The sequence below is a fragment of the Callospermophilus lateralis genome, chromosome 1 (genome assembly GCF_048772815.1).
Source record: "Callospermophilus lateralis isolate mCalLat2 chromosome 1, mCalLat2.hap1, whole genome shotgun sequence".
Lineage (NCBI taxonomy): Eukaryota > Metazoa > Chordata > Mammalia > Rodentia > Sciuridae > Callospermophilus > Callospermophilus lateralis.
In genome coordinates this window covers 61017859-61156564 of record NC_135305.1, presented here as the reverse complement: position 1 = coordinate 61156564, position 138706 = coordinate 61017859, and the positions used below count along the sequence as shown (strand labels likewise).

The window sequence follows — 138706 nt, the reverse complement described above, 5'->3', positions numbered from 1 at the left end:
TTTTTAGTAATCTCCACACAGATTTCCAAAGTAGTTGTAATAATTTGCAGTCCCACCAACAAGGTATGAGTATACCACTTTCCCCACATCCTTGCCAGCAGTTATTATTATTCATATTCTTGATAATCGCCATTCTGACCAGAGTGAGATGAAAACTTAGTGTAGCTTTGATTTGCATTTCCCTGATTGTTAGGGATGTTCAGATATTTTTTTCATATATTTGTGTTTCTTTTAAGAAATTTCAGTTTTGTTGTTTTGCCCATGTATTGATATTTTGGGGGCGAGGGGATTGAGTTTTTTGGGTTCTTTATAAATTCTGGGTATTAACCCCCTGTCAGAAGAATAAGTGGCAAAAATCTTCTACTATTCTGTAGGCTCTGTCTTCATACTCTTAATCATTCCCTTTGCTGTGAAGAAGCTTTTTAATTTGTTGGTATCCTACTCATTGATTCTTTGTTTTATTTTTTGAGCTTTAGGGGCCTTATTAAGGAACTTGGTGCCTGCACTTATACTGTGGAGTGTTGATCCTATGTTGTCTAGCAGTTGCAAGGTTTATGGTCTAATTCCTAAGTCTTTGATGAATTTTGATCTGACTTTTGTGTAGGTATCTAATTTCATTCTTCTGCATAAGGATATCCAGTTTTCCTAGCACCCTATGTGAAAAAGTCTGTATTTTCTCCAATTTATATTTTGGTACCTTTTATGAAATATAAGAGGCCTGTAAGTATGTGAGTTTTTCTTTGTGACTTCTATTGTATCCCATTGGTATTATGTCTACTTTGCCAACAATATGCTATTTTTGTTACTATAGCTCTGTATTATAATTTGAGATGGGTATTTTGATGCCTCCTGAATCACTTTTCTAATTTGAAATTGCTTTGTCTATTCTGGGTCTCTTATTCTTCCAAATGAATTTAAGAACTGTTTTTTTTTTTCTAGTTCTGTGAATGTCATTGGTATTTTGATGGGGGTTGAATTGAATCTGTATGTTGCTTAGTATCGCCATTTTGATATTGATTTTGCCTATCCAAGAACTTAGGCATTATTTAGATCTTCTGAGGTCTTCTTCAATTTCTTTCTTTGTTTTCACTGTAGGATCATTCGTTTCCTTGTTTGGATTAATTCCAAGGGTGTTTTGTGAAGGGGATTTTTTTCCTCACTGCTTTCTCAGCTGAAATGCTGCTGGAATATAAAAAAGCTATTAAGCTATGAGCATTGATCTTGTATCTTGCTACTTTCTTAAACTTGTTTATCAGCTCTAGGAGTCTTCTGATAGAATTTTTTGGATTTTCTAGATATGGCATCATGCCATTAGCAAATAGTGATAGTTTGATTCCTTTTCCTTTTGTATCCCTTTAATTTCCTTGTCTTGCCTGATGGCTCTGGTTAGTTTCAAGAACTATATTGAATAGAAATGGTGTGAGTGAACATCCTTGTCTTATTCTTAATTTTAGGGAAAAAAAAGCTTTCAGTTTTATTCATTCAATATGATGTTGGTTTTGGGATCTTCATATACAGCATTTGAGGTAAATTCTTTCTATCCTTAGTTTCTCCAGCTTTTTAAAGCATGGATAATTGCTGTACATTACCAAAGGCCTTTTTTGCATCTATTAAGATGATCATATGGTTCTTGTTCTTAATTCTATTTATGTGGTGAATTACACTTATCGATTTGCATATGTTGGCCCAATCTTGCATCCCCAGAATGAAGTCTACTTGGTCATGGTGTATTAGCTGTTTATTATGTTTTGAATGCTGTTTGCTAATATTAAGAATTTTTTTTTTCACATCTCTGTTCACCAGGAAATTTGTCTGTAGTTTTCTTTCCTAGATGTGTCTTTGTCTGGTTTTTATATCAGAGTTATACTGGCTTGATAGAAGCTCAGGTTAATGGAATAATTTGATAAAGATTGATCTGGTAGGTCTCCAACCATGAGAAGCCCAGGATCCATCTGATCCTGGGCTTCTCTTTTTTTGGTAGACCGTTAATTGGTATTCAATTTCATTACTTGATATTGGTCTGTTTAGGGTTTTTTTGTTTTGTTTTGTTTTGTTTACAAATTACTTGTTCAATTTTGGCAGGTCATAAGTACCTAGAACTTGGTCATTGTCTTCTAGATTTTGCAATTTCTTGTAGTATAAATTTTCAAAATAGTTTCCAATGATTCTGTGTATTTCAGAAATGTCTGTAGTGTTATCTCCTTTTTCATCTCTAATTTGTTGATTTGAGTCTTCTCTGTACTTAGTTTGGCAAGGAGTTTGTCAATTTTATTTATCTTTTAAGAGAACCAACTTTGTGTCATTGATCTTGTTAATTTTTGATTCTCAATTAATTTCAGCTGTGATTTGTAACAGTTCCTGTTTCTACTGATTTATGTTTTAGTTCGTTCTAAAGCCTTGAGGTGAGCGTAAGTTTATTTGGGATATCTATCTCTCTCTTTCTTTCTCTTTCTCTCTCTCTCTCTCAATGTAATAAATTTTCCCCTTAGTACTGCTTTCATTCTGTTCCAGAGACAGTATTTTAATATGTTCTATCATTGTTCTTATTCATTTCTAAAAATTTTCTTGATTTCTACTCTCATTTCTTCTTAAATCCATTTTTTTTCATTTAAGAGAGTGTTGTTTAATTCCCATGTGTTTATGTGGTTTATATCATTTTTCTTGCTATTAATTTCTAGTTTTATCCCATTATGTTTGAATAGGATGCATGAAATTATATCTATTTTTTTTATTTGCCAAGATTTGCATTGTGACACAGAATATATTGTATTTTGAAAAAGTTTCCATAAACTGTTGAAGTTCAGTTCAGCTTTTTGGAGTGAAATATTCAATATTCTATGCATATTTATTAGGTCCATTTGATTTGTAATATTATCCAGGTTGGATATCTCTTTATTACTTTCATGCTTTGATGTTTTGTCTATTGGTGATAGGGGTGTGTTAAAGTCACCCAGTATTATTGTATTGGTGTCTATCTGGGATTTAATGTCAAGGAGTATTTTATTTTTTTGTCATAATTGGGTATGCTGACATTTGAGGCATATATATTTACTTTTAATTTATCCTCTTGTTGAATTGTTCCCTTTACCAGGATATAATGACTTCTCAGTGCCTCTCTCTCTCTCTCTCTCTCTTGAAATCAACTTTATCAGATATGATGATAATTTCTCTATCTTGGTTATGGATTTCATTTCCATGGGTTTTTTTTTTTTTTTTGCATCTTTTTACCTTCAGCTTATGAGTGTGTTGCAGAGACTCATGTTTGGATCTTGTTTTTTTGATCCATTCTGCTAATTTATATGTTTTAATTGGGGAGTTGAGGTCATTTGTATTATATTTTCATGGATATGTATTTGTAGTTTACAGCCATTTTGATTTTATATATAATTCTGTCTTCAGATGCTAATCATTTAGATAATTCGTCTTCTATTGATCTTCTATTTGGAAGTTTTGAAATTTATTTTTTGGTTGCTCTGTGTACAGTTTCTTTTGAGAATTCTTTGTAGTACTGTCTCAGTTGTCATAAATTCTTTTAGTCTATCCTTGTCATGGAAACTTTTTATTTCCATGTTGAATATGAAGGAGAGCTTTGCTGGGTATAGCAATAAAGGTTGGCAATTGTTTTCTTTTAGAGCTTGGAATATTTCAATCCAGGTTCTCCTTACTTTCAGTGTCTGAGTTGAAGAGTCAGAACTGAGCCTTATTGCTTTTCCTCTACATATGACCTGTTGTTTCTCTAGCATTTTTAAATATTTTTCCTTATGTTCTGTGTTAGTCATTGTGATTATGATGTGTGTTGGAGAAATTCTCTTCTGGTCAGTCTTTGTGGAGTCCTGCACACCTCCTTTATGATAGGGGAAAAGTTTTGTGACTATCTTAGTGAAAATGTCCTTAATGCCTGTAATTTGTATCTCCATGTTCTATTCTATCCCAATGATTTTTACTTTTGATTTCTTGATGTTGTAACAGAGTTCTTATATATTATGATCATGCTCTATTATTTTCTTTCCTTTACTGAATTCTGTGTACTCAAACTCATGTATTCTCCTTCAAGGCCTGAGGTTCTGTCTTCAAGTACTAAAGCTTTCTTTTCTTTTCTTTTTTTTAATTTTTATTGTTGATTGTTCAAAACATTACATAGTTCTTGACATATCATATTTCAGACTTTGATTCAAGTGGGTTATGAACTCCCATTTTTACCCTGTATACAGATTGCAGAATCACATCAGTTACACATCCACTGGTTACATATTGCCATACTAGTGTCTGTTGTATTCTGCTGCCTTTCCTATCCTCTACTATCCCCCCTCCCCTCCCCTCCCATCTTCTCTCCCTACCCCATCTACTGTAATTCATTTCTCCCCCTTGTTTTTTTCCCTTTCCCCTCACTTCCTCTTGTATGTAATTTTGTATAACCATGAGGGTCTCCTTCCATTTCCATGCAATTTCCCTTTTCTCTCCCTTTCCCTCCCACCTCTCGTCCCTGTTTAATGTTAGTCTTCTCATGCTCTTCCTCCATGCTCTGTTCTTAGTTGCTCTCCTTATATCAAAGAAGACATTTGGGATTTGTTTTTTAGGGATTGGCTAGCTTCACTTAGCATAATCTGCTCTAATGCCATCCATTTCCCTGCAAATTCCATGATTTTGTCATTTTTTAATGCAGAGTAATACTCCATTGTGTATAAATGCCACATTTTTTTATCCATTCATCTATTGAAGGGCATCTAGGTTAGTTCCACAGTCTTGCTATTGTGATTGTGCTGCTATGAACATGGATGTAGCAGTGTCCCTGTAGTATGTTTTTTTTAGGTCTTTAGGGAATAGACCGAGAAGGGGAATAGCTGGGTCAAATGGTGGTACCATTCCCAGCTTTCCAAGAAATCTCCATACTGCTTTCCAAATTGGCTGCACCAATTTGCAGTCCACCAGCAATGTACAAGTGTACCCTTTTCCCCACATCCTTGCCAGCACTTGTTGTTGTGTGACTTCATAATGGCTGCCAATCTTACTGGAGTGAGATGATTTTTCTATGCAAGCTAATCTATTGGTAATGCTTTAAATTGAATTTTTTACTTGATTCATTGTGCCTTTCATTTCTAAGAGTTCTTATTGGTTTCTTTTCAATATTACTTTTTTTCATGTTGGTTAATTTTATTATTTTTTTTTGCATTACAATTTATATTACAAATATATAGCACAATTTTTCATATCTCTAGTTTTTCTTTTCAATATTTCTGTTTATTAAAATGGCATTTCTTCTCCTGTATTTGCTCTTTTAGTTCATTGGACATTTTAATGATCTATCTTTAATAATCTTTCTCTGGAATTTCATCATATTCCATAACCTTGGGATCCTTTGTTGTGGGACTATGAATTTTGGTGGGAGATTATTTGCCAATTTCTTCATATTTTCAGAGGTCCTGGTTTTGTGCATCAATTAATATGTAGTCCCCTTCCTCTTTTATTTGTGTCCTTATGTGTGTAGTTAGTTTTTATTCTAGGCCTTCTCTCTATCTTTGGTATGAATAGATATCAAGAGTTAGGAGCCGAAGTTCCCCTCTGCTTGTTCCTCCTTGGGGCCTAGTTTTTGTTTCGGACTTTTTGTCTTCCAAATATTCTATGAGTTGAAATAATGTTTAGGCTCATTTGGGGTTAGATGCTGTCTGGGGTGAGATTCACTGTTGCTTGGCTAAGTTGTAAGGATTTCTTGGCAGCAGTTACTCTCTGGTCTTGAAGTATCCCAATCACTTCCAGCCACTCTTGGGGGATGGCAGGAGTTAGAAGTAGCTTAATGTAAGTCATAGATGTATAGCTTTGAGCTAAATGTCCAGTGTCTACCTAATAATACTAATTGCCACCTATAAAAAAATGATGGCATCAACACTTAGTATCAGTACCAGCAATACAAACCTGTGGACTAGATCAGATATTCAACATCAGGTGTCTACTGTGTCATCCATTGTATTAGTAATCATGACACAAATAGGGTATGAATTATATAATCTATACAACTCTATTATTCAGTGGAATTATACATTTTTTAAAGCCTGGAGAACATGGGGTGGGCATGTGAGAGAAAGCTTGAAATATTTTTAAATAATTGATCAAAGGAGAGGCTTGTGGTAATTAGCAGATGTCAACAGTGAAGAAAGAGTAAAAGGTGTACAGAAAGTAATAAAAAGAGGAAGTGGGAATGGGAAAATTTGGTTATTAGTGGAGGAAGAGGGTGATGAAGGGGAGATAAGTGGAACAAGAACTGAGGTATAGACAAACCAGAAACTCAGATCAAGATCGAATCCATGAATAATTAAATCCCATCTAAGACAAATCAAGGCCAAATAATAGGTGCAGAAGGAAGCAATTAATATGAAAGTAAAATAATATGAGCCTGCATGCATTTTTCACATCCGTGTAGTGAATACGTATATAGCCATATACTCAACTGCACACACACAAAATCATACAAAATGAAAGTAAAAAGTAATACAATGATGAAATGTTTGAAAACTTTTTAAGTAGTTAAAATTTTAAAAATAAAAAGAACAGATTAAAAATTTGAGTATGAAGAACAAAAACGGAAATGAGGAAAGAAAATAAAAAATGAAAAATCTTACTGAGAAGTAAAAGGCTTATTTCTGCTGAGGTGTTCAAAACTGTTTGCAGGGATATATGCTCATTATTGGAATTTGTTTTTAGATTTGTGACCCTTGGGTTGAACATGGGGGGTTATTAAGCTTGACACATATGTTCCTCTCTCAGCTGCCAGCTTTTGTGGCTAGGAGGCAAATCTGGTTGTAGTACATCTCAACTTCCAGTCTCCCCTTTTACAATTGCATTGTTTCTTAGGTGGGCGTGTTGCAGATTTCTAAATTGGAGGTTCCAGTAATTGGGGTTTAGTTTTCATTGAGCTTTGTAACTCTGTGGATAGGTGTTTGAGAGTTCCTATAAAACTCCCTGTTGAAAGGGGGATTCTGGTCTCTGCAGGATTTCTGGAACACTGGATCCAGGGTAAAATCAACCTTAGAGTAAAGGGACAAAACCTTCACAGGATTCAGCTTCACCACTAAGAATATGAAATAGCGGGTATCTGTCCTGGAGTGCAGATGCTCTTGTGTGTCTGCTCTAGCAGACTGGAGCACCAATAATAGTGGGAGCTTTCTCCCTTGGGATCCAGAGCCTAAGTGGTTCAGGCAAGTGTTTCTCTGTGCCTAAGTCAGTCCCTCTTGTTCAGGAGACTTCTGGGAATTTGTGGTTAGCTACAGGGGTTCCACATCTCCTGTCTCTAGGCTATGAGAGCTCTGATGGTGTGCGGGGGGCACAGATTTTGCAGGTGGTAGGAGTATGGCAGGGATGGCAAGGGCTAGCACTTTTCCTGGCTGCTGAACTACAGAGGGCAGTAGCTCTCACTGGTGGCAGGAGCACTCATTTTTTACCAGCCACAAGAACACAGTGGGTGGTCACTTTCTCCAGGAGGTAGTGCAAGCACATGCTTTCCTTGGTGGGATTCAGCAGAAAGGCTACCTCTACTGGCAGTGAGGAGTGTCCCCAGGAGCCTGGCAGCTGTCTGTGCCAGGCTTCCTCTTCCATGTGAGTTAATTTTGGATTTGCTTTTACTGATTGGCTTCCCCTTCTGACTCTGTCTTTCAAATTCAGCCTTTGTAATCCATAGGTTACCCCAAGTCAGTTCTTTTTTGATTTCTCTATCCAAAGCAAGGCCATCTCCTTTGTCTGCACTGCCCCCCCCTTTAGCTGTCACTGCTGGAAGTCACATTGATGCCCAAACTGGGCTCTTCTAATGAATAATTTATAAGGTTCACATTTCCGACTTCTGTGACTACTGTTTTTGTTTTGTTTTGACAGTTAAGTTTCAGTGCATCCCTCCTGGTACCTACCTCACTGAGAAGCCTCTTCCTGTTTTTAAATCTGGTGTTGAGGAACTCTTGGGACAGCCATCCTTTCACTAGTCTACCATCTTCCCCTCTTCCCAAATACTTTCTTTTTATTGAATACATGGATGTGGGACCCACAGATATAGAGGCAATACTGTATTTTCAAATAACTTGTCATCGAGTTAATATATATTTTTGTTTGATCAAATCTGCTCTTGATGCTTGCAGTTGGCATTGTTCATTACATTGATTGTATTTCTCAGCTCCAAGATTTCTGAGTTTTTGCTCTTGTATTTCATTCAATGTGTTAAATGTCTGTCTGATCATTTATTGTCTATATTTTCTTAAAGCTGTGAGCTTCCATAAAGCAGTTATTTTACATTTTTAGACAGTCCATATATCTCTGTCTCTTTCATTCAATGACATTTCATTGCTCTGTGGAGGTTTCCCGGATTGTTTTTGGTCTGTGTGGCCATGTGTCAATGTCTGCAAATTTGGAGAAGCAAGGTTCTCTTGGTACTTTTTGCAGACTAGTCTTGTCTGGGAGAGCTCTTCGACTGTCAGCCCATCCAGAGAACATGAGCAGAGCATCTGGTGAGGGCCCTGCATATGGAATCACTGGGTCTGCTGCTGTGCTAGGGAGTGGCCTACGTCCAGGACTGCCCGTAGCACCTGGCCTCCTGTGCTACTGGGGCAAATGCACTGCCCAAATACATCTGGAGATTATGGCTGTTGGAGACTCCCTGTCATTGAATTTTGTCTAGAACCCAAGTTCACAGTAGTTTACTAAAAGTGATGCACACTTATGGATTGAATCTACCCTTGAGGATTTCTTCCTGGTTCCAGGGCACTTCTAAAGATTATTTGTATCAACCTAGAGTTTTAATAGGTGTCTGCCCAGTCCTGGGTTTTACTGTGGTACACATGCGGTTGGGGTGTAAGACAAAGTCCCATATTTGCTTTTCTCTTTCTAAAAAGTGAATAGTATTTCTCTGCCCCAGTCTGTCTCTTTTTTTCCCCCCTTTCCCCTCAATTCCTCTTATATGTAATTTTGTATAACAATGAGGGTCTCCTTCCTTTACCATGCAAATTCCCTTCTCTATCTCTTTCCCTCCCCCCCTCTCGTCCATGTTTAGTGGTGATCTTCTTCTCATGCTCTTCCTCTCCATTCTGTTCTTAGTTGCTCCCCTTATATCAAAGAAGACATTTGGCATTTATTTTTTAGGGATTGGCTAGCTTCACTTAGCATAATCTGCTCTAGTGTCATACATTTCCCTGCAAATTCCATGATTTTGTCATTTTTTAGTGCAGAGTAATACTCCATTGTGCATAAATGCCACATTTTTTTTTTTTTTACCCATTCATCTAATGAGGGCATCTAGGTTGGTTCCACAGTCTTGCTATTGTGAATTGTGCTGCTATGAACATTGTTGTAGCAGTGTCCCTATAGTACGCTCTTTTAAGGACTATAGGGAATAGTCCAAGAAGAGGAATAGCTGGGTCAAATGGTGGTTCCATTCCCAGCTTTCCAAGGAATCTCCATACTGCTTTCCAAATTGGCTGCACCAATTTGGAAAAGTATTGCACCAATTGGTGCAGTCCCACCAGCAATGTACAAGTATACCCTTTTCCCCACATCCTCATCAGCACTTGTTGTTTGACTTCATAATGGCTGCCAATCTTACTGGAGTGAGATGGTATCTTAGGGTGGTTTTGATTTGCATTTCTCTGACTGCTAGAGATGGTGAGCATTTTTTCATATACTTGTTGATTGATTGTATGTCCTCCTCTGAGAAGTGTCTGTTCAGGTCCTTGGCCCATTTGTTGATTGGGTTATTTGTTATCTTATTGTTTAATTTTTTGAGTTCTTTGTATACTCTGGATATTAGGGCTGTATCTGAAGTGTGAGGAGTAAAAATTTGTTCCCAGGATGTAGGCTCCCTATTTACCTCTCTTATTGTTTCTCTTGCTGAGAAAAAACTTTTTAGTTTAAGTAAGTCCCATTTGTTGATTCTTGTTATTAACTCTTGTGCTATGGATGTCCTATTAAGGAATTTGGAGCCCGACCCCACAATCTGTAGATCAGAGCCAATTTTTTCTTCTATCAGACGCAGAGTCTCTGATTTGATATAAAGCTCCTTGATCCATTTTGAGTTAACTTTTGTGCATGGTGAGAGAAGGGGATTCAGTTTCATTTTGTTGCATATGGATTTCCAGTTTTCCCAGCACCATTTGTTGAAGATGCTATCCTTCCTCCATTGCATGCTTTTAGCCCCTTTATCAAATATAAGATAATTGTAACTTTGTGGATTAGTCTCTGTGTCCTCTATTCTGTACCATTGGTCCACCCGCCTGTTTTGGTACCAGTACCATGCTGTTTTTGTTACTATTGATCTGTAGTATAATTTGAAATCTGGTATCGCTATACCGCCTGATTCACACTTCCTGCTTAGAGTTGCTTTTGCTATTCTGGGTCTTTTATTTTTCCATATGAATTTCATGAGTGCTTTATCTATTTCTACAAGAAATGTCATTGGGATTTTGATTGGCATTGCATTGAACCTATAGAGAACTTTTGGTAATATCTCCATTTTGATTATGTTAGTTCTGCCTATCCATGAACAGGGTATATTTTTTCCATCTTCTAAGATCTTCTTCTCTTTCTCTCTTTAGGGTTCTGTAGTTTTCATTGTATAAGTCTTTCACCTCTTTCGTTAGGTTGATTCCCAGGTATTTTATTTTTTTTTTTTGAGGATATTGTGAATGGGGTGTTTTTCCTCATTTCCATTTCAGAAGTTTTGTCGCTGATATACAGGAATGCCTTTGATTTATGCGTGTTGATTTTATATCCTGCCACTTTGCCGAATTCATTGATTAATTCTAGTAGTTTCTTTGTAGACACTTTGGGGTCTTCTAGGTATAGAATCATGTCTTCTGTAAATAGTGATAATTTAAGTTCTTCTTTTCCTATTTTAATGCCTTTAATTTCTTTCGTCTGTCTAATTGCTCTGGCCAGTATTTCAAGGACTATATTGAATAGAAGTGGTGATAGAGGGCATCCCTGTCTTGTTCCAGATTTTAGAGGGAATGCCTTCAATTTTTCTCCATTCAGAATGATGCTAGCCTGAGGCTTAGCATAGATAGCTTTTACAATGTTGAGGTAAGTTCCTGTTATCCCTAGTTTTTCTAATGTTCTGAACATAAAGGGATGCTGTACTTTGTCGAATGCTTTTTCTGCATCTCTCGAGATGATCATATGGTTCTTATCTTTAAGTCTATTGATGTGGTGAATAACATTTATTGATTTCCATATATTGAACCATCCTTGCATCCCAGGGATGAATCCTACTTGATCATGGTGCACAATTTTTTTGATGTGTTTTTGTATCCGATTCACCAGAATTTTATTGAGAATTTTTGCATCTAGGTTCATTAGAGATATTGGTTTGTAATTTTCTTTCTTTGAGATGTCTTTGTCTGGTTTCGGAATCAGGGTGATGTTGGCCTCATAGAATGAATTTGGAAGAGCTCCCTCTTTTTCTATTTCCTGGAATAACTTGAAAAGTATTGGTATTAATTCTTCTTATAAAGGTTTTGTAAAACTCTGCTGTATACCCATCTGGTCCTGGGCTTTTCTTGGTTGGTAGTCTTTTGATTGCTTCTTCTATTTCATCCATTGATATTGGTCTGTTCAAATTGTGTGTATCCTCCTGACTCAGTCTGGGCAAATCATAAGACTTAAGAAATTTATCAATGTCTTCACTATCTTCTATTTTATTGGAATATAGGGTTTCAAAATAATTTCTAATTGTCTTCTGTATTTCTGTAGCATCTGTTGTGATATTTCCCTTTTCATCCTATATGTTAGTAATTTGAGATCTCTCTCTTCTTCTCTTCGTTAGCATGGCTAAGAGTCTGTCGATCTTATTTATTGTTTCAAAGAACCAACTTTTAGTTTTGTCAATTTTTTCAATAGTTTCTTTTGTTTCAATTTTGTTGATTTCCACTCTGATTTTAATTATTTCTTGCCTTCTGCTATATTTGTTGTTGTTTTGTTCTTCCTTTTCTAGGGCTTTGAGATGAAGTGTGAGCTCATTTATTTGTTTTTTTCTTTTTTTGAGGAATGACCTCCAGGCAATTAATTTTCCTCTTAAAACTGCTTTCATTGTGTCACATAGATTCCGATATGTTGTGTCTGTATTTTCATTTGTCTGTAAGAATTTTTTGATTTTCTCCTTTATGTCTTCTGTAACCCATTGATCATTCAGTAACATATTGTTCATTTTCCATGAGATGTATGATTTTTCCTTCCTTCTTTTATCGTTGATTTCCAGTTTCATTCCATTATGATCAGATAAAATGCATGGTATTATCTCCACCCCTTTATATTTACTGAGGGTTGCCCTATGGCATAATATATGGTCTATTTTTGAGAAGGATCCATGTGCTACTGAGAAGAAAGTATATCCACTTGATGATGGTTGATATATTCTATATATGTCAGTTAAGTATAGGATATTGATTGTGATATTAAGTTCTATAGTTTCTTTATTCAACTTTTGTTTGGAGGATCTGTCCAATGGTGAGAGAGGAGTGTTGAAGTCACCCATAATTATTGTGTTGTGGTCTATTTGATTCTTGAACTTGAGGAGAGTTTGTTTTATGAACATCGCAGCACTATTATTTGGTGCATAATTGTTATGTCTTGTTGGTGAATGGTTCCTTTTAACATTATATAATGTCGTTCCTTATCTCTTTTGATTAACTTAGTCTTGAAGTCGATTTTATTCGATATGAGGATGGCCACCCCTGCTTGCTTATGAGGACCGTGTGCGTGATGTTTTTTCCCAACATTTCACCTTCAGGCTGTGTATGGCTTTTCCAGTCAAATGTGTCTCCTGGAGGCAGCATATTGTTGGATTTTTTTTTTAATCCATGTTACCAGCCTATGTTGCTTTATTGGTGAGTTTAAGCCATTTACATTTAGAGTTACTATTGATATATGATTTGTACTTCCAGCCATGTTTGATTATTTATCTTTTTTTTTTTAATTTGGTTTGTTTCTCCATGATTAACTTTCCCCCCACTCTCTGGCTTACTCAGGAACTTCCCACTGTTGGTTTTGGTTATTGTTTTTCATTTCTTCCTCGTGTAGTGTTTTGCTCAAGATGCTTTGCAATGCTGGTTTTCTGGCTGCAAATTCTTTTAACTTTTGTTTATCATGAAAGATTTTTATTTCGTTGTCGTACCTGAAGCTTAATGTTGCTGAGTACAAAATTCATGGTTGGCATCCATTGTCTTTCAGAGTTTGAAATACGTTGTTCCAGGATCTTCTCACTTTCAGCGTCTGTGATGAAAAATCCATTGTTAGCCTTATTGGTTTATCCCTGAATGTAATCTGCCTCCTTTCTCGTGTAGCTTTTAATATTTTCTCTTTGTTCTGTATATTGGATATCTTCATAACAATGTGTCTTGGCGTTGGTATACTGTGATTTTGTATGCTCGATGTCCTGTATGCATCTACAATTTGTACATCCATTTCCTTTTCTATGTCTGGATAGTTTTCTATAATTATTTCATTCAACAGGTTGTTCATTCCCTTGGTTTGAACCTCTATACCTTCCTCTATCCCGATGACTCTTAAGTTTGGTTTTTTTATGTTATCCCATATCTCTTGGATGTTTTTCTCGTGATTTTTTACCAGCCTTCCTGAGTTGGCTAGACTCTTTTCAAGATGATATATTTTGTCTTCATTATCTGACGTTCTGGTTTCTACTTGCTCCACTCTGTTGGTGATAATCTAATTTGAGTTTTTAATTTGGGTTATAGTTTCCTTAATTTCTAAAATTATTGTTTGATTTTTTATAATCTCTATCTCCTGATAAAGATGCTTATTTGCTTCTTTTATTTGCTTGTGTATTTCATTTTCAATGAGTTCTTTCATTGTTTGAATTTGCTGTCTCATATCCTCTATAAGATTCCATTCCATCTGTCTAAGGTATTCTTTGAGTTCCTTATTTGGCCATTTTTCTGATGCTTCTAGGTCCTCCTGTATATTTAGGCTGTCCTGCATGTTTGTTACTCCTTTTCTTCCTTGCTTTTTCATGCTGCTTATGTTACTTCTTGCTCTGTTTGACTACTGAGTTACTGTTTACTCCTATAAATTTATTTGGTTTTGTGTGTCTCTGGGGTCTCTCTTTTGTGATGGGAGACTATGACTAAAGATGACAACAAAACTAGAGTTTTGTTGCACTTTAGTGTAGATTCATTTGTTTCCTAAACTGTGTATGGATTCTGATGGCATATAGCGGTCTGCAGTTTGGTCTTGGGACTTATATTTAGGCCAAATGATGTGATGGTATTGAGGATGGTATCTCTTGGCAACCTTGGAAGGTTGCTCTACTCATGAGGGAAATTAACAGGAGAATGGTCTGGAGTATTTGGGGGAAGTTAAGGTCTTGGTAGCACTATATAACGTCCCTGAACGTTGACCTATACATATTTAGTAAATTACACATAAACGGCATCGTATTGCTTGGGAGAAAAGGTATTAGAAGCGAAGAGAAGAAGTCACTAAAGAGAATGAGAGTAAACAGATAGAATTCAAGGAAAGGGGAATAAGAAAATTGGAAAGAAATAAAAAGACAAAAGAAAAAATAGAAAATATTTTTTTAAATTTTTTTTAATCAAAAAAAGTGAAAATAAAAACTTAAAAAAAATAAAAAAATATTTTTAAAAATTAAAGAAAAAAATTAAAAGTAAAAAAAATTTAAAAATGCAGTCTTAGAGTTCAATTAACTTCTCTTCCAGTAGGTGGAGCTGTGTCCACAGGGTCAAGCTTCTCCTCTCAGTGCGCGGGAACCAATCACTGTGCAGGAACCAATCACTGTGCAGCAGCTCCTCCTCCCCGACTGGGCGGGTCTCCAGTCCTGAGTGCCTAGGGCCGTTTCTTGTGTCTAGTCACCTCGCCACTAGCCCTGTTCACAGGTGACGCTCACCACAATACTGGTTACGCGCCAGGTCTGCTGCTCACGTGAGCCCTATTTTCTTGAACAACTGGGCACACTCTCCCTGATTGCCAATCCGTCAGCCCCTAAGGTTGTGGAGCTTGGGGATGAGAGCCCTTGGCGTATTTTGCTTGCCCTCTGGTAGCCACGCCCCCGGGAGCTGGTGCAAGAGACCTCAGATGTCTGCGATGGTGGGAGCGGTAGCCGGGGAGTCCCACGCCATGGGTCCCGTGACACTCCTGAATCCCTCGGTCTGACTATCGTGCTCACAGGAGAGCTGGGAGGGGCCCTTGAGGTTTCCCTGTTGTGTGGAGGGGGGGCTAGGGGGTTACACACCTCCTGCCACTGGTTTCAAAGAAGTTATCTCCTCCGCTGCATTCAGTTCTCTGCCATGTTGGTATCCCATGCGAATGGCAGCATTTCGTTCCCCTTGCCGGTGACCAAAGCAATGAGTGGGTCCTGACCAGCCCTCCCAAGCCCCGTCTCAATCCTGTTGCCTCTGCCTATGAAGGCTCGGTTGGTATTTATCTCCACAGTATTCGGCAGGACCCGGGCCGACAAGCATTTTCCGCGGGTTCGTTTAGCACTTAGCCAGAGCAGTTTGTCTGCGAGATACAGGCGAACGGGAGCCTGAATTCAGCCCCTATGGGCTCGGTGTGTGTTCTGAGAGGAGCAGGCTATTTGCCCCAGATCCACGTTAGCTCAGCAATGCCTAGTGATCTTGAGCAAACAGCATTTAGACGATTTAAGACTCCCTATGCCCGCACAGCTGGAGAGGTCAGAGACTTTATACCTCCATGCCTGCTGCCATGTTGGATCTCCCGCCTGGTTTTCTTATACTTCTTGGGACACACTCTGTGGAGCCTGGGTTTGTGCCTTGGAGAGAGCTGGACTTGATTGTGGAATAGGTGTGGATCAGGAAGTAAGGCAGAAACAGGAAGCTATAGCCCCAAAGAACCCGGGGAGACCCTCACCCAAGACTCAGGTGGGCCTTTCTCACCTGGGTCTGGCAGAAGTCTCTCTGCCGTAGTCTGGCTGCAGTAAACTAACTGGGGGGGGTGACAAGGAATTTGTGATGGTTGATACAGCAGGAGTGGGAGCCATTTATTGTAGGACAGTAGGGCTATATATACATAACTAATTACACACAGCTTATCTTAATTAACATTAGCTAGCTATAGCAGTCAACCAATAAGGAATCCTCATCATAATGATTACACACAGCTTAACTTAATTGACATAATCTGGACACAGTAGTCACTCATTAAGGAATCTCTATCTTAATGGCTTGCTGGCATTACTTCTCAAACCACTCCCTCTGGCAAAGTGCCAGGCGCCATCTTGACTTGTTTATGGACCCTAACATTTCTCTTCATCTGATATTGTCTGGGGAAGAGGTGAAATGCATAACATAAAACTGTTCTTCCAACTCTGTCTAGAGCATCTATTATGCTATAACCAGATACTGTGTGAGCTCTCATCTGGTTTCTGGTTTTCTCAGCACTTGCATGGAGGTCCCCCCCCCCCCCCGTATGGACAGTTATATCTTTGTTTCTGAAGGGGGACAATTACTTTCATCAATGTGCTCCACCCTCTTCCTCATATATATTAAAAAACTCTCATTTACAGAATCATTTTTTCTACTGAATATTTTAATATAATCTACTATTATATAGACTAACTTCCTTTTTTTACACATTTTAGAAGATTTATGAGAAAATAGAAATTATAAGCTTTACATAGTTCACCCCTCCGTATTCAAGAATTAAATTTATATTTCTGAGATCAATATACCCTGGTGCAAAGAGAATTGATTTTTAATTATCAAGGAAAGATACCTATTTTAATTTCAATTTAAAGGAAAGGCTCTAATTTAGTATGTTTCATGTATTTTCAGATTCAAAAGATTCCTCCAAAGGTGTAATGTCTTAGTTTGAGGTTTTCAAGATAAATTTTCAATATTTACATAAAGCATAAAGAGATCACGATAGTCTTAATTTTGGTATCCTAACAGGTCAGTTACTGATCATTTATTCTATAGCCCTCTGTGTTAAACACAAGATACGATTTATATGTATTTCCTTTCTATTTTGGAGATTTGTAGGACTAGTGCTTTCTGTAAGAGATGAATCCCTCCCTCCTGAAGAAAGCAGCAAAACCTACTAATGTGTCTTCACATAAAAATAAACTTTGCACTCAAGTCCTGCTATTGTAAAGGATAAAACTGTGTGTGTGTATATAAATATATATATATTTGCTCTTGCACTTGGCATAAAAAAGGACGCAGAAGCAAATGGTTAAATTAAGAAAGAATATTTCATAAAAATATGTGGATTCACCTAGCATAATTCAAGTGGAAAATGGGGTAAACATTTTGTAGCACAACATGTTACACAAAGCACAGGAATTTAAGGAAGAATATCTTTTAATGCTCAAAACCAGTATTTCTGAGGAGGCAACTATGAAAGCAAGAACTATTACAACAAATAACATTTAATGCTTATATTCTCTCTGTAACATTCCATACAATAATTCTTTTATATCATATACATCCCTTAATACTAGAACAACATTCTGAGGTTGCCAGGCATATGTTGCAGCTAAATGGAAAGACAAAATCTATTCTCTTCCAGAAGAGCTATACAACATGAAAACATTACAAAGTACTTTAAATACAAAAAGCTACAGTGTGTGAAAAATTATGACCATCTGCAGGATCAGTGACAAACAATATAAGCCCATTGTTATAAAGTAAAAAAGTGGCTTTGATGTCTGCTGTACAAAGGATTCCATAGAGAAAGGAACTTAAGCTGTAATAAATGGCTCAAAGTCAATCACTCATTTTCCATTTTTAAATGTCTTTCAAAACATTTGATGCTCATGAAATGCAATGTACTGACATTCCTGAGGTCTGTCCATTGCCAGTGAACAGGGACACTCCTCTGAGTGTGAATGGGTTTTTCACCTTTCATGAGAAAGATGGAAGTTGGGAACCCAGGATTTGTTTGTAATGTCCACTTCCTCTCCTTTACTACCAGAACCAAGTAAAAACAATCATTTCATGCTAGAGCCAGGTCTGCAGAAACTGAAAACAACTCAGTTGTATAAATGATGAATTTTAAAAGATGCCTTTTTCTGTTCAAAGTATAGATTTTAATGACATCCTAATCTTTTTGAAATGTGATGCAGCTTAGTGCAAAAAAAAAAAAAAAATAGAAAGTGCCACCATTTCTTCAACTAAAGGAAAATGTGTTTTTCATAAAAATAAAGCATTAAATATCCATTTTGTAGACTGGTATCACCAAAGGTCTTGATGTAGCTGGTGCTTAAGTGCAGACTCATTTACCACCTGAAAAGTAGAGTAAGTGATACTGTTTATTAGAAAGCAGTGGAATAATAAAAATACTGCATTCCTATATATACAAGATCTGATGCTTTCTGTTAGGCGTTCTAATATCTCAAGCAGAATAGAGGGGTTCTCTGATGTAGCTCACCATTCAGCCAATGCATGCTCACATTCACGGATTCAAGCAGTTGCTTCCAACTTTCAAGATGAGCACATAACAAGCCAAGGGACTGGTAGCTAACTAAAATGCTCTGGACAAACATCTCTACCCTCTTAAGACCATTGTTTTCTTGCAGAGGTGGATGTATTACTACTCTCAAAAGGACCACTGGCATAGTCTCCTTGTGATCCAATAAGAAAAACACACTTTAGTTTTACTATCATAAACTTTCTTCTCTCCTATACATCTGTCTCCTTCCTTTTAATAAATTTCCCCACTGATCTTAAGGAATACTATATCTCCTATAATTCCTTCAATTCTAATAAATCAAGTAATAAAGAAAAAAAATTTCTAGGGGGAAAATGTTATAAAGACAATAATTTTTTTTCTTATAACCATTAAATGTATGAGCAAAACAAATATGTGTTGACCAGCACTGACCATTTTCAGTTCTGTAACTTGGCTATATGTAGACCCAAGGAAGCTGTTATTCAGAAATGTTTCTGTGCTGAAATCCATCACATAAGTTTAACACAGAATAATTTTTTAAATATTTTCTTTATAAAAGCATGTTTTCCCACTTGAAAAAAATTTGTTTTGTTTAGATTTTCAGTGAATGAATATTTCTATTACATAAATGGTCTCATGAATAGCCTTCCAACTTGTTATTTCATTAGTGGCATATATTAATATTCCAGGCTAACATTTTGAATACATTCTGTTCAAATAGATTTTAGGCAGGGTTTTTCAAGTCTTGTGTGTGTGTGTAAACAAACAATTGCAGAAATGATCCAGAGCAAAAATATTGAGTTGCCTCCCAAGACACAGCTCTCAATATCTTAATAAAGTATATAATGATAGTGGAATGAATCTAATGTTCCAGTGTACATATATGAAAACATTGGTGAGTCCCATAATCATGAACATCTACAAGAATGGTGTCCTAACTAGAATAAGATATATTCCTTGCACGTATGATTATATAAAAATGGATTCTATTGTTGTGTATGTCTACAAATTCCACTTTAAAAATCATTTAGACTGAATTATACTTTAGTAATAGTCACATCTATTAAATTTTGATTTTCTGTATTGTCTTTAGAAGATAGAACTGAGGTTGATTAATTCAGATAATTAGAAACTCATTAAATTGTATTAAGGAATAGATGTGATAACACAAAATGTAAATATTTAAAGCTCGAATAGTTATAAGTAGAAAATTCAGAATTTCATTCTTGTATTGCTAAGTAATATTCCATTGTGAATATATGCCACCTTTTTTTTTTTTAATCCATTCATCTATTGAAGGGCATCTAGGTTGGTTCCATAGTTTAGCTATTGTGAATTGTGGTGCTATAAACATTGATGTGGCTGTGTTCCTGTAGTATGCTGTTTTTAAGTCCTTTGGGTATAGACTGAGGAAAGGGATAGCTGGGTCAAATGGTGACTATATTCACAGTTTTCCAAGGAATCTCCATACTGCTTTCCATATTGGCTGCACCAATTTGCAGTCCTACCAGCAACAACCCTTTTACCCACATCCTCGCCAACACTTATTGTTGTCTTAATAATAGCTGCCATTCTGACTGGAGTGAGATAATATCTTAGAATAGTTTTGATTTGCATTTCTCTAATTGCTAGAGATAATGAACATTTGTGGCATTGGAGAAGATAATGCTAAGTGAATTTAGCCAATCCCAAAAGCCAAATGTTTTCTCTGATATAAGGAGGCTGATTCATAGTGAGGTAGGGAGGGGAGCATGGGAGGAATACACAAAACCTAGATAGGGCAGAGGGGTTAGCAAGGATGGTGGAATGTGAGGGACATCATTATTCAAAGTACATATATAAAGACATGAATTGGTGTGAACATGCTTTATACACAATCAGAGGAATGAAAAATTGTGCTATAAATGCGTAATAAGAATTATAATGCATTCCACTGTCATTTATTTAAAAAAAAGAATTCATTCAAAGCCTAAGACACACAACTTCAAAATGGAGTTGCTAAAGGGAAGAAGAGTTCATAGCCAGCCCCTAGTGCCTGAAGAGACTCTGAGGAATTTTAAGCTTCCTTGGAACCTTGTTTGCAAACTGGGGATCTAATGCAAAACCCCTTGTGGCAGAGTTTGCTAGTCATCACTCAAAAAAAATATAGAAATTCTCAATTTTCTTTTTCTTTCTAAGATAGCTTATGTTCATTTGTTTGATTAGAAAGATTCTTAAAAATATTTTGATGTTGTGACTTTCATAGCAAGCTTATCTTATTTATACTGCATGCACTTTTGACATGGAAACTATTGGGTAAATGGAAATACCTCCCTAAAAGACCATTTAAAGAAAGGCTTTTATTTAGAGACAGTAGGGCAAGACTAATTTCTGTTACTGTATAGGGAACATGGTCACTGATAGCTATATCAGTGACCTGAACCCCTTTTGCAATTTGTCCATAACTCTCTTCTCCAGAGTTACTGGGTTTATCTTCTAGCCTGTGAATAATTTGGTTGACTAATTTTATTTCTCAATACTGTTACAATCAAATTTTTATATCATGATTTTTAATTGTTCATCAGTATTTCTTATGAAATATCTAGGTACACACCCAGGATTTGGACATATAAAACAAAACATATTAAGAACAGGATGTCTATAATTCATTTTGCTTCTATGCTTTGAAAAAAACAGCATATCTTTTTTCCTTTTAAGTTTTGGCCTACTTAACTGTAGAGATTTAACTTTGCATTAGTTTCTTAGTATTTAGTAAAATTATGTATTTGTAGTTTTTTTCATAATTAAATATAAGAAATGAAGATTTGGGGCAAAAACTATCCATACTAACTTTATAATGGGCACAATTGTGTTTTTCCATTCCTCTCAGAATTAAGGCTATAACTTAGTGATCTGCTTGGCAGTTTTTGCCTTATTTACTCAGTCTTGATTTGTGTCTTAATACAACCTCCAATTTTCGAAGCGCTAAATATCTCTGTCACCCAATATGCCACCTCTCTTAGACAACATGTAAAGAAGAACTATATAAACTAATGCTACTTAAGGAATATATATTGCATGTACTTACTCCTCTTTGATCTGCATGCACAATATGAAATCATAAATGCAACAAACATCACCACTCCAACACCGAGTAAGATATTTTCTACCAGGCCAAGGAGTTTTATTTTTCCAGTCACTTTACTTTTGAACATTTCTGCCTTCTCATCGCCAATAGTACCAGTCTGCAATCAAATGAATATTTAGCATTATTTGGGAATTTTAGTGAAACAAAATGTTTAAACCCTCCAATTATGTACCATCCTTTTTTTTTTTTTTCAAATCCTTGTCTCTACAGATTAATGATCTGCATCTATAGGACAAGTCAGTGGGATTTCCTTCGGCATGCCAAACATGACATGTCAACATAGAGTAATAATACCCTTCCCTTTAAGTGTGTTGGATAGTATTCTTCATTGTATTAGGACTCATATGATCTTCAGAAGTATGTGAAATATTTAATGGTTTTCCAAGTGTTTCCCACTGGCAGAGGGAAACTACAACGGTCAACATTTCTTGTTGACCTTTGTTTTGAAGGCTTCTGCAAGGCATTTTTTAATTCTGAAAATAATCAATTCGGTTGTTTACACTATATTTGGATAGTCAGGAAGTAGGACAGAGTGCCTGCACCTACTCTAAAAAAAATAATAAAAGCCAACTATGCTTTTATTATCACTAGCATGTTCAGTGAGTCTTCTGTAGGACTCTTCCTAAGGAAGAGATGAAGCATGAAGAAAAATATGTAATAAGCACTTTAAATTTAGATTCAAAATACACTTAATTTTCATTTTTTCAGAATACTTAACAAGTTTTTATGCAATTTGGTTCACTCAAACATACATCATCAATTAAGAGCAAATTCATCCATATGGGCAATGGGATTACAACTTCAAACACTATGTAAACATAATTTTGAAACATCAAAAGTTTTTTTACATAATAAATTGACTGCTAATGACTAATAAATGAATATACTAACCTCATTAAGCCAAAGTATAGGCACAATATAATTTTTCTTCAGGCTCTTTAATGCTCTGTAATAAACATTGGAAATAATTATTAAAATATATGTCAATCTATTTGATAATAACTACTAGCATCAATTTTCAGAAATAACCAGTATGCCAGGGCAGCTTAAGCTTCTTGATTTTGGTCTCTATAATAAATCACTTAAATTTTAACACAGTTGTTCCTTAGACTTTTCACTCATAATTAAAAATTTCCCAAGCACTCATTTTTCTTTTCAACAAGTTCTATTCAGGGAAGTAAAATGTCGTTTAAAAGTTATTGTCACAGGAATAATTGTGAAATGAAAGGCCCCACCACAAAAATCCAATCAGAAGTTTACAAAATATGTAAATACCATCTCAATAAACTTTAGGTATTAGAATATGTTCTCTTATAATTCAGACTAAGTATTTAATAGTAATATATAATGACATGAAGCTAAAGAGAAGTCAATATTTGATATTCTTTCCACTTTTATAAATTTACTCATTCTTTCAAGACAATGCTCCAAATCATAATTAATCTTATCAAAGACTCACTCAATCTTTTTTGCTGGCTTGACCAATATGTTGACTTGTAGCCGTTTTGCAAATTGTAAAGTGAATCCAGTTATCTAAAAGGAGAACAAATAATTACCAAATTGTTTTAAAGACATTCTTATAATATCCACAATCCACTTTTCCTATGATAAAAGAAAAGTTTTTAAAAGAATTAAAAAAAATTTTGAAGCTTGTAAAAAATCAATTGGTCCTAATTATTATTCCATATATAAATACACACAGAATGTGTTTATGCAGTTATGGGTCTACATAATTTTCATATTCATGTGTTCATATACACATTTTTGTTGTCTAACCTTATATCAAGGTTTTAGTCTTATGATATTTACCTAAAACGGTTTTTGAAAAAAAAAAAAAAACAATAGCAGTGTTAACAAAGTGTAGAAGACCTTATATAATTTTTAATTCCTGAACTATGTGTAGTCAAATATATTTGGTTAGAATCCATGCATCTGTTTGGGGAAGATTCTGAAGAGCAAACCCAAAGCCTCTCACATGCTAGGAAATTGCTGTATGACACAGCTATATCCCCAGCCCTTCTTTAACATTTGGAAGAAAAAAAAGACTAAAATAATTTGAATATTAAAACTGTGTGCTACATGAATTGTTAGATTTTTCTTGACAGGAAGTACACTCATAACATATTAATCCCTTATAGAAGGCCTGCAGAAAGACATGGTATCAGAATAAAATAGTTAAAATATATGTATATTTAATTTTTATCAGGCAATTAATCTTATTTTCATTAATAGTATTCCTGACCTAGGAAACATTCGAAAGGCTTAGGAAGTTCCATATGCTGAAACTCAAATTGAATTTTCTTGACAGTTATGTGCAATAGGAAGAAGTTAATGTAACTTTTACTGAAATTAGGTTTCAGTAATTAAGAATGATTCAAAAAGTATGCTCAATATGTGACAGAGATAATTTTCATTTTTTAAGAATAATATATATACTTACAGGTTCAACATCCAAGAATGTACTATGTTCTTCTTCATTTGGACTTAAGCCTTCTATAGGTTCTGAAACATCAGGACTTGCATGTAGAAAATGAGGAAGTGAGATGTACACAGGTTTACCTGAAAACAAGTTTTTAGAATCAATTGTAAATTTCTTCTTATATCACTCAGAAAATATTTCTTTAAAAATCTTTATTAGATTAAAAACTACATAGTTGGTTTTGAACATGGATTACAGCTGAAGGGTAAAAGAAAAGTATATCAGGTTACTATTCTACAAAAATAAAACCATCCTACTACTCAGTTCTTCTTTGGATGTCAATTTTCAATATGCAAAGTTCAGCAGTTAATCACAAAGTTTCAACTTATATTTTTTTCATGTTTTGAGCAGTAATAGGTCAATGGACCTAGGATTTAGGAATAATTTTTCTTTCTTCCTTTGTAGTCATGATAGTATGAAGAATATGATCCAGAAGTTTTGTCAATTCTTGCTTTAGAGACATACTGAAAACACATTTACCTTTATTTATCATTTTCTAGGAGAAAGAACAATGGTGCATGGATAACTTAAAAGCAGCACAGGTTATGAACCCCCTCCACCCCAATAACTAAGTTTTGCAACACTGAAATAAAATTGAGGCCTCAAAAATCACATGAAACCAAGACCAACATTCCCTGTCACCAACACTTACATTCTGACATCATCACTGTCTTTAATGTTAAATTGGGGATAGAAAGGGAGTTTAGGCAACATTTCTACTTAAGGAATATTGCCAGTTACATCATGAAGCCTGACACTGAGCACGTTTACATACCTTCTTTGCACTTGCCAATGTCTAGAACGCCATAGGATGTACAATTTTTTGAGATAACTTTTTCTGTGCAGAAACAATGGTTGTCTGGATTTTCAACTGGAGATGCAAAGGCCTTTGCTGGAAGAACAAATCTATACACAGGGATTCCTTTCAGGTCAAATTCAGATCCAAATTCAGCATAGATGGACCTAAACAGTGATAAAAATAGCTTTATTCAAGAACCAGAGGCACATTTTGAAGATCTATTGTTTCTTTATTTTAGTTTATATTCATGCTTTAATTTAGAAATATCAGATACTCTAATTTTGTTCTAGAATTTAAAATTATTAGAAGAAAGTTTTCTTGAAGTTTAAAGACATATAAGAATTCACTACCTGAGTGTGAAATATTCTTTTGTTCTCAAAAGCTTTAGACATTTAGAGCAAGTTTTGCTTATGAACTACCATAGAATATTTATATCAAATATATTTATCATAGTAAATTTCTCCGAGAGTAAATATTTATAACTTCAGAATTCATTATTTGTACCCAGTGTAAATTAAGTGAAATTTCTATCTTTCAAAACTAAATCTTGAGAAAAGTCACTCATTTAGTGAGTCATGTGCATGCACACATAGACCTCTAGCATTTGACAAGCATCCACCAGCACCCTAGGAAATGTAGAAGATCTCCATAAATATTCCTTCTAATCCTCAATAACCCTGTGTGAAGAAACACTGCTCTCATTGTTCTGAGAGATAGGACTGTTTTAGAGATGTTAAAGATCTGCCCCACAGCCTCAGTCCTTAGGGATAGGACTGAGATTCAAAGGTAGTGACATGCATGGGCTCCAGTGCTTGTGGGGCATGAATTGAGCCCCCACCAATTTGAAAAGATGCTGTAGTGGTAGAGGATAGCCATTAATAAATAAATTTGTGATAGCTGCATCATCTTTAGAAATACTGGACATATCCTTTTAGACATGTTATTAAAAATAAATGCATATTAGGTCTTAGAAATGGCAAAGAAAATTATTATAAGTGGAAGTGTATAGAAGGATATTTGCAGAGTTAAACATCATGAATGCCATATGCTACATTTATTAAATCCAGAAAAAATTCTTAACTACATTTTTCCAAATGACAATTATTAGGTAAGGGTTTCCTGACCTTCATTTTTATCATTTGGGAAACTATGCCTGACTTTCAGACATACATTGATGTCTTTCTCTTACCTGCAAATATCAGAGGAAAAGAACCGCAATATTCGAGTCTTCTCAACAAAAGGTGGAAACGAAGCTGCATCTATTTAAAAATAAATCCAGTGGCAAGTGATTAGATTAACATGCATTCTAGAAAAATCTAGAAACTTCTATTCGAGCATAGTCAGTGGAAATGATATAAATCACCTATGTAAAAATTATCTAATACCACAGTAGCTTTAAAAAAAGTAACATGTACTTTTGCTTTGAACCAGTATGTCAAAAAATATTTTCATTTAAGTTCCAGTGTGCATTTTTACTAACATTTCAATAATACTAGCTATAGTTTGAGTGCTTGAAAACCGCATGTGGCTAAAGGCTGACCTTTTCAACAAATTTGCATATCATGTGCATTCATAGGTATAAAATTAAAAAATGGTAAAATCAGATGTAAAAGTTGTGATTTTTATGTGGTTTTTGAAATGCCCTTCTTCATCACCTGAGTGGCTTTTTTTTTTTTTTTTTGGATAAAGTTTATTTAGAACTCTAGCTATATTGTCAGTGTTTTTGTTTTTACTTGTGATTCATTCATTTGTACTAATGGCTGATTAATATTTTTAATACCATGAAGTTCTCTAACTAGTGATTTCTTGCAAATGCTTTCAAAACATATCCATCAAATTTAAAGAGGCGTTGTTTGAGTTTATTGAATTCCATAACTATGATTATAATCCATAGTACTTACTGACTAAATGAAGAAATAACTAGGTAACTCCTCCAGTTCCTTCCAAAATATTACCAAAGTGAGCACCAATGAATGCATGCATTCTAAAATGTTTAAACTCATCCTTCAATTATGCATTCCAGGTTCTTTTTCTGGCAAAATTTTAAACCCTATGACTTTTGTTATTCTTCACCGATGCTCTTGTTATATGTGACTTTATTTTTTTATTAGCTACACATGACATTACAATGATCTTGGCAATTCATACATTTGAATCAATTGGGTATAATTTTTCATTTTTTCTGATTGTATAGATTGTAGAATCACACTAGTCATAGAGTCACCTATATACATACAGCAATCATAATGTCTATTCTATTATAACAAAATTACAATGATACTATGGTCACTGCTTGATCCTGGCATTCAGAGGACAGGATATTAGAGTTTAAAATCCCCATATTGGTCCTTATAGGGCATAGCCTACAGCTGTCCTTCAGATCATTCACAATTGAAAGAAAATACATTGAAAAACTTTAAAAATCATTATCTAAAATATCACTGAAAATATGCCATAACTATACTCAACAATCACCTTGTATGATGATGATCATAAGGTGGCTTACCTTTATTCCCCAAAAGAAATGTTCTAAATGTGGATCTTATTTTCATTTTGTCTTTTCAAACTTACTGAAGGTAGGAGATGCACTACTTAAGCATGATGAAAACACATGGGCAACCTTATTTCATTCAGTATGTCCCCTGCCTCTGCCAAACTACCTCTGCTCTTGGTTTATTTTCTGCTTCCATATCTTTACCTTCATGCCTAATGTTCACAATTGTCATTGTCACTAACAAGTCATCTGACCTCTGCCTCCTTTTGTTACACTTATCTTCTGCTTGCTTTGGACACAATTGTTTAATGATTTTTTTCCCCTTAAACCCATACAGGATTCTTTCTTCTTTAGGAGCAGTTTAGTGCATTTCTCTCAGTCCTAAGTGACTAAGTACTCTGTTGGTAACTCTTAGAGTTAGTAGTGTTAAGGCACTTGTCTGTTTATTTGTAGAAATACTCTTAGAATTGTTTCCAAGGCCTAAAATCCTACAAAGAAAATACAATAGTGCTTTTGCTGATTTTTTCCCTTATAAGATTTTAATAAACATGCAAAATTCAGTCATACCTTTGGAAAAGTAAACAGCTCTGGTGCTTCCTTTTTACATAATTTCCTTTGTCTTTATCATTTTCCTATAGTGCATTCCCTTGCCTGCTTTGTAAACATTTTGCATGTATTTCTAAGCAGATAAACTCACCTGATTTTAATCACCTCATAGTATTTTATTCCCATTGTTTAAAAATTTTCTTTTCTATTATACATAACAGTAGAATCTGTTTTGATAAAATTGTACATGCATATTTATCTTATTCTAATTAGAACCTCATTCTTGTGGATGTACATGATGGTGGGATTTGCTTAGGTTTTTTCACATATGTACATGGGAAAATTATGTCATATTAATTCCAATGACATTCCTATCCTCCCTTCCTTCCCCTTTATCTAATGTACTGAACTTCTGTTCTTTCCCTACCCTCTTATTGTGTTTTAGCTTCCACATATTAATGAACACATGCGACCTTTGATTTTTTGGGGGTTGGCTTATTTCACTTAACATAATCTTCCATGCATTTACTGGTAAATGTCATGAAGTCATTCTTTATGGCCGAGCACCATTCCATGTGCATTTAAACCACAATTTCTTAATTCAATCATCTGTTGAAGGGCACTTAGACTGAGTCAAATGTGTACTTTTCTTTTCTTCAGGAAAATAATTATCCAAATCTTACAAAACCTCAAAGTTCTTATTTTTTTCTCCGCTATCTTATTCTGACATCCAAAATAGATGGTTCAGTTCTGAATCTCAGAGAAGAGTGTTTTCTCATTGTAATTATGCTAATTTCTTTTCAATTTTGTTATCTTTATAATATTTGGAAAAGGTCTCAATAGTAACCATGTCTATAAGCCTGTTTTTTTCATTTTAAGCAACTTATTCCCATTGCCAGGATAAGAGTTCATTAAGTACAGGTTTTACAAAGCAAACATTTCCTTATAATGCAGTAAGAACTAATCCTCTCAGTTAATCTTCAGAAATACCATACTGTTAAACACATATTTACTAAACCCACATAAAAATAGAGACTGAATTATTTTGTGGGAACAAGAAGACAAGTAAACACACCCTCAACCTTCCGAATAGTGTAGGTTTGGGGCTGTATTGTGCGAGCAGGTGAGTTGGGTTTATGGTGATCATTATCATAAGTGTGCTTACCTGTACCATTAATCATGTCGCAGTAACTTGGCCAGTAGGAGAGATTCCTTAAGGATAAGAGAGAAAATGAACAAATATTTAAAGAACACCTTACTTGTGTTACTTTTTCTACTAGGATTCAATACCTCTGCTAACATAATGAAAATTAAGATGTGACAAATGAAAAGTTTAAGAAATGTTCTAATTCATTTGATTCACATTTTGTTTGAATCTTTCAAGCTTATTGCAATAAAATACCATCAGGGGCCAGGTTATAAATAAAAATTGAGATGCCTAGTTAATCAGAAACTATTTGGAATAGATATAGTTCTAAATGAAAAACATTTATCAGAAATGTATACCTCTACTTAGGGAATTTTCCTTCCAGTAAAATAAATAAATATTCGGTTGCATGTTGGGTATTCATACTGAAGAAGAGGAAAACATTAAAGGGGTACTAATGAAAGCTCTTTATGAGGCAGAAGAGGGGAAAGAAAAGAAGCAGATGTTTGGATAGAATTCAAAACATGTAAATATTCAATTTTTATGTTTTCCTCATTATAACACTTGCATAGATTGGCATTAAAGTAGGATAGTGTTTACTAGTTTATGTATTAATGTCTATATAAGAGCTAGAGAAAGCTCTGGATGTGATACAAAAATAGGAATAATAATTTCCCTCCATCTGTAGGCATACGTTTGGTGATGGAAAAAACTAGTTTTTTTCTCACTCATTATCTACTGAGATGTCAACACAAACTGTTTTTTTTTATTTTTAAACATAATATGCTGTTAATGTTTGGTCTTGTCATGAGGAGTTAGGTCAACCCTATAAATTAATGGGTAATTCTTAATCTAATTAGTAGTACTAATTAACTGTCAATAGTGAAATGCTCATTGTTCAATATGTAAACATCAGTTGGTGATTTCCCCTAGAATAAATACTTAGAAATGTTTGTTTTCCTCCACTGGACTTTGGTATGAAAAGATGTAACTATGAACTCTTTAGAAGAAAGAGGTACTACACTAGTAAATATTTAACTATTGCATGCAGTATTAGATAACAATCTAGTTTGAGGCAATAATTAATAAAAACATGTAATATCTTTCAGTTTTGCTTATTTTTTCAGGAAATAATTGGTCTAAAGTACAGTTATAAACTTTAAGAAAAGTCTTGCTCACCTGATATTTTTAGGGTTCTATTTTACACATATGAAAAAGTATGACTCCTTTGGATGAGGTTGCAGGAGAACAGAGAAGGGAAATAATGCACCTAAGAAGCTGTGCATTATTATAAGAAGTTGTTCTCTTACTACTTCAAAGATATTTCTGCATTTAATATGCAAATTCTAGCACTGTACTTAAATTCATTCTTGCATTCAGATAGGTAAAATGAGCTAAGCCATTCTTATAGAAATCATTTCAAGATTGTTAGCAGGAGGAAAAAGCTTTTGCATAGATTCATCAAGTTTCTGTCTATATAGACACATTTAGGATATGTCACTAAAATGCACAATTTTTATTTGACACACTTAGTTATAAAAACATTAAAATATATTCTATTTCATTAGACTACCAATTAATGTATTGATTTTTCTTTTCAGTTATGATCATCTCATTGTATGGGTACACTAAAATGCTGGATATACAGTAGAGATGATAATAGTCCCTGTGCATTTCTTTATATAAGAGAACCTGTGCATAAAGGCAAACCAAACTAAGCAGTGCAGATGTTCAACAGCACAAGCTTTGCTGCCAGTTCTCATATTTGATGGGCTAATGCCTGGCAGAACAGTAATTTCTAGGGCTGATATACAGCTGCCACTGAGGTCACAAGTTGAGTCCTCTGCTTTAAATACCACTCCTGCCTTAGGTAGTACCCTAGTAACTACACACACACACACAATTTACCCAGAAACTTACCTTTTTCCTTTATAAGTGTCTATTATGGCAACATTGCTTATATTATCTTTTCCACTAAAGACTTTATAAACTCCATCAGCAGTATCATTGTACTGAAAAAAATATGTCCAAGAAAAAATTACTTGCAGAACAAGTCATATTTCCAAGTTATATGTAAGTGACTTACTTGCACATTTCTTAAATACTGGTAATTCACAATATTATTGCTTATAACATGCAATAAAGTTTTTAAATTATAAGAGTTAAATATTTTAAAGGGTAGAATACAAAAACTACCTAGAAATAAGTTCAAAATGCTGAGACAAAGAAAATAAATACCAGAAGCTTATGTGACACAAACTCAAGCCCTCTGTGTCATAATTTAGCCAGTGAGACCATTTTTATCACCATTCCTATTATGTTGAAGTGAGGGCTCATTAAATAAAAATTCCAAGAACAAAGATAGATTTTCCAAAATTTTTAAAAAATTTTTGATTTTTAGAAAAAGTGCATATTAATTATACAAAATATTGTATTTCATTGTGGCATATTTGTACAAATATAGTATAATTTGATTAATTTCAAGCCCCTATAATCTCCCCCTCCTTCCTCTTAATGGTCTACCTTTTATCTTCATGAAATCTCTTTAATAAATGGTGACTAAAATGATAAAGTTCAGACTACAAATTTTAAAAAATAGCCAAGGAAAGAGTTCTGAGTCTTTGAGTTCAAATAATAATTGAATCTCTGATTCCTTAAGGCTTTCTACATTGATATTTATTTGACATATAACTTTGCAATTCTAAACACTGTATAAAAGTAAAACACTAAAGAACTGAAAAATATAATGTTCACATATAGTGCTAAATAAACACAAAATTTCAATTCAAGACATTTTATTCTTTCAGCAATTTAAACCATCATCCTATAACTAAACAAACCATTGAGTCCAAATGTTTTTCTTAATTTCCAGACTGCCACTCATGATATGAACCACTAAATATTTGTGAACCACTAAAATAAGGCATGCTGACCTAGCCTGAATTTGCACATTTCAATAAGACAACTTTCTAATTAAGTTTTAAGAGTAACAGGATAAATCATTAAATGCAAGAATACAGCATGGAACTTGACTTTGTGAAAAGAGTTGCAATAGAAAATTTAAATAAAATTGTATATTTATAAAAATAGAAACTCTTAAAGTTAATTAAATTAAGTAAATTTTCCAACTAGAAAACTGAAGCCATCTGAAAGGGATACTTTTTTGAAAAAATTAGGATTTATATTCCCAGGTCAGGAAGAGGGCTAATACACTAAACTATACTTTGCCAATGACTATATATAATGTTACACACACACACATACATACACACATATACATATATATATATTTATATAATTAAAATATAACAACATGCCATTCACATTGAATACTTACAGGAAAGAACACACCAACTGTGGTAGTAATAGGGTATGGAACCAAACTCAAGAATGGATCCTTATAGCCCCACAACAGTTCTCTCAAAGTTCTGGTTTGGAACATAGAAGATTTTGACTTTTTGATAAGTGAATTGAGCACCACTTGAACAAATGCATTTTGATAGATATGGGGTGCAGCCTAAAAAAATAACGAACACCACTTAAGGCACATAATTCTAACAAATAAATGAATTTGTTTTTAGAATAAAACTTCTTAAACTATCTCTAAAATTATTGCTAAATCCTGCCTGGCCTAAAATTGTAATTTCTCTAGCTCATTGCCAGCCATAAGATAATATCCAAGTTAAGCCCTTTTTTGATGTTTGAGTCATGATAGGCTTTAAGCAGTCTTCTATTTCCACTTGTTATGATTTTTTTCATCTTTAAAAATGACCATAAGTCCATTCTAAATAACAAAGGAGCATGTTTTCATAAATATGGCTAAATGACTAAAATCTAATGATAATTCCAAAGATGAGATTGTTTTAAATACTCCAGGACCCAGCATAACCAGAGTTGTTGTCTGTCTACTCACTGCTACAGCCAGATTGAGAACTGTGAATGTGTCATTCTCGGTTCCAACTGACAGTGAAGGTTCAAAGATTGCAGCATTGGGCTGAACGAAAGAGACTGTGTTGTCCTCATGATCATGAGTTATATTCTCCTTGGCTAGAAAACGAACTCTGAAACAAGTAGACATAAGATTTAAAGAAACTATCTCATGTGATCATTAGCATTTGAAATCTATTTCAAGAGGGCTCAAAGTAAGATACTAAGATATCTTTAATATATCTGTACAGAGATTTTAATATGTGTTCAGAGCTCTATTCTCCTTTGAGAATAGTTTGGTATTTTTATAGTCTTTAAATATAAAAACAGTACCCAAGTCAAAATTACAAGCAATATCTTTTCTCCCAAATAATTATATTAAAACTAGAGTATAAATTATGACTTAAGAACAAGCTACTGTAATTTTTGGAGCATTTGTGGATATATAGTAGTTGAAAAAATACCAAAATAATTGTGATCCCAATTGAAGGGTCTTGTCAAAATTGAAGTGTACTTATAAGATTATACCAGTAGATGGCAGTCATTAAGAGGAAAATCCTTAAAACTGAGCCCTGCCTTCAGAATATACTTTCAATAAGAACATTACTCTATTATTTTATTTAAAAAAAAAAATCCTAAGTTTTGGAAAGTGTTAGTTAATAAGGTCAAGGGAAAGAATCTGTTATGGGTTTTTCCCAAGACTTCTTCCTTCGTATTCCTGCCAAAGGTAACTTTAAAAATGACCTATGTTGAATCTCAAAATAGTCTGAAGGAATTACAGTATTCATTGAAATGGTGTTTGTTGAACTAGAATTAAGTCTTGATCCAGGCAATTTCATGCTTTGACCGATGTCATATTATGTCAACGTTTTATCAAGCTCAGTTTAGAAGCCATTAGACAAGTAAGTCTTTGGTTCTGTTTAGGAGAAACATCTTCCGATAGTTCAGATTTCAACTAGAATCAGGGTATAATTGATACAGAAGCACATTTAGCTCAACATAGAAGACTTGCAAAGTAGTAACTCTTTTTTTAAAAAAAGAAGTCAGTATTTTTTGGATTAAGTCATTCAGGCAAGCAAAAAAAAAAAAGACTCCATTTTGGTGGTATGAGAAAGATAACCTGTAGTTGATCAGGAATCCTTTTTAAATTGTTATACAAGGAGTTTATTGTTCATAAAATTTAACTTTAAACTCAACTCTTCCTATCCATATCTCCCTTGTTGCTTCCCCTTGCAAAGCAAGTCTATTTAACACATCCTCTTGTCCATTAAAGAGGTTAAAGGCTCTTTATCCCACCTTTTCAAAATATAGCCATTAAATTCCTAGATTAGTATTTTATGCAGGTAGCAATAATATACTTTGAAAATAAGTCAACCTCAATACAATGGAATACATCAGGTGGGAACCTTCTCAGCAGCATTCATGATCAAGGTCAGAGTGCCCCTCCTTTGCAGGGACTCACCTGTATGTGTAAGGACCTCTTTGTTTAACCTTAATGTTGCTGCTGTTCACTGCTACTTCCTGTGGATTTTGCACGTCAAAGATCCAAAACTGTCTGTAAACTTCTGTGCCTGTTTTAACCCAGTTTTTATAAGCCGTTGTACCTTCTTCAAGGACAACTTCCTAATAAAAGAAAACAAGTTTGAGTTATTTCATTGTAGTAAATAAATATCACTTCTGGAAGTTCCTTTATAACATTTAGGCAGCAAGAATAAAAGGACCACTCCCAAGCATCTTACTCCCGAGGACCTTTGCAACTTTATCACACGCTTGCAGCCAGATATTTTTGTATTTTTTTTCAACATACTACAGTAACCTTATTTAGTTAACCTTTTAGGAAGAGAATCAGAGTAATACAGAAGCCATGGCTGTTGATTTTAAGGTAAGTTTTATAGTGACACTGAACAATATTGTAACAGTAGGTACCACATTTTATTAAGCATGTTTTATTAAAGTTGTCCCCAAAAATTCTTAATTAGGTTGAATATTCTGCCCCTAAGGAGCTATACTGAGGAGGCAAAAAGCAAAATTAAGAAAATCTAGTAGTATTGAAAGCTTTTTTCCCTTTAAATGTTAGATGACTAATGGGATGGTGACTTAACATTTATTAAATAAATAAGTACTTATGGATGAAAAGCACAAATATGAATTTTTCCTCTTCAGAGACTTGCTCAATATGACCTCCCCAACTCTTAAAATATTTGTAGTAATGCATTAATTCATGTCTCCAAAAATTACGGCTGAATAATACTTCTTTATTAGATTACTAGTTTTTGAAGAACAAGACAAGGAAGATGCCCTGTTTGTGTATGAAATTTGTTAATAATTGATGTCCCTAATTTTGAAGAGAGACAAGTAGAAAATATGCCAAGGACAGAATTTTGAAACCCTATAATAAAATCATGGCATTTTCAGGTAAATGAATGGAGTTAGAGAAGATAATGCTAAGTGAAGTTAGCCATTCCCCCAAAAAACAAATACCAAATGTTTTCTTTCATATAAGGAGGCTGATTCACAGTGGGATTGGGAGCAGCAGAAGGATGGGAAGAATAGAGATAGGGCAAAGGGGTTGGAGGAGAAGGGAGGGGAACATGTGGTTATTAATGATGGTGGAATGTGATGATCATTATTATCCAAAGAACAGGTATGAAGACAGGAATTGGTGTAAATATACTATGTATACAACCAGAGATATGAAAAATTGTGCTGTATATGAGTAATAAGAATTGTAATGCATTCAGCTGTAATATATAAATAATAAATAAATAAATAAATAAATAAATAAATAAATAAACCTAGTTCCTCACTTTCAGAGCTTTGGGACTAAGTGAAAAGTCACCAAATGCTTGAGTGTCCTTTTCTTTGTCTGTAAGATGAAGAGACATTACCAAGATGTTCTCCCAGTTTCCTTCCTCATCTTTCCTTCCCAGAGCTGGAAGTCTATGAAACTGCAGCAACCAGTGTGAACAAAGTCATTTATAGCTGGTAGCATTTCCAAGGAAGCGCCTGGGGAAGAATGCACCTGGTTCAAGAACTCCAATTTACCTTAGTGTGCAAGAGGAAGAGGAAGAAAAAGACTTCATAGAAAATGAACCTAGGGACTCAGGAACGATCAGACCTATTTTGTTTTTTCCTTCACCTGGAAGCATCTTTCATAGAATAACAGGAAAGAACACTGGATATTATCACATTTTCCAGTAAAGTGCATTGAGGCTGTGAAAAACCATGGAGCTGGCTTGAGGGGTAACCTAGGCAAACTGTGGCATAATCCTGTGAATATACTGATCTTTGACCTTTATACTAGTCTTATTGTATATCATGCTAGTACTGGCTTTTTATTTTTTCTTTCTGTCATTATCCGTACTTAATTGGTAGAAGTTAAGTTAGCTTCTACATCTACATGATATTATGGTGTTTAATGCAGGGAAAAGGGGAATTCTTTAGAGAAGAACTGGGTATCCAGTTAAAATGCAATTACGAAATCTGTGCTTTTGCAATCCACATACTCTTGGAACAAGAGTTGCTAAAGTGACTCTAAAATCTCTATTGCTTTTACAACAAAATGTCCTTGAAGAACTTTTTGTTTGTTCTCCAAAAGGCTTATTTCCATACCATGCTCAAATATTAAGGGAAAAAATGCATAAATTATGACTGCTCTTTTAAATGTAAAGATGTTTGTCAATGTTGAAACTAAAAACTACGTGGAAACTGAAAACTGCTCATTTTCCTGTTTTAATAGATTATATGAAAGGAGAAAACACACAAGATTATTCACACACTATATGAAACTTAAGGCCAAAGGCAACATCTATCATCATGTGACTCTCAAGGTGTGTATTTTAGTCCTTAATGATAAGAACTCAGTTTTTATAGAATTGAGAAGGGCTTATGACAGAATGTGCCTGGCAGGAAAGAATGCCTCCCTATCTTTAATCTATGTGCCTCTAAGTCCCAAAACACATTGGAAGTGTATTATGCCTTTTTCTTAAAGGATATAAGTCGTTTTGACTTGTTTCTGGAGATTTTTTTTTTTTATAATGGAAAAGTTGAAACACAAAAAGTAGAAATGAAAACATTGAATTATCAGTTATTAAGTGTACAACCATCTAATTTTCAAAGATAGAAAATGGATCCAAGCAAAATAGATGCGTAGTTCAATGTCGCAATGCCAACTTTGTAGTGGATAATGAAGAAATCAAGTCTTTTCATCCCAATCTTTGAACAAATCATGGCATAATGGAAATCTCAAAGACAAGTACTGGAGTAGGCAAGATAGGAATGCAGTTCCTCAGATGCTAATACTATTATATGTATTATAAAACTGTACAGCTGCTTATTGAATGCCAAGAATGCTACATATTCGACTAATTTTAAAAGGAGATATTTTATGACCTTTGTGAATTAAAAAATATGGTTTTAAATTAAACTGGATTGGACTATCTAGCCTATTTGTAAATATCTCACTAAATTTGAAATACAACACTGTTAACCATGTACACAGGAAAAGAAATATAATTTAAGATCCCCTCACTTAGTTAAGTCAGTATTTGCTGCTGTGGTTAAATATGCAGGGACTAGATTCTAACTTGGACATTCTCACATTGCATGATCTCCAGTTGTGTTGGAAGCCATTGACCTTGAAACTTCTATTCTTCTGTGCTAATTTGAAAGCAGATGTTTGGGATAGTAATATTCCTATATACCCACTTGATTGTTGCTGTTGCATGAAAACTCCTTGACATAACTGACATACATAATTATTAAAATGTCCTTGCTGTATTCCTATGTGGAGTACATACAGCATAAAGGCAGAAAACATGTTGTCTCATTTCTCAAGGATGTTACAAAGTACATATAGCAGATTTGAATCTATGAGTTAAACTCTTGCTGTATCCACCTTGCTCTAATATTGTAGTGACTTTTTTAAAAGCATAGAGTGAAATGGTTAAACTGTAGAACTAGATGCTAGAAGTCTGACCCAGTTTGGACACTTAACCATTTAAATTGGGGCACTTATTTAATTTCTTTGTAACACAGCTTCCTTATTTATAAAGTGAGGATGATAATATTAGTTTGAACCATATTTCACATTTTATTCTTGAAAGTGAAAACAAGATGACTACTTTTTCATATGATTTAAACATTTATCCTTACAAGTTGATTAATAAATGTAGGCATTTAGGATAGTGTCAGGCCCTAGCAGACATTCAATAAGTGCTAGCTATTAGTATTATGCAAATCCAGTTTACTCTGTAGAGGGACAACTCTATCATTTAGTTCCCACACTGCATTAACCACTTGGTTAGTAGTATTTATTGCCTAATCCATTGCCAGTAAGTCATGCAATGTCCTGGGACACTTCTTTCTGCTAATAATTATTTTATATCCATTCCCTCTTAATTAAAATAAACACTTCCTGGATGAGCAGATACATACTGAAAATAGCCTCCATCCTCCTACCCACTACTGCAATTTACTCATTAACTGCCTGAACAGCAAAGTTTTCTCATTTAAAAAATATTTCACATTTATTCATTATGAGTGCAACCTAAAAGACTATGGATTATAATATTAGCAATAGTTGTGCTGAGAGTTGAGTTTTAGAAATCATCAATTAAAATCCAGAATAAAATTTGATAAAATATAGTGGAGTATATTTTTATAGATATATACTGTTTAATCTTTTTTTCTATGCTATTGTATGAATTTAAAAAATTTTGGATATTTCTTGTTTCCTCTAGTTATGAAATATACAAAATCATCATCTTCAATAACTCATATTTCAGACATCTGAGCTTTATGATACTGTGAAAATGCACACTATCATGTCTAGAAATACTATAACAGAAAAACTATGATTATTGATTCAAAAGTTTAGTCCTTCTAATAAATAAATAACCAATTTGTTTTATCCTAAGGAATTTTTAAACAAGTTATTGGAGGGTTACTTTCAAGAATGGGGAAGTAAATGATTGCAAAATTGAATTAAGTAATAATTGAACATTAGTCTTTTAATAGAAGTCTTTAATCTTTCTTGATGTTTTATAGTTTATATCAGAAAATTAAATTAATTTATTTAAAATTACCTGTTATAAAATAATGATAAAATGTTTAATACTTGATATTGTTATTCACTAAATTTTGCAAATAGGTTGCAGAACTTTGAACTTTTTAAAGTGCTTTGATAGTCTGTACATTCATGGAAGCTCCTGCTCTTGACTTTTAGTCTGTCTAAAAAGATTGCATAAACCTACTAGCTCCACACAAATCTATTAGGGATTATACTAAATAACATTGGTTGAAAAAATTATAGCTATAAAAATCATGAAGTCTCCAGAAAATATCCTTTGGAAATAAAGAGCAAAAATAAAATAGAAATTATATTTCTGGACTATTTAGGCTACTTCAAATAACAGTGTCAGAGTGTCATCTTTTAAATAAGGGAACTATCATAGAACTCCAACTGTATGCTTTACCAAACAATGGGAGATGATTTTCTGATCTTTTTCAGTCCAACATTTTAATCTTTTTCAAAATTATACTTGTGCATTAGTAGCTTTTTCAATTTGCTATTAACTAAATGAATAGTATTCAATGAGTTTTGATGATAAACAAATAAGAAGTCACCAGTACTAAAATTTCATAAATAATTGTGAAATAACAACAAAACTCTGAATGTTCCTAAGGCAGGGATTCAGAGATTTGGCCTATACTATATGACAAAGTCATACATAGGTCCAATATAACTTTAAAATTAGTTTTGTAAACTAAAAAAAAAAAAGAAACAATCTTAAGTTAACAAATTAAAAATCCTAGCTTCTTTTTTGGAGGGCTGTGGATTGAACCCAGGAGTTCATACTTGCTAAGCCCAGGCCCTCCCACTAGCAGCTTCCTGAGCTGCACAGCTTATTTAAACAACTAACATTGGTAAAGTCAGTGTGGTCACATAGGAACCTGAGAGCAAATCTATCTTATCCTTAAATGTGCCACAGACCTTGATCACTGTGGGGAAACTGATGATGGGTCTTAGTCTATGGATGTGGAGTGAGCATACAAGGTAAACTAGCCTTCGATCATTCTTTGAAACTTAAGTCTTCCATCCAATTTCAGATCAGTACCTCCTCCTCAAGTTTACATTCATATTTCTCCATTTTGACTTGTAAAAGATTGCACAGATAACATTCATTTCAAAAATAAGAAGGAAAAGTACTCTATTTCTTAATTTCATCCCTTTGTGATTTCAAAATCATTGTTGACCATGTTCCAAACATTATTTCCTTAACTTCCATCATCCAGAAAACATTTTATTCTGTCTTTCCTTGAATTCTGGTTTCCCATTAACTTCTAAGAAATAATATTCTTGTTTCTATTTCTTTATATAAAAATCACTTCTTTTTTTCTGCTTTTGTCTTCCTGCCTCTATGTAAAAACATCTTTACAGTAATTCTGCTTTTTTATGCTCAAACTCTCTAGAAAATAAATCTAGTTTTTAGTCTTCTGTGATTTCAATAGCAAAGATCAAGAGATCTGACCTTTGAAATATAGACTGATCCTATCGAACCACTTGTTGAATCTTTCTTCTGAGGTACATTTTTCTATTATTATTAACTCAACTGGACTCTGGTTTCTTATTTTTGTTCTACTCTCTCGATTTAGTCTTCCTATCCAAACTTCTATTGCATCCCATCATACACAAGTTTCAATTATGTACTTTCACTACAGTAGACCAGAGTGCCTTTGGTTTTGTATTGGACCTTTTATTCAAATATCTTTATAAAAAAAGAATCTTAAATTCTCCTTAAAAAATGGCCATGTCATAATTTTTTCTTATTTCCTCTCTTTGGTCTTCTTACTTTACAACCCTTTTTATTGTATAAGCATAGCATAAATGGCTATGTATTATCTAGGCTTAGATTGCTGATGTTTGGAAACCAACTCTACCAACTCAGCTAGCCAACTGATGTAAGGATTTTTACTTATAAAATGGGTAATATTGCCTCAAATCTGTAAAGATTCATTTAACACTAAGTACAAAAAAAAAAAAAATAAAGCTCAACATTTGACAATATCAATCCCTAAATAACACAGGTTTTGTTACATCTTACTTTTAAAAAAATACATCAACTATAATTTTATAGTATATCATTAACTAAATATTCTTATGTTCAAAGATAAATTGAATCCCAAACTGCTTTTCCAATCACCTCTCTAATCCTGTCACATCTGCTACCTCCTTCCTTCATCACTGTATCTAGTTGCATTTCCACACATTTTTTTTCCATACTGTTAATTAGCCTTTTGACACCTTTGCTTCAATCCTCTTTGGATACTCAAAATTTGGTACTTCTTCAAAATCCAACTCAGTTCCACTTTCTTCCTGACATTTGTCGAATACTCAGATTTCTCTTTCTAAATAATATTTATTTTCCATAGTATACGTAATTTAATACTAGAATATCACAGGTTCCTCTTATCTGTTTTCCTGTAAGTTCTTTTTTAAAAAATGTTTCATTTGATTTATTTTTCCTTTCATTTCCAAGATTTTTTTAACATTTGCAATACACATAAAAAATGTTGACAAACAATAAAATAAATCTGTGGCTGTGAGCTATATGATAATTGAGAGAATATACAATTGCAACAAAAGCATTCCAATAATCGAAGCCTGACTGCAGGACTATTCAACCTGTTTTCCAAAATAATACGTCATCAAAACTATCATTTACCCAATTTTCCCCTGACCTTTATGTCAGGTGTTCAGGTGGTTTTTTTTTCCAACAGTATCAGTAGTTTAAATATAAATGAACTTGATATTACAATTAAAAGGTATAAATATTCAGGTGGAAAAAGCAAACTCTAGTTATATCTTAAACTTGAGATAAAATTTATTTTACCCTTTCAATCATACAAAAGCACATTTTGATACCACATAATTCTCATGATTAATCTTTATGAGCTTAGAGATAAATTCTAAATAATTAACCTAAAATAGATGCTAGCACTCACATGTCATTCAAGAGTATATGCACACATTTTGTCTCACAAAGAAAAAAACATTAGTTGATCCATACTCAGCTATTGATCAATATATAAGGAAAACAGTCTTAGTCTAAAATACCTTACATTGGAGACAGACTTTATTCCAAAAATTTTCCAAAAGATAAATCATAATCCAACATAGACACTAATTCCATTTTAGCAGAAGATCCAGGTGAAAAGCTCAGATTATGGAGCAGACTGTGTATTGGTGTGATGATAATTCCGTGTCACTGTTACACAACTCCCACTTCACCAACACCTGTCAGTCTTATTGGCCTATATCAAAAGTACTATCAACATTGCGAGTTCAAAGTCAGCCTGAGCAACTTAGTGAGGCCCTAAGCAACTTAGTATGCAGATATATGAATTATCTTAAAAAATGCCCTATTTTTATAGTAAGACAACATTGATAATTGTACAGAGAGATTTCTTTTAATTTAAAGCAGTTAGCATTTTTTTGCTAAAGAAAAGTCAAAGTAACTTCTTGTCATGAGTAAACTATATTTGAAATCAGTTTCCAGGTTGTCAATTAAGTCAATGCATCAGGGAAACAAAATGATATTTGTTTATATTCCTAGTATTTCAGGATGCTAAACATGAATGCATGTATGAGAGAGATGAAGGTCTGGGCAATATCACACATTTCAGAATAAATGAATAAGTCTAACCTATTTCAACTCTCATTTCTCTACACTGTGCACTACACTCACTAACCCTCTGTCTAGGTCACCAGGATACTAGCCAGGATGGAAGCTGAAGCCAGTGCTCTGAATTGGCCAGCATTATGCCCCACAGGCTCACCTCCAATAAACATTCATGCCTTCAAGCAGCACAGAAGTCCTGAGTTCACAAAGGTCCCTTCTTCTTTTTACATTGTTCTTGACTGCTTAATGTCTTTTTAACTCCCATCTCCAAACTCCTTAAGCCATTTACCTTTGCCATACCTGGTTAAGGATTTATGCAGATCTGGTTTCTCTTATTCTGATTTCCATCAATTAAAATTTCTGGTAAGTCTGAGGCTACTTGGAATGAATTAGGGTAGCAGATGATACTTGTGCAAATCCTGTTGACCAAATCCCTCTAATTTTAGTTAAAACTACAGTTTGTTGATATATATATATAGGAAAATCTCAGATATAACATGTTCCAGAAATGTTTTCCTGAAATACTTTTTAAGTCAAATATAAACATTTGTAAATAGAAAATACTTGAGATAATAATACTATAAAAAGTTGTACTTCACCAGTTTACCAAAAAATTTCTGCTTCAATCGTAAACATAATACTTACAAATACAAACACACACATATAATTCACTTTTCTCAGTATTAACCAAAATTCATTATTAATCTTGATAAATATCCCCCTACAACATTAATTTTTTTCCTCATTCAAAAGCATGTAAACATGACTTTGAACATAATTAAAAACAATTATTTTTACTACCCTATGTACCTATAGTTTTATCAGAAATAATATTTAAATTTAAGATAGAAATGTATTCATGTTGAATATTTGTCACATTTTACTCATGGTCACATTATCATGTAGAGTTGCAGAAATTGGCAATTACTTTCATGTTGAAGGCACAATATTACCAGTTACCATGAAACATAAAACAAGGGCCCAAAGCTAAAAAAAAAGAGACAGAATGAATCGGAATGGCAAAAAATAAATAAATAAAATTAGACTACTTGTACCTTTTTAATCGTCTTCTCAATAAGCATATCCCCAACTGGCATTAGAATACCTCCAAACACAGCCAGGACTGCACCAATGACAGCCCCAGTGATAAGGCCACAGTTCCGGTCACAGCCCATTTTTCTTGTGCAGGAGAAGAATTGAGGTTAAGCACCTGTTTTCTTTTAAACTCTCAGGTATGATTGAGGTGTTTTCTACAAGGTGTGGTTCTATCATTAGAAAGAGATCATAAAACAGAAGCTTAAATATCAGCAAAAGAAGATCAAAGTACAAAGAAAACACACAATTTAAACGTGACTTTGCCGTCTATAAACAAAATAAATTGTTATCTTTTAGTTTTACCAAACTGAATTTCTAAGTCTTCTCTCTTTTCTGCCTTCTATCTATCCACCGATGATCGTAATAATGTTAGAACATTTCTTCAAAATTCTTTAGTTTTCTTCCTATGGCTGATTACTAAAGTCCAGGAGAACTGTGTTTATGCACTCCTACCGTCACTACTTTCCCTCAGCCTGAGATGCTTCCTGATAACCTCACCCCTTATATCTTCTGCACCCAAACAGCCCTCTCCACCCTACTAGGAATTCTCCTGCACTCAATTTGCTTGAACTGAGGTCTTCTCTATCTGAATGTTAACCCACACATGGTAACAGATGTGAATATACCTTATTCACAAACAGCAAGATATGGGTTTTACAGGAAATCACCCGTGATTAGCAGAAAGAATCAATACTTCTAATCATTATAAAATACCTGTTAAAACAAGAAAGTATGGGTAAGTATGGGAAAGTATATTATCAAATAATTAATACTAGTAAGCTCTCTAATGTCACCATAATTATAACTGTTAAAAGAAAGTCATATTTACATGTACATTGAGTTTACTCTTGAAATGTTTATCTTATAGACAGTGTGGAAAACATTGAATTATTTAAAAATGCATTTTGTTTTTAATTTCATTGTTAATGACTTTTGAATAGACCAAAGATAGGAAGAATTTAAAATACACAAAATGTAGACGATGTCTTATTTTAATGACAGGCATTTTACTAGTCTTAAAGGTTTTTTAATATATTCAAATACAATGTTGTTTGTTATATGTAGTGTTTCACACAAATTCTATTAAAATCAACTATTTTTATGGATTTCATCTTGCCAGTCTTGTTCATGGTATCATTACACAGTATCTGGTTATTATATAAAAATGAGAAGGAAACAATTTATGGATGAGTGGATGCTGTTGTAAAAATTAATAAGAATATGTCATTTCTGATTAAGAATTTTATTTGAGCTATATTGATTATAATGGCATTTTTTATGATGGACTTGAACTGTCGACTGATGTACAGTCAGAATGTGCCTTGTGGCTTATAAACAAATATACTTAACTTCCAAATGCAGGTGGCCAAGGCAAGCATAGATGCCAATAGACAAACAAAGAGGCACACAGGACTTTTGCCAGCATCATATTAACAATAACAAGTATGTTTTGTCATGGTCTCAGGTTTTCCTTTCACATATTTGTTGCAACAGAAGAATCACTTATGATTTCATTGGTGTTCATTTCCACTTGAGGACCTTTTAGTTTTAAAAAATAATATTCCTTATGCAGCTAAGAACATAATGGAAAGAGATAAGACTTTTCCCTCAAATGGAGAAACAGAAATGGTATTTTTTTGTTGTTGGCATTTTAATTACTTTTTTACCTCTTGGTAATTCCCTTTACCTACTCCTCATACCTTGGATACTCACATTGTAAACCATAGGAATCATGCACCTCATTCACCCTGAGGCCCTTGTGACTAAGACACTTGAATAATTCATTAGCGCCACAAGTTTATTCCAAAGTAAATGGGAAACACATTCCTAAACAAGTGATTTGTTTTTGTGGTGGCATTTTATGTCTCACTGAACAAGTGAAGCTGGATTTTTAGTAATTGTTTGGGGGAGGGAATGGGAAGAATAGCTTTCCTTATTCTTTCAATTCATACAATAAGCTACCTCCTATGGCTTTAATCAAGGTTGTCATAATGCAGTGAAATAAGTTACTTAAGGCTGATAAGGACTGAATGTTATCAAAATAGAATATCCTTTGCAAAGTATAATGATGAAGCACTTGAAGTTACAATATTTTAAGCAACTGAATTTTTTTTTTTTTTTTGCTAAATTGAAAATATCATTCTGGTGTTTTATAAGCTGTAAATCAATAATTACATTTGCAGATTATATGTAAGCAGCAATCAAAATACAGGAATCCAATCTGGTACAATTGCATTAGGAGACTGGAATCAACCAAAGACTGACTCTCAATTCTTGCTAGGTGACCATGGGCAAGCCACTTAATTTCTTGACACTTCGGTTTCATCATTTGTAGATCTAAGAGATCTAAGGCACCATCAGCAGTCTTCAACCTCAGTAGCTGAAATGGTTCTTTGCTCCGTCTTTACAGAAGACCAAAAAGCCTAGTGACTATGTTCACATAGCAGTGGTAATAACCCAGAGGCCCTCATTCCTCACTTGGTCTCCATTCCTGCATCTGTCCTTTCTCACCCTTAAAAAGCTTCAGGAGAAGCTCTGTAAGAACCTGTGAGTTTTTGAGGCCATTAAAATCAATGAGGCCCCAAATCTTAAATCCAATTCCAATTTTGTGAACTTAATATGAATTTATGTAAAAACAATATAACTCAAAGATTTAGTAATCTCTTTTGGAAAGTTATGTCTGATACAAAATTCACTAATGTAATTCCTTTAGTAGTAATGTAATTTCCAAATCTGTAGGTGAAATACAGAATGATTTAAAAGTTACAATTCTTTAAAAGAAATCACACTTTACTTTAATCAGATGTACATAGATTTACCCATTTTTTGAGTTCTACATCATGACCTGTGAATACTTTTTCAGAACCATTCTTTATTCATCACACACTACATGAAAGATTCTGTGCAAGGGGTATAGAATTCCAAGAGCTGTACCTGGAGAATAATTCTTATGACTGTGTGGACTTTGAGCCTAGATGTGTCAAGCAGTGGGCAGGCCTACTTATTCCCGGGATTCTGTCTGCTTTGAACCTAAAACTGATGTGAGAGTGTATACCTCCCACTTTGACTGACTAAAGTTCATTAGAAAACAGAAGTATTAAGTAATGTATTCAGTTGAATCACATAGCTGGACAACTTTCAGTTATCTGCACCACACATAAAAGAAAAGTACTAATCTAACATTATTTCAATCACTTACTGATATTTGAGAGATTAGGGGTTAAGTTTTTCTACTTGTTCAAATTCTTGATTGATCAATTAACTTTTACTACCTTGACATAAGGTTGTTTTATTTCCCTCTAAAAGTAGGAAACACACATGATATTATTTAGGTCCATTTATTATCCTTCAATGCACTGACATGGTGAGTAATGATGCTTTGCTAGCAAAATCAGACTTTGTCCTGATGCTGTGGTACTACAGAGTTGGCGACTTTTTCCTCCCCAGTAATAGATGATTGAATCCAGGTCTTCCACAAGAAGTGGAAGGGCTAGTGTTCTACCACTGAGTTATATCCCCAGATACCCCAGACCCTTTTTAATTTTGAGACATTGTTTAATGAAGTTTCCCAAGGGACTTCAAATTTGTGTTTCTCCTGCCAAAATTCCCCAAGTAGCTGGGATAACAGGTATGCACTGTCATGCCCAGCTCAAAATAGTTTTATTCACTTGAGGCAGGAGGAGGACTGAACAGCGTATGTGAGACATGTACCAAGTATATGAAAGTTAACAGCATATTCTAGCCAGGAGCTTTTTAAAAAAATACATAATTAACTTCAAAGAAAAATTCTTTGTTTCTTCCTTTACACCAGAGTTAGCTATTCAGGCACACAAAATTTGTATCTACCACACTAAGTTTTCTTAATAACACAGCTCCTTACATATTAAAATAGGTCATTAATTTCATTGGCTAATTTTAAATCATTTTTACTATTTACCCTTTATAAGAAATGGACACAATATTAATGTCTTATTTCTTACTTCAGGGCACAAATTGAGAAGGCAGAGAATGAGCACAGGCACAGAAAACTTATGCTAAGGGGGAAGAGAGAATGGAAGGGTATCTTTGTCACTAATTACATACCTTTCTTGATTCTATAGGTACATCAGTTGCCGCCTATTCAGTTTATAGGTTATAAATAGATTCCTTTTGTAGAACTGTGAGTGGATTTTATTCCCTTGGGCTGTATTTGAAAGAAAGAGGAAAAATATATTTTTTTCTGTCAGATTGATAGTGTTGTTATAATGAAGTTTTTTTTTTTAATACCTTTCCTCTATATTGGGAACATGATAGAAATGAAGAGGCAGAGATTTCACAAAGCCTGTGGTAGGCTGTTATAAGAAGGCTCTCTAGCAAATAGGCCAGAACATTAGATCAAATCCTCAGAGAATCTATAGTCATTCCTATGTGTGGTTAAAACTGTGCTCCCTGGGATACTCCACCCAGAAGTGGTGTGACCCAGAGGTAACATTCACTGGGTCACATTCTGAAAGAGCTTCACATTTCTAGGGTACTTGTACCAGAAATAAGTGATAAGACCTGAATGTCATTTTTGTTTTAATTGAATGAAGGAAAGAATAGGAAATTTTAGATATCCTCCAAACTTCTTCAATTTTTCTGAAGGTATAAAGCAAGGCCATGTACCTCTACTTTCCCCTATTAATCTTTAGTATAGTCTTCCCACCATAAAAAAAAAAGCCCATATAACCCAATATATGGAGTTACTGGGGATAATCAAATTGGATATAAGTATAGATGGTAGGTTTTAAAATTAAATTCCTTTCCATACTCTTATCCTACACCATATTTTTGTGTGTTTACAAATCCATGGTTCCTTAGACATGGGTACTATACACTCAACTCCAATATATTTGAAATGGGTGCAAATCCATCATTTACATCTGACTATATTTCATCTTGTGGAAATGAGGTGATTAGGTCAGTTTTTATAGACTTCTGTTTAGATACAGAGCTCTAGTTAAAGCATTTACATAATCTTCAGCTACAAAGACAATTCAAAGAGCTACAACTGTTGTCCCCTCATTTAGGCTCAAGTCATCCCCACAAAATGAAAGGACTCTACAGAAAATTTAAATTGTATCCTTTGACATACATGCTCATTTGTATCCCAACAGAATATATTAAGGTTAAAAATAGCAGGAAAAAAAATGTATAGGTATAATTAAAACAGTAATGTATCTAACTAAATTATGCTTATTAAATATTACAATGTGAAACTTGTTTTGATAATAATCTTGAAAAAAATACAGTACATTCATTAGCTTCACATATGCTTAGGATCCTTCAAGAACTAAATCTGTCTTAGAGATTTATGAACTAGGAATTACTTTAAGTTTTAAATGACTCTTTTAGTCATGTTGACTTTAAATACAATTATCTATGCCCATTTTTAATGATTGAACCCTAGATACAAATGTGATTTTTTTTTAATGCTATTATTTCTACACCTAAAATTCACTGTAAATGGAAAGAAACTAAAAGATTTATAGTGGTTAAAACTCTATACTTGGAGTTTGGAAATAGAGATTTAATTCTGGGTCTTCATGTGGAAGCTTGTGATTCAATTTCTCTAATAAGTCTATTATATATTAAGTAAGTCTGCAAGTATTAAATGAGAAAATGTTTAAAAATTCTCATAGAAAATAGAATGCATATTTTACATAAATAGAAATGACTACTGGCAAAACAATAAAATCTGATATATCGATAAAGACATATACGAAATTAAACTATCATACAAATGAAAAAAGAAGCTTCTACCTTAGAACATGCTACTTGAAAGTTTTAGCCATATCTCGGGACAGTGAACTAAAACATCTTGTGATTAAATTAGACAATAGTTACAGAATTAGTTCCTTCTGGAAATAGAAAACAACACACAAATAATTTGGGAGTGAACATTGCCAGTATTTCATGAAAATAAGGATAGCAAATGTAATCCTCAAGGTCAATTCCAACATTTTCAGTACATTCTGTACCTCTCCCATTGTTAATTTAAGATTTCTTCCAGGTTAACATGTTATCTGATGGTTCTGAATTTAGTTTATTGTTCTGGTTCAATAATGACTTGAGGAGTTTACAAGATTTCCACATTTTTTCTTATTATTAACTCCAAGGACCCACTGTAATATCTACATAACAAACATTTTTAAAGATTTCATTCTGGATTCCTTGCAAGTCAATATTTAAAGTAATTTTTTCTTTTAATATAAAAAGATGTTATAGATTAGAACAATATAGAAAAGGATAAAAAAGTCTGAAAAATCTTTAAAAATCATCTTTCAATGTGTGACTTGATAATTCCAGAACTGAAATTTACTAAAAGGAATTTGTGCCATTTATATTTATAAAGTTACTCATTATAATTAATTGAGCCTTTTAATTAATTTATTCAGAATGACTTGTCCTCTATATACAGTATAATTATTTAAGACAATTAATTAATGTTTACAATTATCTTACTGAATTGTAAAAGTATAAATTTTGGCTTATTTTTGTTACCAAATTATAATATGCACTATTAAATTTCAGATTATTGTCTAAAATGGATATTTTTTACCATTCCTAGCAGCAATTACAGCATCAGGGTTCATTAAAAAAAGGCTTAATAAGCACATATCCAATATATACCTTGCATTTAACCATATACACAAAGTCAGGTTCATCAAAATTTATACAATTCAGATTGAAAATGAGAAAAGCTAATGACTGTAAAGTAATCAACAATTGCACGGTATAAAGGCTGTTGACAGAGTTGAAAGTCATTTATAAAAACTAACGTCATTTTAATGTTCATCCTAATCAAATATTATGTATAAATAGCCTAAGTATAAAATGAAAATTCTGCTTTCATTTGGATTATAAATCATTTTAAATGCTAACAAATGTTTAAGTATAGACATGATATTAAATATTCAGGAATGAAAATGTCATTGGTCATTGATCACTGTTAATATTTAAGCATAAAATGGAACAAGATTCACAATTGAGAAAAACAACATAAACCTGATTTTAAAATAAAACCTAGATTCATTAAGAAAACAGTAACTACTTTTTGTTGTTCCTGCTCTGTGACTTGTCTGGAGTATTTATATAGTATCATCTTCTCCCATCATTTAGAAAATGGAAAATTTCTTGATCTTTTCTATTTAAAGAAAAATCATGACTTACCTTTAAAAGAGTTATTAAGGAATTTTCAGTCAAATACTCCAACATTTGAACAGACAATTCTTCATAGGACCAAATGACATACTGCAGAAAAATCCTATCCTGAAACCCTTACCAGCATATGTGTGTTAGAGTTTAAATATGCTTTTAAAAAAAAAAACAAAAAACTACAACGTCAGATTCCAGTGTGTGGTTTGCTGCCAGAGGAACTGGAAAAAAAAAAAGAAAGAAAAGAAAGAAACCCCACAGATATCATGCTACTGGGATTGGTCTATTTTTATGGTCTGCTAAAGACCCATTACCTATATCTGAGATATTCAGTATTCCCCCCCCACCCCCAATTTGGCCGTCTTCCCATCCAAGTAAGTCAGAGGCCAGAGAAACAAAAGGAACTGATTTTTTGAGCCACCCCTAATGTGTTTTACTACACAATCATTTTTCCAGATGCCAAACTGGGGGTAGAAAAGGGAAAGTGGGGAACATGATCACATTCTCACTTGCCGGACAAGATTGAACTTGCAAGTTCATCTGATGAAGCTGAAAGAAAACCTACTTTTCCATAGAACACACCATAAATCTGAAGTACTTTGAGACTAATAATTTTGAAAACAGTTGGAAACTGTCAATTAACAGGGATGACAAACAGCCTTTAAAAAGGGAAATAGCCTATTGTTCTAGCTTGACCTTCTTAACTGTTTATCACTCTGTTAGTTTTAGAGAAGTTTTAGGAGCACAGCAAGATCCTTCTGCAAGGAAAAAAAAAATCCCTTAATAGTCTGAAGCCAGACTATAAAATAACATTTAAATTAAGATACTATTGAAGATGATCTTTTACTGTAAAAAAATAGACATTTTACTTTCAAAGAAAGGAATTATGTTCATATCTGATCTAAATAGTTATTACATTTGGGGGTAAGCGGAACCCTCAACGTGAGGACCCTTAATCTTACAAAATAATTCTTAGTATCAAGTTGGTAAAATCTTCAGAAAGTTAAACTGGCATATATTGGAGAGGTCAACTGGATAAATGCCTACAAGTCACTCTTAAAATAAAGTAACCTAAGAATGATGAGCAGAAATATATTTAGTTGATTAGATTATATTTTAAAAAAACCCTTTTCCTTATGTCACTCTTGCTGTCTCTGTTGTCCACATTAGATATGTTTCTTCTCATTTGCAAGCAGCACAGTACAACTGGAAAGGAACCCCAAACTCCTCTGCCAAGCATTGCTTTTGCTTTTCCAGTGTTTTTACTGAATATTTATTTTAAAATAACTATGAAGCCCTAAAAATAGATAAGGATTTCATTTTTCAAATATCATATCACTTATCTAGAGAAAGTAGAAATAGCCTAGTGCATTCTCATTATGATTTATACTTTTCATTAAAAAAAAAAAGTGTACAGAGATTCCAGAAACATAAGGCAATTCCCTTGTGACTACCACCATTTATCTTGGTTGTATGATGTTAAAAAATGTAGAATAAAGGACAATCTTAACTATTTTGACTATTTTGTAGGTATATTTAAGTACTTAGCTATAAGTATTTTCTTCTCAAACATAAATTATATGCTTTATATATACGTAGCAGTTTGACAAGTTTAAAACAGCTTGCAAACACAAGAGTTAAGATCTGTTTTAAAGAGTATATTTAAAATGCTTGACGGGATAGTTAAATTATAATAAATGTGCACACAGAAAGATATTTCAGAAAAAAATACATGCAAAATGGATGTAAAAGGATACTGACCTTACTTGAATCATTATTTAATCCTTAGCCTAATGCCATCCAAATCTGACTATGCTTGGAGAGGAAAATGTCACACGTTCCCATGAGCAGTCCAAGGAATCAAATTTACATCCCCAGAGACAACTGTGAAGTGTCCAGTCCCATAGACAACATCCCCCGAGTAGCTTGGCATTCCAGAATGGAAAAGCACATAGCTGAACCAAATCTACAACAATGGATTTTGAGGAAAATATAGACCTTGAACAGTAAAATAGGCATAGCCTTCTGCTGCATTTTTAAAAGAGTGCACACCCACCATATTTTGAGAGAATCTATTTTATGGGAGGGTACACTTATCCTTATGTACATCCACACAACCATAGACAAACTTATTAGAATGACAAATTAAAAACTTCAGTGCTATTGTTCACTTAGCCACAATAGTTTGGAAAATCAACTTTAAAACATGATTTAAAATAAAAAAAAACAGACCACATAGGGTTAAAAGACAGACATAATTATTATTATTATTATTATTATTATTATTATTATTTTGGTGGTGCTGGGTTTGAACCCAGGTCCTTGTGCATACAAGGCAAGCACTTTACCAACTGAGCTATATCCCCAGCCCAATAGAAAAAAAACAGTAGGCCATATCTTCATCACGTGAGGTTAGGCCCCAACTTCCTTAATAAGACACCTATAGCACAAGAATTAAAACCAAGAATCAACAAACGGGATGGATTCAAACTAAAAAGTTTTTTCTCAGCAAAAGAAATAATCTGTGGGGTGAACAGGGAGCCTACATCCTGGGAGCAAACTTTTACTCCTCACACATTAGATAGAGCACTAATCACTAGAGTATATAAAAAACTCAACAAGCTAAGCACCAAACACACACAAATAATTCAATCAATATATGGGCCAAGGACCTGAACAGACACTTCTCAGAAGAGGATATATAATCAATCAACAAATATATAAAAAATGCTCATCATCTCTAGCAACCAGAGAAATGCAAATCAAAACTACTCTAAGATACCATCTCCAGTAAGAATGGCAGCTATTATGAAGCCAATAAGTGTTGGCGAGGATGTCGGGGGGAAAGGGTACACTCATACACTGCTGGTGGGACTGCAAATTGGTGCAGCCAATTTGGAAAGCAGTATGGAGATTCCTTGGAAATCTAGGAATGGAACCAACCATTTGACCCAGCTATTCCTCTTCTCGGAGTATACCCAAAGAACCTGAAAACAGCATCCTACAGGGACAGAGCCACATCAATGTTTATAGCAGCACAATTCATAATAGCTAAACTGTGGAGCCAACCTAAATGTCCTTCAGTGGATGAATGGAGAAAAAAATGTGGCATTTATACACAATGGAATATTACTCAGCACTAAAAAAGAAAAAAATCATGGCATTTGCAGGTAAATGAATGGCGTTAGAGAATATTATGCTAAGTGAAGTTAGCCAACCCCCCCAAAACAAATGCCAAATGTTTTCTCTGATATAAGGGGGTTGACTCAAAGTGGGTTAGGGAGGTAGAGCATGGGAGGAAGATTATTTCTAGATAGGGAAGAGCCATGGGAGGGAAAAGAAGGGGGAAGGGAAATAGCAAGGATGAGGGAATGTGATGGAAATCATTATACAAAATATATGTATGAAGATTTGAATTTGGTGTCAACATACCTTATATACAGATATGAAAAATTGTGGTATATATGTGTATTAAGAATTGTAATGCAAAAAAAGAGTATAATGGCATAATTTGGTGTGAAAATACTTTATATACAGAGTTTCAAAAACTGTGCTGTAAATGGGTAATAATGCGTGTAAAGCATTCCACTATTGTCATGTATGTAAAAAATAAATTTTAAAAAAAGACATAAGTTTGAATTATGCTGCCAGGCACTAGCTATCTTAGGTAGAAGTTAAATAGGAGTTATTTTCTTTTTAGCTCTATCAAGTTGAATGTGATGTTTTGATATGCATTGTGAAATGATTACCATCACCTATCTAACTGGTTGAGAACTGAGGTGAAGAGTACCAAACACTTGACAGGGCTCTCCACCTACTGGTCCCCCAAACTAGAATGCTTCCCTTATAATCACTTCCTTTTCTAAAATCCTCTTCCTCCTTTCTTCTTTCTCTGTTTTGCTTTCCACAGGTCACTTTTCAGTGTTGGGCACACTCCACAATTGACTTTCTAACTTTCCCCCCCCCTATCTCTGTACCTACTAGAATATAGAGCCCATGAGGAGGGGAAAAAGTCTAACTTCCAAGAGCATGGAACAGGGTCAGAGTTGCTAATCAGTTGAAAGAATGGACCTATACAATGATTATTATAATAGAAAAAGGAATGAGGACTTATGAAAATGAGAGCTATATGCTGCTTTTTTATAGCATGTATATGTAATGGTTGGAACTGGAAATTAAGAGTATCTGCTATGGAGATGAAAGAATCCATGTTTGAATTCATTACTTCCTAAGTGTATGACTTGTGGCTAACTTCTTTACTTCTGGTAGCCTTCACATAATTGTTGTAAAGATTGAGAGTGATAATATAAAGGACTTCACACAGAGCCTAACATAGTTTTGCTTAATAAATAATAGCTGCAGTTATCATTGCTAATAAGCAAAATTTCATTTCAGGAAATCTATTAAAGAAGGCAAGTAAGATGGTAAATTATAGAAAGGTATAAAATGAGAAATTTCCAATTTGAGAAGCAATGTTAGCTATATTAACTACTATTGGTAGTTTAATAATGTCAAAATTATATATTCAAGTATGTGGCATAAAATATATACTGAATCATATTTTCTGAAACTTTCCTCTTATATTATGTTCCTTGTAGGTATTCCTATATCATGAATAGTCCATTATTGTTCTATTGCAAGATATTTCATAATAAGTGCTGTTTTCATTTTAAATAGTAAATGCTGTATGAATGAACATCATTGTTTCTAGTTTGCTGTTCTTATAAAGGCAAGGCACAAAATTCTCATAGCTTTATGTACATGTACCCTGGACACCAGTGTATGCTGTTTTTCCAAAATTCCAAGGATTTTGTCAAATTTTTATTTGTACACAGCCATGTGTGAGAATGCCTGTCTTAATAAATATTCACACTGGTTTATACTGAAATTTAAGTTTTTAACAAGTACGTTGGTGGTTTTTTAAAGAATATTTAATTCAATGAAATATAACATTTTCTAAAGTATACTAGCCATTTATTTTAAAACACTTATAATATCCTCATTCATTTTTTTTCAGTGTTGATTTGTCTTATCCTCAGTTTTTTCCAATAACCAATGTTATGATATTTGTCATTTTAAAACTTTGTCATGTTTTACTTTATGTGTACTGATGATTTCCTTTTAAAACTCGTGTCATTCTTCGAACTGCTTTCTTTACTTTGAGAATATAAAAATTAACAGGATTGCTTCTAGAGATTTCATGGTTCATATAAATTCTTTGTAGCAGTATGTTGGACAAGCTGACTCATGGAATTTAACTCTTGAGAAATAAAAGAGGAACAGGATAAATTGAGTAGCACAAATATTGCAACATATTTGAGAAGCAGATGACAGATGCATTTAAAAAAATGTTGAAGAGAGATCACATGGCCCCAATTCTTAGCTCAGCTTTATTCACAATGGAACTGGTGAAGTGGACATGACACAGTCATTATATTCCTGATGTCTTTCTTATCAAAGAGGAAAACCGTAGAGTCTATACCCTCAAGCTGACAATCAAATTAGATAGATTTAAATGTACAGTCATACACAAATATAAATTTGTCATTCACAGTAATAGGTTAGCATATTTTAAATTTAAGTGATATTTTTCTCTTGACAGTAAATGAAATATCCTACAGCAAATGAAACATTTCATTATTACTTACATTGTAAAGCTAGGTTGTACAGGTAAGCAAAACACTCTTAAGTTATAAAGATGATGATAAAATAACAAAGGTAACAAACAGTGGGAGCATACTAACTGTCAGATATTGAGCTAAGTGTTTCACGTGTTTTACCTATTGACCACTCATACCACTTATTAGGCTCTTTATACCAGCTGAGGTACAGAAGGACGTGTCAAAACAAGGGTTAAAATCCAGACTAACTGAAGAGACTATATTCCTTTCTAAAATGAAATATCAATTGTGTTCTTGATCAATACTAATTTTACATATTCTTTAAAATTTTTGTAGAAATTCAATAGTGATTCTAAATAACCTAATATTACACTGAGAGAAAATTTTCTACATATAACAAATGAATGATGAACATATTCTGTAGGTGGCAATTAACAATCATTTTCAAATTTATTAAATAAAATGGATTCTAATGATATGGAAATTGTCTCAAAACATTATTTAGCAATGTAAAATAGGAAAAAATGTATCCCATTAATCCTTAGGGAATAACAATGTAGATTTATACATACAAACCGTTATGCACATATGTAAACACATGCTTATATATGTATAGTCATACATTTTTCAATTGCTAGCTTGTGTATTTATTAGAAGTATTAAACTAATGGGTTTTTTCACTTGTTTAAAATGGTAAGGAAGGACATGACATGTAAGAATAAAAATAATTATGTAGGTATAGATTTTTAAGAATTTTAAGTTGCAAAAGTCAACAGTATAATGTAATGTCAGATTTCTAGTGCCTCTTTTAAGAGAAAACTTCAAAAACATTCTTAAAAGATAAAATGCAGAATGTCAAGGTAATATCTAGATTTAAACCACATGGCTCAATGAATCAAGACAATGTGACAAACATACTCATTAAAAATATAAAGTAATCTTACCTAAATGCTTCCCAGAAGTCATAGTAGAAGTTGTGTGTAAAAGAGATTAAACAGAGAACACCTCTGTTTATACAGACAGACCTTATGTGGGCATGGCCAGATCAATATGTAAATCTCTCAGGCCATCTAGAAATGTTGGCAGACATCATTCTTACTTGAACAGTTGCAAACATGACTTAACTCTTTAAATGTTGACTTCCTTTCTTTTCTCTCCTTAAATTATGCTAAGAAACAAGAAATTATTATGTTCAGCATAATTTATCAGGTAAGTTGTGCTCATAGAGTAGATGGAAATTTTTAGGGGAAAAGAATAATTAGGTCTCAAAGCATGAAGTGGTGGAATAGCTGGTAAAAAGATCAACAATAGGTAGTTAAAATCAGAATTTAATTGACAAATACCAAATATAAAATTAAGAGAGTCAATTAATTTGAAATTTCACAGGGCAGAAAGACAAAATTTGTCATAATTCAGGGTACAACAATTTTAATGCTGAGAAATATTATACCCCTGAACTAGAGAGAGAATCTCTCAAGTGGGAGATAAAATAAACATAAGAAATATTCTAAGAACAATTGTATTAGCATCTGTACCTTCTACCATCTTATGTTTAAAACACACAACTCTTGAGCATTAGTTTCCTTGGAACAGTTAAATGCATATACAGACTCACAAGCAAACATACTCACACAGTTTCCAGGCATATAGAAGCACACCTAATTAGACCTATTTGTAAAGTTTCTAAGAATGATGTTATGTAACAACAACTTATTAAAAAAAATCAGAAAATATAGCTCTGAGACTTTCTTCAGTTTTGTGTATTTTTGTTATTGTTGTTTGAGTAGAGAAGTGTGATCCCTCTGCCCTGACAGTTCAAAGAACCACTTGGCACAAATCCTTTGTTCGAGTGACATAGAAGCTTCTGCTAACAGTTTTTAAAGAACGTCAAACAATCAAACCATACAGTGAAATCAAAACCTCACTTTACAGGTTGAGTCTCATGTTCTTAAAGGAAGGACCTATTCTTGGAGAAGCCCGAATTTTCTTTCATGGTATCAGTAGGTTGACTTGGAATATTAATTCTCGAAGGTATTCTTGGAATACCTTAAAATATGCTCTTAATATTGTCAAGAGTTTATAGGAGTAAAAGTGGCAAAATCTTACTCTAAATGTACTTTTCTTCTTTGACCAGGCACCATACAATATTCTTTGCAAAAATATGTAAATATGTTTTACATATCGTTCCTATATAGACATATAACTAAAATAATGTGTTATATATAATATTTGTAATATATAACATATTATATATAATGCGATATATAATATATCTTTAAACTTCCAGAAACAAATGTGTTTCTTGAAATTTTATGAATCATTTACATTGCATTATTTATACCATATTTCCATAAACATTCTAAATAACATTAGAATCCGGAAAAAAATTAAAAAATCCAGGTTACTAATCTGTAATATATAACACACATGTCTTATAAATTCAGAATCTTTCTAAATTATTAAAACTGTTGACTGTTTTAATGTGTTTGTGATTTCTGGTTAACTGCTTGTATGAAGAAGTGAAAACTTGTCAGGCAGGGGTAGACTGAAATCTTCACTTTGGAAACTCCTAATTCAAATTTTCAATAATAGAGAAGCTTGACTTACCATCTTAACACTTACCTAATAGCCCTGACACTTTATTAGGGCTCTCAAAGTTTATCTCGCATTATGGAACAATGACCATGAACTAAAGTACTTTACCTTGTGGGTCACATAGAAAAAAATTCCTTCCTCCTCCTAGCTCTTCTTGGTAGGTTTTGGTATCATGAACCCTATCTATGCAAGTGTCTATAATCCTCATTGTTCTTCAGTAAACAACGAAGGACTTGACATGTTTATTGTCACTATTCCCTTTTAGTTTTATGAGTGTAACTTTCCTGTTTGGAGATGAGATTTAAGCAAACAATAGTGGGTTACAGAATCTTACTTGCTGTGGAATGTCATCCTTAAAATGGCTACTCGCCCTGCTACTTTTGCACTGCTGAATTAGGACATAGATCCTCAGAGATTTCTAGAACACAGCTCAGTTTGAATTTGGAGCCCACAATTTCAAATTTGGTTTAGCAAGCTCTCCTGCTCCAAAATGCCTCCTGTTCATGGATCCAGATACAAATGTGAGGCAAGATGCTTGTTTTGTCTATGTTTCATTGTACTTGGATGTTCCTTTGTTAACATGGTGCACTGGTGCTCAGTGTGAATATGCTAAGGATATCATTTTACCAAGCTGCATTTATAAGTCTTGTAGCAGCATCCTCCATGAGCCTAAAGACTAAAAATATTTTCTGGCCATGATCCAAGATTATTGCTAGGCCTGTTTTTCCTCTCATTTTCAATAACTCCTCGGGGAAAAATCGGGTAATCACAGTAGGTTGGAGGAAAGCAGATGAAAGTGAGCAAAAATCTGAGGTGAAATAAATCCATTAAAATATGAAAACGACATTCACGCAACCCCAAATACAAACATTAAATGCTGCCTATGTCATAAACATGCATATTTTCAAAAACGTTTTATAATTAGTTTTCATGTGGACTTATGAAATTCTTTCACCATTTTTTTCCTTATTTTTCCTTCTTTTCTTCCTCATTTACCCTATACTCACTGATTCTTGAGTTTTGACTAATTGATGTTTTCTATCTTAATTTTCTCTCAGTGATATCCAGTTTTAGGTGTATAAATTTATGATTGCATCTAAATTAACTTAATGCAATTCCACACACAAAATTACAAATAACCCTACATTAGAAGAAACCATGAGTTTTGGGGTCCTTGAATCCTTTCATGGATATGCTTATCTTATACACTTTAGTGATGTTTCTATTTTAAGAGGAGACATCCTCCAATGGCAGTTCAATACACAAAAATGAACCTTAAAATATTATGATAAGAATTTTAGTCAATATTTAACCTTATTCTGGCATTTATTATTTTAACCCTCATTTTTACCACATAAAATACCATGTGGCATTATTTTCTTTTATATACCCCCAGAGCACTTTAGTGTCCTGCCATAGAAGGTATTCCAGAAAAGTTCAAGTTATCATGCATTTGTTCTTTCATGAGTAGCAAAGGAGCAGGTCACAGTAAAATTTCCTACAATGTATTCACTGGGAACCATGTTGTAGTGTTACTACTATATTCCAGAGTTTAAAGGTGTCTGACACATAATAATGCATGCCCAAATATTCCATGAATAGATGCTGAATAAACTATTATTAGTATCACAGCATAGGTTAAAAACAGACATGAGCATGTTAAATACTTTTGTAGGAGATATGGTATCTTTGCTTTTTCAAGTTATCAGATGTTAAATTTAAAATAACTTGTTTTCCAGATATGCGTCTTAGGTGTGTGTGTGTGTGTGTGTGTTCAATAGATATCACGCATATATAGTTTTCTTTAAGCAAAAATCTGAATATTGAACAGATAAAGAAATTTCACAGTGGAGAATATTTTTATGAAGGACTTTAAAATTCTATCATTCCTTAGACATTTATTGAATAGTTATAAAATGGATTACTTGGTTCTGTGAAATATTTACCCAAACATTTTAAATGATGCTAAATGTCGATTGAGTGTTTATATTCATTGCCAGGAGTAGACATTTTGATTAAAATGAATTTTTCTAAAATTTATTAGAATAATTCAATCACATTAACAAGCATGATTAAACATGAAATGTAGATAAGTAAGTAGTACTATATGTTTTTGTTCTGTCTTATGAGTCTGTTTCATGTCTCCAGAATATTTATGTTCTGAAATCTAATTTATACATGCCAATCTACTGTCTCCTGATAGAATGTAATACATATATATGATTACATGATAAGAGTTTGACTCCTTTGCATTGTTCAATATTTTGGACTGCTCACTTATTTTTTCAAATCAGTGGAACTTAACCAAATGCTCCCTGTCAAGGGAAGGACCAATATGGCCTAGTCATAAATCTTTAAATAAGAACTTTGGGTATTGACTTTTTCAGGGAAGTTAATTCCAGCGAAATGGCCCAAGTTCTATCTCTTGTACTTCTTTCCATCTGTGAGATGAAGCATATGATTATCCACAGAGGCAATGCATAGCTGAACTGAAAATATAGATGATTCAAAATAGTAAAGCAGATTGATTATCTTCAGAATTATGTGGAGGTGAATATAGCATAAAGAAAAATTGAAACCATCAAATGTAGCACTGTCCTGTGAAAACCTAAGTCAGACTGCTTCATTCACTCTCAAGAGAACTTTTAATATGGTGAATCTTAAATATCAAAACAAAATGCATAAATGCCAAAACCCAGGAGAAAAGGACAATAAAAAAAGCCTGCTAGTAGTCCTGTCTCAGGAGAGCCTGCTAACTCTACCTTGCTATTGACTGTGATAAACACAGCAGAGGCAATCAATAGGGAGATAAAGTAAACACAACACTTACATTTGAAGAAGTGCAGAGAAGATTACAGTACACATATAGCATAAATATATGAAACAATGAAAGCTATTAGAATCTAAAAGCATGCCTAAAAACAACGGGTAAAATCATCTCATCATACATTTATTGCAGTAAGCAACTGCTCAAACTAAGGGTAAAAGCACGTTCCCCAATGCCTTTCCACATCACCAAAACTTGCTTTTCCAGTAAATACATTTGTGTAGCAGATTATGTGGTATATTACTTAAAACATAAGATTCAAAATAGAACTAATACAGTTTCATATTTATATGATCTGTGAAGTGAGTTAGTGATATAAAATAAAAGTGACATTACACTAGATAGACTTTTAGGTTAACACAGAAATAATATTTGAGAGATTTACATAAATATTTATTTGCATATGGATAATATGCTATACTAGTTTTTTCTGCATACATTTAATAAAAATCATATGTTTCTGTATATATCAAAATTCAGACAATAGAAGAACTAGTAGACATTATAAATTTGAATTAAAAATATAGAATTTATGCTTTGCTTTCTTGTAATATTAATAAATTGTTTTCAATATTTAGTAAATTACAATATTTAGCTTGATTGTATAAATAACAAAAATACTGATAAAAGGGATAATCTGAATATTCTTACCAGCAAAATATGGAGATTTAGCACAAAGCCAGCTTAGTTTTTCATTCACTGATAAATTGGGTTGCCATAGCAAGCCCATAGTCACGGAGTTTCTAAGCAACCTACAACTCCACAGACTGCAGATACTTACTAGTCCACTGATCTTTCATCATCTTTAATGAACAAATATGAACACTATAGCAAAATCAGTGGAGGATCCCTTGATTGTCCAGTCAAGAAGTGACTTTCATCCAATGTCTCCTGTACTGATAGGCATTCAGTTTTTTTAGAAGAATATAACTTGTATTAGGGGATTATTGAATATTCAGTACTAGGTAGAACAAGTTAAGTGCAGAAAATATTCCATCTAGTACTGAGGTACTGACTAAGTACAAAAAAATTGTCAGTACCTATATATTATGTATTGAGCAAACAAATATTTGTTGAATGAATGAACAAAGATGAAACATACAATCTAAATTCTAGAGAGTCATTTATATAATGCTAGTTTCATGATTTATTTTCTATGAATATATGTTTAGTAGTCTTAATATGTTCCTTCAATTTGTACATAATTATTGTATACTACAGTAACCTTGATAATAGTAAAGCAGCGATTTTGCCTGAGATCTTGTATTAAAACTTTGTAATTATGGCTTCTCTAGAATATTTGAGTAACAATATTAACTACCCAAGAGACACACAAATTACATAAATGTGGATGAAAAGTTATTTTTTCAATGAGTTTATATTAGCATTTCCTGTTCCTGTCTAAAAACACCTCTTCAGTCTCCTGTTTCATAGTGCCCACTGAGATAAACCATTGCCTTTGCACTGTTTTAATTCACTAGGCTGCATTTCTAACTATTTAATTGCAATAAATAAAATTAAGACATACAAATATGGTCTATTCCTACAAGTCATAGTATTACAGTGCTAGTCCAAATAAAAGTTCACAAAGAGGAATGATTGTATGTGACCAGCAAAGTGATCGTAACTAATCTGTACAATTTTGCCTAGTTCTATGCTTAATTTTCAATACTTTCCACTGCCATTCTATGTGGTAAATTCTTTCCTTGAAAAACATCTTGAGGGATGACTTGCAAATTGGAAGCCAGCTTTAATTTACTGGTTAATTATTTGTTACCTTATACATCCTATTTGCTATTGCATCAGAGATTTAGTAGCCAGAGTCAATATATTACAATAACTGAGCTCTCTAACCTAAGTAAAATTACAAAATCACCTCTTGGGCATGTCACAGAAGGCACCTGTTGACTAGTGCCATGCCAGGAATTCCAGCAGTAGTGACTGCCTGTGACCTCTACTTGTTGCACTGATCATCAGAAGCAGGGAGCACAGATTGTTTTTTCTGTCTGAGAAGACAGCCACTCTGCCTTAAAATCTTAATACAAGGGAGACCAAAACTTCTATAACTCTGTTAATTTCCTCTTGGGTTGAAAGTAACCATCTACAATTTAAGTCTTCCTAGGACATACATATCCCTCAGAATAAAAAGATACCTGCACATAATGTTGTACTTTTTAGTATTTTGCTCTACTAAGGTATTTCTGTTGTTGCAAAAATGGAACCATATGTTGGAGGGTTTAAATAATTTCAAATACTTTTGAATGCCCTCTTTTCAATTATTAGTGTGGACCTAGGTGAGATCACAGTAAATTACTACACCTCTCGCCACTTTCTTTAAGTATAATCCTTATTTAAAAGTTTGGGAAACAGTGCCTGAATGCCTACAATACCACACATATTCTATTCCCTGAGAGAAGAGAGAAATTCAAGTATACCCTAAACTGGGCAAGGACAAAGCAAAAATCAGAACAAAGCAAGACAGTTTAGTACTGCAGGCACCAGTCTGGACTCTTACATCTTTAAACTAGGTAACTTTCAGTTATTATATAGATGTAATTACCGGTTAAGAAGTCCGATGAGAGAGTGCAAGGCCACGAATATTAACGTATTTTGAAAATGCTGTTGGAAGACCACAGAATAACACTGATGACTCCAGTCTGTTTGCTGCAAGTGCTGGATCAAATCATTGCTGTATGCCAGACAGCCCCACCTCCAAGTATCCAAGAATGGCTGTGGAATTTTGATTGACACTCCAATGAGGCAGTAGACTCCTAAACCAAAGTAAACCCTGCACCCAGTATTTGCTAACCTGTCCAGCTTGAAAATGAGCTCTCTTTATCCTGGTCCTTTTCTTTTTTTGAAAAAAAAAAAAAAATAAACAATTACTCTGTGACGTTTAAAAGAACACTGTAGCAGTTCCCTCTCCAGGGATGGCCCTACTTATTTTCCCCTAGCAATTCCCTGGACTCCTTCCATTCTGTGTCTTAGTTGAAGGACTTTATGGTCTTCCATGGAAGCACTGAAGAACATGTATGCTGGACTTTGAGAGGAGAAACAAAGCACCAATGAATACTCTGGATTTTGGAAAGCTGAAGATAACATTGAACAGAGCCGTGGAAAACTGTCACTATCAAGTTCAGGCTCACCATAGTGGTGACACTCCTTCGCCCTATAAGAGAACCAAGATGGTACTATTTGATGAGCATACCATTAAATATGCAATACATAATTACAGTTTAAAACAAACATACTCTAAAGATTAAGGGCATTTTAATATATGCTAAATGAAACCAAAAATATGATTGTTTCCCAAATCATTTAAGAAACAATTGCAGATTTCAAGCCTGATGACATTTATCCTCATGTACTCACACATACCTCATGAATATTTATCATGTAGCCACTACATGCTGAGAACTCTGCCACAAAGAAGAAAGCACGATTCTTACCATGACATTTTCTGCAATATACTTCAAATACTTCAACATAAATTACAGCGTGTATCCAAGTGTTCCATACTTTGAACCTACCCTAGTTGAGAACATTCATTCTAGAGATAGTTACCTAGCATTTAATACAAATCCAAAACTTAGTTATCTTTATTCCCTCAGGAGGTTGGCATAATAAATATTAATTGAGGTTTTAATGGTGAAATAAATGATTTCAAAGATTTATGGATTGGCTAGAAATAGTACAGGCTAACTCTCTGCTCTTACATAAAAGTTTTAAAAAATCTATCAAGTAGAGTTGTCTGAAGCCAGTTCAGAAATGGCTTGTTGTCTAAGCATTGATTTAAAGCAGTCTTGGCTGCATCCAATTGAACAGAGGGTTTTAGATACACATTAAATGTATTTCTCAGATGAACTGTCATTGAGGTTACTAATACTTGCGGAGACAACCCAATAGTAGTGCTTATCCAAACTGGCACTTAGTATAGAGGAGCTTACATTGTACATACACAGAAGACAATTTCACAAAGATTCAAGGTGGGGGGGAGACCACAAAGTCCTTTGACTCATAGGACATGCACAATTGCTCAGATATAAATAGTTGTGACTCACAGTCCAGGGACCCTTTTGCCCACATCTACATGTGATACAGTTCTTCTCTTTCCTTCATGACCTTCATATTGCAGAAGTTGAAAAAATCTTATGGATCATTGAATCTCTATCATTTAGAAAAATAAGGATTTAGAGAGCTAGGGAGTCAGGAAAATCTTGTTTTAAATCATCCTAATGGTTATTTTTAAAGCCCTCAAGTCAAATATTGCTTGATTTTTATCATTGTGTTCCTACTTTCTTTACTTGTCACCTTTTTTTCACATCTCTTATCCCAGGCTCTGCCCTGTGATTGGACAAGGTACTGCTTCCATTTTTTGTGTATGTCATTATTCTTTGTTCTTCAGTGATGTTACTCAACCTAATAATAACCTCCTGGGTCATTTTAATACTTTATGCTTCTTTTTGATTTCCATACATTGTTAATATTACTGCTACTAGTATGAAGTTAATTTTTTAAAACTTTAATTCCAGTGTTCTTGTGTGTTTTAATTTTAAACTAAATCATTAAATAGAATTAAAATAGGCTATATTAATCAAATAGAATTTTTTGATTAAATTATTAATCGAATGACGTAAATTAAACAATATATCCTATTCCTTTCTCCTTATTTGGGACAACTTGACAAATTCTAGGAAAGAATAGGAAAAGGACAAATATTTATGCACACATTACCATGGGTCAGGTGTCATGTTAAATATTCATGTCCAGAAAACTTCTATGAATTAAGTACTTTTAGCCATATATATATATATATATATATATATATATATACATATTTTTTTTACAAAGAAGACAACTGACTTGAAGAAATTAAGAAAATTAGATAAATGTGACATATCCACAATTAGGATGAAATAGGTAACCTTGATTTTATGCATCTAGTTCATGAGTATTACTAAAAATTGGTAGGAAAACATGAGGATGCTTAGTATACTATAAGCATTTTCTTGTTCATATTTAAATTTTGCCTTTTGTAATATAAATCACTCAGCAGAAGCATTTCTCTGTTACTTTGATGTTTCAGGATTATCTTATTTCCACACAGATTATAATTAAAACACTTATTGATAGTCATTTAACTTTAATGAACTAATCTTTAACCGTAGCTATTTCTGAGTCCAGAGGATCTGAAAATAGACAAAACCTTTAATGGAAACAAGCTTAGTTACACATACAGAAAAATTATTATCAAATAGCACAATGGAGACCATAGCAGAGGGTCTATGGTTCAACCTACACAGAGGTGGCAATCCTAAAGGGGGTTTTAGGAGGACAAATGGTAGGCTCCATAGAGAAAACAATAGACCATCTCTATGCTCAAGCTGGTCAAGGCAGAGGACATTACCCCATCCAGAGGAAGAGTTAGCAATTTCCACCAGGAGCCAAGGACTCTGAGAAGGGAAATGGAGTTGTGGTAGCTTCAAAATAAAAGAGAAAAGTCATTTCAAATTGAGTACCTAACTCAGGCTTCACTAGAAGAAAACGCAGGTTTCCAAAGCAGCCAGACTGCTAAAAGTTCTCACTTCATTTGCATTAGGAAGCACAAATAAAAACTAAACATTCTATTTCAAGTCACACAAATCTCAATGCTAAAAAGTTAGAAAATACTTGATGCATTTTATAATCATCTTCGTTTTGTTATTTGGCAACTTTCAGCCTAAAGAAAAGCCCATTTAAATCTAGAAAATAAGGGCAAATCTGTTGACTTGTTATAAAATGCAGAAACTATTATTTGAAAATAATAAATACAAAATCTAAGAGATTTGTTTATAACTTTGGAAGCATTATCATGATTTCTAAGCCTTACACTATTCAGAATAAAAATATCAAAAGGTGAGTGTTCTGTCAGTACAGATCTCTTTGCTTTCTGAAGTAATATATGTTTTAAAAAGATCTTAGTATGTTTCTTTGTATCTATGGATAAAAGCACATCATCTGACTATGAATGTTGGGGGCAGAAAAAGCCAGTGCTCAGGCCTATGGAAATAAGAAAACTGAGATGGATAAATAATCATCCACACCAATATAGAAGCCTAATTGATATGTTCATAAAGAAGTTAAACACAAGGAAACTTGAAAATAATGTTTTAAAATGTTTCTTTGTACTATTTTACACTTTGATATGGAAATAGTCTACATTGTCGAACTGTGTTACTGAAGTGAGCTTTTGAAAAGTACAGATTTAGTACTAATCTCCCTTATTCCCCCACCCCTCGCCCACTTAAAAATCTCCTGGCAATCCCTGGTAACTCTTGTAAAATCCACTCTCGTGGTGCCACTACAGTCACATTTATTCCCAAGTTCTGCTACCCTGCCCAGAAGCTGGGGTGAAGCTGAGGACAGCACACTCGTGCTGCATGAGTCTCACTCCCTGGCCTCTGTCCAACAGTTTTTTTCTGGAGTCTCTCACCCTCTATTGCTTAACTGGATTAGTCAATACCAGCTCAATCTTCCGGTCCCCTCCATCAGACAGCAACCCTCAAAGTCTCTGGGACAAGCACTGGCTTCCTTTTGCCTTGAACTTAACTGAGCTTTGATGTAAACAAATGGATACATAGTCAGACCTAGGAGCAACTTCCTAGAATAAGACAACCGGGGGAAACAGGTATTTACATCTTACTAAATTCCAACCTTTAGTATCTCATACCCCTTCCTCCTTGGAACTAAGTAGAACCAAAACTATTTATAGTGACTGCTTTAAAAGTCATTAGGCTTATCTCTTTAATCTGATTGGAATTGAGGAGGGGTTTACATATTCTTGTGGAGTGTTGTCTGTTTAAAATAATCCCATCGCCTATTTTAGTCCTTGAAATATGACTTCATATTTTAACCTGTGAAATTATATTTCCATAAGTTCATGTATTGAAAAACCATTTAAACTGTATTACATTATATTAATAGCTAACATCGACAGTGCTTAACACAGACCAAAGAGCATCCTGATAATATTATATGGGCTTTTATGTCATCTATATTAATCTTCACAACATCCTTCAAGAAATTACTGTTTTTCCAAACATTATAAACAGCAAAAGAAGTTAGGTAACTTGCTCAAGGTTAGTCACGACTGATCTAAGAGTTCAATATTACCATTTCCCTCAGATGCTCCATCCTTTAATATTACTATCTCACCTATTGCTATCTGTATAAAATAACATTAAAAAGGAAATATTTTTTAAAAATTATATATTTTCTCTTAACTTTTTTCATTAGTATTTTCTTTCACATATAACACTTATCTAATTTACATAAAGAAAATAAAATCTTGCTCAAATCTGATTTGGGCAACTTAGGCCTCACCACATTTTTGCAAGTCTACTCTACCTTGTCTTTCTTTACCCCAGCATATAGAGCATAGGTTTCTTTGCAAAAATACCATAATGATGTCAGAAAAGAAAAAATCTGGAAGTATGTATCTAACATGGAAGTTATCTTCCTCACAGCAAGTTAACTTTTTGAAACTTGTTTTGAGGACACTTTAATATTCAAATAGTGAAGTTACATAAACCAAAATAGAACCCATTGTGACAGATGTCACTGTCCCTCCTTATTCATATTTTCTAAACAAGCTCTGATATTATATTTCAGATATTTTATGTCCATGTAATTCTAAGACCCCCTTTCAAGATACTGAGGCTGAATATTGATCAATTCAATAATTCTCTTTGACAATAAGAGATGCACACTGAAGATAGAACACAATACTAACAATTAAGGCATAAAGAAAATACAGCTACAGAGCTATAGTGATGGGTTCACTGTGTTTTAAAAAATTGACACAAGATAAATATATTTTATACTACAATATAAAGACATGATGCTTGGCATTCCTATAGCGACTTTGCACCCATGAGATAAACATTAATGAAATTATAGAAAAATCCACCAAGAGCCCTATCATTGTTGACCCTGTGAATCAGCCAGCTTAGAATCATCCTGAATATTGAATCCTTGTTATATGAAACAAATTATTGTGCCCCATGTTTTAAGTTGATTTTATTGAACTATTTTTAACTTACAGATAAATGTATCCCAACTCAGAACTACAGATCCTTCACTGAAACTTATTTCCATAATGCTTGTTAAAAAAAAAAAAAACTCTAAAGATAAGAGACCCAGAATAGCTAAAGCAATCCTTAGCAAGAAGAGTGAAGCAGGTGGCATCATTATACCAGACCTTAAACTATACTGCAGAGCAATAGTAACAAAAACAGCATAGTATTGGCACCAAAACAGACTGGTAGAACAATGGTACAGAATACAGGACACAGAGACTAACCCACAAAATTACAATTATTTTACAATAGATAAAGGTGCCAAAAACATGCATTGGAGGAAAGATAGCCTCTTCAACAAATGGTGCTGGGAAAACTGGAAATCCATATACAACAAAATGAAATTAAACCACTATCTCTCATCATGCACAAAACTGAACTCAAAATGAATCAAGGACTTAGGAATACAACCAGAGACCCTACATCTAATAGAAGAAAAAGTAGACCCTAATCTCCATCGTGTGGGATTAGGCCCCAAGTTCCTTAATAAGACTCTTTTGGAGCAAGAATTAAAATCAAGAATCAATAAATGGGATGGAATCAAACTAAAAAGTTTCTTCTCAGCCAAAGAAACCATCTGTGAGGTGAATAGAGAGGCTACATCTTGAAGCAAATCTTTCCCCCTCACACATCAGATACAGCACTAATCTCTAGAATATATAAAGAACACAAAAAGACAAACATCAAAAAACAAATAACCCAATCAATAAATGAGCCAAGGGCCTGAACAGACACTTCTCAGAAGATGATATACCATCAATCAACAAATATATGAAAAAATGCTCATAATCTCTAGCAATTAGAGAAATGCAAAAATCAAAACCACTCTGATTTCATCTCACTCCTGTCAGAATGGCAGCTATTATGAAAACAAACAACAATAAGTGTTGGCAAGGATGTGGGAAAAAAGGTACAATCATACTGATGGTTTGACTGCAAATTGGTGCAGCCAATATGGAAAGCAGTATGGAGATTTCTTGGAAAATTGTCAATGGAACCACCATTTGACCCAGATGTCAATTTGGCCCAGATTGTAATGCATCCCACTGTCACATATAAATTTTTAAAAAATTAAGAAAAAAAAAAAACTTCTGGCTTTTCTTTAGAGTAACCATTATAAAATATTACACTGTCATGACACTTTGATACTATAATTACTTTATATATATATATATACACACACACACATATACATACATACACACATACACGTAATCAATAGAAATTAAAGATTGACATATTGTAGAATCTTCTAAACCTATGGTTAATATGAGTCTCTTTCTTTAAAAGGAAGAACTGTTATACATTAAGAAGTCAAAATAAAGTCAAAATTCAAAATAAAAATTAAGTCCATGATTCTATCACTCAGGGAAATTGAACTGGATTCTCTGACATATGGAATGTGAAATATCAAATTTAGCTGAACCAAAGTAAAGCTATCACAGACTTGGAAAGATCTTTTGTTTTCATAAACAAATGATCACAAGAAACCATGAGGATGGTTGTATATTACTGAAATAGAAATGAAGGTCACCGTCATAAACTCTGGCGTGCAAAATGGAATTTTTATTATTATTATTATTTTTAGTCAGCAGGATTTTATTGAAATGCTTTAGTACACTGTAGGACCCTAAAATCCTAGATTCTAACCAATGCAAGCACTGCAAATGAAACATGCATGAATCTAGTTGGCAGCATATCTACTAAAGGGTAGTTATCATCTGAACATCTATAAGTTGACTAGTATAATTTAAGTTGGAGGCTAAACAAGTTTGGTATAATCATATTTTGGTGGATCCCCTTTTTGGCTAGCTATATGCAAAGTTTGCCCCCATTCAGGAGAGTTGGACAGGATTGATACATTTGGTGGTCTCAAGTTTTCACACAAAAAACAGCAAGGAAGGAGTATGTTCTGGGATTAGGCTGTTCACAAGGCATTCTTCATCATCTCTGTCCACTGGAAACCACTGAATAGTTAAAGCCTGTATCTCCATGGTGTAAGGCTAAGTCCAATCTAATTAGTTCATAACTGTATTCAGGAGTATTTTAAAATGCAAAAGTAGGGCTAAGTAATGATAGTAGCAATATTTTTAAATCTGGAAATCATTATTAGAAAACTAGTTCTATAAAATCTTAGACTTTAATTATATTAGATAAAACGGTTACCTTTAAATCAACTAGCTTTAGTCAACACACCTGAACTTGCATACTTGTATGTCAAGCTGTCTACATAAGCGTTTACATTTGTTTTCACTTCATACAAGCATAGCAATCCAATGAAATACATATGTCAGACATTTATCAAAAAGGAAAATTCCAAAGCACCCATATAGGTTCTTTACCCATCTCCAGTCGACTCTTTCTAGACAGAGTCAATCTGCACTGCAGAACCAACTTTTTACCAGGCTTCATCACTCTTTCTCAAAAAACAAATTTAAAGTATAACAAAATGATAGAAAATATCATTTCTTACCAAAACTAACTTCAACTTCTGCTGTCTTAAATTTTTAAATTCTAAAGACTGCTGTTCAAGTTCGTTAATGACTTAGATTTGATTTTTCTACCTGAAGAATTTTGATCAGAGCATTTATTCTCTATCAGTGTTAAGACTCAGCAGAGATTTTAATCCCCAGTTCCAATAAAACAATGGATGAAAGATTCAGCAGAGGGTATCATTTTTCTCATTTCTAGGCTTTATCTATGCAGAAGAATCCTGTTCTTTGGGGGCTGACAAGTTCAGTTGGTTGTCCACCAACATGCATATAATAAATTCAGAGAGTCAATGCTTGACTTCTGCCACAGACACAGCAAGGCACTTCATTTAAGAGGATGTTATCAAGGGCCATTTATGGAGAAGGCATTCCTCAGTGAATTTTCCCTTCACAATCTTTAAATCACTTTTGAACCACTTTTTGAACATTATCCTAATGAAGCAATTGATGTTGACTTTCCATAGGCCTCTCCTGCACACATTTTTTTTTTTTTGGGGGGGGGGGGTGTACCAGATTTAGTTAAGATATTTGTTTGCCAGATACCTACCACTTCCAAGGGCAAAAGAACATTTAATCAAAGCTCATGTTTAAATAAACATTTGGTGGTACTCATTAAAAAATTCACATTTATGTAAGTTAAAAGCAAAATAATGATCAGCTCAGTAAATTTGAGGAGATTTAAGAGAGTCATTGTATGGTAGAAATCCTTAAGCGAAATTACAGGAAAAAATGTGAGGTGAAACCTATGGATAAAAATATGGTGCAAATAAACATGATGACAGGAACACTAGGTACATCCCAAATAATTATCTATCTGGGGTGAACAGAGGAGAGTATAAATATGACCCTGAGCTCAGCAACCACAACTCAAAATGACTTATAAATTAGAATGATTGTAGAACGTAATTTTGGAATTTGGGGACATGGTATTTTAAGTGATAGTTATAACTTAAAAGTGGCAATAAAAAATCATGCAGAACTATGTTTCCTTTGAAATATCTAATATTTACCAAAAAAATTAATGTGTCAGTGGCTATTTTTAGCTAAATAAGATTTGGGACAAATTAGGCACAATTAAGGTGGCTTATTTAAAACCCAGATATAATTTTTAAAGAAGGAAAAAAAAATTAGAATTCTTGGTATTATAATTTTTCTAAGATTCACTCCAAAGTAAAAGACTATACAGGGTATTACCCAAATGTCCATAGACATTATAATTATATATTTACACAGAAGGTTTTAATGTGAAGTCACCTTTGGCAACCTCAAAATATATAAAAGATGAATTTCCACAATGGAATTTTATACTTGAAAGTTGTCACCTCAAAATACTAAAAAAACAAAAGAAAAGATCACCTATCAGAACAAGTTAAGATGATAAAAACATTATTTATTTAAGATGATTCACTTAAATAATAAATAACCACCACCTTTCCTCCAATAATCCAGAAAGAAATAGTCTTGGGCTTCAGAAGGGGAAATAATGTATCTCAGAGTATACAAATATCTGATGCCTTTGTCAGTGATTAGCCTACCATTGCTTAGTCCTAAGCCTAAAAAAGCAAATAAATCAAGTGATAAGTCTGAGGAGGCGACACTTCTCTTTGCATTTACAGTGGCACATGGATGAACAAATAAAACATGGATTCTCCATTGTCCTTCAGATATTCTCATCCTTCAGATCATCTCAGCCAGGATCATTGAAATGTCAATCACCTGAATCTTGGAACAGTGTTTCATCTTGTCCTCTTGCAGAATTGTGTTTGTGACAACAGCCTCAAAGGAAGCATTATTGATCCTGGATCTAGCTGGCCCAGAGAAGATCCTGTGAGTGAGGATAGCATAAACTTTGGTGGCTCTAGCTGAGAGTAGTTTATCAGCAGCGTGGCAGATGATACCACATGTGTCAGCCATGTCACCCATGAGGATGGCCACACAATCCTTCACATCCCCCAGCAGAATCAAAGCAAATTCCACATTCAACCTTCTGCAATTGGTGAGACCCTCTTGGCTCCCCCTGCATCCAGTGAAACAATGGTACAGTTCTTCTACTCAGTTATGTTTTCAGAATCCATTGCAGAACGGCAGGCTCCATGTATAAGTTATCCACAGGAATATATAGGAATCCCTGTATCTGAGAGGTATGCAGATCCATGGTGATGATGTATTCAGCCCCAGCAACCGAGAGCATGTTAGCCACAAGTTTTGCAGAAATTGGAGCATGACTCTTGTCCTTTTTATCTTGTCAGGCATATGGAAAACACAGGATCACTGCGGTCACCTGGATGATGAGGGAATCTTGCAGACATTGATCATGATGAGCATTTCCATCAGGTTGTCATTGATTGCTCCACAGCCACTCTGGAGGACATAGACATCTTCTCCTCTCACATTTCACCAAGCTCAATGATGGTCTCCTGGCTGCTGAACTTCTTGGTGACCACCATGCCTAGCTACAGGCCAAGGAGGTCAGCCATGCTGGAACAGGTCCTGGTGTGAGCTGCTGCTGAAGAGCATGATGTTGGGCAAGGTAAAGTGCTGATTCTGAGGGGCGCACTGCGAGGGCGACTGGGACAACTATATCGACACAGACAGCTGCTGCTGCAGGAGTGGGAAAAGTGCAGCTGGGCCCAAAAGCAATGTATACATTTTATTTTTAACCTTGATCCTCCATTCTGTATGATCCAGGATATTCCATATATTCATTGTTAAGAAACTTTCAACTTTTGATATTGCTTGTTCATTTCATATTTAGATCTCAGTTATATTTTTCTCAACTGATTATGTTCAGAGGAATGAGAACATATTGTGTGCCTTCTCTAAATTCATGGCTATGGATTTCCCTTGTTCTGGCCATGAGCACTTTGAGATGATAGCTCCTTGACTTTATAACACCATCTTCCAGGCCCTGGACACAATTTTAGGGTCCAAATGTTTCCATTAATCTACTTTTAAATATAGCTGCCTGCAGTCCACACACAGAGCCAATCATAACCTACTGCTTTGGGGCCAGAATGCACACAGCATTGGGCTTATCACATCCTCCCTGAGAAGCTCACACTCACCTGCTGGGTGAAAGGGAGAGAGAGAGCTCATCCTCAGGAACTAGTCTGCAGCAGGACAGATCACAGAACTTTCAGACTTAAGCTCTGATGACCCCACTTCCATCCAAGTTTCTGGTCCTTTTGTCTGTTTTGGGATGATGTTAAGAACAATTTTATCAGGTTGAATAATAATCACTTTCCAAGTTCCATTCCTTGGAACCATTAAAATCCTTTCCCCAAATTATGGATTCATATCATTCAGTCTAAAAAGAGAATGAAGAGATTAGAAGGAACAAAACCATGTGGATAATACCTCACAGTATCGTCTTATATTTTAAAACTTATAAATTGCAGGAAACAATGAGAGAAGCTTAACTGAGAGAGTGAAATTGATAGTCACGTCCCCTAAAATTGTTCACATAATTATTAGATCCTTAATCTATCCCAGACAATTAACTGAATCTAAGTAAAAGGAAGTGAAATTCTAAGCAAATAAAATTAGGTAATTACATAAAGCACTTGGATAATTACACTGCTGTAGTTGGCATGGTTTGAAAAAGGACATGTGAACCAACTAAGCCTATTGACTTGAAAGCTCATCAGCTATCAGAGGGAAAAACAGAGACCCCCATCATAGGACAGACACTTAAATGCCCCAACACAACCCAACAGGCACAAGTTACTGTAGAAGGGGATGATGAGACGATTTAAAAATTTTAAAACATGACCAAAACTTCTAGTTAACATGGCAAATCGAATACCTATGTTTATTTTCATGTGCACCTGAACTCTCATAAAAATACAATGAACAAAATTTACAAAAATATGAATATAGATGTTAATGATACAGGACAGAAAACAAGTGAATATCAAAAATACTAACATTTCAACATAGTCAATTTTAAAATTAACTAAAATTATAATTTATATTTATTCTACAAATTTTGGAAAATCTGATATTTATTTAAACTCATGGCACATATGAGTTTCGACTAGCTACATTTCAAGTTCTCAGTAATTACATATGACTAGTGGCTACTGTCTTGGATGGGACAATAGATGTCAAGAAATATCCATATTTATTGCCCACAATTTAAGAATAAATGGAAAATTATTCATTTGAGGAAAACCTCTCAAATATAAGACAAAATTTTACTACAAATAAGCTGCTAATAAGATTGAATGTAAAAAGGACGTTTAAATAAACAAAGTTTTTTATGACTAATATCTTCAGGCAACTAAGGGAAGATATTGCATGAATGAAGATGGTAAAATAGAAAAACAAGGCAATATAAGAATCAAAAAAAATGAAATATAGCAAACTAGAAAATTTAAATAGTGATTGAAGAAATTATCCAGCACAATGATTGGGATGTTAGAACAACATTAGAGTTGTAAATTCAACTGCCATACAGTGAGATTTCCATAGAAATTGAAGTAAAACCAGAAACAAAATGGAGAAATGAAGAGAGAATGCAATATGTTTTCAGTAATTGATAGACATTACTCTGTTGTGCAAGAGCCCATCTGTCTACAACTTAAAAGACCACATGCCATGACCAACCTACTCATCTTCAAAGCATTACAGAAGATCAAACTAATAAGCACAAGATCTTAAAAGACTAATGGATGGGAGTGTAATATTACATGAATCAGAAAGAAAACGCTTTCACAGCAATACTTGGAATTTAGAAATAAATCAATTAATCTCTTTAAAACTGAGAGAAAATAATTCCCTCCTGCTATTCATTGTGCAATCAAACCTTCAAGAATTCAACCCAATTTACAAGAATATTAACCAAGTAAATTGTTTAAGCTCCCAGAATATAAACTTCAAAACAAGGATGGAAACCAAAAAATAAGACAGAAATGAGGAAATAGTTTATCTGACAACTAAGATACAAAGGGATTTTCCAGAGCGAGGTTGAGAGTCTTGACCCATGAGTTAGGAAGAAACCACGGGGGGGGGGGGGGGTGGGGATTATCTAGAAGAGCAAAGAATTTAAGGTGGGAATTATTATCACCAAAATTGTACCAGGAAGAAATTAATTATTATACACCTTTTTGTTCTATTAAAAATATTTATAATAATGATGATGTAGATATCAACAGTATTAAAAAATCAATGGTATTAATTAGTTGAAATGAGAAGTATTTATGTGGAGACAGTCGTAGGGTATGGAATGGTAATATAAAAGCTAAATCCTTTTTTACACAAGGCATCCAGGACTAATGGTTAAAACATTAAAAAAAATCAAGTAATACCACTATTTCTAGAAATAGTTTAAAGTGTTCCTTCCTAGAAAACAGCATAAGGATTTACAGTTTACAAAAATAAGGCAGTCGTTTTTTGTAACACTATTTCTTTTTTCAATGACAAACATTCAGTTGATACACATGGCAGTGCTAGGAATTAAATCTAGGGATATGTTACCAGCTCTTTTTAAAACTTGAAATGGGGTCTTACTAAGGTGTTGAAACTCACCTTGAACTTGCAATTCTGCCACAGCCTCCTGAGTAACTGGAATTTCGGCATGTGCCACCACACCTGGCTCAAATACATTTTTATCCAAGATCATATTCCAGTTGAGTGTGGTCAATACTGCTTCCCAATCCTTTACCCCTGCCTCCATCTTGTGATTCTTACCTTCCCTGTAGTGATTTTTCTCTTGCCTCCTTTACTTTAAGAATATCTCTGGAAATCTGTCTTCTCAGGCTATAGCTTTATCTTCTATAATAGAGAAGACTGAATCCATCTACTTTATAATCTTGACCTCTCTGCAAAACTGTCCTTGTAAATCAGGGATCCCTTTCTCTGAAATCACATTCATAAAGAAAGAAGATCTGTCTTTTGGACACATCCTTTTCAATTATAGTTTTGACTTCTCTGGGGTAGAGATTGACTTAGATTTGGGCTGCGACCAAAGGTAGACCAATGCAATACTGCCTAGACTTGGTCATATTTTACTATCCCAGAATGAGTGCCTGGAGCAAATAGGGCCAATCAGGATCCATGCCAGGTTTGTGAAGTTGGGATGAACACACATTAGTCTCTTCTCTGATAGAAATACAAAAATTTATTACATACAAGAATTTAGAGTTGTTGATAACCAGGATCCTGGAGAATGCACAATGCAGTATGCAGAAGAGACTGACATTTCTTGTTTAATAAAATATAGTTTAATAATATCCCCAAATAGGGAAATTGAATATATTAGTTACAAACATTGAAAACTAACTCTTTAGAATGCTAAAATATAATGTCTAGTAATACATTTTAGAACGATAATTAACGTCCAAATAACAGATTAATTATGTGATGAAGTTTTCTAAGTAACATCTGTTAACATGGAGGTCTCTCTCTCTCTCTCTCTCTCTCACTCACTCACACACACACACACACACACACAGAGAGAGTTTTCTCTGTAATAAAAATTATAGACGTATTATTCTTGCCTGAACATTAATAAAGAAGTGTTATTCTTGCCTGAACATCCGGATTCAATGGAATTATCCTATATTTTCCTTGTGAGTATTATGTCCAATACTTCTTTATAGCACCAGTATAATACTCATTTCCACTACTTAATTTTATCCAATAATATAATTCAATATGTAATTAGAATTATATATCAGAAACTAAGATTTCCTTAATCACAAAATGTATAAAATAACTAAACTAAGCACTCCTTAAAAGGGTAATGATTTTAAAGAGAATAATTTAGAAAACTAAAATATAAAAACAACTAGAGAATCATAGATCTCAGAAGGATTAGTGTATAAATAAATTTACACGGAGCAAATACACAAGACAGGGAGATATGAGGGTACCTTGGAATTGTTAGTATTTCTGTGCTCTTTACAAGGTAGGTCTAGATTCTAGATATGCAGAAAGACAAAACAATGTGCTAAATGGCTTTGGCATTCCTAATCACACATTTCTGAAACTAAACAATGAACAAGACTGAAGTTTGCCTTGGGGTCAGATTTTTCTCTTGTGAACTTATTACTTACACACTAATGCTACAGTAAACGTCAGGATTATGTGTGACCTCAAAGATTTTATCATTTCTTCAACACTTCTAATGGCCCTTAAACAAACCATCAGTACTTTTTAGAAATATTTACACGTTTTAAAAATATCCCAAGGTTTTTCTTGTAAAATAATTTTTTTGGATATTATTTGCAAATTAGGTATTATAGTTGGATATTATACATAAAATGGCATGCATGTTTTTATAAACTATTGCTATCTCATCCTGTATATCAGAAAATCAACTAATTAGAAAGCATGAATTTATTTGCTTAGAACAGACCAAGACATTACAGCCAATTGCTTACCAGTTCCCAATCATCTGCCCTGTAATTCTAGAAGATTCTATTGTTGTAATCATTTTTCTTTGTCAAAAAAATTAAAAACACATTTGGGACACTTTGATACACTACTATACAAAATGGGAAAGAAAAAAACTATATTCATGAATTCAGATCATAGATAATAAAAAAAGAACTACAGCATTGGAATATTCTTTATACAGTAACTGGTACAAATTTCTCATTCTAAGAAGCAGAAATATACCATTAGAAATTATTTTTTCAATGTCATAGACAGTAAAAAGATAGGAACCAAACTCAAGTCTCAATTCTGCAATCTAAAAGAGATATTAAAGATCAACATGTCGGAAAAAAACCAAATTACATACTTTTTTCTTCTCTCACACCACAGTGAACACTGACAACAGATGGATGGAGGATTCCCCCACACACCCAGCAAGCAATGGTCTGCTGCAGACAAGAAATGGATAGCCTCTAACCTAATTCAATTCCAACATTATGGAAACCAAGGGAAAATCAGAATAAATCCTCTAGACTCAACTAGCTGCACTTCTTTTTATTTTAAAATCACAAATTGTGGAGGTCACATAACTAAGCAACTAGCTTTGCTATAGATAATCCCCAAAATCCTCCCCCGCCCCCCGCCCCAGGAACTTGGAGGTTGCTTTGGTCTATCTCCAAAAAGTTGAAACCACCACCCCTGCATTTGGGCCTGAGCAAGTGTCTAAGATGTGACCTTTTGACACCAGAAGTCCAGATGTCCACCTTCAGACCATGCTAATGCAGACACTTCTAAATATGGACCCTATGAAGAACCATGAAGTTTGATTATGCATGCACAAACACCAAATTACTTCATCTTTCCTCACCTCCAATCACCTTCCCCTACAACTTATACCACCCTGTTTCTTTATCCCTTAAATATCCCAAAACATTCTCTGGGAGGCTGATTTGAGGTTTGTCTCTGGTCCTCACAACTGGCTATCTTGTACCTTTTTTTCAAAACCTGATCATTTCAGTGATTGGCATACTAGGCAAAATGGGCCTATTTCAATACTGCTAATATATATCTGCAGGTAGCATCCGATCCCTCAGGTTGAGGATTCATTCCCCAATACTGTGCCCCACTGAAGATCCCAGCTGCTAGCCCTAGGTTATGTAACCTGTGCTCTGACTGGCTAAAAATCTTGGTTCCCAAAATACCCTCATAGTCTTAACTTGCTAGAGCAGCTCAGAGAACTCAAGAACATTTTTTTAAATTTTTTACATTTACCTGCTTATTATGAAGGGTATTAAAAAATACAAGTAAAGAGATGCATAGATTGAGGTACAGAAAGAAAAACCACAGAGCTTCCTTGCCCTCTCCAGGTATACCACCATCCAGGTGTGTTCAGCTATCAGGAAGCTTTCCAAACTCTACTGTTTTAGATTTTCATGGAGACTTCTTTTCTGGGCATGATTGAAGCATGGACAACTGTGCTGAAATATGATTGGACACAAAGGGTATGATCTAATGTAAGAGTGAGTGGGGAAACGCAGTAAGGCCAGTCTGTTCAGATTCTTCTTGGTCTGTGTGCTAACATTCCTCCCTCCAGGGGAGGGGGCAGGACCTCTCTGGAATGAGGAGGGTCTTATGACCTACTATTAGACAAAAGGTAGGTCAGATAATTTCTTTATGACCATTTCCAGGACAGAAAGCAGGATGTTGTGTGTGTGTGTGTATGTTGTGGGGGGAGGGAAGATGGATATTGGCATTTCTACAGTCTGCCTGTGGAAAGAAGAATTGCAGTTTCTACAGCCTTCCTGGGGATAAAGTTATGAGTCAGGAACCATTGACAAAAAAACAATCAATAAATAAATAAATAAATAAATAAACACACACACACACACACACACACACACACACATTCATAGTTATTTTATTTTTCCCCCTAAATGAAACAACAGTTTCAGATTGTTCATAATGGTTTGTCTTCTCAAATTTAACCATGAGATGATTATGTACCCATTTTCCAAGTGAGTAAACTGAGGCACTTAGAAATTATATCACTTACTCAAGGTCTCAAAATCGTATCAGGGAAATTTTAAGAGCTTTCATGAAGCATTCTTCTAAAACTTTTTTTTTGGAAAGAACTAATTATAAAGAGCAAAGAGAACACCCAAGCCAAATTTAGGATGGAGAGGGAGGAAGGGGTTAAGGATCTAATCTAGTCAAACACTTCCTGACCATTGACTATATTCCAAACTTTAAGTTTGGCACTGGCATACAAAGACAAATGAAACATGATCTTTAAAATATTGTTTTGTTGAAAGGAAAGAGATTAAAAATAATAAAAGGGCTTCAGTAGATGGACAGACATTTCCAATAACACAAGAGGAAGAAGAAGCAGTAGAAATAAAAGAGCTTGCATAAATTCAGTTTCAGGAAGGAAATGAAAGAGTGTAGTGAAATGAGACAGCAACAGGGTTGTGTAGGGAAGACCTTTAGTTTCCTTGCTTAATATTCTAGGGAGCTTGAACTTTAATCTCTAAACAAAATAGAACTATTAATTTTGAAACTAGGTATTGTCAGGATAAGCCTTTCCATCTCTAAAGGTCACATGAAAAGCAGTAAATCAGGGTAAATCTGACTGGAGGACTAATGACACTAAAAAGACAAAGTCCTGAACTAAAACTTATATTCAGCCTTTTGAAGTGAGCTGGGCCCATTCTATCTAAACAGGGTTTGGATAAGGGAAGAATGTGCTTGCATTGGATGGCAGCAGTACAGAGGGCTGTAATCTTGGGAAGCCAACTGTGAGAGTACTCGTCGTGAGTGAGAGAAATACTCTTGTAAGTTGTTTTGATGGCACTCTGGGACATAAGCTTTGGGGGTAGAAAGAAAAAAGATTTGGATAAGAACTAAAGTGATAGTCTGTAAAAGCAGATAAATTACTAAAGGTTGAAGGAACAGAAGGACCTCATTTATATTGGCTCTGGGTGAAAGAATACATACATGTATAAAGCTAAGAAATAGCTGAGCAGACAACAGAGCTCATTTGACACTATGGAATGATTAATTTCCCATTTTGCTCCACCCGAGGTAACAGGTTGGTGTCTTGGTGTTGGAGTTTTTCTCCAAGGTGTGTCTTCCAAAGTAGCACAGAAACAGGCAGCACCTCAGTGGCATGGGACATGGGGTGAGGTGGGAAGTTGGATGTAAGAGGAAGATGGAGGTGTTAAGAGAGTGAAGGTCAAGAGACAGAGGCCTTCCCTGAAAATGCCACAAACCAATAGGCAAGAGAGATGATCAGTTCATTTTACATAGTGTGGAGTTAGGAACTGGAATCAGGTAAAGAAGAACATCAGGAAAAGCAAAGAATGAAATGATTACCTTAATCTGCTCTCTGGTTAGCATATATGTAGATTATCTCAATAGCCACTGGGTATATAATATGTAAGTGCATTATGACATTTAAAGAAGTAGGATAAAAAAGAGAAAGAGAACCTATGCCTAAACCCAAATAAAACTAAGAAGACTCTAAGAAATGATATGGGGAGTTTCTGCAGTTAAAAACAATCACTACTATTTGCCCAAAAGTCTACGTTTTTCTTGGGAAATGAAGATTAAACATAAAGAAATGCAAGATGCCCATTTTATTCTTGTATAATTTATACAATTGCTTTAAAAATATTTGTAATCTATAAAAGTTTCAACAACCAAGTACAGGAATATTTCCTGTAAGAAAACTGATTACAGTTACGTTTTATTTCCATTTCAAATTGATATTTGCTACAAAGCTGGGCATACAAAATACCCCATTAACCAACAGGAAAACCAGTAACAAATTTTCATCTGTAATAGCCTTCCACACATTAATATTAAAAAACTTAATATATTCCAAAAAGTATGTTATCTAATTATATGCAAATGTGATTATATATATATATATATATATATATATATATATATATATATATATATAATCAAATAAAGAAGAACATCAGGAAAAGCAAGTGTGTGTGTGTGTGTGTGTGTGTGTGTGTGTATAATTGGTTCTAAGATTACTATTTTAATTTCCTAAATAACCAGTTCTTATTGGTTGTATGATAAATACTTGTATAAAGCTATTCACATTATTTACCTTTTATTACTACTAACAAAAAGTCAACTCAATTATCAGGATTCCACTTATTTATCTATTAGACCAGTTAGACTAAAGGGTCAAAAGTACTACCATGAACTCTGTAAAACTTGAGTAAACTCCCTGTCCTAAACATATGATGGGCATCCTTAATCTTAAAAAAAAAATTACATTATATATATATATATATATATATATATATATATATATATATATATATATATGCAAAACAAAGAAACCTCATTGCTCCATGAAAAGATAAAGTTTAACTAGAATTTTAACTTCTCAACTTTAGTTTCTTCTTAAGTAAATTTTTATTTTTGTTTCACATAAAACCAAGCTACATATTAACTTAAAAATAGGAAAGATGAAATGGAACCCTCTGGAAGAATATAAACCATAAAGGGAAAGTAAAGAATGTATACCATTCTTTGTCTAAATGATATCATTAAGTTAAAGGGAAAACTATAAATTTCAATTAAAATAGCTTATTAGCAAAATAATATAAATAGAGCAGAAGTAGAAAGCAAAACATTTTTGTATTGACTATCATATTTAAGTCCAAGAAAAAGATCAGAAAATGAAAGACACTTAAGGCACAAATGGAAAGATACCCTACTTTTTCATCAATTGCAACAATTAACATTGTTAAAAATGTCTATACTACTCAGATCAATATAGAAGTTCCATTAAATCTATCAAAATACTAAGGACAATATTCACAGAAATAAAATAAGTAAATAAACAAATAAAACATAATTTATACGCAGTTTCAGAAGGCCCCAAAGAGCAAAGCCAATCTTGAGCAAAAGGAATAAAGTTGGGAGACCACATTACTTTACTACAAAATACACTACAGTTATAATAGCCTAACAACATGGAACTGATGTAAAAACAGACACAAAGACGAATGGGACAGAATGAAAGGAGTACCCAGAAATATGCCCATGTATTTTTATTGCCAATTGATTTTTTAAAAAGGTGTCAAGAACACACAACAGGGAAACAATAGTCTTTTCACTAAATGGGAATTTATATATAGAGAGAGATAGATAGATAGATAGATAGGATGAAATAAAAACCTTCTCCCCATATAAAAAAATCAACTCAAAATAGACTTAAGATCTTAAATTGAAATTAATAGGAAAAAACCTAGGGAGAAATCTCCATAACGTTGGTCTTGGTGATGATCTTTTTTCCCCTTTTAAAAAAATGTTTGACTCAAAAGCACAGTTTAAAAAAAAAAAAGAGCAGAGGAATATTAAATCAAACTAAAATCCTTTTGCTCCTATAAAGAGTTGTCTCCTTTAAGTCAGTTAGGTATAAAAAAAGGAGTGTAATAGCTTGGTCAAATGGTGTTTCCATTGTCAATTTTCCAAGGAATCTCCATACTGCTTTCCAGAGTGGTTGCACCAATTTGCAGTCCCACCAGCAATGTAAGAGTGTGCCCTTTCCCCCACTTGCTCACCAACACTTATTGTTGTTTGTATTCTTAATAGCTGCCATTCTGACCGGAGTGAGATGAAATCTTACTGTGGTTTTTGATTTGCATTTTTCTAATTGCTAGAGATGTTGAGCATTTTTTTCATAAAATTGTTGATTGATTTATATCATCTTCTGAGAAGTGTCTGTTCAGGTCCTTGGTAATTTATTGATTATTTGGTTTTTGATGTTAAGATTTTTTAGTTCTGTATATATTTTAGACATTAGTGCTCTATCTGATGTGCATGTTGTAAAAATTTGCTCCCATTCTGTAGGCTCTCTATTCACTTCACTGATTGTTTCTTTTGCTGAGAAGAAGATTTTTAGTTTGAATCCATCCCATTTATTGATTCTTGATTTTAATTCTTGTGCTCTAGGAGTATTATTAAGGAAGTTGGGGCCATTCTGACATGATGGAGATTTGGGCCTACTTTTTCTTCTACTAGGTATACAGTCTTGGGATTAATTCCGAGGTCCTTGATCCACTTTGAGTTGAATTTTGTGCATGGTGAGAGATAGGTGCTTAAACAGCATATTACAGGGACACAGCCACATCAATGTTTATGGCAGCACAATTCACAATAGCTAAATTGTGAAACCAATCTAGATGCCCCACAGTAGATGAATGTATAAAGAAAATGTTGTATATATTCACGATGAAATATTACTCAGCATTTAAAGAGAATAAAATCATGGCATTTTCAGGGAAATGGATGTAGATAAAGAATATAATGCTAAGTGAAGTAAGCCAATCTCAAAAAACAAATGCTGGAATGTTTCCAATGATATTAGGATGCTGATTCATAATGGGGATGAGGGGAGCATGGGAGGAATAGATAAACTTTAGATAGAGCAAAGTGGAAGGAGGGAAAGGAAGGGAGATTGGAGTAGGAAAGACGGTGGAAAGAGAGACATCATTACCCTAAGTACATGTATGAACGAACACATGAATGGTGTGACTCTACTTTGTGTACAGAGACATTAAAATTGTGCTCTATTTGTGTAATATGAATTGAATTGCATTTGCTGTCATATATAACAAAATAGAATAAATAAAATAAATAAAAACAAAGAGATGTCTCTTTTTCCTATAATACTAGTGACTCAGGAGGCTGAGGCAGGATTGAGGAATTCAAAGGGTTGAGATTTCAAAGCCAGCCTTCCAAAAGCAAGGTAATAAGCAACTCAGTGAGACACTGTCTCTAAATAAAATACAAAATAAGGCTGGGGATATGGCTTAGTGGTCAAGTGCCTGAGTTCAATCCCCAGTACCCACCCTACCTACCAAAAAAAAAAAAAAAAAAAAGAGAGAGAGAGAGAGAGAGAGAGAAAGAGATATCTCCTTTTCAAAGGGAAAACTAATAAGTGTTGGAGAGGTCTCATAGAAAGGAGAATATCATTAGCATGGTAAATTTGTGCTGCCTCCAAGTGAAACAATATATAGAGTTTCCACAAAAAAATTAAAAAATAGAACTACTGTGTGATCCCACAATACCACAATTGGGTATATATCCAAAGGAAATAAAACATTATGTTTTATGTAAAATTCAATGGCCCAAATATGGAATTAACCTAAGTATCTATCAACAGGTGAGTAGATAAAGAAACTGTGGTACATATATACAGTGGAATACTATTAGGCATAACAGAAAAATTCTATTATTTTTGACAATCATTATGAAACTAAATTACATTATGCTAAGTCAAGCACTAAAATACATATACCACATGATCTCATTTCTATGTGGAATTGAGACATTGATCTCATAGAATGGTAGTTACCAGAAACTGGGGAAGTTGGGGGATGGGGTTGAGGAGCTAGCTGTTTGTCAAAGATACAAAATTGCAGTTAGATGATAATTATAAGTTCCAAAGATGTATTGTACTGCATGGTGGCTATAGCTAATACCCAATACATTAGCCAATATATTAGCTATAGCTAGTATCTAATATATTGTATCCTGAAAAGTGTTAAGAAAATGGATGTTTTCATCACAAAAATATCATTTAGTTGATATTTAATGTATAGTAACTAGGTGAGATATGTTCTCTCACATATGTTGCATTTGTTGTACAGCTCATATTTTAAAAGCATGTATGTTTAAATCAAAGTATTTCAAATATCATACATGTTACATTTCTATAGAAGAAATATGCCTTTTTCATGTAGAATCAAGCTTAATTATAGACTTCTCTCATTTCCTTCTTCCTCCCACTCCTCAACACTTCCACTATAGACATGAGAAGTTAGAAAGTAGATAATTAGATTGGGAAATTTGTTAATGTTTCTACTCATTTGTCTCCATAAATTAAAATACACTGAGTATTATTCAATCATTAACTTGAATCATTTGCTAAAAGTTCTTTCTTTAATCAAAGCTTCTGATGGAAGTCTACATATTTATATAAGTGTTCATAGAATGAATGTAAAGAGTTTTCACTTTGGAAATGATAACCATGTGAGGTGATATTTTAATTAGCTAGTTATATAGTCATTCCAATGAATATTGCAATAATATATCCTAATATATATAATATATATTCCTATATATATTCCAATATGTATACATAATGATTATGTAGAGACTATGTATATGAATGTACATATATTCATATACATACGTATGTACATTCATATATACATTCATATACAGCATGTTTTACATGGTAAATACATGTAATTTATCTGTCAGTTTAAAAAATTAAAGATGTCTTTGTAAAACAAAGTCATGTTATCCCTTTGATTTCAGGAGATAAAGAATATCTTTAAAAGTTTAACAATATATATAACCACATTTATATCAGTTATATTGAAATGCATGTTTTTGAAAATATACCAATTTAAGGTAATTCTCAAGTCTAACATTCTACAATCTGATTATCAAGCTAGTTTTCTGTGTAATAAGGGAAAAGACACCTTATTTCACAAGTAACTTTCACTAAATAAAATTAAATTTCATTCATTTTATATCTGCCAATGGTATATGTATTTTTTCATTTAAATGACAAATTCGATTTTACAGTGTAAGTACAGAAGAAGAATTGATTACCTAAACGATCTGTGCATGCTATAGGTATTGTGCATAGATTTTTCTCTACTTGTGTCCCTTAGTGGTAAAACTACTAGCAAAACAGAAATGAAATTCTGTGTTTAATTACCAATGTGTTGATCATTTCATGGGAGCTAGGGAGGAAACTATAAAGGAACTTCTCCAGAATCCTTTGTGGTTCACCAGAATCTTACCTCAATAGTCCTCTGAGTTGTGGAAATTGCATTCACCATGAATGGATTTCATGAAGTAACAAAGAACTTGGTCATGGAGAGAAAAGAGCCCGCCCTCCAGGGGTTGTGCTGGGACTAGCAGTTAAGTCTTGCTATTTCTAGATACCGCCTGGCATTCATAGCCAGGCCTGGGTGTCCTAGTGAACCTAAGCAATTTCATAGAACATTAGCTTTAGACGGGACACTCTAAGATCAGAACAGATCAAGACAAAAAAGGTCTTATTCTTCCATAATCATATGTGAACACAGCCCAATTATGAACCCCATCCAAGCCTTCCCTGCATGCTTTCCCTTTCCCACCTAATGTAACTGCTGCTTCTTTATCAATTACAGTTTTAACGTCAGTCTGTTTTTCTTTCCCCTCAGATAAAACAGTCATAAAACTATCTTTCCTTGCCTCCTGATAACATCTAATTCAGAGAAAACCACTATTTCCTTTACTTCACTCCTACCCCAAATCAACCAACCAAAGTCCATATCCTATAATAGATTCTACACCTTCTTCCTGGCCTGTGGTATGCTTGTCCTTCTTTACCATAAGTAATAAACTCAACTGGTCCACAGATATGTTCCTGGTGGTCTCTGGTTGAAGGACATTGGCATTTGGGGGGGCGGTCTAAAGAGCTCGATGCCAAATGCCAGTGTTATCAGGGGACTCTCATGTACTTAGTAGCATAATCTCTTGGAAGTTTCGGGAAGATGAGATACAACTTCAAAATACAAATTACAAAATGCCATAATGATGAGAAACAGGGGAAAGTATTATGAATGTGTAAAATGGGTGGACAAAGCTTTTGCTGTTAGAGGAAGAGACCATCTGCTGAAAGGCCATACAATGCCCAACAGCTGTATTACAAGTCTTTTTCAAAATATAGTGAAGAATTTTAAGTCAGTGTCACAAAGTTTCACTCAAAGGAAGAAGTCTCAGCCACTACATATATTGTTCTTATATTTACAAAAGAAAAGTATAATGTAATTAAGGAATTAATGTTCCTCCCAGTTAACAACTAAGACTACAGTAGGGGAATTTTGAATAACTTCTTAGGAAGGATTAAGACAAACTCTGTATTTAGAAAGAATTAAAATCTTAATCAGTGAATTGAGAATTACAGGGTACAAATGTAGATTAGAAAAATGAGTGATGATGGTGATTATTACAAAAGCATAGCAATAACGAATTTCTTAAAGCAGAAATGTGCAGAAAGTTATTCTCATGACAAAATTTTGAGAACTACTATATTAAGGTTGGTCTCATTTAATCACTTGTTAAAACTGATCTATATACTTCAAGATAATACTTCCCTTTCTAGTTTTTAGCATTTGCTTGTCAATCTTTTGTTTTCCAAGAGAAGGAAGCATTTAAAACTGATTCTGAGTTTGGCTCACCCTCCACAGTGCATGTCCTTCCCTAATCTTATCTTGCCCTCAACCCTTTGCCTACATAGCAAGCACCTGCTGGGCAGTCATGCCTGCAACCTGAACCAAGTTCTGCTTGCTCTCACTCCACTAGCAGAGTAACATCAGAACATAGTAAATTCTTGCTCATTTTTTTTTTTGCTCTTATTTTTGTTTTCTGATTCTTAAGACTATTATCTCCCTTTCAAATTCTTTCTTCTTAGTGAAATGTGCAGATTATACTTGAAATTATTTTCTTATCATAACTTTGAGTTTTCATTTATGCTTTTATACCCCCAGTGACATTGGCAACTATTTTATTAATCCATAGCCCTTGTAACAAGTTTCCTAAGTATTCTGGACCTTTAAGTGGGATAAAATGTGAGGATTAACAAAACAAAAATCTGATATCTGCATGACAGAAGGGCAGACTCATAAATAGACAATATGATAATATGACAGTGAGACATCTACCCCCAGGTGTTAAGAGGGGATGCTGGGTTGGAGAAGGGTGCAAAGAGACAGTTGGTGGGGAAGTGATGGCTTACTTGAGGACCATAGAACACAGGTCGAGGTTTGGAGCATGAGAGAGTATATAAAGGCTTATGGGCATTTCACCAAATAGAGACCCATAAGAAAGCATAAGAACATGTACTTGGGCAAGACTTTGGTATAATACACGAGGTCACGAAAAATAAGACAAATCATTGGAAAGAGGAGCACAAATGACTTCAGAAGCCAAATGTAACACAGAATATGCCAAATTGCCTTGAGTAACTAGAAACTTATTCTCAGGAATTCATCAAAAGCAATGTAGGACCACACAAGAATTTTAAAGAGGGAGTGTGATAAAACTTGCATTTAGGAGGTGACTCTGATGTCATGGACATTTGATTGAAGAAAAGGCCAGGAGAAACCTAATGAAGTAACCTAGACAGGAAATTTGATTATTTGAATTAATAAGTGGCTATTGGAGGAAGGCATCAGAAAATATTCTGGAAATATTTAGTGGGGAAAGGGAGACATTTAGAAAGTGTGTGAATAGCCAAAGCCTGCTTAGTAATTAGCTAAGTGGGGGAGCAGGGAATGTCAAGGATGAGTCCAAGGTTTCAGGCTTGAGTGACAAGATGAAGAGAGATATAATTAACCTGGAGGGGAAAAGTAGGGCCAAATTTGAAGGAGAAGTGAGGTTAGTACTATCTGGTTTTAATATTGGCATGTTTACTAAACAATAATGGACCAGTCTATTAATATCTCTTAATTACTCAAATGAGGGAAATATCACTGACTTTAAAATCATTGTAAAAATTAGTTAAGTCTTTTATGTCACTAAATACATGAAAGGCATTTTATTTTACTTATATTAAATTGCTCATTTTTAACAATTATCTTATGAGGTAGATACTATTATCTATCCCTATTTTACAGAAAGGGAAGCAGAGGCAAAGAGGTTTACTAATTTGCCCAAGGTCACAGAGCTGGTATGTGGTAGATCATAATTTCAAACCTAAAGAAATCTGGCCACAGAAAGGATGCTAGACTTTAACCTATAGTTTATGTTGCTTCTCCCTAAATACTAATCACATTGCATAATCATTATCTATGGGATTTGCAGGCACCCCGTAGGGATAAATAGGCATATATCACCCATTCATTCATTTAAAAAGAATACAGAGAAAACATACTTATACATTTTACTGAACACTAGCTATAAGCATAATAAAACCATCTATCATGGAGTCATTTATAATTTAATTTTGAAGATTAAAGCGTACATCATGAAATAACAACAAAATGGCTAGTTTATGTGTCAAAAGGGTTTCAACAGTCAAGATGTGAAGTGTCAACATCTGGAACTTGAACAGTAGGCACAGAGGTACACATGGCTAAACTCAGGAGAGTGATTGGAGCCATGAGATGTAGATTTGGTTCTCTTCAACATAGTTTATAAGTGAAACTATGAAAATAGACAAGATCATTTAGGAGGTGGGAAGATGAAAGGAGAGGGAGAGCCTAGAAAATCTGTAGAAAGGAAAATTGGGGAAATAACAATTTAATCTAGGTAAGAGTTTAAAAGCTCACTTAAATTTTGTGAGCCTCAGAGTTCTTCTTTGTGAAAAGAGTCAGTGGATCTTTAAAGGTGACCTAAGAATTATCCACACTTCTAATGGTTTTAGCTTTTGTTATTAAAAAAAAATGCAACTATTAGGAAAGTAGCTAAGAGTAATCTCCTCCTCTAACTCAGAAAACAAGCCCAGCTTCATAGCTGTTGCTTTGCCATGGTAAATAATTAAGTACTTTTTTTTTTTCCTTCAGAAAGACCGGATCATTGCTTTTATTTATTCTACAGGATTTCAGCTTCAGAAAGCTTTCCCTGTTACTATGTACAGAAGTCCTGCATGGGAGATTTAAGAGAACAAAATGGCATCATGGATACTCAAGAGGAATATTAATGGGATAGAGAAGACAATGGGAATAATTGTACTAAGCTTCCTTTCTGTTTGCCTTTTAATATCAGGAATTGCTTTTCTCCCTTTCTTAATCCTGTCTTTCCTGACTTCATCTAGGAAGGCATGAATTTTTTAAAATATTTATTTATTTGGTTTTAGTTATAGGCAGACACAATGCCTTTATTTTATTTTTATATGGTGCTGAGAATCAAACCCAGTGCTTCAGCATGCTCAGAGGAGTGCTCTACCTCTGAGCCACAATCCCAGCCCCTGATTTTTTTTAAAACTATTTTGGTAAGACTGCAGTACAAGGATGCCAATGAATGAGCTTCTCAAACTGACTCACTGAGAAATTCTCAGTGTCTAAGTCTACGTAATTAGCACAATGTAAATTATAGACTATTTATCCATTAAATTTCCACAATTAGTTCTATGAGGATCTGTTATTTATTTTAAAAACAACAAACAAAAGCAAAAACAGAACACCAAATAAAAATCCCAGCCAGACTTGCTGGGAAGAACAGTATTAATAATGTTCCATTAAACTATCACAGGATTGCACGCAAAAATGCTTCACAGCTGTATTTTATGGTAGAGATTTATGTCAATCTGAATATTTTTAAAAAGAATCAAGTATAAGAGATGAAAGATAGATTTTTAAATTGTTTAAATGATTAAAACTTCTTAAAAGTTTAGTCATAGTCCCAGTAATTGGGAGGCTGAGGCAGGAGGATCACAAGTTCAAGGACAGTCTCAGCAATTTAGCAAGGTCCTAAGCAACTCAGAGATCCCAAGGGTTAGGGATGTGACTCAGAGGTTAAGTGTCCCTGGATTCAATCCCTGGTACCAAAGAATAAATGAATAAAATATAATTTAGTAATAGTGATTAATAGAAAGTAAACATTTTAGTTAGATTTTGCCTTAAAAATATTATGTCTTTTCAATTTGTCAAATACTTATTATATGGCAGGCACTGGGAAAATGCTGCTACTGACATAAGAAGTTGTAAATGACTATTGCCTTCCTGGAGTTTCTCTCTTCACTGGAAGCCAACTCTAAGCAATAGTGTTGATCTGTAAGCATGACCTGCTCACCATATACTACTTGCATTAGAGCTTGTACCTTATTGCATTGTAAATGCCCATTTTATGCCTACTTTGATATAAATATTGCCCTCGCAGCTCTTAAAAGGATGTGGTTCATAGAAACTACACATTTCCCCAAGAAACTAGGCTAAAATTTAGACAACTCTTTGTTCCCATTTCAGACAATTAGTTCAACAAGAAATAAATTGAGAGATTAAATAACCAAAAAGCCTAAGGTCCATACTGTAGTTATTTGACTCTGGAGGAGTTCTATGGGCTACATGAAATTAGTATTTTAAGAATAAATTATGCATTTGAAAAGGCATTGACAAGAAGCTTACAGCAGGCAAGAGAAACGGTTCTGCCTATTATCTTCCTTCAAATTCTATAAGTTTTTCACCCATTTGATCCATTTTTTTTCTTCAAAAGATTGGTCCACCAAATGGGTCTGTTGATGTTGGACATGGTGGCATCCTCCTGTAATCCCAAGGGCTGAAGCACAACATTCAGATCACAAGTTTGAGACTGACCTCAGCAATTTAACAAGGCCCTGTCTCCAAAAATAAATAAAAATAAAAAGGACTGAAAGGACTGGAGGTGTAGTTCAGTGGTAAAACACCCGTGGGTTTAATCAGGGGTGAATCTGTTTGTGGTCCCTGGGAAACTGCTTTATGAATTTGACTGTGTTTATCATAGCTTTTTTTTTTGGTTGTTGTTGTTGTTGTCATTGTTGTTTTGTTTTTTTAGTTTTCTTTTATTCCATGTGAACAAAATTCAGAACTGTGACCTATAAAAAGATGTTGAATTTGTATAAATGTTTAGCATAGCATTGTTTCAAATAGTGCTCTCTAGAGCCTATTGGCACACAGTAGGTGCTCATTCAATATTTTTTGTATAATGTGTCCATGAATAAATAACTCCGAAAGACAGAAAACCATCAATTAAAGATTTTTTAAGGTTCAGGAATTTTTTAAGGAAGAATAATTTTGCAAAGATCCAGTTTACTTACTAGGAATTTATATGTGCTCTATAAAGATACTATGCTCAGGGTTTTATGGTCATTAACCACTGTACTGAATATTACTTCATTTTTAAATTTCCCAGAATGAGATTCAAGAAGTACACCTTTTAATGCATCTGACACATTTCAAATAGAATATTTCAAGTTCCAGACTAGGACATAAATGAATCTATAAATGAATTTCAGCTAGACTGAGGTGTTCTTTATTAAATCATGTCTTAAAACATGATAGGACAATAACGACTAATATATTTTTTGATTTCCTAAAATTACATTAGAAGAAGTGTAAGATTTATATTGAGAACATTTAATGACAGCACAGGTTAATTTAGAGATGAAACTGATGATATGTTAGAAATATTGTCCTTGTTCTACTTTTAAACTTCACAAGTCCTGAAGGGCAAGCACGCAATTCTTTCCTAGCTTAGTACACTCTGGAGTCCTTGGAGAATGCAGCCAAGCTGTCTCCTACATCCCCTCTACAAGGCTTGCCAATTGTCTGTCATTTCCTCCCATATGACAGTGTTTGTGTGACAAAGGTCTCCTAGAATGTTGCAAAACATTTATTTAGTAGAGTATTTAGTAGAGTATTATATTATTATATATTATATTAGTAACTATTTAGTAGAGTGCTACCAAGCACATAATTAAAAGTGGTACTGGTTCTCGACATGGCTTAATTTGTGAGAAGATACCAAATAGAATTCACCTAACCCTTCTCCACAAAGAAATTGGAAAATCTTCTGTGGAACCTCATCATACTAATGTCCCCTTGTAAAAGAAAAGTGTCCAGAGGTTTAGGCAATTTCTGCATTTGTACTTATAATAAACAAAACAGTAAAACTAATTATTATCAGACTAGTTTTTTTTTATATTCCTGGATAAGTCTTTCCTTTTCCTGACACATAGTTCATTGTTTGAGTTTCAGAGAGGCATGTTGAATGAGACAGTATTTAGAATTCTAGTCATCCAATATGAAAACTGTTTCTCTATGTCCCCATGGTTCTTAGTCAACATCCCTCCTTTTGGTGACACACCCTACAATTTTCATTCAAAAAGCTATTCTTAAGAAAAAACACAAACAACTAACTAATACATTTTCCCTTTTCATTCATTTTAAATAATTTTTAATTTCAAAATTTTATGACTTTTTGGTGGGAAAAAAAATCACCGAGAGGCTGAGGTTGTGGCTCAGTGGTAGAGCACTTGCCTAGCATGTGTGGAGCCCTGGTTTCGATCCTCAGCACCACATCTACAGCTAAAAAAATATTTAAAAATATATATATTTTTAAAAAGTCACTGCAAAGTTTAGTTCATAAATACTAAGAATATCAATATCAAATGAAATTCCTCAAGAAGCAACCCCAATGAACAATTTGTGCCAAAAGCAAAATGAGTCATCTTCACATCAGGAGCATTATATTATATATTTCTTTGCTGTAAGAGAAATCTGCTATCATTTAAGGTCCTACCCCTCAGTCTTAAATTCTTTGCTAGAGATTTGTCCACACTTTGAATGCTTTTCTTTTTTACTTTTTCCTGACAGCAGTTTTTCTGAGTTCAGCAGCTTATCTGTTTTCCCAGGTGAGTTTTATTATCCTCAGGTGTTTGTTTTCTTAAACTCTTAGAACAGTTCATTACGAAGTTGTCATTGTCTTTTACAAAAGGATCTGATTTCAAATAATTGTTGTTTTCGTAGTACATCATTTGAAAACATTTCAGACATTTCTCCTTCCCTCTGTCAAGGTTACAGGAGTCTCATGTATTGCTCCACCCCTCCACTTTTATTAACAGTATACCTGAGAACAAGGCAGGTATATTCTTTATTTGATCCAAACCTCACCTGAGTTGTCTCAGAGAAAGGAAACAAGGAGTTTGCACATTTATGAGAATCAACCAGAATGCTTTCCCCAGAATTCCGTATAGCACCAAGCTACTATTCTGCAAAAACTAAAAGCTACTGACTTTCAAAAAGTAAAACAGTCTAATTCATGTTCAGGCTTTGAAAAGTAGCATGGAGAAACACAGAGAATTGCTGTTTTGTGTCAGCAACTGATTCCTCTCTAAATAAGCATATCCTTATTAAGTTCCCTTTCTGGATAAGTCATTACTCTAGAATTACTCTATTCTTTGCAGCTTCCTAGTCTTATACAGCATTTGTGAGCACACCCTTAAAAAAAAATTCTACTACATAACAAAATCTCCCACAACCCCACAAACAACGGAACTGTTGCCTAAAGTCAGTAAAATTTTCATGGTCACAAATGATGAATACATTTCATGGTGTGGGAAAACTGTTTTCTTTCCTTTCTAGGAATTAAGAAGATGGCCTCTTTAAGATTATTTTAGTATATTTGCCAATTGTGACAAACAGCCAAAGCATAAACTTTCAGAGTTTTATAAATAAAGGACATGCAACCTCTACTGATTTTAAAAACAGTTTTTCCAACTTGGAAGAGAAAAATCTAATTGGTTGGGACTTAGAGATCCTTTTTATGGGATTAATATTATAAAAGGCCTATAAGCAAGTAAATAGGAGTTAACATAAAATACGAAATTAGATAAGGACTCATCAGCTAAATTTAGAGAATATGTAGGAATAAAAAATTCAACTAAATTTACATGATAAGTTATGTTTTTTATACTCTCTAAACAAAAGACATGAAGTGTGCAAATGGAAACTTCATAGGATGAATTTAGAGACTTATGAAAATGTGAAATTTAAGGGTTAACATCAACTTTGGTTGCAAGCTCATAAATACATTTAAAAAAGCATTATACACCAAATTATTATAGCAGATAGCATTTATTTTCCTCAAGGCCTTAAACTAATGACTGTTATTTAGTAGATGAAAGTGTATCAATTACAACGATATTTATAGCCATGCTCCCAAACAAGAAGAATTTTGCTCACCACCTTCTAGAAGAGCGTGCTTGCCCAGTCGTAGGACCTCAAGACCAGCTTCAGAGAGACTGTGGGAGGAGAGGCAGAAAGTAAACACATGATCTCTACAGCACAGCAGCTGAGAGCTCAGAGAGGAGGCCCCGGCTCTCCGGCATTCATTTATCTACAAGGTTGTCCTAACATCTGAAAGCCATTGATATCCTGAGCATTCTAACACTTCAGGCACATGCCAAACACAAGATAAATATAGATCCCTGACACCTGAGACAAATGAAATGGAAGTTAACTTGAAAAATCTCACTCATTTTGTGCCTCACTTGAGGAAAATAAAACCCTTAATCCTTTTCCTGCTGAAACCTGTTATGCCCCTAACAAAGAATTGTGGTGCTTATGAAACATGAAAATTCAAATTATTACTTGTTAATAATCAATTTGCTCTTCTTCATGATTACCGGTTGCTCTGATGGTAGAGGCAGGCTCAAGTTTCCCTTTCCTGATGGAGTACAAAAGCAATATGCACTATTATAGTGAATATTGAGAATTATTTAGTCAACAAACAGGTTTCTGCTTCAGTCACTGTTACAGGTGAAGTGAGTGAAATATAAAGTCTATCTGGTAAACTTTCTTAGTATTCATTTTCCTATGTATTTTTAGGAGTAATTCAGTAGTAATTGTTTACCTCAATTAATGAAGTGGAATGTAGCATGTGTTGCCAGGGTGCTTAGGCTTAAATTATTTACTTATTTTTTGTTATTTATTTATTTTTTATATGTGGTTTTTAGATAAATTTTTAATCTTTTGAAACAATTGCATAATGTATTTGATTCCAATTGGAAGTTGCACCTATGAGTAAGGCTCTTACTCAGCCTGAAATAGTCCTGTGTTTACAAAGTTTTACTCTGAAGAAATAATGACATTTCTAATAACAAATACCCTGCTAGGATTCATACATTAAGAATCTCTATTTTAAAGCAAAGTAAGCAGAGAAACTAGAAGGGTCATACTGCTCTCTCGATATGCTGAGGTATTAAATATTTTCAATTTAATGTATCTTTTACAGAATAGTATCAAGGGAAAATGATAAACTTCTGAGTTACCACTCTTTAAGTGAAAGTGTGCTGTAACCAATAGTACCCACCACTACAGGAAGAAAAATGGTCATCAAATAGCCAAACCTTTGTTTTCATAATTTTTATTAATGCATCTCATGCATTGAGCACTGTCTATGCATATCATATCATTTCACTCTAGTTTCCTAATCTCAAAAGAATTTTTCAAATCAATTTAATATTTTAAGCACATCTTCCAGAAAAGAAAACTGAAAGAATAAATATTGACAGCTGGACATATGGCTAATAAGTAGTTCATTTGTGAGCCCAATCCACACAATTTTGACTTAAGAGCAAGTTTTCTTTTTCATCCTACATTACAGTTACAAGTTAAAAATGAGTTTCATCTGCCCTTTATGTGTATCAGATTAGCCATCCTATGAGCAATTGCAAGGCTTCTTTTATTTTTCTGTTTAAGCAAAGTTAGGGAGAGCATAGAAATTGTCCCTATGGAGTATTGCTATGACACCAGGAAATCCCCAGAAGCATTTTATATCTCTAACACAAAGAAAAGATAGAAGATCTGTAAACCACAATCTGTAGGCAAGGTTAGCTCTCATCTTTATGTTTGTCAAGTTCTTATTGCCAGTTTGTAAAGCGGAGTTTGACTTAGGAAAGCCTGGAGAGGGCTAATCCTCTCTGTAATCTAGAGTTCATCTAATCCTCCCAAGCCCCTGCCCCAACCCCATTATGTATCAGAATCCTTATATCAGAGAAAACATGCAGCATTTGTTTTTTAGAGATTGGCTAACTTCACTTAGCATTATAGCCTAAACAACAACTTTTAAGAAATTGCTTTATTAACGAAGTGAGAAGACAAATGTTAACCCAGCTACACATGAAATATGGTGTAATAGAATGCCTCTGACATTCTAAACACCATCATTTCTGAACATGAATTCTATCCTATACGTAAGATGAAAACATCTTAATTTTTTTTCCATGCATTATATATGCATCGTCTTTAAAGTTTTCATTCTTTGCTGGTGATCATGTTATGAAGGGTGTGTATTGAGGCCCAAGGAAGGGTAGTGATGGACTGAACTAAGTAAATGGTAAGTAATTGGATAAGATTACTGACCCTCTCCACCCAGGGAATCCATCAGAAACTCTCTTCATCAACTGTCTTCAAAACTGAACATTTTATCACAATGTCAGTTGAACCCAGGAGCCCCCACTATACCCAATTGGTTGTCTCTCTAGTGTTTATGAACCAAACTTTTGAATGAGGCAACACCAAGACCTTTTCTGAGGAAAAGTGAACAATATAACTTTGAGCCATTAAAATTGGACTAACAACTGTGCTGCTGCTACCAGCTGTTGCTAGAATGTTTTTCTTAGACATTATTGTGGAACTTCCCATATCTTTGTGAAATTCTTTCCTCAGAACAAGCAACTAAATTCATCTGTCCACATGTAAGGTCACATTGACACAGGAGTCCCAGTAATGTTCATATTTTCTCTCCTTCCCAATAGTTCCCAAGTCCTGTTTCTTCCCTGCCTTCTGCTATCCCTTCTTCAGATTTTGTTCTTTATCTGGCCAGCATCAGCCAGTGTGACATTTGATTTATCCTTCAGTATGTCATGCTCACTGTGTTTAGAACTTTTAAATTAATAGTGTGATGCTTTTCAAAATCCTCTCAGATACACTGAAATTTTATATAAGAGATCAGTCCCTCAATTGTATGTTTCTGCCCATTGTGTAAGAGTTAGCAGCAAACTGTTCTTGAACATCTGGCTCTGAACCTAACAGGGAAGGAACAGTTTGTGGCCTTCCAGGGAAAATTGGCATAAACTGCACTACCTAATTAAAAACAATGAGTAATATTCACTGAAATGTTTGCACATTAACCTTGCTAACTTGTGTCTAGTAAAAAACCCATTTGAGAAACACCGTTGAATAATTAGCTTTTTAAAAGTTTGTATTTAGGACCTGAAAGGCTATTGGGGCACTCATTTGGAACTGCTTCTATTAGCATACTCTTCTTTCCAGGGTTCACTGTTTGTTTTTCATGTTAGCATGGAATAAACAAGTTCACCTAAAGATATTCTTCATAAGGAACACTTTCAGAATAGATATGGTGAAGGTTTAATATTAAGCTTCTCTGCTTAAATCATTTTCCTCAACTCTATCACATCTGAAATGTCCTTATTGTAAACATCAGTTTAAGGTAAAGCTTTTATAGTTACTTTCTCTAAAAATTGACTTTAAAATATTCCTTTCTTAAAAATGTTGAGTGGTAAGGTGTTTTCACCACACAAGTGATAACTCTGTGTATTTACGCAGATGTTAATTAGCTAGAAAACTAGTGATTCATAATATGAATATAATTTAAAACATCATCTCCTATATAATGCATTGCAATTTTATCTGACAACTTTAAAATGACATTTTATGTGTTTGGAAAAAGCATGCTTTAGAGAAGATTGCTATGTGCTTGCTATTAAAAGTTAATAAAGATTTTTGGGAATCACTACCATCAAAAATAATTTAATAAGTCTTTGAAGCCTAAAATTATTGCTGAACTTTATATCCTTTTCTCCCCTCTCTTCCAATGTCACCTTCAATAATTATAAAATCCTTACAATTTGCATGAAACAATATAGACCGAAAACTACGTTGTTCTTAATTTTTACGATGGATGGGTGATAATTTAATCATTTATTTATTCAATAGCAAGATATATTAAGATTGCTTATGTGTACATATTACAATAATCCTTTAGGGGAAAAATGATAAATTAAGAGCCAAAGATTGTTCTCTTAATCATCTTATTGTTTAGCAAAAAGAGACAAAGTTGAAAATCCACTGACTATATACACGTGTAGGTTTAAACTTGTATATGTATACATGTGTATAGATATCTTTTTATACATGTAAATATGCATGGATACATAAGGGTAGTGTTTGTGTTCATGTGTGCATAGGACCTGAATGAGCTAATATCTAAAAATCAGTAGGTTTTCCTAGGAAACAAATTAGAGAAGCATTCAAAGACAAGGAATCAGCAACTGCAGTGAGCCTGCCATGGATAGAAAAGAGCGTGGTCGATTTAGGTAACTGAAAGTAGAAAGCAGAAGGCTGCCAATGTGGTGGGATGATAGAGGATAGGGAAGAGTAATGAGATATGATACAGGACAGTTAAGGATAGTCCAGGTATCAGGGATTTGTAGGGATTTATCCTAAAAACAAGGAGAAGCCTTTGAAGTATTTTAATCTGCAGAGATACATGATTGGACCTAATTTACAATGATAGAACAAAGTCTCTGACAGCATTGAGAATGATGCATAGAAGAGATGTGAGAACGGATGTGGACCAAAAGCAATAGGAACTCTTGCTAAATTGGCCTAAAATGGGGGAAACTTTAGACTAAAGAAATATTTAGGAGGTAAAATCAATAGGTTTTGGTCATGGTGGTGGTATGTGAAGAAAAGGGAATGGATTACTTGAAAAATATTTTTAATAAAAAACGATTACAGAAATTGTTCTAAACACTAACATGAAAACTCATTCTTTATATAACACATGAAAACACATCAGTATGTAGTAAGTGCTGAAAAATTATTTCCTGAATGAAAGCATAAATGGATGAGTACATGAATGGGATTTTATCCCATGTGAATTCAGGGTACTGTGATAGTGCAACATCAATACAATCAGTCCTTAGTCTCCTTGGGATCTTCAACTTGAGGTTCTGCATATGAAGATTCAACCAACCAACTATGGAAAATATTTGAAACAAAAGTATCTGTACTGAGTCTGTTAGACTTACTTTTTGTCATAATTCCCTAAATAATACAACTATTTATAAAGCACTTACATTATGTTACCTATTATAAATAATCTAGGAATGATTTGAGGTATATGGGAAGATTGTGTAGGTTATATGCAAACATGAAAACTTTTTATTTAGGTTCTGAGTATCTTTACATTTTGGAATCCTCAGGAGTCCTGAGGATTGGAGGCAAGTATACTAAGAGAAAACTGTGTACCTCTTTACTTTGGTTTACAGGGTTGTGATGTAGAGAATAACAATATGATACTTTAGAGACCAAAATTAAGATACTTAATTTTCACAGAGCAAAGACCACAGGACACTAGAAGAAACCAAATATTGAAAGGAAACATGTTAAGCATGACTTAGAGAAACTCTTTAAGAGTCTTAACACACATCTGGTTATGTGTATAGAGCTTGTAATCTAGTGGAAACTTAGGTCCCGCTGGACCAAGAGCAAATAATATCCACAGGACATACAGTCCCTTTTCCAGCACAACAAAACAACAGGCTGATAGCCAATTATGGTAGAAGCCAAGCAGATGTCCCACTGGTTTTTAAATCAGATACAGAGCCTTCATTTATGATAATTACTCCTTGCATGTTGTAGCATTTTTTGTCCATAAATTTTTTTTCTGACATTATCAGTTAATCACTAGCAATAATCAATTCTTATGTACTTTAAGAGTAACTGTATAGAGTGGTATTAGCGAGGTGTAGCTCCAACCTCTTTTGTTCAAGAGAAACATGGGGAAGATTAATCAGTACAAGGCAAAAGTTGATAAAAGAGTTTTAGCAAAGTTCTGGAATTGAGACAATCAATCTTTATCATATGATTCTTTCACATATGGTCCCTCTATTTTTTTGTATATCTTTTTCAGTTAAGATCAGGTACTTATTGTCTTTGCTGCTTTCTGTCTACAGATCAGCAAGCTCTTCTTTATTTAGCAGAGGTGTCACTGAGTCAAACACCTGGCTTAGCTCATTTTCAGGGCAAAAAAATGGCATCTCTGTCCACTTTTTGCATTCTTTTTTGTTCTACCTGTATTCTAAATGTAGGTATCTGTCAATGTCTAGGCTTATATTTCCCTTTTCCTTCCTGTATCTTCCCTTCTTTGACATATGATCTCTCTCTGTACTTAATTTTGTATCACTACCTAATAATTTAAAAATCTATTTTATGACCCATAAATTCTACCCTAATAGTAAAATTAGTTCATGATTTTGAAAATTGTCTATACCTTACTATAATATCTACTATATCATTTAATATTTTAACTCCTGAGATGATAGTAATATTTACTATTTTATAAATTCAAATGGAAGTTTAGAAAAGTTAATTGACACATGTCACTCTCATAGTGCTAAGGTGGCTGGACTTGGGATCAGATCCCCACATATCCAGGTCTTATACACCACATACACTCATATGCTCTTATACATCCTGGTGTGATTGACTTATTGATTCACCTGCATGTCAGCCTCCCATGGACACCTCCACCCAGGTGCCTAAGCAGGTCTTCCCATCGCTTTCTCTAAGTGCATTGTCAATTTTTGTAAATTATATCACCACACTTCTGTCACCAGCTTGAAACTGTCCTTATGCACCCAATCATCTTCCAGTTCCTCACAATTCTAACATCACCATGCACTTTCCATATTCTCCTGTATTTCATTTTTGATTCCCCTATATAAAGTTCAATCAATAACTGTCCACCTTGACCATCACCATGGCTGCATAATTGATCTCTCTGCATATAGATTTTCTCCCCTCTCAACTATAATATTAATTTCCTAAAAACATAAATTTATATTTTATGACTTATTTATTTTAAATAAAATATTAATGATCATCTTTTTCTAGTTAAAAGACTTTAAGCTCCTTAGACCAGTATTTAAGACCCTCAACTATAATTTCTATTCTGGTATGTAGTCTGTTCTTCAATGAAACAATCCCTGCAGCATTTCTCACTGCTTCAAATATCCCCTTTATCTAGAATTTTTAATTCTTAACCTCAGTTTTTCTCTCCAAATTCAACATTAACAAGCTATGTATACCTGATAATTTTTTAAAAATACTATGTCCAGTCTCCATCCCAGCCAAATTGAATATGAATAATGGTATTTCCACATTTAAAAATTGTTGTTAGTGTTTTCATAAGCCCATTTGACATCATTGTGCAAATGAAAGAAGCCACTTCTTCAAGACACTTTACTGTACTCTGCAAGACCATTACGATAATATATGTCTATTGATATACATATGTATTTATATTATCACTATGTATATCATGTTATGTATAATGTTTGCATTATAAATAATATAGCATATATAATCATTCACATACAAAATATAAATAGCACTCTTTATTTTTGTGTTATGCACAGCAAGCATTACAATATTCAGCATCACACAATAGTCTTCCAGATTCAATGAAAGCATCTCATATGTGATGTCTTCTTCAATTTCCATTTCCCTGGAAAAAGCTTTGTCTGTGATAAGATCCTTGATTATATCTTCATCCTTACCTGCCTATGTTCCAATTCATACTTTCAGCCAAAATATTCTGGCTTCCTGTAATGTTCAGGATTATATTCTGCCTCTGGACCATTCCTTCAGTGGCTGTTCCTACAAGATAGACTCCTGTTTCCCAGATATCTACACCCTAGTTTTATTCACTCTTTTCACTCAGTGTCTCTTCTCAAATATTATATATACAGAAGCCACTTTTTATCATAATGGTCTCTCATTATATGCTGTCTTCTAGCCCCACTTTATTGCATTTATTATGATACATATTTTACCACATATTAATTTTGTATTTAAAAATTTCTAGTATTTATATTCCCTGTAAAAATGTAAGCTCCTTAAGACCAGGAGAATTTTTCTGCCCTATCCACACTGATCAGAAGAATACTCAGCACAGAGATACATCTGGTGTGCTAAGACATATATTTTTTTTTTTTTTTTTTGGCTACTGGAAGAAACTTTTTGGTATATCTTTATTTCATTAAAAACAATTAAAACTGTTCAGAATTTAACACTGAACCTTAATTCCTTGAAAGAATATCTGTGGTCAATGAAAAACCTATAGTTCAATACATAGATTTTGGATTATTTGTCTTGATACAGGAAGATGGGAATTAATACAAAAAATAAAAAAGAACATTTTGTATTATCTTTTATTACTGCATAATAAATTAGCACGGATTTTGTTTTTTACAGCAGCGCCCATTTATTGCTTCATAGTTCTATGTGTCAGGTATCCATGCATAGGATAGCTAGATTCTCTTCTTAGTATCTCTCAAAGCTAAAGTCAAAGTTTTGGCTAAGCAGAATTTCATTTGAGTCTTGGGGTTCTCTTGTAGGCTCACATGATTTTTGGTTGAGTTCCTTGCAGTTGGAGGACTGAGGTTCCTGTCTCCATGCTGGTAGATTCTCAGGATTTACCCACTAAGAGGCTGCCTTAGGGTCCCAGCTATGAGGCTTCTTCACAATGTAGCAGCTGTCCTCCTTAAAATCAATAGAAGAGTCTCTCACACTTTAAATTCCAGTTGCCTTTTTAAGGCTTCCTATCTGATTAACTCAAGGTCTACAAAATCCCTTCACATTTATCACAAAACATCTACAACACAACATAAAGTATTAGTCTATTTTCCATCACTGAAACAGAAGGCTTAAGACTGGGTGCCTTAAAAAAAAGGAAGGAAGGAAGGAAGGAAGGGAGGGAGGGAGGGAGGGAGGAAGGAAAGGAAGGAAGGAAGGAAGGAAGGAAGAGAGAGACTTCTTTAGCTCACAGACTTAGTGGATGAAAGTCCAAATAGCCTAACACTGGTTCTGGCACATGCCTTCCACCCCACTGTGTTCCATCATGCCAAATGGCATGTGCATCTGTGGGGAAATACTGTAAGACAGGTAATTAGAGAGCAGGGAGGCATCAGCCTTTCTCTTTTACAACAGCTTGCTCTTGAAAGAAATAACTCACTCTGTAAGATCAGCATTAATCTTTTTGGCAACCATTTTCCAGTAGGTGCTACCTCTTGAAGGTTCCACCACCTCTTAATATCACTCAACTAAGGACCAAACACATGAACACTTAGGGACACAATCAAACTGTATTTGAACCATAGCATACACCTTAATCACTGAAGTTAAAATTATCATATTTGTGGTTCTTTCTGCATTTAAGGAAGGAAATTACATATGTGTGTATGCCAGACAGCAGAAATGTTGGGGGTCAACACAGAATTCTCTCTACTACATGTAATATGCTATTATAACAAATGAAGCCTAATCAAAGTTGTTAATAGTCATATCCTGAAGAGTGAATAAATGACTATTTATTTCTATGGAATTGGCACAGCTATTGAAGCTTCTTATTGAAGCTTCCTGCAGTTAAACAGAATTATAGTGTTATTTAAATTCCAGTAGTTATCATTCTCAGTATTAACAATTATTGTGCTTGAAGGCTATGAAGGCATGCAGTGGTAGAGTGCTTGCCTAGCATCACAAAGCCCTGGATTCAATGCCCAGTACTGGGAAAAAATTAAAATAAAAGAAATTATTGTACTTTTGATCACCATCTTACGTTAATTATTGGATTTGAATTTAAAGACAATAATATAAATAATGGTACCAGGAATATTAAAATATTAACATGTTACCAATGCCACAACCATCTTATTTTAGAGTTATGCCTTATATTTTAAAAAGATACAGTCTCATATCAGGGATTATTCATATCAGGTATTGCTATAACAGTAGTCATGTGATGTGAATCCCTGCTCCTTGTCAAGATAACTGCATAATTTTAAACACATCTTCTAATCCTAATGCAATTTCCAATCTTAAAATTAGTGCACTATAGATATATATTTCTATTTAATAATGAATATCTAAATGTAAAACTGGCAGCCCATTTTCTCTTTGTATAGGAGCAATCTGAGGCATATTTGTGGAAAGTAGTGGGGGAGTACATGAAAAAGTAAGAAGTCTACAATTTCTTGATCAGTGCAGAGATCTCTAAACAAATACAACCGAAGAAGCTATCATGGTGCCAGTGACTTTAAAATTTGAGCATGAGAAATTAAGATTTTCTAAGCTTATGAACAAAATATATGTGATATTATATAATCCTGCCTTTAAACTGATTAACTTATTTATCAAGTGTTCATTAGACCAAATTTTATAAAAACTTTTTAATCTTTAAAATTTGGTGCAATGAATTATAAAGATGTAGATGACCTGGAGCACTAAGCTCTTAGTCTTAAGCCCTGGAAAGTTAAGGGATGCTATCAAACAATACTAGGGTGCAATTGGGTCTGGACACATGCAGACAGCACACAGTAAGGCTGGGAAGAAGTACCAACTTCCAGGGCTTGTATATCACTCCCCAACTTATCAACAATACACACTGAGCCTCATAAATACCACAAACAAGTTGTGGTCACACTTAAAGTACAGCATGTAAGACAGAAACTTCTTGGGGAGTATGGCAAACCTAGGTGTATTAGAGATATTACTGTATTTACTTTTAGTAATCTTGTGCTCTACAACTAAAGTTTCTGTATAAATGTCCTTCCTCAGGTCCTACAATTCTTAAGTGGCAGTGTGGGAATTCAAACCAGGTTTTTCTGCCTTTACAGATAATTTCTTCTCCAGCAAATCTGGCTACTCAGCCCACCTTCCACCTCACATATTTGCATATCTTTTTATTTACTGATATATCAAATTTCTGAGTGAATGTAAAGCACTAATATTATTATTTTCAGTTTTTATTTATTTATATTCATCAATTAACATTTCCAAACATGTTATTGCCTGTGGCTCATTTTTTTCGTTAAATATAGTGTTTAAAAATAGTGTTTGGGCTGGGGTTGTAGCTCAGCGGTAGAGAGCTCGCCTCACATGTGCGGGGTACTGGGTTCAATCATCAGCACCACATAAAAATAAATAAATGAAATAGAGGTATTGTGTTCAACTACAACTAAAAATAAATATTTTAAAAATATAGTGTTCATTTTTAATATCATGATAATTTTAGTTACATTAGTTTAATTATATAGTTAATGAATAACGATCTTTTGTTCAAAATTTAAATTTAGTTCTCTTAGCTATAACAGAGAACTAAATTTAATTTTTCCTAACAAGAAAATTTTATTTTGAAATAATTAGTCATAAAACATGTAATTTGTTAGTGCATAAATTAAAAAGTTTCATTAACAAATATATAATAAAAAGAAAACTGGAAGTCAACTAATTTTTGACACTAAATATAGAAAAATATTATTCATACATGTTAGAGTCTGTAAACAAGTCTGGATGGTGCCTGGCAAAATGCCAGAGAGTGGTTTGTGAAGTAACACCAGCGAGCCATTAAGTGTGGAGATTCCTTATTGGTTGACTGCTGTATCTATTTTATGTTAATTAGATAAGCTGTGTGGAATGTATAAATACCGTTCCTGTCCTACAATAAACGGCTCCCATTCCTGCTGTATCAAGGTACACAAGTTGTTCGTCACCCCCCACCCCCCCGTTATTTTGCCCAGGCAGCCGGGCTGCGGCACATACATTGCTATTTAATTTTTATAATTTCACAATTAAAAATGTATCATATTCGTTTTCATATGCATAACTTTTATTATGAGATAAGAAAGAAATGCTAACTGGAAACACTTTTCCATTTGTAGTTTAATTTGGATGCAACATGTTTGTATCTGTAAATAAAAATGTAGCATATGACACTATATTTTCTTTTTGATCATTTGTGTTAAAATATTAGAGATAATTCTTTTTGTCTTATAGTAATATTAATCAACTTAATGTAATTTTTAATATAATAAAGATAGCATTGTTTCAACTTTGCAGATGCTTATGTGCAGAGAGGAATAGATGATAGATGTGTTTTTTTTTTTTTTTTACATTCACCTGTGGTTTTTAATATCCTTATATTTCTCAAAACTTTTAATCACTGACATATAAAATAGTTTTTAAGATGATAAAAAATGATGATTTACAATTGAATAATCTTTAATCTTTATACCTGACAGTGTGCTGAGAGCCATAGCCAAGTAAAAATGATGCATGGCATTTTTGGTTGTAAGGTGATGCCAGCAAGCCATTGAGTTGATATGATTATGTTAAGATCTGCATTCAATCGGATATTAGACCCCTGCTGTCCACCTGGGCCTGCTAGGGACTCCTGGAGAGTTCCCATGGTTGGGGAAGTGCGGTAGGAGGGAATTCCAAAGGAGGGATTTCCTGTTGGTGTGTGTGTCCGGGAGAATGCCGCATGTGTGGGTCGATATATTTCCTGGGAGCATACAGGGCATTGGCAGGAGTTTCAAAATAAAGTTTGTTCCTGTTTGAGTGGCTCGTGATTTTGTGCCTAGCCAGACTGCGGCAACAGTGCTCAGTTTTGATAAACTGAATGGATGCCTATTTGACACCAAGAGAATCCCAAACTGCCAATTTCTTTTTTTATATATATAATTATATTCCAAGTTGATTTAAAAAGAAATCAAAGCAGATACCTTTACCACCTCTATCATTGTTTATTCTTAAACATCAGTAGTTAAGGAAAACTGCCTTATAATAATAGATATAAAACACATTACTTATAGATAAGATAGCTATTTATAAAACTATAAACATGAATCAATAATTTGAGACATCAGCAAGAAATTAGTAAACATAGAAATGGCAGAATATTATGTAAAACTTTGAAAATTTTGTAGGATTTGTGATGAAGAACACCAATGAAATGGGTTTCTGAACTAAGTGGTGTTAAAGAGAGATATGGAGGTCCTTAAAATTTTAAAATACAGGACATGAATAGAATTAGAAGGGGATTAAGAGTGTCCCAACTCTGATAAATCAAGAAGTGGGAAGTAATTTTAAATGAGTAAAAATTGGTGTTGGGGTTGTGGCTCAGGGGTACAGTGCCTGCCTCACATGCGTGAAGCACTGTGTTTGATCCTTAGCACCACATAAAAATAAATAAACAAAATTAAATGGGAAAAAATAAGAGGCAACATCACAGCAGGGGATGCTTGACCAAGGTATCCATGAAGTAGGGATTAGGGAAATTGAAAATTTACAAAGTTTGGTGCAATTTACTTTTTTGGAGTTTGGCATATCTTGGCTCATAATTTCCTTTGCTTTTTCACTTTCAACTTCCCTTGAAAATTATAAGTGTCTGAGATTTTTAATAATATAGAATATATTTAAGATTCCTGTGCTACCTTTGTCCTTGATGAGACTACTATTATTTTAAAACTTTTGCAGTCAATCCCTTACTCTCCGTGATCTTGCATTTCCTCACTTTCACTAATTGGTGTTACCTTACCAGATTAATAAACTTTACCAGGAGCTCATGGCTTATAAACTGAATATTTTTATCCAGCCCATCTTTGGGGTATCATCTAGGTACCTATAAAGAACACTTATACTTTATATTGCTTATAATAATTACTAATACTTTATATTGCTTATAACAATTACAATTAGAAGATAGGTCTATCCATGTCAAGTCCATGTATTTTATCAATGAGTTTAGATTAGAATTGATAATCATGTCCATGATTCAGCAGATAACCCATATTCAGAAATCATTCATACATACACATATGTAATTTATAATAAGTTATATATATGTAAGCATATGCTATATATAATGTACATATATATTTATATACAATATATATATGAGAGCTATTTCATATCTATTAAATTGGGAACATTTTGGCATCAAGCCCAATGACTTCATAAGTACATCACATAACGAGATGTTTTGATATTTGTGTGTAAAATCAAATAACTAATAATTTGTTGTTATAGTTACAATTATTAGATAATAAAACCTGTTTGTTGCCTGTTCATACTTGTTTGATATATTATCAAATTTAGGCACTGCAGCAAAAGATTTCTAAAAGTATGCACCAAGTTTAGACATGTTAACCTTTGCCTTTTCATTTGAGATTCCTATAGCAAGTATTGTTCTTTATTTCATATCAGAATTTTTAATTTTGATGGAAACTTAAGGAAAGCCTACAGATTTATTACATATCAGTCAGCCCTTAAAAACCAGATAAAATATAAACTATTTGAACAAAGGTCAAAGGTCTTAAAATGGAATGGACCCACCCTAGCCATGCATTAATGGGAAAAACTCTTCTTACTGATCTTTCCTGTTCCTTAATGTAGGTATTTCAGAACTGCACATTCAGCAGTGCATTTTACATGAGTCACTAGGAAAGTTCTCACACTAAGTCCCTGCATGATATCCTTTGGTAGCCTTTTGTTCTGAGACACACCCTGATTGTGGAACTTGAGGACATTGTTTTCTTTAAAATTCCTTCAAATATTTTAACAGGTGACAAAAGGAATGAAAATATACTGGATGAGGGCCCACTATGCATTTTTCAATGACAGAAGACTCAGAAATTTAAATGCTATGTGACATGCCTGGTGTAAGGTGCTATTAAACTGTCAGCAGGGTGATGCCAAGAAATTATTAAATATGCAATTATATAATTTTTTTCCTTTTACCTTTAGTTCAAACAGGCTTTGAGTGCGAGTGTGTATGTGTGAGTAAGTGCATTTCTTTGAGGCTGTGCACTATGTGCACGTGCAGAGGAGAGATGAGGATGGGTGGCCAACATTGTGAGCACAGGTTTTTCCTGATGAAGAAAAAGTCAGCAGGAAGGAAAAAGAATATTCCTAAAACATTTTATCTAACTAGTGACAGAAATTTCCATCAAGAACATGTGAGAAATTCGTCTGCATCCGCTGGCCTTTGAACTGTACTGTTCAGCTGAGGCAGGTTGTGAAACTCAAATCTGCTTGCTCATTTCTAATCCATGCTCCTCACATTTTTAACTCTCTCATGTAGTTCTGGACACTTCTATGGTTTTCATCTCTCTCCCCAAGTCAACTGAACTCGGTGCTCCTAGGTTCTGTCCTGGACTATGGATCTAAGTTTTATGCTTTGGCCTTTGCTTAGTTTCATTCCATCAGCAATTAGAGTTTCTTGAGTAGGAAATTTTCAGTGAGGTCTTGCAGCTTCAAAAATCAATCTTCTCTTACCTGTCATTCAAATGGTGCCCTAGATGACCAGCTTATGTTTACCAGTTTGGAGCTTAAAAATACAGTCTATTTAAACTTCAGGAACTCACCTATCACCTATTGAATATACAGTTTGAAAGAGACATTTGTGCATTTAAAAGTATTTGAAGAATTTATGTATATACTGTGTACTTGATAAGCTCATAATTTTGAAAATACTTCAAAAAGTTGGCTTTTATCCCTAAAATGAGCTCTCCTTCCACTTTCATTCCATGGAAATATATTAGTTCTACACTAATGAGATCATAAAAAGAGTAAATATTATATAACAGGTAAATATTATATAACGCTTGCAAAGAATTTTGTATGAAATACAGAACTCTTAGCAATAGCTCAATATGCTTGAAAATTAAATAGTGCTTTATTTGAGATTCATGTAACTCTCTAGACTTTGGAAAAACTGAAAGATATCTTTTTAAATGTTATTCTTAGTTTACTATAGAAGTGTGCCTTGGCTGGGCGTGGTGGCATATGCCTGTAATCCCAGTGGCTCCAGACTCTGAGGCAGTAGAATAGCAAGTTCAAAGCCAGCCTTAGCAACAGCAAGGCAATAAGCAACTCAGTGAAATGCTGTCTCTAAGTAAAATATAAAAAAGGGCTAGGGATCTGGCTCAGTGGTTGAGTGCCCCTGAGTTCAATCCCTAGTATCCCCTCTCCCCCCCAAAAAAGTGTGTCTCTGCTATAAATGGAAGTACTTGAAGATGACACAATTATGAATCAGGAGACCTGTGCTAACTACTGATTCTCCCACTCTTAGGTAAGTGATCATAAACCACTTAATCTTTTTAAACTTCAATTTCATCATTTGCAAATTCAGCAGAAACTTGGTATATTAGTAGGACCTGATTATTTTATACTGCCAGTACAATTTTCAATGTCTTTTTTTGCTAAAATATTTTCTATTCAACATTATGGAGTCATCAAAAGAAGTAACATCAAAAGAAGAACAGTGAATAATATTATCAATGTTTTCATTTTCCCTTAAATAACATATAGCCAAGTATTGTAATTATAAACGAATATTAAGCTGTATAAATAGCCAGCCCCATTCTAAAAGACAATTATTAAGTGTTTACTTAAACATTAAACTACAGTTACAATACAAATTGGAATTTCCCCATAAGATTTTGTTTTCCCCCTTCTACACTGAGATTATGGTTAGATTCATGAATGCTGTCTACTTTTTTTCTTTGTCTCATCTTGAAAAGCCATTGACAGTGTTTCTTTCTATTTTTTTTTTCGATATTTTTAACATAGAGCTTCCTTCCGTGTTCCTAAAACAGGGAAGTCCCAGGTTTTCAGCTCAAGGTTTCTACACCATAATGCCCCTCAAAGAAGATATTAGTAAATACATATTATAAGAGAAATAAAGGAAGCAAAAAAGAAACCCTAACCTAGTCTAAAGGAAACATCTGGTCCCTAGCACAAGCATTGTGGCAAAAATAAAATGTATCTATGAAATTTGAAGTTTAAGCTAACAATGACCACAATATAGAAAGGGGGAAAATTGAGCAATTATTACCTGAAGGCCTAACTCATCAGGTTTTTTTTCTGACATGACTCCTTCCAGGAAACTTGGAAACCACAGGAGACTAATTGTCTTTCATATAAAAATTGAAATGCGTGCAAAAATTATAAAGCAAGATATATAAGTGTTTTTCATCAGACAGAAGAAACATGATTGCTCAGTGTAAACTTCTCTGTTGTAGTAAAGTTTAAAGATAATGTCATACTTATTTTATTCACAAAGGCAGTGCTAGTTTCCTCTGTTTTTTGACTTGTATCATGGTCATTTCTCAGAAGCAGAAATAATGGTATAATGAGTCCAGATGATCATCTCTCAGTTTCCATGTTCATTAGCATTTTGCCATTTGGACAGAAAATCACTTAGGTAATATGAAAGACCTTAATGATTAAAAGGAAGCATGGAGTACATACAAAAAAAATCCAGATATTTGAATATTGACAATTGAAAGCTAAAGTAGAATTTAGATTAGAATTTCAAAGACCAAGGTCAGGAGAGCTTGGAAAAAAAGTCATTAAATTTTGTTTGTATTTTATGCATTTCAATTCACAACTCAGAAGCAATTAATTTATTTATCTATCATATACTATTAGTCAAGATATCCATGAGACCAAAGAGATAATAGAAATATCACTAAATCCAAACCTGCCACCAGTATATTTTTTGATGATAGCTCAAATGAAAATTCTATTCTATTGCCCAAATAGCAAAAAAGGGCTTTCTCCCATTTCAATATAAAGCCTCTCCAAGAAAACATAGTAAGTAATAATACTTTTCAATACATGAATTCATCATTATGTTTACTGGAGTAATTAATTATTAATCAATAGTTCGATTGAAAATCTTGACTTTACAAACTTTATAATCATAAACAATAAGAATCTATCACCAAACACAGTGACGAAGACCTGTAATCTCAGTGACTTAGGAGGCTGAGGCAGAAGGATTTTGAGTTCAATACCAGTCTCAGAAATTTAGCAAAACCTGCCTATCTCTAAATAAAAAATAAATTTGGGATAAATCTCAGTGGCAAAGCAACCCTGGGTTAGATTTCCTATTTCACAATTCCAGAAGTTTTTGTTTACTCTGTTCACTATATATGAACAAAGATCCATACAGAGGCTTTGAATGATTGACAGACCAGTTTCTAGCGAAATGACTAAAATACAGTATCTTTTCCCTTTGATCTCAGCTTTCCCTCCAATGTCAGTCCATTCTTTGCACCTTCTTGAGTTCATTCAGGCTCTTAAATAAGGCTGACTTTAAAAAAAAAAAATCTTCCAATGACTTCTAATTGTGAAAACAAGATTGACTGACATATGTACATAAAGTAATTAATTCAAAGTAATTGAATTGATTTGAATGAAAATCAATAGATCTAACTCAAGTTATATATATAACAAATGAGAAAAGTTCAATATTTTGTTCAAGGTTCCACAGCTATTCAAGTAAAACTCCATCATAGACCTCTGGTCTTTGCACTTCATTGAGTTTATATCTCCAAAGCAAATATTCCCTAACTGTGTAGTTTATACCACCTCTGTACCAATACTCCAACATTCCACCTTATAGTTACTTAGTAGTCAGAGCTAAGACAGCAGTAGCCTTTTCATTTAAGCATTATTACGTGTCTCAAGTGAGACTTCATAGTGCAGATTATGCTATGGATGCAGAAGCTATCTTATTTATCAACTCGTCAATGTTATTTATTCTTGCTGCTAGGTCAAGGGACACTAAATATCAAGTTTAATTTGATAATAACATCCTCCCTTATCTTGGTAGCCATTTGGGTTTTTTATTCCTATACGATTTAAGTTCTGAATGGGAAATGACCTAATGGATCTCCCTGATTCTGGATTTTCCAAACACTGTTTCTCAGATGACTTCTCAATACTTAACTAATTCAACCAACTTTTTAAAGACAAAGAATCATATTTTCTTATCTATGAACAAAAGGTATCAGAATCTTGAGCCCCCCAAAATTTAGATTATTGTTCTCTGGATCCTAAACTTGACCTTGTACTCATTACTATATACATTTAAAATTATTTTATGCTTTATAGATACATATGACAGTAGAGTGTATTTTGACATATTATACATACATGGAGTATAACTTTGCGTTCTTGTGGTTGTATATGATGTGGAGTTACACTGGCCGTGTATTCATATATGAACATGGGAAAGTTATGTCCATTTCATTCTACTGTCTTTACTATTCCCATCCCCCCTCCATTTTTCGTTGCCTAATTCTTGAACATTTATTCAAAAATTTAATGCATAAAGACCATATATGTTAGAATCAAACATTTTTACTTGCTTTGTAGATATTTTCTGTTATAATGTCTAGAAATAGTGGACAAAATGCAATATATTAATAGGTCTTTAGAATATCAGAAAAATACTTTCCCACCACCACCCCCCAAAATGATACATGGATCCAATTATAGCAAAGTCTTAGTGAATGAGAAGGGTAAAGTTGTCCTGATTAATTTAATAAAGATGCCTATTTTATTTCTGCCATCTTTTAAAAATATTAGTAGCATTGATTTCCTGAATTTAAAAAGGATGCCTATTTTATTTCTGCTATCTTTCAAAAATATTAATAGCATTAATTTCTAAGTTTTGTGATGTTATGCAATAGTTGATCTTCATTAAGGGCCTCTCTCAAGCAAGAAGAGATATCCTTATCACTGGAAGGAATTATGAAGAAACTTGAAAATGGTCATAATTAGTGGAATAAGTAACATATACATGCTTTCAATTTTTAATTATTCCTCTGATTATATGTATAGAACATCTTCATATTCATAGTGAAAAAAATCCAGTATTAGTTATTTTAAAAATCACAAATTATGACCCAATATGAAAGGTATGATTTGAATACATTTTTCCAATGAAAAATAATTTTAGATTGGCAATTATAATTATATTCTTATTTTTTATGTCTTTATTTACTTATGTTGGTATGAGAAATAACATTGGCATTGTCTCACCATTACTATTCTTCATATGTTTTATAACTACATTATGAGTATTAATTCAGTTTAAATTATTATTCATTTAGTTTGGGGAATTTAATCATGTAATTAAAGATTCCTTAAGGAATTTCAAAAAATAACATATCAAATCATTGCCTTAGCAGATGTTTCCCTCTCTATTCTTCTTGTATCTCCATTTCCAAAATGCTCCTACCAGCTCCAAGATTTATAAAGCCTTGAAGAATACCCAGATTTCAAGCCTTAGAACTTGATTGGAAGAGTGAGTGGAATGCTTCACAATTGTCTTCCACATGGGAGATCCTGTAAATGAGAAGGGAATATATTTCCTCCCTAGAGAAATCAAGCTTAAATAAACAATTGAGCTCATATCCTAAACTCTTCAGCATTCAACTGTCTTTTATACACCTCACTTCCAGAATGTTTCTTTTTGTAATACAAATGCTATTTATATAGCCTTGGGAACAGATAGCCAACACTATTAATATTTTTGACAACAGAAGTTGTCAAATGAGATGATTTTTAAAAATATAATTCTAAGGCTCTTTTACAAAGGGCAGTTATAGACATTGATATCCAAGTATTCTTTACCATGGTCATTTTCTAACCATTAATACATAAAAAATAGAGTGCAATGATCACCCATATTTTTGCCAAATATGTAAAAAAAATCAAATATAAATTTGAAGGTGAAGAGAAGTCAATGGTGCCTAATATAGGAAGAAACTATATGAAAGGGGAACCGCTTTCCTATCAAATTTTTAAAACAAGTGACATTTCAGAGATTATATTAAAAAAATTATAAAACTTTTCACAATTCCCTATAATTCTTTGGAACAAATCCTGCAACAAATATCAAAGATAAATGAAGCACACATATTTTGAGTGATTTAACAATCCCAATATTGAAGGCTTTTTGCATCTTGGTTCCTCTAGAGAGATCATAAGTGCAGGGTACATGTTCTATTCTCTAAGATATGTCTGCTTCTCTCCCTTGATCAACATCAAGTGACCTTATAAAGTTTCACATAATTAGACTCAGGGTTCCATTTAAACCTCTGTAAGTAAACTCTCTATAGCAGTAACATTGCAAAAGAACCTAGCAGCCTGTTAGTGCTTCTAGTGAAATTAGGTAGCAGTTCTGTGGCTTTCTCCTTTCCCCATTGACTCTGGCTCACTCTTTTGGCTTCCCCTGCTTACTTCGTCCTGTGCCACAGTATCCAGTTACATGACAGAGACATTTATGCAATGGGCTGGCACACCTGCCATTCTGACAGGTTGGCCAACATGCTTAGAGTAGAGATTATCATGTGAATCTGACTGGATCTATTTAAAGTGATGGAGCGATATATACAATGTCAAGGGCAAACTTTAAAAAGCATTTGTGAAATAGAGGGAAGGGCAAAAACATGGGAAAGAAAAATACTGCAGTGCCTGAAGTGAAGAAGAAATGGGTACCAAATGGAAGAAAACATGACAAAATCCCACTAAGATTATCTGCCTGAAGTCTAAATAGTAGTTAAGGTCTGAAAAGAACAAGGGAAACTGGGTGACTGGTATTCTCCTTTTAATTTTTTTTCCTTTTCTTTTTACAGTGTTTATTTTTTTAAATGTTTTGATATGTGCATACATTGTGAAATGATTAAAGCAAACTAACATTTGTTTGTGTGTGATGAGAACATTTAAAACTGCTCTTAGCAATTTTCAAATATATATACATAGTAGTATTAACTTTAGTCACCATGATGTACAGTAGACCTCTTAAACTTATTCACCCTGAATGAAACTTTGTACTATTTGACCATTACTCCAAAACCACTCCATGTCACCAGTCCCTGATCATTGTCATTTACTCTCTACTTCTGTGAATTCAACCCTTTTAGATTCTCTACACATAAGAGAGAGAGTGCAGTATGTGTCTTTCCGTGTCTCAGAAGATTTCCTTCTTGATGCACTTCTGCCAAGACTAACCCTAGGAACCTCAGAAACCTCAGAAAACTCACTTGAAGAGCCTCTTTGAGTCTCAGGGTTTTTTTTTGTTTGTTTGTTTGTTTTGTTTTTTTTTTTTTTTTTTTTTTTTTTGTCTGTTAAAGAGAAATAAAAATATTTGCTCAGCCAGTCTTGTAACCTTTCCATTTACTGTGGCATGGCCCAGTTACTATAACAAAGCCAGGCGCCAAGCAGCTTGACATGATTGTGAACACCCCAAAACAAAACCCTCCAAAACAAAAACACTAAGACATTCTCCTAGGCAAAAATCTGCAATAAACAAAAATCTGTTTTTATTCTTTGACTCTCCATTTTTATGAAATTCCTTTATTTTAGAATTGGCCTCTTCTTTCCAATTATTTAAAGCTTTCCAATCATTTCCATTAATCCCCTCTTTTTAAAAATGCCCTACAGCTGGGCATAGTGTTGTATGCCTATAATCCCAGTGACAGAGGGTAGGTGGGGGGAGGCAGGAGGATCACAAGTTCAAGACCAGCCCCAGCAACTTATTATTAAGACCTGAAGCAATTTAGTGAAATGCTGTCTCAAAATGAAAATAAAAAGTTCTGGGGATATAGTTCAGTGGTAAAGTGCTCCTAGGTTCAATCCTCAGTATCAAAACAAACAAACAAAATACTGCTTAGTTAATATTTATGATAAGTAAAACTCAGTCATGGGTCATCATAAGAATATTAGTTTAAGAGTTCGTTTTCACTGGAGAAAGTGCTCTTTTCATTTCATTGCTAAATCCCTGTTTTAAATTAGCACCATGATGTTTAATTCCAAACAAGATAAAATGGACTAAGATTGGTGTTGATGGCAAACAGAAATGGTCAAAGAGGGCTTTGAGGAGAGAGTGTGGGAAGATGTAAAACAGGAAAAGCCAGGGTTGGGGTTACACCTAGAGAAGGGAGATGGGCAAGCACAGGACACAATTTAATCTACTCTGCAGGAAGGTTTTCTTGAGTTTTCTAATATATAAAGCCTGAGGCAGTCAGCATCAAATTCAATAATTTTTTTTAATAATGGCATGAGAGAAACTGGGCTGAGGTAGGAGTAGAGATAGAAGGGCTACCATGAATAAAAATTATATAATTGCCTCACAGTTTTTATTAACATAATTTTTGTTTTTATTTATGGAACTGGTGATTAAACCCAGGGTGTTGCACATGCTAGGTAAGTGCTCTACCACTGGGCTACACCACGAGCCCTTTTTTATGTTTTATTTTATCTTGTTTTGAGACAGGGTCTTGCTCAATTGACCAGTCTGGTCTGGAATACGCAATCCTCCTGCCTCAGCCTTTGTAGTGGATGGGATTACAGGGGTGTGTTGCTCCTTCTAGTTTATTACCACATTTAAAATTACATATTCTTTTTTCAAGTTTGTCATGACAGCAGAATGCACTTCGATTCATTGTACACAAATGCAGCACATAAAATTACGTATTATTGATATGAAGGGGGTAAGATATATTTACGTGATTTAAATTTAATTCTAATTATTTTCTGGTAACCAAGAAATTTAGCTGCTACTTGACATACACATATTACTCATTTAAATTCTTATTAAAAGACCCAAACATTTTGGAGTATTTTTTATTTTGATGGGACATATTATTTTAAGGAGTCAGATACGCCTCCTGGATGGATGAAGTCTTCTTTTATTTGGAAGAAATTGAAAATTATTTAAATTTATCTCTAGGCCTGTTTTGTTTTGGCTAAAACCATCATAAATAACTTTAACTGTATGTTGGATGTGGCTCTTTTAGTCTTTAGGTTGTGTTATATTATCATATTGAATGTTAGCTTTTAGGTGGGATTTTTTTTTAATTGAAATTGTAACATTGGTTAACTGTGATAAATAAACAGAGCTGCAAATTATTAAAAAGAAATTACAGTCTAAGAATTTCAAATGTTTGCAAATTATCTCTCCTAACAGTTACATTGAATTATCTTATCTTCCACAAGTGTCATTTGATAGAAATGTAGAATTTTAACTGTATACAACCTTGGTTGTTCTTTCTTTCAGATATCATAAGTAGATAGTCATGGAGAAAGATGAACAACATCCTTATGTGTTCATTTACTCTAGAAATATTGAGCACATTCTATATTTCAGGCATGGAAGACACAAGAATGTTATGTTTCTGTCCCTCAGGAAGTTCACAGTGTGGCAAGGAAAACAGACACAGAGGGAACAGCATTACCAGAATGTAGCAGGCAAGTGCAAGAACAGAAATCTGTACAGGGAGCACCCAAAACAGCACTATTACAGCTTTAGGGAATGTGCAAGAGCATCTTTTAGGAAATAACACTTGAATAAAGTCTAAAATGGTAAGACCAAAGGGAGAGAACTAAAACCTTCTTTGAACATTGAAGCATTATTTATAGGAATAACAAAATAGAAAACATTTGCATCCTGATTTTCAGAATTAATATTATTAACTGCAAATATCTTTATATAATAAGAATTCATCATAGGTTATTATGTGCAATAAACCGTGCTTGTTGATGTTTAAGTATTCCAAATGAAAACTCTTAAAGCACATAAATTACTCCCTGGAAAAAAGAGAGGGTCTTTAAGAGTACAATCCATTTTTCCCAGCACTATTTGTTGAAGAGGCTATCTTTTCTCCACTGCATGTTCTTGGCACCTTAGTCTAATATAAGATAATTGTAATTTTGTGGGTTAGTCTCTGTGTCCTGTATTCTGTACCATTGGTCTACCAGTCTGTTTTGGTGCCAGTACCATGCTTTTGTTACTATTGCTCTGTAGTATAGTTTAAGGTCTGGTATAAGGATGCCACCTGCTTCACTCTTCCTGATAAGGATTGCTTTAGCTATTCTTGGTCTCTTCTTTTTCCAGATGAATTTCATGATTGCTTTTTCTATTTCTATGAGGAATGTCATTGGAATTTTGACTGGAATTGCATTAAATCTGTATAGTGCTTTTGGAAGTATGGTGATTTTGATAATATTAATTCTGCCTATCTAAGAGCAAGGTAGATCTTTCCACCTTCTAAGGTCTTCTTTGATTTCTTTCTTTAGGGTTCTGTAATTTTCATTATTTAGATCTTTCACCTCTTTCATTAAGTTGATTCCCAAGTATTTTATTTTGCAAATTGGTGCAGCCAATATGGAAGCAGTATGGATATTTCTTGGAAAACTGGGAACGGAGCCACCATTTGACCCAGCTGTCCCTCTCCTCGGTCTATGCCCAAAGGACTTAAAAACAGCATACAGCCACATCAATGTTTATAGTAGAACAATTCACAATAGCTAAACTATGGCACCAACCTGGATGCCCTTCATTAGATGAATGGATAAAAGAGAAAAAGGTGGCATATATACATAATGGGATATTACTCAGCAATAAAAGAGAATAAAATCATGGCATTTGCAGGTTAATAGATGGAGGTAGAGAAGATAACGCTAAGTGAAGTTAACCAATCCCCAAAAACCAAATGCTGAATGTTTTCTTTGATATAAGGAGGCTGATTCATAGTGGGATAGGGAGAGGGAGCATGGGAGGAATAGACAAACTCTAGATAGGGCAGAGGGGTTAGAGGGAAGGGAGGGGGCATGGGGTAATTAATGATGGTGAAATGTGATGCTCATTATTATCCAAAGTACAGGTATGAAGACACAAATTGATGTGAATATACTATGTATACATCCAGAAATATGAAAAATAGTGCTCTATATATGTAATAAGAATTATAATGCATTATGCTGTCATATATAAATAAAAAAAGAAAAAAGAAAGGGAACATAGCAGAAGAACAAAGGAAATGTGTGTATTTGTCAAAGCCACTTAAATACACCCTCTGGATTTCTTTTTTTTTTTTTTAAATCTTGTGTAATAAATTCCATCACAGTCATTCTTCTTGTACAACTGCTTTTTAGCTTTCATATAATCACCAGAAGAGCTTTTATCTGGCCTCAGAATTAGGAAGTTTTTTTTTTGGGGGGGCGAGTATTCAGGAAAACATCCTATCTCTTATTTATTAATTCATATGTTTCACAATAAACATTCTCACCAGAATCCATATTCAGTTGTAAATATGACTGAATAGTAATTTTTTCCTCCCCTACTACTTCTCACATTACAAAAAAAGCAACAAAAGGAAAGCATAACCCCTTCAAAAAGTCTCAACAATAACAAAATATTAAAATAGTCATATCAACCACATATATTTTGCACAAACAACACATTTTTAAAAGGAGCTCATGTGTATAAATTAAAAAGCTTTAGTTGTCAATTATTTTGAGTATGGGTATTGCAGAAAGACAATTCTGTTTTCAAAGAGGAAAGTTATCAGCTTCCTAATTAGATAGGAACAGAAAACTGTTTAAGCAATTTACTGTCAAAAACATAACTGTTTCTGTACACATGTGTGTGAGTCTCTTTGCTGTCAAGTGTTTCTGATTACAAGTAAAATTTAGACTCCAGACTTTTTTTTTTTTTTGGTAAAAGACAAACTTATTTTTAAAATGGAATATGAACACTGTTATGTTCCAGATGACCAAACTCCCTTCTCCATAAAATAAAATGTTGATACCTAGATTGGATGGATCCCCTTGAGTCTCAGACATGTTCCCTTAGCATTTGTAGGGGGACCATTCACCTCACCAGAATGACACCAGTGTGCGCTGGTTATACCTCCAGGTCATAGGGTGTCTTGTGGCTTAAAGCATGCAGCAACCACACTGGTCTGTATTAGGCTATTCTGCTGATGTTGCTTGTACCTTGGGACCCTGGTTTTGAGTAACTGATTTCATATTTTTGACTTCATAAATCCTTCTAAAGAATACATTCTTTTCCATGAAACTCCCTTTGAATGAACTAAAGTTCTTGAATTTACTTTTTCCTAATTGGACTTAAACAGCTGCTGTGCACAGCCCCTAATACATTCTTGAGTTTAATATAAGAGTATTAATTATCTGTTTGTGCTCAATATGAGGTTGTTTATATGGGCCACTTCAGTTAGCACATTTAATTTAATCTGAAGAATACCACTTAAAGTCCTCATTAATGTTTCTTGTGCTGGTTGGTGATGGGAGCCAGTGTTAGACCCACACAGAAGGAGTATAAATAAATATATCTGCTATTAAGATCTCCCTTATTCTTTGGTGTGCACTATCTAGGGATTTACAACTCCATGAACACTTAGGTGATTGATACCTGATATAATTTGGATCTTGAATGTCTCCCAAAGACCCATGTGTAGAAGACTTGATCCTTGGCCTGTGGTGCTATTGGGAGGTAGTGGAACTTTTAGGAGGTGGGGCCTAGTAGAAGGAAGTTAGGTCATTCATTGGTGGTATGCCTTTGAAGGGTATATTGGAATATTGGCCATTTCCTCTCTCTATTTTCCTCTGGCACAATGAAATGAAAATACAAACTCCCAACATGCACTTTTGGCCTGATGTTCTGCCTTGCCAAAGACCCAAAAGCAGTGATGCTATATGATCATTAGCTGAAATCTGTGAGACTATGAGACAAACCCATCCACATCATAAATCGATTATTAGTGTGTTTTGTTACAGAATGCTAACACAATGCTTTCTATTTTAATTTCAGGTAATAACATGAGTAGCAAATATATGTAATGGAGTTACTCTGTTACCTACTTACCCTGTGCTGATTGTGGGAATCTCAGATAAGCATGAAGTCTATCAGAAAGTAGAGAACTTATCCTGTGTTTCAAGGACTACCACATGATATAACTGTGCCAGAGGTCAATATTCCAACCAAATAGACTCACATGCTTTTCTCAATCCTATGAAATCAAGATATAATTGCACAGTCAGCTGTCTTCACCTTAGGCTTTTTGTTCTTCTATAATAAAAATGAAAACGAGGACTGCTGTCTTCATCAGGATTACTAAGGCAAATCAGGAAGTATATGTAATCCAACCTTGACCATTGCCCCATATAACTGGAAATTTTGATCCATACAACCACACCATAGTGTAAACATATGACATCTGCTTTACTTGGCTCCTAAACTCCAAATCGTTCTCCTTAGAATGCTAGATTTAACCTTTAGACTCAGGTTTATTATTAATATCTTGTCCTTGTTAATCATCATGGTTGTTCTCTGTATTTATCTTCTAACATTATGTATAGTGATATAACTTCCATAATAATAGAGATGAAGTTAAGCTGTAGTACAGGCATTCGGGTACTCAGAATTAAATTCAAATTGATATAAAGACAGAGGAATGTGACATATTTCATTTTTGTGTCTCTAAGTCATACCACAGCAAACATGCCTACTAACATTGGTGGTCCTTACCTTGAGTCTTGTTTCCACTATCTCCCACCAGGTATCTAGTCAGTTCAGCATTTCTTCCTTGCAAATGTGAGTCAGAACCCTTTCTGAAATTAGCATCTTATCATTTACTATCAAACAAGGTAGTTTAGATCATTGAAGATTAGATTTTCTATGAATCACATTGGAGAAGAGTAATTCTAGTTTCTATGGCTTTCTTTGGGAAAGTAGTTGTGTTCTAGGAACCATGGGGGAAAACAGTGTGTGTGTGTGTGTGTGTGTGTGTGTGTGTGTGTGTATCTTAATGGTAGAGAGACCAATCCAAAGAGAGGACTCTATAAGTGTTATTACTCAGAGATAGAAAGGTTTTGATATGTTTAAGAAATGCTAAGAAGGCCAGTACTGTTGGGATGCAGTACAGGAAAAGAACTTGGTAGAACATGAAGGAGGAGGAGGATAAATAAGATTAGGATAAACCAATGTAGGAGTTTTTATTTTAATAGGACAACATAGTTTATTGAAAAAAAGAGATTTCTAAGGAAAATGAACCAACATAAAGAGAGAATGTTCCAGTTGGAAGGAATCCAGAAGTCATCTTGCCCAACAATTTCATTTGCAGATGGAAAGTTAAGCAACAGAAATGTTAGGTAATTTTAGCCAGGCCCAGTGGCACATGCCTATAATTCCAACAGCTTGGGAGGCTGAGGAAGGAGGATTGTGAATTCAAAACCAGTCTCAGCAAAAGCTAGGCACTGACCAACTCAGTGAGACCCTGTCTCTAAATAACGTACAAAATAGGGCTGGGGATGTGGCTCAGTGGTCAAGTGCCCCTAAGTTCATCCCCAGTATGGAAAAAAATTTAAAAAAAAAAAGACAAAAGAATTCATCTTGATAAATGAAAGTAGACCAAGGTTTTACGAAATTCTTGTTGTTAAACCTAGAAAATTAGATTTTACTTTATATCATTATATTAAAATCTGACCTTAGAAAAAAATTTAAATAACTTTGTGCAAATTATAGTCATCTTAATTACACACAAATTTTTAAGATTTACCTTCCATAAACTTTTTGCAATTTATTTAGACATTTTACAATCTTTTCTCCCAACAAGATACTTTTTTCTTTTTTGTTGTTTCAGATTTTTTCTTAAATTTACTTTCTGAAACAATTTTTATCACTCCCTTCCTCAATGAAATAAAATAGTTTGTTTTTTTACAGTGCTTTAATCAACAGCTAAAACCTTGCATACTCTTTGTATATGGAATTTTAACTGTTAGAATTTTAACTCTTAGCAATATTGCTTTCAGTGAAGACCCAGAAACAAAGCAGTCTTACATTAGTTTTCCATTTACCAACAACCTATACAACCACATTTAATAGACAAAATATATGTTGTCTTATAAAATTTAAGAAGGCACAATACTGGGCTGGGGATGTGGCTCAAGTGGTAGCGTGCTCGCCTGGCATGCTTGCGGCCCGGGTTTGATTCTCAGCACCACATACAAAGATGTTGTGTCCGCCGATAACTAAAAAATAAATATTAAAAAAAAAATTCTCTCTCTCTCTCTCTCTCCTCTCTCACTCTCTCTTAAAAAGAAAAAAGAAGGCACAATACTTATATTTAGCAGTTGATATGTAAGTATTTTAACTTTGCAAATTTATCAGATTCCTCTCCTAACAAACCCATTTATAAAAGTTTATTCCATTTATGTGAAATTGAAAATCAAGTTATTAGATAGGCCTACTCGACATTTTAAGCCATTTCTTTTCTGCGAAAGAAAAATCCTAGAGGCAATGAACATTAATCTTTAAAACTTTCATAGAAACTAACACTCTAGTAACTGTTTAACAACCTACAGTAATGTGTGAATTAACTTTAAAGACAACTTAACTCTTAACTGTTTAGCCATTTTATGTCACAAAAGCTAATTGACATTTGGATCAATTCTTTATAGATTTATGAGGATTGATTTATCTATATGACAGTTTTGGTACAATGTATATGATTTATAGTTGCAAGCACCTCCACTCTGGGTGAGGCCCAGTTCTCCCTCCAAAAGTCTTCAATTCATGGTGGGTTCAAGAAACCCTAGAAATAAGCAGGTTAAAATGATTTCAATTAGGAGATTATCCAGTTCACCAGAGGACACTTTGGATGGGGCCTTAGTGGTAAACACAAGTCAGTTTATAGACTTGTTCCCCCCATGGTCACACTTGAGAGTAAATCTGCCACTTGTGAGTTTTGCTTGTGTGCAGGAAAAAACAGAGGGTGCTCTATTTCGTAGAAGACAAGAAATAATAGGGGACTCTCTAACTCTTCCCTCTGTCTCATACATAGGAAACCAGGTTCCACCCCCAGGGAATGCATCAAAAGGAACTGCACTAAATTTGACTATCAGACCTTAACAGAAAAAAAAAAAAAAAAAAAAAAAAGTGCCTAGGGTTTTCTGCACTTGAACCTGGCCAGATTATCAATCAGCTTGGGGACAGAGATAACCGGCCTCTGGGGGAAAACATAAGCGATAACACTACCTTACAGATAGACTTGTTTTTACCAAAAGGGAGAAAAATGGTCAAAAGTGCTTTACGTATAAGCTTTTTGCCTCTCATGCTCAAAATTCATGTTTTCCTTGTTCCTTAGCTGCCTGCCTGATAGCTACCTGAAATGTACAAGTGCCAGTGGTCAAACCAATTTGAGACCAGAGAAAGTAAGTTTCACTTTTAAAAGCAAGTGTCTGTGGGATCTGGTTCTTCTATTCTTTTACTCTGGGATTCTGTTCTTTCAGTAAGTTCTTTGCACTCTGGTCTGGTCTGATAAGCACCTTCCATGTGTTCCTTTATTACATTAATTATGGCTGTGCCTTTTTTTTTTTTTTTTTTTTTTTTTTTTTTTTATGTCTCTGTATCTTTCTGAGCTCAAGATCTTCTTGCGAATCACCTTTGGTCCTACACCAGTTAGTCTTGTTTGGTTAAACTGGAGTTTTTTTTACCCTGTTTTTTTTTTCCAGTGTTTTTATTCAGAGCCTAGTTACTCAATAGTTAACTCTCAAGTACACTAAAAGAAAAAAGAGAACTCCCTCCTTTGGAGAGTCTTAAGGAGGGAAAATAAATATTTTTTATGATGAGAGTAAATCTGTCCCCATGGAAGACAAGTGACTTCCTGAACATTTGATTTTAGTGTCTATCATGGATGGCAGACTCTACTCCTAGCAACCCCAACTATACAGGATTTTCCCATGAGTAAGTCACACTGTAAGAAATCTGTGATAGGCTTTATTTTAATTTCTAAAGTGTTAAATTTTAAAGTCTGTGTAATAACATCTATAACTCTTTTGTCTCCTACTTTTGGGAATCTAATACTGGCAATCTGTATATGGGGTAAAAATGGGAGTTCATAACCCACTTGAATCAATTGTATGAAATATGATATGTTAAGAACTATGTAATGTTTTGAACAACCAATAATAAAAATTTAAAAAAAAAATAAAGAGAAAGAGAGAGAAGAGAAGGGAAGGGGAAAGACAAAGAGGAGAATGCAAATGAGAAAGAGAAAGAGTCTAGGGACAACACAAAGACCCTAAGGGCATGTTCCCAAGGACTCACTTCTTCATTTAGATCTAACCTCCTACACTTTCCTCCACCTCTCAAATGACATCAAATTATTAATCCACTGAATCCTCATGATTAAATCACTTTTCACAATTTCACCTCTGCACAGTTTCCTCAATATGGCCTTGTTTAACACTTAAAGTATATTTACTTTGGGACAACCATCTGTAAAGTTAAAATTTACTCAACTAGTATTAGTTTTTGTGTGACAGAACTTGTTTATAAGTTTATAAGTTAGAGAAAAACAGATTTAGCAATTTATACATATTTCCCTATGTATGTTTACAACATTTTTTTTTCATGCAGATTTTTTTTTAAATATGGAAAAAAAGGAATTTCAGAGAGACTGGGGAATTTTCCATGGATATACAGACAGCATTTGGAACAGGTGAGATTCAAACTGAAATTATACTTAGCTTCTAAATCCATTTTAGTCTTACACAATGCTTTCATGGAAGAAAGCAATACTAACAATAAATGTATGGTCAAAAGTTATCATTCAAATATCTAAGGATGTAAAAACAATAAAAAAAAGTGCAGACATTCATACATTGAGAGTATTTACTTCTCTTTGCACAATAGAAAGAGCCATTGATTGTCTGAAGAAGTAATATAAGAGAAACCAAATTCAGTGTATCTGTGTCTGACAGGACAAGATTATGCTTCCACCGGCAGAAACTCCAATGTAATCACTACTTTAAAAGTTCGTTCTCTTTCTCACCCACATTGGGAGGTATCCAGAACACTTCTATGGTGTTGTTGGACTTTCAGTCTCCTGGACTAGATTCCTGGTGAGGCTTCAGCCATGGCCTTTGTCTTCCATCTCCCAGGAGGTGGAAGGAAAGCACAAATCTGATCCTTAATGTCATTCCCTGGACACTGTCTTAGTATTTCACCTACATCCCACTGGCTAGAATCTTGTCATCTGTTCATACTTGACTGCAAGAGATTCTAGTAAATGTATTTATACTAAACAGCCTGATACTACTTTAGAAATGGAAGGCAATTTACTATGGAAGAAGAGGAGAATGGTGTTAAAGGACAATCTTAGTTTCTGTGACAATATTCATAAACTCATCATTATTCCATGAAGAGTTTTTCCTCTTATCATTATTATATCACCATCACCACATTTTTCTGCTATTACTCAATATCTATTTTTAAGTGAATTTAGGGAGGTACTATAGAAAATGGACAGACTATGAAGTCAAATAGGACTGGACTTAAACAAGTAGTCTTCTACTTGCAAACTTGTTTTAACTCATTTGAAGTTTTCTAACTTTTTTCACATTCAATTTTTCTTCATATTTTAAAGTAGAACAAACAATGACATTTGACTTTGAAGTTTACAAATATTTCATGAAATAATTTAAGTATTGTGTTGGCACACAGTGAGTATTCAGTAAATATTAGCTTATTGTTATTCTTTTTTATTGTTATTTCTTCTTATTTTTTTCTTTTCCCTTGGGATTCATTAGAAGTCCATTGTCATGTCTTGAAAGTTAATCTAAAGTAGTACTCATAACTTCCAATCCTTCTCCATGCCCTATTCTTGGCTTTATTTCATTAGCACTCATGTAACAATTATACCAGGTCCCTCAATGGACTTCTGTGCTTTCATTCTTCCCTGAAGATCATTCAATCCATCATGCTAGAGTTTTTTCCCAAAGAGAAACTCTGATGGAAAAGACTACTGTCCACTGTAGAAAAAAATACAGAAAATCTTTTAGAAATAAGATAGATGAGAGGATACTGTATAATATTTTACACACACACACACACACACACACACACACACAATGTTATCTCCCTTCTTTCCTTGTCTCCCCTTAATGCACACACACTGCATTCTTGAGCTTGCTGTTCCTGTGATCCAGACACCAGCTGTATCACAAACTTGAGTTCCTTTTTGTTTCCTATCATTCTAATTAACTTGTTTTTAAACAACCCTGAATAGCTTCATCCTGATGCCTTTCCTTAGGAAATGTGCATTGACTGAAATGTCCACCCCCAATTTTTTATCATCAAAATCCAATTATTTGAAAGAAGTATAGCAAAATGTTAATAATAGCTAAATAAAATGGTTGGGTGCATGAATTTCACTATATTTTCTGATTTTCTCTAATTTTTTTTTACCAACAAATGTTTAATTTTTTTTAAGAAATCTAATTTGTTACTCAAGGATAAAATAACTATTCAGATTTTCTGGAAATCTTTTCTTCATCATTTTCTTCTCATTACCATCTCTTTATTCTTGTTTAAATCTCCTATGAATTATTAATAATTTTCTAGTGAATTGAAGAAATTATGGTAGTTAGCATCCTTTCCTATTGGATTTTTTTTTTCCACATAGGAAAAGGTATTGGGCAAGGATGTGGGGGAAAAGGCACATCATACATTGATGGTGGGACTGCAAATCATTCTGGAAAGCAGTATGGAGATTCCTTAGAAAACTTGGATGGAACTACCATTTGACCCAGCTATCCCACTCCTAAGTCTATACCCAAAGTACTTAGCATTCTACAGTAACACAGCCACATCAATGTTTATAGTAGCTTAATTCACAATAAATAAACTGTAGAAGCAACCTAGATGTCCTTCAATAGATGAGTGGATAAAGAAACTGTGATATATACATACAATGGAATATTACTCAACATTAAAAAACAAAATCATGGCATTTGCAGGTAAATGAATGGAGTTGTAGAATATAATGCTAAGTGAAATAAACCAGTCCCCAAAAACCAAAGGCCAAATGTTCTCTCAGGTAAGTGGATGCTGATCCAGAATGGGGAGGGAGGAGACATGGAAAAATGGAGGAACTTTGGTTGGGAAAAGGACAGGTAGGTGGGGGAGGGTGCAGGGGGTAGGAATGATGGTGGAATATAATGGACATCATTACCCTAAGACTGCCTATAGGGTGTGATGCTACATCGTGTACAACCAGAGAAATGAAAAGTTGTGCTGCAATTATGTACAATGAATCAAAATGCATTTTGCTGTCATACATATCTAATAAATTTTCAAAAAAGAAAAAGGTGTTGATAGAGACTTTTATCTGAGTTTTCAACTAAGTGAAATCAACATTCATTTAATCCCCAAACTCCATAGACGAGTAGATTACATGTTTAGACATGTGGAGAATTGAAGAATTAGACAAGAGAATTAAAGGCCATAAAATTTTGCAAATTAAACAAACTAAAAAGTGTTTATTGAGGGTGTGAAAATTGACTGAACAGAAGACATATGAATGTTTTGGGAAAGAAAAGTTTAGATGAATTACCAACTGCATAAGAATGTTTGGGTCCATAAATAAAAGCTATCACAGAGAAAGTTGAATTAGAAGCTTTATCATAGTTTTCTGATATGTTTGAAAAGTATTCTAAAATTAGTTCTTTATAGTTCTTATTTCAAAGTAAGTATTCTGTCACTCTAAACAGATAATTTTGACTCCTTTATTTAATCTCAAATTGGCCATGCTATGTCAGCTTACCCTGATAAATTTATTTAAAGATATGTGAACCAACATTATAAAAGAAAAAAAAAAATCTTCAGTACATTGTGGAACTGCATTAATTGCTACCTTTTTGACACATTCTAAATTATATGTCCTGGCATGTTACACAGCATATTTAAGCAATGAACTATTCATAGTCCTTCTTTTAGAGTAAATTGAGAAATATCAATATAAGTAGCCCCTATTTCCATAGCAATTGAGTTTCTTTTTTTTTTCTTTTCCATTTTTTTATTTGTTCTTTTTAGTTATTCATGACAGTAGAATATGTTTTGACATATTGTACATACATGGAGAATAACTTCCCGTTCTTCTGGTTGTATATGATGTGGAATTATAATGGTCATGTGTTTATATATGAAAATAGGAAACTAATGTCTGATTTATTCTACTACCTTTTCTATTCTCAGTCCCCCTTTCTTCCCTTCACCCCACCCACTTATTGTGAGTTTGCACCTGCATATCAGAAAGAACATTCAGTTGTTGGTTTATTTCACTTAGCATGATATTCTCCAGTTCCATCCATTAACTGGCAAATGTCATAATTTCATTTCCCTTTATGGCTGAGTAATATTCCATTGTGTATATATACCATAGTTTATTTATCCATTCATCTGTTGAAGGGCATTTAGGCTGATTCCATAGCTTAGCTATTGTTAATTGAGCTTTTATGAACATTGATATGGCCATGTCACTATATTATCTGATTTTAATTCCTTTGGGTATATACTGAGTGGAATAACTGGATCAAATTATGGTTCCATTCCATGTTTTCAGAGGAATCTTCATACCACTTTTCAGAGTGGTTGCACCAATTTGCAATCCCACCAGCAATGTATGAGGGTACCTTTTGCCCCACATCCTCGCCAACATTTATTGTTATTGGTATTCTTGATAACTATCATTCTGACTGGAGTGAGAAGAAATATCAGTGTAGTTTGAATTTGTACTTTTCTAATTGCTATTGATATTGAACAGTTTTCATTTGTTGACCATTCATATTTTTTTGTTCTGTGAAGTGTCTGTTGAGTTCCTTTGCTCATTTATTTATTGGGTTATTGATTTTTTTGGTATTAAGCTTTTTGAGTGCTTTATATATCCTGGAGATTAAAATTCTATCTAACATGCAGGTAGTAAAGATTTTCTCCCATTATCTAGGCTCTCTCATCACATTTTTGATTGTTTGCTTTTTAGTTTGATATGCAATTGGGTTTCTATAAGACAAATTATTATTAATTCATTCTCACTGGGGAAACAGTATCAGAAAAGGTTATTGCTAGGCCAGTAGAATGGAGGTTATTGCTGAAAGAATAGGAAGAGAGAGGGAAGTTCTGCCTATATTCCTGACTGAAAAGCAGGAAATAACAGGGCGACTTTTCCTCTTGATTTGTATCGCAGCAATTACTTGTTTACAAATTCTTAATTAAAGAGGCAGAAAAATCTTTCAACCTGAGTAAGTAGTTATGTCTATATTTCAATGATGAAAATCAATATTCAAAAAAGGTGGGTTTTTTTTCAGAAATTCCTTACTGTTTTGTGGATTACTGTCTACAAATTTCTCCTTTCTGGGTGGTTTTACTTCTTCAGAGCTAAACTACTCTTCTGGTTAGACATTCTGCAGAGGGATGAGCCTATCCTCACAGTAATCATGCCTTGTCTGGAACTGAGTCCCACATTTGTGAACAATGCATTGGAGTTTTATTTCTTCCCTGTAAATTCATACAGCCTTAGTCTTCTAAGAAAATCGTAAGTATTCTTAAGTAAACTTCAAATTGCAAACTAAAATCAAGACAGGATTTCAAGACTAACTGAAGCAAGCACTGTGCCCCTTCTCTTGAATATGAAGAAGTGGTGGGAAAAAAGATATCTGGTTTTCACCATGATAGAGTGGATAACTTTGCTTTCAAGTAGACAAACTTTCTCATCTTTGCCTGGAGATGAAAGAATATGAGGTAAGACAGAGTAAGAGTAACAGAAAGCAAGAAACAGAAATGGGATGTAAAAAGAGGAGTACCATACAGTAAAGTAAAAATGGAATATGTAGAGCATAGTTGGGGCAAGTGCTTCCTTTGGAACAGGCTCTACATAACTGAGCATGGAAGTCAAGGTACATGCCTCCTTCATGGTAATGTTGTCTGTGCTGGGAGACAGTGTGTGTGGTGGGTAAATTGGACCAACAGAAGAGGTAGATTAAAACGTGGGCTTTGGATTTAGAGAGATTGTTAAGGTTTGTAAACAAGTCAGATTGGCACCTGTTATTTTGCCAGAGAAATGTTAAAGTCTGTAAACAAGTCTGGATGGCGCCTGGCCAAATGCCAGAGGGAGTGGTTTGTAAAGTAACAAAAGCGAGCCATTAAGTGTGGAGATTCCTTATTGGTTGACTGCTGTATCTATTTTATGCTAATTAGATAAGCTATGTAAAATGTATAAATACCACTCTTATTCTACAATAAATGGCTCCTATTCCTGCTGCATCAACGTACACAAGTCATTCGTCACCCCCCGAATATTCTGCTGCAGCCGGGCCGCAGCAAGAGATATTGTTAGAGTCTGTAAACAAGTCTGGATGGTGCCTGGCAAAATGCCAGAGGGAGTGGTTTGTAAAGTAACAAAAGCGAGCCATTAAGTGTGGAGATTCCTGATTGGTTGACTGCTGTATCTAGTTTATGTTAATTAGATAAGCTGTGTGGAATGTATAAATACCGCTCCTGTCCTACAATAAACGGCTCCCACTCCAGCTTTATCAATCTACGCAAGTTGTTCGTCACCCCCCAATTATTCTGCTGCAGCCGAACTGGGGCAAGATATGAATTCCATTTTGTCTTCTCTGCATACTTTGTGAAATCAAGCATGCTATTTAAACTCTGAAATTTTAATTTCCTCAATATTTAGATGTTAAACATTACCAATGCCATGAGATAATTCCACAAAGTAAAATATTGATATATTGTGTTAGATATTATACTAAGAAATATTTAATACATATGGAAATTACTCTATGGCCAGTATTGTTCCAAGTGTTTTCATTTACCAATCCTTTTTTTTTTCAAGCAATAAAGGTAAAAGGTAAATACCATTATCATCCCCCTTTTGTACATATGACAATTCTCAGTTGAAGACTAGAGTGTGCCAAGTTCTTACCATGGCCCCTCACACACAAGTGCAGCTCAATAAACGAGAACAATTATCCCACAACATGTTGCCCACATATTTTAAGTTTCATAAATGATTTAGTGATCTAATGGCTGAAATTATCTGGAGAAAGAATGTATGCACTGACAAAAATATTTGCATAGAAGAAGATATGTCAATAAAAACTTAAGGAAAAGAATAGTTGTATCTTACATAAGACTCTTATTGAACTAGGTGTTAATAGAAATTTTGTCTCTTAAAGAGAAAGAGAGATTTAGTTACTCATCCAAATAGCAGAATCAATGAAACATAAAATCTCCTTTTTTTCAGATTTATAATATCACTTCCTCCAACGTTAATGAATGAGAACATCTGTTTTTATTTTTGATGTCAATAAAATGTAGAATTGTTAAGTGTGGACACTATGTAGAGTCAATATACAGCTATGCAATTCCAATTCAAATGTAACCAGAATGGAGAAATTCATATCTAAAAATTTCCTTTTTCTTTTTTTAATGAATCAAACACATGGGTAAAATTCTTCAAACCTCTGTGTTTTCACAAGTACTTCTTGTTTTTTACATGAAGCAACTAAAAGCTTAGAAAATGTAGTGGGTTTTACATATTCTGTTTATTTCCCTTTGTAATTTTACATCTTTATCATTGTTCAGAAATATTCTGAAGCAGAAATCAATTTTTTAAATTTACTTTGTGCTCTGTAAGTCCTTGCTTTCCTCTTGTAATTTTTTCCCCTCTAGGTTATATTGCAGATGAAATATCGAAGAGTTCTTTTCAAAAATGATTTTTGTCCAGTTTAGACATATGAATCTATGAATAGTTTTAGAGCAGTACTTAGCCCTTCACCTCTGCTCCATCTTAGAAGCAGATGTCTTCTGCTTGGTAAAAATATTTGTCAAGTTGTTTTTGGGAGTGAACCTAAATCAAACTTTGCAGTGAAAGGCAACCATCTGGAACCTGACTCTCAGTGGGGAAATGGAGGAGGATATCACTCCCATTATACAATGGAGGCAAAAAGTGTTTATTTCCTCTCATGCTGATTAAATTTTAAAGGGAAAGGTTAAAATGTAGAATATAAAAAACAGGACTTTGGTCCCATATGTTCTCTGCCTTCTTTAAATTTGAAAGCACTGTGTGAACTTCCAGCTTCCAAGAGCTCCAATAGCAGGAACTAAAGCAATCTAAAATTAGATATTAATGGGGAAAGTCTCCAGAGATATTAAAAAACATTCTTTTGTTTGTTTTCTTTTGTATCATTAAGTAAATGTTATAAATCATAGGTCAAAATTTCTGGAATGCTTCCAAAAGCCAACTCCTTTTTATACTGAACACAAATTCCAAGAGAATTATACAAAGCTGACAGGAATTTGCTGTTACGAACACAAGTAACGGTATATTGTTTGTATTAAAGAAATAAGAAAACAAAAAGTAGAACTACTGACTAAGGTAATATTGAGAACTTGAAGAATGAAAAAAAGGTAGACATTAAGAAACAATAACACTTGAGAAGTTAATGAAAAATAATATGTACAATACATTCCATTTTGAGAGAGAGAGAGACAGGGAATGAAAGGGAGAGAGGGAGGGAGAAAATGCTAAACCATAGTCAGTTCTTGCCTACAGGCAAAATCCCTAGCCTTCAAACAAACTCAACCCTGATTTGCCACCATTTAAATGAAGTGTTAAAACTACCCCTCACTCCAGTGGAACTAAGAAGAGAAACCTCTGCAGACCATCCTATAGAATATCCATTTTTGTTTTATATTTATGTCATTTAGCTTCATATTACGGTAGACCATTCTACTGCAAAGATATTACAGATGTTTATTGATCACATTGTATTTACCAGATAAAGGTACCAGGCAGATGTCAACAAATTGTCCTGCCATTGGGGAATTTACCAGCTTAATGGGAGGACCCGACAATAATTAAGTCAGCCTATAAAGAAAGAGCTTCATTAATTTGACAAAATGTTCATTAATTTGACAAAATGGTGCATTTCAGAGAAAGACAACAAAGGCGGGGGAGAACAATGTGCAATGTATCATTATAAGTACAGAGAAAAGAAGGGGCTGGTAAGGAGCTATACTGAACACAGAAGCCACAACCTGATGTAAAAGTCCTTCAGTGCCACACATGGATTTAGGCTTACTTTAATACAGTAGCATCCCAATTGTAAATAATACAGAAATTTTCATTTTAACAAACTCCTATGAATCTTATACTAAACCATTTAACCTAATCAAATAAAATAATCCTTTGCCATTATCAGAGACCAGTTGCATAGCTGGTAGACTATTTTTCTAACATACTATAGCATTATTATTATTATTTATTTTATTAGAATCACTCATATTGAAGTTCTGTCATGAAATCACCATAATTTTTTACAGGTTAAGAAGGTTCAGTTATTGGTAGTTACATATATTTCAATCTAGTTGCTGGAATTTTCCACAGATACTTCAAGAAAGTAATGTGCTCAGTGCTTATTTACATATTCCACAAACATTAACTGAGTACCCAATATCAGGCATCATTCCAGACCTTCAGGATAGCCACATTAAGATGAGAAAATTCTTCCTTTTTATTTTTTAATTATTTCTAGTTATAAATATCAATATGAATTATTTTGACATAATCATAAAAGCATGGAATATAATTCGCTCTAATTCAATCCCTAGTATTTCTCCTTCCCCGCCCCTCTCTCCCCATTTCTTTTCCACTACTAACATTTCTGCTACTTACTTAGGTTTTTTTTTTTCTTTCTTTCTTTTTTTTTCTTTTAGTTAGTGTCTTATGGATGTTTATGATGGTGAGAGTCACTGTGCTGTATTTGTATAGATACATAGCAATGTTAGGTCAGATTATTTACACTGTCTTTTCCTATCTTATCCTACCTCCCTTCCTTTTATTCCATTTGTCTACTCCTCTGATCTTACTTCTAATATTTTTATCCCCTCCCCTGCCTTAA

The 138706-nt window shown here is 33.9% G+C and overlaps 1 protein-coding gene and 1 pseudogene across 6 annotated transcripts; both read right to left on the bottom strand.

Annotated features, from left to right (window-relative positions):
• Nucleotides 1-17303: 17303 nt before the first annotated feature.
• Nucleotides 17304-97789, bottom strand: Cd36 (CD36 molecule (CD36 blood group)). 6 transcript variants are annotated; one of them, XM_076835099.2, is made up of 16 exons: nt 97673-97789; nt 47792-47891; nt 44335-44422; nt 43669-43878; nt 34393-34553; nt 32917-33064; nt 32341-32520; nt 30924-31015; nt 29022-29068; nt 26006-26075; nt 24793-24980; nt 23979-24097; nt 22998-23071; nt 22430-22484; nt 21479-21635; nt 17304-18245 (listed from the first exon to the last, which is right to left on the bottom strand). In XM_076835099.2, the coding sequence occupies exons 4-16, from the start codon at nt 43786-43788 to the stop codon at nt 18235-18237; spliced, it is 1422 nt and encodes a 473-aa protein (XP_076691214.1). In that variant the 5' UTR covers nt 43789-43878; nt 44335-44422; nt 47792-47891; nt 97673-97789; the 3' UTR covers nt 17304-18234. The 6 variants fall into 6 exon arrangements, with proteins under 6 accessions (XP_076691214.1, XP_076691185.1, XP_076691178.1 ...); XM_076835070.2 differs by having other exon boundaries at nt 97670-97767; XM_076835063.2 differs by lacking the exon at nt 97673-97789 and adding an exon at nt 64488-64618.
• On the bottom strand, nt 73905-78213 carry LOC143641913 (ribose-phosphate pyrophosphokinase 2 pseudogene; annotated as a pseudogene).
• Nucleotides 97790-138706: the final 40917 nt, after the last annotated feature.

Excerpts from the sequence above, each read along its gene's own strand:
- Cd36 (XM_076835099.2), bottom strand. The coding sequence starts at position 43,788 with ATGGGCTGTGACCGGAACTGTGGCCTTATCACTGGGGCTGTCATTGGT. Across the intron at positions 26,076-29,021 it reads CGACATGATTAATGGTACAG|ATGCAGCTTCGTTTCCACCT; the intron begins GTAAGCACACTT and ends ATTTTTAAATAG. Across the intron at positions 21,636-22,429 it reads CTATACTTTGGCTTAATGAG|ACTGGTACTATTGGCGATGA; the intron begins GTTAGTATATTC and ends ATTTGATTGCAG.